Source organism: Chanos chanos, chromosome 8 (assembly GCF_902362185.1).
Source record: "Chanos chanos chromosome 8, fChaCha1.1, whole genome shotgun sequence".
NCBI classification, from domain to species: domain Eukaryota; kingdom Metazoa; phylum Chordata; class Actinopteri; order Gonorynchiformes; family Chanidae; genus Chanos; species Chanos chanos.
Window position 1 is genome coordinate 31,778,749 of NC_044502.1, and position 128,773 is coordinate 31,907,521.

At 39.4% G+C, this 128,773-nt stretch overlaps 2 protein-coding genes across 3 annotated transcripts; one reads left to right on the forward strand and one right to left on the reverse strand.

Annotated features, from left to right (window-relative positions):
• Window positions 1-30,745: 30,745 nt before the first annotated feature.
• Window positions 30,746-104,668, forward strand: gria4b (glutamate receptor, ionotropic, AMPA 4b). 2 transcript variants are annotated; one of them, XM_030781038.1, is made up of 16 exons: window positions 30,746-30,833; window positions 31,852-32,010; window positions 63,308-63,547; window positions 68,527-68,711; window positions 70,492-70,545; window positions 79,523-79,681; window positions 86,991-87,158; window positions 87,328-87,432; window positions 88,460-88,570; window positions 91,095-91,301; window positions 92,051-92,424; window positions 97,583-97,781; window positions 98,336-98,583; window positions 100,275-100,389; window positions 103,817-103,954; window positions 104,504-104,668. In XM_030781038.1, the coding sequence occupies exons 1-16, from the start codon at window positions 30,746-30,748 to the stop codon at window positions 104,666-104,668; spliced, it is 2,715 nt and encodes a 904-aa protein (XP_030636898.1). The 2 variants fall into 2 exon arrangements, with proteins under 2 accessions (XP_030636898.1, XP_030636899.1); XM_030781039.1 differs by lacking the exon at window positions 100,275-100,389 and adding an exon at window positions 101,318-101,432.
• A 14,100-nt stretch (window positions 104,669-118,768) lies between these two features.
• farsa (phenylalanyl-tRNA synthetase subunit alpha) lies at window positions 118,769-126,747 on the reverse strand. The gene is made up of 13 exons (XM_030781324.1): window positions 126,601-126,747; window positions 125,481-125,618; window positions 125,052-125,150; window positions 124,315-124,433; window positions 123,286-123,378; window positions 122,281-122,409; window positions 121,947-122,062; window positions 121,683-121,767; window positions 121,495-121,594; window positions 120,751-120,919; window positions 120,496-120,573; window positions 120,288-120,402; window positions 118,769-119,421 (listed from the first exon to the last, which is right to left on the reverse strand). Exons 1-13 carry the CDS (start codon window positions 126,745-126,747, stop codon window positions 119,319-119,321), a joined length of 1,491 nt encoding a protein of 496 aa, XP_030637184.1. The 3' UTR covers window positions 118,769-119,318.
• Between the last annotated feature and the right edge of the window lie 2,026 nt (window positions 126,748-128,773).

Sequence of the window (128,773 nt, forward strand, 5' to 3'; positions counted from 1 at the left end):
AACTTGCTGTGTCTCATAAACGTCTTCCTCTGTGCTTCCTTTCCCATGTTTGTCACCCATTATTGTGAATATATTACCTGATTAGGACCATAACCTCTGCCTTTCTCAAGGGAACCTTTATGTTTAATCTTTTAAGAGTACATTTAGCTAAAACATCTGTTTATAGCTCTAATTGCCATGTATGCTATTTGAACAGTGCTTAGCCTAAGTCCAGAATGATGTTGTGTTTATGTCTTGAGACACTTGGCTAGAGAGTACTTTGAACCGCAAACGAGTCCTAACACATCATCACCTATGTTGGGCAAGCTTCTATTCACTTCCCAGCATGAAGAATAGTGATCAGTTCTGCTGTATATAGCAGTAAATGGTCTGATAGCTCCTTTGTGATGATGGGCTAAAATTCTGGGATGTTCATAGTAACCCCTATGGGTGTGTTAGGTCATAGGGGCTTTAGACCACAGGGAGCATAAATTAGCATTGGTATTTGGCATAATCTTTGATTTTTTCAACTTTAAATCAAGCTCCAGCAAGGGAATGGACTATGGAGGAGTAGCAGAGAGAGTCAAGGTTAGACCACATTCTAAAATCAGTAATCCAAACTCTTGGCTTGATCAATACACAACTGTTCTAAACTATTCAGCTTTTGACAGTGATGGTCCAAGCAGTTTTCTAAGGCAGCCTCCACTGCATGACTGTCGCTATGTTCACAGAGGTTTACCCAGTTAGGCAACGTAAGCTTGTGTACTGACATATGTCACAACCAATAAAGGCGTAATGAGGGCCTAGTAAAACCTTTCAACTGTTACAATTTTCAAGGCATAATATGGATCATCATTTATTGCTTAATTATGCAGGGCTTCATGTCTAAGAAGATCAGAGAGGATTGTACATTTGGGAATTTCTCCCTTTTAAATGGAGTCAGAATCAAGATGATGAAGAAATACACTGACTCCAAGACTTACCACAAGACATTTTAAAACGAGGAACAGATCTTAAAACAGTATGGAAAGCAAAGTCCTGGAACACAACAGTAAACTTTGCTTGGTAATGTGTACCATAAGAAAAGTCCTCACGGACACAGGGATATGTACATTCAGATCCATGTGAAAGATATGGCATGAACATCTAGTCTAGGTGATCAAAGCAAATCTTTCATCAGACAAATCCTTCGTGGAACAAAACACAGTGAGTATTGACTGGTAAGTTTTATGCTCTCTGTCAGGCCAGTTCTATCCCAAATAGTATCTGCTTCGTTCCATTTTTGTAGGGGATAGTGTTAATTATGTTACTCAATTAATTATTGTTTAATTTAACCGTTGTTCATTAAAGCAGCAATCAGTTAATTTGTTATATAAATTAATCTATAATAATTATTCATGTCACTCTTGAGTTGGGGCACAAATTAACTATGGTTTAAATGAGCAAATTGCACTGACAAGAATATAAGTTCAAATATATAATAATCATGATTTAATGCCAGTCATTAAAAAAGTTAAGACTTTATTGTGATGTAATATCTCACAGTGCGCCATAATATTGCTTATAGCTCTGATTTAATATTTCATAATTCTGACTTAATACCTCACAATTGTGACTTAATATCTTGCAAATTTGACATACTACAAATTATGCCAGAATTATGGCATGATAATTCACAACTATGAGTTAATATTTCAAAATATTAACATAAAATCTTGAAATTATATCATTGTCTCAGAATTCTGACTTAATATTTAACAGAGTATGGAATAGAGAATAGTTTAGTATTTCATAATTAACACTTTGTCTACTGTAATGACATTTTAATATCTAAAAATAACAGTTTAGTAGACACATCTATGTTATGTTTGCCACCAAGCTAATGTCCAATTAATGTTGTAGAGAATCCAGCTTCGCTAGATGGCACAAGAGATGTGTGAATAACTATGCTGTCATAGCAACCAGTAACATGTATATAAAATGCGCAAAATATAGTCAGTTCTGACTTCCTTACTGTAGGAGGTGAACAGTAAGGATTTATGGGTCAGTTCCTACTTCAGGGCTCTGAAGAAGCCATACGTAAACATCAATATATTGATGAACCAAAACTCCTTTAGTTGTAAAGCAATGGTTTCAATAAGTACAGGAACCTTTTAAAAAAAAAAAGTCATAAATGTGAGCTTTGTTGAAAAATGAGATTGAAAAGAGAGTGGTGAGTGGGGAAGTAAGTGGCAGGGGACAAAATGTTACAACTGATTAGCAGGTTGGGGCCTTTAGTTCACTTGTGAGGGCATCTGACTCTTGAGTCTGAGTGCAAAAAATAATTATTAATGCCACTGTTTGTTACAGATCATCATTATTACCCCTTAAATAATTCATGGTCCCCATTCAATTAAAGGGCCAAATTATGTAGATGAACACATATATTAGATGTGGAGGAATACATGTGGTCCTTCCAGTCAGTAGAGCGGGACAGTGAGACGAGAAACATGCAGATGTGGATAAAACACAAAGATGTCTCCCGATAATGATCAGAGACAATGATCAGAAAGAAAATATTACTGTGAATGCACTGATGAAGACAAACACAGACAAAACTCTGGTGAATATGGGGATAGTGTATACTACAAATTAACAGGCAGATTAGAAATAATAGTGTTATTAAAAGAAGGGAAGAAGTGATCCCAATCCCTTAAAAGTCTGTACTATGTAGCAGATTTGCACTAATTACAGATGGAAAGTGGCCATCAGTGGAGGAGCTAAGTTAACTTCCATGCCAAATGCTGAGGTTAGAGATATTTATGTTCCACTCGGTCGTGTACAAGTCTCCTGCTTCTAGGTCATGAGAAGGTTGGCTCCAAATCCTTTGATGTGTGGAGGCCTTTAATAGTGAATGGGGTCATCCAAGCCCAATGAGGATTGAAATCTGTGTATTGCCTCAGGCAATGAGCTTCTAAATGTTTGATTAAATTATACTAAGCTGTCTTAATGGTATTCCATTCCTTTGACACTCTTAATTGCATTCCTTGCATGCTGTTGCTTTACTGTTGTTACTTTCCAAGACAAAATAGTTGTGCATCACTGATATGACTTCAGTTAATGAGGAATTATTGGAATAACTATAATTTTTATGTGTGTGGACAGGTTCATGCATAAAAAAACCCCCCGATATAGCACGACACTATAAAATATGGCTACTCTTGCATATTTGTAGTGGCCTAATCATAGTAAGTGTAGCAGCTGACAGTATGGGGACAATTACATCAATCACTGTCTGTTTGTAATTAGCAGCAATTGTTTTATCAACATACATGACATGGGAAGTGTAATGCGATGATTGTCTCCCATATATCATGAAAGGAGGCCGTCTCTGTGCGATGACAGGAATACAAATGAGAAATCTTCCTCGGCTAACTGCTGACTCTGCCTCGTAGGTCTCTAGATTGCTGTAAAAACATAAGCAGATTTTCACAGGAGATGTAAGGATTCTTCTATAAAAGAGTTTGATCATTGATTACGGTTGTAGATCTGATCTACAACATGCTCGAGAGATTTTATGCTGATTTATGAGGCTGGTATGTAGGCATTGTCAAATAATTCAATTTATTGACTTAAAAAAAAGCTTGTCCAGTCAGAGAGATGGAGCGTTATACAAATAACTGGTTACTGGGATTTGGACGAGCCAGCGAGCTCACTGGCGCTTGCAATTGTGATGGTCCAAAGCCTCATGTAAACAGATTGGTAGGGGGTTTGCTCCATTGTGCAGACTGAATAACAGAGGTGCAGTGATTGAACGATAGCCCAGAAAACAAAACAAGGCATTAGAAAACGGCACATGTTTTCAGATAAACACTCCTGCCTTTAGCGTCTGCTGTACCAGACAGATGACACATCCTTCTACCAAATAGAATACATGTCCATCGAAATTTTCAAATAAGATGACAAAATACACTAAATAATTGGATAAATTTGTTGCAGAGGAACAAACACATTGTAAAAATCATTGTGTGTGTTGACTTATAATGCTATTCAATTGCTTTGAAAATGCTTAATTTAATTCTATTTATTTCACTTTATTACATCAGTTTATGTGGAAATAAGAGCTCGGTCAAACATAGTTTCTCCTTCTTTCTTCCCTGTTTATATTGTGTTTATTACTTGAATGTGATCCTACAATTTTTGCTCTACGTATAGTGATTTGCATTACATATACATTCAGAAATAGTGCCGTTTGTTGTTTTCCTCTTTGACTTTAGTATTTTTAAAAGAAATTACTCATGGTGGTAAAATAAACATGGGCATAGACTGTAGTACTTCATTCACAAAACCATCTCTAACCCTTCCACTGGAGTTATCTGGGTCACTTGACCATGTTATTGTCCGGTGGCTGTACAATGCAGGGCAGGGCATGCTGTATTTAAACTGGAGCACGCTTTGGATGTTATTAACACCAAATGAATAGAGCTACAAGTGTGAAATGCAAGGTATGTTTCTACTGAAAAAGCATTGTGTAATTAATTGTAAACTGGGATTTAGTACTCAGACAGATCAGTCCAGTCAATGGTGTACATTTATACAACAACAAAATGTTTCAAAATGAAGTATTAGCACTGTGTGTATGAATAAAACCTTTTTAGACTTCAATAATGCTTTATTGATTCATTTGATATATTCAGCCATTTACTTTACATTTTCTTCCAGTTGCAGTTAATCACTATAAACACACTCAGTGATTTGTTGGTCTCATACAGATTTCTCCGTCAGTTCTATAATGAGCAGCAAAGGGCTTGAATTTGTGCAATTGAGAGTAAGGTGTCTGTCAACTGACTACCTCACACTTTGAGAAAAATACTAGTAAAAGCTAATTATAAAAAAATTAGCATCGCCTTTTCCCCTGGAGCCCTGGTGTCCTTCGGTGCAACAGTATGCGATATCCTCTCTATTGCTTGTGATTAATTTGTTTCCCATCAAGGAACACGTTTAATAACTCAGCCGGCGTTTTACTGGTATCTGCTAACTCCGCACAGCACAGCATCTGCAAATGATGACCAAAGACACAATCAGTTAGTCTGCATTTTTTCTCTGGAATGTTTCCACCAACTACTGTTCATAAACAATGTGACAAGAGACATCAGACCACATAGTTGGAAAGACAATTGCACATGTCAGCTTGTACCTGTATCTACGGGGACAACCATGGTGACCAACAATATACTCCTCGGCATAGCAGAACCGACGGCAGAGTCCCCTATGGCCACACGCCCAGTTGTGCACCTCAGTATCTTCACCTGTAACATTTGGGCAAAATGAAATATGTCCAGTTCCTACAGCATACTAACATATAAATGAAATCCCTTCCTTCCTTTAAATGCTACATATCTGCAAAAGTGTAGGGAAAGCTAGTGAGTGTTAATATGTTTCTGTGCTCATTATAGCATACTGTACTTGAGGTAAAGCAATTAGCATAATGAATTTTTTTTTTTCACATTTATGCTTTACATATGGTAAATAACTAAGGTAAATGTCATTGTCAGTACACTATCCAGGCATCTTTCAATATATGAAAAACATACATATGACACTATCCAAAGATTCATAATCATTCCCGGGTGAAACACCACACCCCTCTGTGCTACTTTCTCTGTCTCTCTCTCTCTCTCTCATACACACATACAGCTTACCCTCCACCGCTGAAAAGAACAACAGGAGCACAAAGATAATAAAGCCCAGTTTCTCCATGCTTTGGAACGTTTTAAGTTCTCAGGCAGAGCAGTAGCCTGGGCTGATACTGCATTTATACTGTATATAGGCAAGGGGGCGGAGTCAGAGGGAGCTGACAAAATCAGATTCTAATAGCCCACTGCAATAAAGGGAAATTCAAGCTCATGATTTCCAGATGATACTAAGGGCCTGGAACAATTAAAATTGTGCCTTTGTAATGGCCAAACCACCTTAAGAGTACAAAACAGCATTTTATACTAAAAAAAGAAAAAAAAAATCATTAAGGACTTCCTTGGGTCAGAGTCTTCAGATCCTCTAGCTAACGGGAACTAATTTTCAGGAAGCCCAATAATATCTGTCACTTATCTGTGAAATTCGAAGTATGCCAGCTGTCAATTTGCGTATGTAGATTAAAGTAGTTGCCTCTAACCCTAGTGCAGAATATTTTTCAATATCCACTCAATGACTGACACTTGTGCTGTTACTGAATGTAAAGCAAGGAAGGTGCTATATCATTCCCTGTGGAAAGACCATATTCCTCAGAACAAGTGGATGAAATTCTGCACAGTGACTTTTCTTGATTCTCTCATTATCAGTGTTTGTGGCACTTTCTTTTTTTAATGGTTTTTCTAACCTGGGGTAAGAGTTGTTGGGCTTTTCACAGAAATTAAATGTGAAGTCACACCCCTGGTAAATATCCTTAGAGCACCCCTCAACAATGCAGTCAACATGCAATTTTTTTTAATGAGATATAGAAAAAAAAAAAAAAATCTTGCTGTGCATTTTTTTAACAAGAGACACCTAGTCAAATAGTCAAAGCCATAAATTTATCTAGCTAATAGCTAGCTGCAGTTTGCCAGATTTACTTATCTGACAGCTAACCAGTTGTCCCAAGTGTCTCAGTTTGTCAACAGTCAGTATCCAATTAAAAAAAAAAAAAAAAAAAAAAGGAAAGAAACCAACTGTCCCAGTTAAGACCCTTGGTGAGTAAGAGAAGTGCTGGGTGAACTGGATATGTGTTTCAGGTAGCTCGATAAATGAGGACTCTACCTACAGCAACAGCGCTGTCAAATAATTACTACTGCAATCAGACCGCACTGGTTTTTACATATTCATATGGTGCTAAAAACAGAAGAGCGATGTGTGATGAGGGTCTGTTGAGATATGTCCTAAAGAAATTTGTTTTCAGTTGAGTAAAGACTCAGCAGTGTTTACGCTCACAGAACGGGCATCTGAGAAGAGAGAAGAGTCAAGTACTGAGAAAAAATGGTATTTTGATCTGGTCTGCACTGCTAATTTTTATCTACTTGTGTTGTGGTTGGTGACGAACATTGGTGCTATGTTGTATCAATGTATATTAACATGATGATATTCAATTCCATACAGATTTTTGTTGCATACTTCTAAGCCAGGAAATATACATTGCTACTAGGCCTTATATAATGCTGTTTTCAAAGCCGAAGAATGATAATAAACAAATGGGCCAAGTTATTGACAGATCTCAGATGTTATCAAAACTACTTGAAAAGGGTTAATTAAATCCAGCAAGTACAAGTAGTACCCTGTTAAACTGTTTTGGTACCTTAAATTGGCCTACTGCCTCATCTCAGCTAAAGCCAATGTCATCCAAGTGGACAATCATTCAATTATCCAATAAGAGACAAACCAGCCAATCATCCCCCTGTGACATTCTGCGAGGAGCAGCACAGATGGGACACTTGTCAAGGTGAGTTGAAACACTAGACTACCCTTCAAAATGAATAGAATTTGACATAAATAGGCCTATAGTACCAGTAATAGTCAAGTAGTTACGCTCCATGTTACATACAATAATTAGGTTTCTTAGACTGATAACTTCAAGGCTTTCTCGTTAATTTGATTCTTGCCTTTGATTTGATCCAATTTGAGATTTAGGTGATTGACTGACATGAGAAATGTCTCTTCTCCGATATTACAGATATACTCAGCTGACATCAAACCAGGAACTCTTGATGTGAGATTCTTCATGTTCTGTTACTGAGTTTTATGTCCTTCTTGTCAGATTTGTCTTGTTCTTCTTTTTACTCTTATTGTTGTTACTTGCTATTATCTTTGTAACGACCAGTAATGCGTCTCTGTATTTGCTCATATATTATTACATATTATGCACTTGAATGAAAAGTATGAGTGCTGTAATTGTTCACTGCATCCTCCTGAGTTGACTACTGATCAAACAATACCAGATGTGTCCCAGAATGTTTGCATTTTGCATTTGTGATAGAACAGGTGACTGTGCCGGGGCAGATGATCGTACAGCCTGGTCTTCTACACCCTCCGGTGGTGATAGAACTATTATTGAAGCAATACAAAAAAATATTTGATACTTACATTTCTTTGATTTTCATAAACACTAAATGAAAGGCTAACATGAAAACGCAGTTCTGCAAATTGGAGGCAAAATGTTTTGTGGTTACACAGCTTTGCAGGCTATGGGTAAATGTTGTCAAAAGGCCTGTGATCATTTGCAAATAATGTTGCTGAAGCATGACATATTTGAAGAATAGCAATATTAAAATGGTGTTATTTTATTTAGTAATAAAAATATTATTTTTTAAAAGGAATAATTTAGATTTCACTACAATGTAAAAGAACCAGGAGAAGGTGGATCATCTTAGCTTGCATCTTAACAGTCGGAAACTTCGTAATATTTCACAATACCACTACTTTTTCTCTTCATTCACTTCAGCCAGAATATTTTTAGGATTTTAAAACTGTTCTGCTGAATCCATAAATACCAGAGAAGGACCACTCAGAGTTTAAAAGTGTGGAAATCTGTAAGAGAGCACAAAAAGGTGAGGAGAAAATATATATAGGCAACATTAACAACTCAGTTCACACAATGACAAATCTACCTCCTATTATACATAGTGGTGAATGTCATATTATTTTTCTCATTCAACAAATATACTATGACTTACATGCTAAACCCCCACATGTCTGGATTTTCAAGCAATGAGACAATGACATACTTAAATCCACTTCCAGTTACTATTCAGAAAGGTGGATTTCCCTGTGAACACTGTCAGTCTAACTTAAGTGATACTAACTGAGGGATCCCCCTCCTTCCCTGAGAAACACTCACTGATTTAAAAAGGTCACAGAGAGAAGGTTAACCGAATGTCCCCTTCTGGTTACAGAGGAATCAGGGTTCCTGAGAGTGCAAATGAAGGAACCGATGAAGACTTAAACCTAGTGACCCAACATCTTCCCATCCTCTGTATGCTTTATTATGTTGGTTCCTCTGCATAATCTTTGGTAAACCCAATTATCAAAAGACCATTTATTAAATGTCCACAACAAGACAAAGCATTATGCATGCTCATAAGAGTGAGCAATGATGATGGATGCACAAATCAAACACTGAAAAAAAAAGCAGGGTTGGGTGTGTGCACATAATAATCACTCTCTCTCTCTCTCTCTCTCTCTCTCTCTCTCTCTCTCTCACAGTCACACACACATACACACACACAAGCTCCCTCTCTCTCTCTCTCTCTCTCTCTGATTAGGAATGCGGGTATATTAACAATGTGAAACTACCATTTCCCCATCCACTGAGATTAGCCAGCAGACTAATTCCCTCACTAACCCTGCTACTTTGAAGTCTACTGCCAGGGAGGCAGGAGCTTTGCAGCAGTATTTGCATAATCTGACTGCTGCATTCATCACATGGATGTCTCTGAGAAGGAAGGGCTAGATGCGCTAAGTAGATGCTCTACTTTCCTAACAAGATAACATCACCTCCATTCTAGATATCACAGCTGTTCTCCTCATGCCAACATCTTTTGCATAATATTAAAAAAAAATAGACACACTTAGCTTTTGTAAGAACTCTGTAATGTCTATAATGCATATCCTGGCCACACTTAAGCCCCTGTAATTAAAGATGATAACTAATATGAGAAATATAACATTTTATTGAACTTGTGAGGTATGACAGTTATTGTAGCGTGGCTTAATTGTACTGAAGTACCAAAGGGATAATGTGAAGGAGAATAGGTTGAGTTTCAGAAATGACAAGGACATTTTGAGGAGGTTGTGGGGTTGGAGGGGTAATCCTTCAGAAATGTTTTGCTGACTAAATGCTGTGTCCTGCATTTTTATTATATTTAGCACAACTTGAGGCACCTCAAGCAGACTATTAAAGACATTTCCTGAGGGAAGCATAAATGTTTTGTGGCTGTTCTCTCATGCTAAAGGGCAAGCATTAACAATTTTAAATAGATAGCTGGCTAACGACGAATTGCCAACAACTGCCCATCAAAAAGTGGCAAGCATGTTATAAGAAGGACAGTAAGTTAAACTACAAATTTAATTTAGCTCTGGCATAAGCAGCTACATGTTTCAGAACACATCAGGACAAATGAAGCATATTTATTCACTTGTGTTGAAAATATGACAAAATGTTTATTCTTTTTTTCTTTTCTTTTCTTGTCCTTCTTTTTCTGGCTGAGACATTTTCAATTCCTGGAATACGTAAGATAATAGGTTGGAACTGTAGCAACTTGGAAGAAACGAACAATAGCAGCAGGTGTGAGGAAGTAACTTCTTTTTTAAACCATCAGCCATTTTTTTTAGTCTACTCTAGATTTCAAACTGGGCAGAGAATCACCCAGCTAGTGTAGTCTACATCAATGAATCTGTGGTTTACTGGCAAGAGTAGGACACAGCTACATCTCTGTGGGTTCCTGGTTTTATGTTTGGTGTTGCAGCTGTCTCAACCAATGTAAGTTTACATGAAAGCCATAGGGACGAGAGTCACATTTAAAAAAAAAAAACTGGCAGGGATGTTCTTGACAGTGCAAAAACATGTGTAAGGATTGCTTTAAACGTTTTTAATGAACCTATTTTTGTACGTAGAACATCGTATGCTGTACGTGTTTTTTGCAATGATGTCACATTTTGTCACATTAACTCTGGAAGTGCATATGATGGCAGTTTAAAAAAAAAACACAAACAAATGAAAGTGCTAGCTATAAGAGCATGCAGCCAAGGAGAAAATAGGTTCAATAGAGAGTGGCTAACCAAATCAAACCAATTCACTCTCACTGAAGGCCAAAGAGTTTTAGCGTGTCCTTTATCCCTGGAAAACTGTGGCAATGGGAAACAGTTAAGGGGATGACCTGCAAGTTGCTGGCCTTCCTGAATCTGTTGAAAGAGAGAGGAAGACAGTTAGATTGCTACCCAAATGGTTCCCATCATTTCGGGTACTTGGAGTGGAGATATGGCCAGCTCATGTTCATTGGCAGAAAAACAAATACAGCCATGTACTTTGATCTTCCATCTGTTGCAGAGCATAGATTGATCAATCTGTCGTGAAGCAATGACTGTAAGTAGTACAGGCTCCAGATTTGTAAGAACTGTGCTGAAATGTTTGTATACAGAAAACAATTTAATGGGTGACATCACTGATGTCATTTCTCTCTGTATTGTCCAAGATGATAAAAATGCATCAGATCAAAATTGGCAACTACTGGGCCAAGCTTTTGTGTGGCCCAAATTTAATGAGCAAAACTGTATGAAACTTCATACATGTATTGATTTTCATAAATAACACAGAAATAGGATATCTCACCCCCTAAAAACTCACATCGGTCATGTACAAAATTCAGTTCAGGCAATTTCATAGAGGATTGTTTACATAAACGGATGGCACAGGTTTTATGGTATTTAATATTAGTCAGTAGTTACAAGTTAGATGTGATCAGGTAAATTTAACCTTAACTTTTCAAGTAGAAATAGTACTGTCCATATAGTCAATATCGGTAATACAACCTAAATATATTTCACTAAAATGCTAAATGTATGAAAGTGTATGATATAAACCTTAATAAACAATTACAGATGATGCTGGTAACCGGTCTTTTGATGCTGGTCATTTTGGACTGTGAAAAGGAATATCTGCGTCATATTACTCTGACAGTCCTGAGATACTGACAGCACAGTCAGAGAAAAGTCAGTGAGGGAACTCAGCTGCATTGATAGTTCAGGTGCCAAGACCTTTCTATTTAATACAGAACCTCAATGAATCACACCGTGCTCCAGCCTCGACTTCCTGTTTTATTACCTCCTGCTGGTCACTGGCAACTCATGTGTTTGAGGCTTGAATGTCTTCTTGATGACAATCTATAGAGACAATTTTAATGAGAACTCATATTGAAATATCTGGTGTAAACAGACCAGACCAGAGAATTGCAGTATACACTGTAGATCCATGGTATAATGAAGCATGTAATACTTATACACTAATACACTAATGAAACATTTTATTTGTTTGTTCGTTTTTATTTAAATATAGAATTTACTTTTGCTTCTTGTTCTGCAATAGAAAAACCATAAGTAATCATGTGATGTAAGAGTCTAATGCAAAGGCTACAGTGTTTCCATAGGTTTTCCAATGACTGTCTGCTTTAAAAACCAATCTGAATGGTTTACATTAGTATTCAGGGTTGTATCACTATGTTCTGATCGCTAATTGTATCCACTGGGTCCTTCATTCCTATGACGCTATTGCTAGTCTCTCAATCACCGCCTCTCCCTCTCTCCCTCCCTGTCTCTTTATGATTTTCTGCACACAGTTGCATCCTCTGTGATAAACCCTCAAGAGGCCAACCTATCAATGTGCGCCCACCATACAGTAATCAGACCAATTCAACTGCTCGTGGTTCAGCAATTCCCTTACACTGGGGCATATGGCAGCCGCTCATCTAATCCAGGGGTGCCCATATTCAGTCCTGGAGTGTCAAAGAAGGCTGACTTTTGTATCAACCAAATACTGTGGTCTTGAGGTGGAGGAGGGTTGAACACAACTATCTCCTGGGAGAAAACTGCCTCTGATTAAAAAGGTGAGGACAAAAAGCCTTGGGTCTTTAACCCTCTAGAACTAGATTTGGGCAGTCCTGATTTGATTTAAATGCCTCCGCTATGGTGTTCGCAGTGACATCATGTGACAATGTCACAGGCACATTCCACAGTATGTAGTGAAAATTTAATTAATTCAAGTCAATTTAATTCTTTACAAATCTCTGTGTATCAGATAGATCTGAGAAGAGGTTACTGCAGATAGATGACTGTGTCAACATTGTCAACAATAATTTTTGATGACTAAAAATAGTTTGAGAGATGTCAGGTTTGCTTGTTTCAAAGCATTTGCAGGACTGATTTTGCTCTGCAAATGCGGTAAAAGAAGTTGATTAAAGGTGAATTAATGGGTTTTCGGTGTGATAAGGGTGAGAATTTAGCTTAGGCAATAATGACAGCTGATATATTTCTTTAAAGGCCATTTGCTGTTTTCCATGTCATTTTGACAAATTGTTTGATCTGTCCAGCCCTAAAACCATAAGATTATCAGACTATAATGTTTCAGCGATAATGAGTTTATTGAAAGGAAATGATAAATGATTCATGCCAGCCTTTCCAGTAAACTACCCTTATAGCAAAGGCCCGAAGACATAGACTTTCTTAGATATTGAAGAGTGGGATAAACACCACTGGGTGACTCAACGTTATGGTCATTTATGGTGTCAATCAAACCTATCATGTGAGAGTCTACACAGGATTATACATCCAAATCACATTGTGGCAAGAATTTTATACAGGTAAATCGTGTGGAATGACACAGCAACGGTCACTGAAATTCAAACTCTGAATGCAGAAGTGTGTCACCACCAATGGCATGACTGAGGATGAACGCACAGGAACGCTGCTCCTGTGAACGCAGCAAAATCGGGAAGGAGCTGAAGTCACTGCAGAACGAGCTAACTTGGCAACACAATAATGAGTATTCACAAAGAAAAAAAAAAAAAAGAAAAGAGAAAAAGAGAATGAGAAAGCGAGATGGCAGATGCAAAGTTTTTCACTCTGGCTGAAAGCTGTAATGAATCTGCCGTCTCCAAGACGAGAGACGGCAGTTTATGTCTCCCTGTTCCACCATCTCAGGATGCTCCATTACCAGTCCCAGAGGCAAAACAAGAAAAGATGCATGAGAAAATCTGGAGGTACAGGTGAGAACACATTGCTTTGTGTGGATGGCCTAGTAACACAGCCTCATGAAATCAGCGACGGTGACAGACATGGACAAAGTACAAATCGTTTTGATGTGTTGTACACAGATAGCCAAGTCTCCCAGGATCCTCATGTAGCTCTTCCCACCGTTTCCTTTCCTGTGCTAAATCGACTGATTTTCATGTGGGAGTGACTACTCGCATTGTACAGTCAGAGCAAATACTTCAGTGACAGGTGATGTCCTGACACTTTCTGACGCTTTGGTGGACTTATACTGTCAAATTGTCACAGTCTGTAAACAACACCAAACTCTGTGTTGGGAAAAAAAAAAAATCACACTGAGTCTGGGTATTGTTAACCCAGTGAAAAAGTTTTCTTCAAGTTAGCATAGACTAAATCAGGACATTCCCAGTATAGTCAGTTACTCACATTTGCCAGCTGCCTTTTTTTTCCAAGTTATCAAATTAATTAATCAGATTAATCAAACTGATTTACTTGCCTTATTTGCCAATATTTGAAATGGTGATACAATCTTATTAAGATCATATCAGCGTTCTTTTCTTAGCCTCAGGACTGTGGTTTCAAAAATAGTCCTCGTTGAAGTGAAATCTAACCCTGAAAAGTACTGTTGTTTTCTCATCTGTTAAATACCACCAGTACCTCGTTATTTTCCCCATCACTGTTAAAGAGCTCGAGAGGGTGACGTGACATGAGAAGGACTGCATGTCTCTCAGAGTTCACTCAGTGTCCTCCCACCATCTTTACGAGGACGGTGATGAAAATATGTGTTGATGTGATGTCTCTTTAATTTACAGCTTTCCTTTAATCAGTCGTGAATCTTATAGAACAAGGACAGGCTGGTAGGGACCGATTTTGTATTTACCGAAGTCTGTGGCGGCGAGGGAACAAGACTGCATCTTGATCAAGAGAGTTCAGATTGCATTGTTCAAGCCTTTCCTTCAAAGCCACATGACACTTTTTTAAGGAAAGACGCTAATTGTACTCGATGGCTTATAAATTTCAATAGGAGTCCCTTTTTGCTTTGCTTGGATGTCAGTAGGCCAGCTACTTTGCACATAACATCTGAACTCTTCGGTGGATGAAAGGGATGAGAGCAAGTAAACTCTCCATGGACCTGTGTACAGCCTGTGCATCCTGCATTCCTTAATACACCAGCTTAGAAGTCAATGCAAATTTGAGTTGTCAAATTAAATTCAGTTCAACGTCACTGAGTAAAAATGTATTCCTGAAACAAATTTTCGTTTACTGCATCTTTTGAATATTCATTTCAAAACAAGACATTGGGAAACAAATGTTCACAAAAAAGGTTAATGCTTCTCAACCAACAGATCTTCTAAGAAATGGTACATGTCCAAAAAGAGAGAGGAGATGGATATGAGAAGGAACCATTAATTTTCATTGACCCTCAGGGAATAGGTCTGCTCAGCTGGCATGTACAGTCTATGCACTGATGGGCAGAGAATAGCACGAGAAAACTGTGGTTCAAATTATTTTGGCGAATCCCATGAGAATGAAACATTCTCCTAGATTTTGCAATTACCCAGTCTCCTCTAAAGATGGTTATTAAATGAGCATCTAAATAATAGAGTCTATCTCACATAAATTAAATGACTATCTGAATTTTTCCATAGTTCAATCATTGTGAATGCCTACATGCCTACATTAATTCATGGTCTTCTGAGGGGGAGAGATTTTGGGGAGGGAGAACACAGATAAAGGAGTAAGTCAGCAGTAAATGACAAATAGCCATTTTCATTTGAAACACACCTGACCTTGAAAATCAAGTATGCCAACCTGATATTCTCAATTATATATATATTTAGATAAACCCCCATCTGAAATGAACTCTCAAATGATGTAGAATTTGAATTTGATTGGCAGGAAGTTATCTTAATTCAGCAAAAATCAAAACAGACTGTCCACTGCCAGACACTGAACAATGTGTCATGGCTGATATGGTTAATACTGTATTTTATATTTTAATCTTAGACTCAGTATTAAACTTAATATTTAGAATGATCAGCATTGTTCTTGGTATTTTTAAACTACAAACTGTAGTCTACTTATTAATGTTTTGGACTTTTCCTTCTGTAACATACACTGCATTTCAACTCTGTTAACTCAAAATCACACCACAAATGGACACACCACAAAAATACTTATCATACAATATAGTTTGATGTGATTTTTTCTTACATCAGTAACTTGTTCTCCCCTGATAGATTACAGTATTAAATTATTATTAAAATGATATATAATACTTACAATAGTGATGAAACTATAATAGTCATGTTGAAAAAAACAGTGATCTTAAGTAACATAAAGTGGAGCTAACATGAACGCCAGAACAGTGTTTCTATAGCATCTAGCTTAATGTTTTTTCTGTCACACTGAAGATACTCCCTGCAGGAACAGAAGAAGCAGAAATATAGCAAGGGATCATGTAATAACTACCTGCTAACATCATAAAGTATAATAACATAACGACCTTTGCACTTATAATGTCATAAAACCCAACAATGCAATAAACTCCCAGATATTGTAATAAAAATGTCTAACCGTTACATAAAACATTAATGTATTATATTATCCTGTGATTTTTTTTTTTTTTTTACGTCATTGTCAAGTCAAAAAAAGCATATGCGACAAACAGGAAGTAATCCTCATCTGCATAATTTATTGACCAATCATGATTAAACTTTACAGACATTCTCCTCATCAGTCTATGACAGGTTGAACACATTTTTGTCCCGTTTATCGGCAAGTTTTCACAGACTGAAAATTCTTACATCTCAGTCTTCCATTCGTTCACAGTCTTAGTTTCTCCAGTGATATCACTTCCTGTCACCTTTATCCGGAAAGCTTAAAATGCACAAAATAACTGTCTCCTGAATATCAGTATCAAATTTGTTCACTGCCTCTAAGTTTGATTGAATTGCACAATGAAAGTCTGCATCAAACTGTGTGGCTGTCATGGGAGACTAAATATATATCCATATTAAGGACTCCCACGGGTGTTTATTGTTTGTGTTCTTTCTATGTACAATGCATTGTTTACAACAACAACAGTGAGAACTAACAAGAGCAATAATTATACCAATGGCGGCACGAGAGGAACGCACCAGTTGACAATGTGTAAGCAGACGCCACCTGTGCTATCAGAGAGTGCAGTCAGGCAATGAGACTAAAAGCAATGAGGTTAAAAACATCTGCATCGTTGCATGTAACCGATACGTTGAGCTGTGTATCATCTGCACTGCTAATGAAGCTGACGCAATACTAAAAATATTACTCAGTGAGGGTGTGTGCAATGAGAAGTGGACCAAGAATAGGTTGTTGGGGGATTCCTTACGCAATAGCAGATTCTTCAGATATCACCAACGCTGACTCTTTTTTAAATCTCGGCCTGAAAACCTGACCTAGATGATGCAAGGGTATCCAGGGATCTACAGTGTCAAATGCAGCACCAAGAAACTGGAATACCTATTGACTCGCAGCATGGAAAGGCCATTAGCTTTGTTGGTATGTGGTTAAAGTTCAAGATGGGAATGAGCCATGTAAATAATTAGCTCTGGCCAAAAAGGCCCTTTCTTTCTCTCTCTTGCATTCTTTAAGATTCAATTATGAATTTAAAATGTCATTGTGCAATTTTTAAAATTTCATCTTATTGATAAAAGTGATACAAATAAATCACAAAATTTGAGTGAGATTGTTTAACGAACACATATGTTAAAGTATAAATAAAGAGGCAAACGTTGGACAAATGCAGTTTTCATTCAGTGTGTTATAATGAGATATACATACACACATATTTTGCCCAATGGACCATATATTGTTCTTCAATGGTGTGAGTCTGGTCTGAAAATGGAACAATTTGTATTAGCTGGAACGTATCGGTTTCTTTTATAATGTGTTAGTGGAGCATATGCTCACTATTTTCTGTTTAGCACCCTTAGCGGTGGTCGATTCGTCGATCCTGACAGACTATAATCTGAAATGTATTGATTTTGACATCATGTTGCCTCTCTTACCACTTACTAGCTGTTTGTGTGCCGTTGAGCAAGGTTATCAAAAGGCCCCGGATCGATAACCTTACATATGTGGCTCTGATAAAGCAAATTCCTTCTTTAAAACAGAGAATGGTTTTTGTTCCTTAAATTAAGATGCTTTTACGCGCTCCATCGCAATGCTGTTAAAAGAGGAAAGAAAGCTAAGAAAGCTTACAAAAACTGAGAGAAGAAATTCTCATACTAATACTGTACATGAACAAATCTATTATTATTATTATTATTATTATTATTATTATTATTATTATTATTATCATGTTGCTGTTGTTGTTGTTGTTTAACCAGAACCTGAAAGAAACAAGAAACAAGATTTATATTAAGACCACAATGACCTATTAGAACACCACTGTAAAGAGTCTTGCCAGGTGTTCGCGGTTTTCAGTCTTTTGTACTTTTTCCATTTATCCATCTAAAATGAATCAGTAGACATGGCCACAAAAAAAAAAAAAAAAAAAAAAAAAATATATATATATATATATATATATATATATATGTACTTTTTTTTTTTTTCTTTGCTCAGGCTTGCATTTTTAGCAATACAGATGGCTTGAATACTAATGCCCTTGTAGTGGTGGGGGTGCTGCTGCATGGACACAGCAGCAAGGAACTTTCTTTATTGACTCTTTTGTTTCTGCTGGTCCCTCTTTCATACATGGTTCTATTTGTGGTGTTTGTAGAGGTCAGTGGAGGAATGTTTATAAATCTGAAAGGACAATTTAGTATGCCAATCATGGCACAAATTGATAGTACGCAGAGAGGGACAAGGAAAAGAAAACCGTATTTTACATACAGCAAAGCGTAATTATATTACTGCATATACAGCAGGAAAGAGGCGAGATAGAATCAGGAGAATTAAAGAAACAAGCTCTTGTAATAATTCACAAGGTGTTTGGCTTACAATTTCCTTTGTCAGCGAAAAGAGGATGCCGCAAAAAACGTATGAACGGTGGAGGCAAGACAGAGAGAGTTAAGGTGAAAGAGAAACATGGCATGAATTCTAATTCCTCCTGTGACTGCGGATGTGAATGGATTTTCTATCCCCTCCTCACTCACACACTGCAGTAGCCACGAGGCTGTCTCCTAACTAAGCCCTTGCACTGTGTAGACCCCCCCCCACTCCCTCCTTAGATTTTAGTGCCCTTTTCAGATGAAATAACAGCAAGAAAAGACACAAGGTTATGTATGTCGATATCATGCATTAAAAGAAACCTTGTCAGCGCATACCGATGGTCTCATCGAACTCTCTGATGGTTGTGCTGTAATATCTTTACACAGCTTGTGAATCTTTTTCTTTTTTCACCAACGCCAATATAACACTGCATTGTCATTGTGATAAAGTGTCATTTGTTGGCACGAACATTTGTGGCACAGGCTAGTGCCAGCAGGGCAACACTCCGCACGCAGAGGCAGAGTTTGGAGGTGCAACAGTCCCACATAGGATGATTCATTTATGGAATAAATAAAAGAGTGAGGATGGGTGGCGTACAGAGGATGAGGGTGGCATGGGTATGATGCTCCTTCTGGCGATGGAGGAGAGTGGAACAGTGGCCCCCGAGGAAATTGCTGGAAGGTTGCGGCGTTCCTGGGAGTTCAGTCCAGTTCTCTGTGTCTGAATCTGTGAAATCACAAGTGAGAGGGAAAGAAAGAAAGAAAGGGGAGGGAGAGAGCGAGAGAGAGAGAGAGAGACAGAGACAGAGACAGACAGACAGGGAGAGAGAGACACAGAGAAAGAGCGAAAGAGAGAGAGACAGACAGAGACAAACAGACAGGGAGAAAGAGAGAGATAAACAGAGAGAGAGAGAGAGAGAGAGAGAGAGAGAGAGAGAGAGAGAGAGAGAGAGAGAGATGAGGACACAGTGAAGGCCAGAGCGTTTCTTTCCCTCTGCTGTCTGTGGGTTATCTTTTAATGCTGCTGGTATCAGCCCTGCATAGCCAATGCTAGCAGCGTTAATCTGCCCTCAGTGTTTGCAATTTCAGTGCTCCTCCCTGTGGCCATGTGTGTCCACATTTTATCATCAGCCCCGCTGTGTTTTGACATGTAGCTGCTGTCCCTTGCGCTCATCTCCCTCTTTCACTGTCACCTGTCAACCGATTAACGCGGCAAACGCACATCACACAGCGGTCGTTGCACATAGTTTCATTTCGAAAAACAAGATGGAGGCAGTGCTAATCTGTGTTGTGTCTAAATGTCCAGCACTGTTTGACGTAACTTTTCATCATGACTTAAACGTCAAATATACATCTTTTGGAATTTTCTCAAACCATGTATTAATATGTATCATTGTAAGGTGAAAACAATATGAGCAGTTCATAAAATGACATCTGTCAGTCTTGTTTCTGTGCGGCTGCTAGTCTGTAAAATCACGTTTGCTACCAGGTTAGGAATCTTAATTGATTAATGGCTTGAGGCATGCTTTTACAACACAATTTTGCAGTCTCTTTTTCTACAATCAAAGATGTATCCCATCAATTAGAAATGAGTGAAATTCTGGAATACTTGTATACAAACACCACGTTTACTCACTGACTTTTGGAGGGAAAATAATCACCCTGTGTCTTGCAGACATTTGTCATTTTCATATTATGAATGACCTTTAGTGTAACAGTAGTACATGATGTCATATTATGTTATCTCATGTGTTCAGACGGTAAACATCAAAAGCCGTCTTGACAGAGAGTAGGGGTTGGGGCTCATTTCCTCCCGTTAGAGAAAGTCTACATTGTCATACATTACATCACATACAGGCATAAATCTGGTGCAAAAATTGCTGATGTTATTAAAGAACTGAAGTGTCCACTGCAGCCATTGGTAAAGAGAGAGACAGAGAGAGAGAGAGAGAGAGAGAGAGAGAGAGAGAGATGCAGCTAAAATGCTATGCTTGATGTACAGTGCAGTGCAGAAGTACAGTGACTCTGCATTGGAGGTGAACATGTGGTTGCAGGATTGTGACTTTCAATTAAAAGATAAATGATTATGTTTGCTCAGCCAGCTTTTGTTAACATTCTCCCAGCCCTAGGGGTTTAGGCAGGTGCTGCGATACCAAGGTTAGATCAGAGCGAGTGAATAACTTCTACTGTACTGACACTAACCAACATGCCATTCCACGTGTCACTAAACAAATGCATCTGAATGACTGATTTGAATTTATGTCCTGTTAAGATTTCATTTCCTCCTTTTATCCCCTCTCATCACGGTTCCACAAGCAGTTAGCCCCATTACTGTCATTGCCGTGGTTTTTACTGTGCAAGTAGGGGGGCTTTCACTGCAAATGGTGACACATTAGCTGAAAGCTCTAAGCTGATTGGTGGGACAGTAACCATGAACATGTAGAAACCCTTAGCGGGATATGGGCTAAACACACATGAATACCTTCATGAGATTTTTCCCTCTTTTAAAATGCTGATTTCATGTTGTGTTACTTACTTTTCCATCGTATATTTAATTTTGTTGCATTTCCACTCCTGGTTTGTGCAGTCTCTCTCTCTCTCTCTTTCTCTCTCTCTCTCTCCCTCTCATCCCAGTTTATCAGGAAGTAATCACACTCTCCCCTCACTCTCTAAAACGCATCATTATAGTATTTTTTCTCTCTTGCTCCCAGGAGCAAGCCATGAACCCTTTAGGGGGGGAGCTAAATGGTGTCTAAAAATACCCCTTTTTTCTCTCTGTGACTCAGCTCAGCCCATAGAATATCCACCAGGGATGGAGAGGGAGGGTGGCACTGTGGACACAAATGAATGTTCCTTTAGAAAATGCCACGACTTTAAAGCTGGTGAGATTGTTCTGGTTTGCCCAGTGACGGAAGAGACGAGAGAGAGAGGAAAAAAAAAAAAAAACTTTCATCAAATGAGAGAACTGTTTCCTACATGGAGAGAGTGTGAAAAACAGCACACAAACTGACCTACCCTGTCCTTGGCCCTGTGCACAAGCAGAAACTGTCTCTCTCTTTCTCTCTCTTTCAGTCCGTTCACCCATCCTGCACACACACACACACACACACACACACATAAAGAGAGAGAGAGAGTGAGAGAGGGAGAGTGACAAAGAGAGAGAGCGAGAAAGGGAGAGAGAGAGAAATACAAACAACGCTTCTGTGCTCAGTGTTCACAGATAGTCAATTTTCTACTGTATGTTTCTCATGTATCTAACAAAACCCTTGTATCTCCCTCTAGTGTTCACAAATCTTCCCAAACCTTTCAGTCAGGGTGGAATCATACTCCAGTATATACTATAAATGCATATGCATTTTCTCTTTTGACTCACTTTCGCTTTGAGGATTGGAGGGGATAAAATTAAGTTTTTAAATCATACATTTTAGTCAAAGCTTGCAGAGTGACAAGAGAAAATAATTGATGAGAGACATGGATAACACTTTTTCTGTACGTGATCATGCAGCACCCAAGAGAGGCACCCATATATACGATTCATGGTGCACATTCAGTGTAAGTGGACAAAAAGACTTTGAGATTAAATAGTAAATATGTCCGGATGCATAACTACACTTTTGCTTGGATATACTCCTGGATGTACTCTCATTCAGGACAGTGGTCTTGACAACATTTTATATATATATATATATATATATATATATATATATATATATATATGTATGTATGTATGTATGTATATATATATATATATGTGTGTGTGTGTGTGTGTGTGTGTGTGTATATATATATTTATATATATATATATATATATGTATGTATATGTATATGAGTACATACTGTATATATATGTGTGTGTGTGTGTGTGTTTGTGTATAATGTGTATAAATAGTATTTTTGCTCTTCCTGTGATTGCCCTCTTCTGGACTGAGATGAGATCTTTGTGGCCATTCTTTTGATCTTTTGGAGCCACTTTCCGGAGTGCGCCTGTCACTAATGGGACTGTCTTCTTTCTCAGCTTCCATATTCTTCTCTCTCAATCCCTGGCATTTCTCCAGCTTCTCGCATTCCTTCTTTCTGATGTTAAAGTCACTTTGGATTGCTGCACCCGTCACCACTGCGGTTTTCTGCTCCTTATCAATGATCACTATTTCTGGTTTGTTAGCCATTACTTGTTTTTCTGTCTGGATCTAGGAGTCTCCCAGGGACTTAGCTCTGTTGTTGTTGTTGTTGTTGTTGTTTTTCCAACACTCTTTGTGGTGCTTCCCATTTCAAGTTGGCACTGTCCAACCCATATTCCTTGCAGATGTTTCCGTAAACGATCCCTGCCACTTGGTTGGGTTTTCCAGTGTATGTCGTTCCCAGTCTGCATCTTACACCCTGCCACTAGGTGCTGGATTGTCCCATGCTTTTTTGCACAGCCTGAAACTCGGGTCTTGTCCGATATTGTACACCCTTGTGCTGCCATGATTAGTGCCCCAATCCAGCCTTTGCCAGCCATTAGTGGTATGTGCCCATGTCCAACATGTATGCTGTCTGTTGGTGGTACTTTACACTGAGGGGCTTCTCCTGCTGTGGCATCTCTTCTGCTGGATGTTATCCACCCGCATTACCTGTCTGTTTCAGCCGTTCTCATAGCGGCTCACCCTTGGGGCCACTGGTTGTATATACACATGGGTGTTTCATGTCTCATTTAGGACAGTGGTCCTCACACTTTCTAAGCCCCTCCCTCTTTCCCTTTGAGTGGTGTATGGACTCTGGATGTTGGACTTAGGGTGGAGTGCTACCTCTGTTGACAAGATTCATGAACTTTAGTTTTGGGGAATTTTCATGCAGTGGCAAGACAATTTAACAAGTGTAGCATCATCAACACTATTCATTGCACTTTATTCAGCTATTTCAAATATTCAGTCCTGCATGATCCACATTGTAGGCAATGGTCAGCTATACACACACACACACACACACACACACACACACACAAAAGTGGTTGTCAGATAAGTCTTCTATAGCTATAGAAAGTACCAATAAGGTCCAGCAAGAAGCTTGTAGGCTGAAGCTGGCTAAATCATTCATTGTCATATCAGGTAGGGTGAGGCTTGAATTTACACAGAGTAAACTTTGTGTGATGGTATAGCTAGACCATAACTTATTCCCTGTGACAACAGATACTGTTGGCTTGATTCCAAATTTCTTTTTTATTCCCTGAGCTGACCAGTTTAATTCTTTTTCCTATGCAATGAGAATGATGATGTGTTCTAGAACAATTGCTCATTGCTGTTATTATTAACAGTGGAAGGAGTGTGAAGTACTTACAGCAAGAAAACCAGTGATTGTTATATTGTTTTTTGAATAAATGTATAACAGATGGATCATATAATTTTATTTGATTGCACTGAATCACTACTAATGAATCCTGCCCCACATTCCTAAGCAGTGGGCACATTTTTTTTCAAATGAAAGGAGACAATGAAGTATTCACACAGCATTTGAACTAGCAGAAAATGTACACTATGAGGTAAAGAGTCATTGTGAAAGTCTGTAAATAAACACTAAATGCTCTGAATTAAGCCTGATATCAGAACGTGCTTGATTAGATGATGAAAAGGCCCTGACATAACACATGGGGAAAAACAAGGCAGGTGTAAATGATAGGTTAATATGATTTACTCAGAAAACAATGGACAGTTTGGCAGATGCTGTAATCATTCTCACAGTGTAATTACATGTCAGCAGCACACAGTGACATGCAACACAAAGAACCTATAGAAAAACAGACCAGGTACAGAACAGGTAGCTATAGAAAGAGACAAACACATTCTCGCTGTCTGCATCCGTTAACAAGTACAGCGGTTGCGTGTAGAAAAGACGGTATAAATCTCTGTGATGGGCATTTTAGGTGTAGCAAACTGCTTCATTATGCTTTGGCTCAGAGGATGATCATTATAGATTAAGAATGGACTGAGTTTTTGCCTTTCTCCAGCCCACAGTGAGTCTCAGTGGTTCAAGCTGCAGACCAATCCCAAAGCTTTCCATCTTCACCAGCATGTTGAGCTTGCTCTCACCCTGTCACAACCTGCACCTCCATTTTGGACTTTTAGTTTGGCATGTCTTTATGCGCCTGTTCTGTCTGTCTCCGCCCCCCACCTGTTCCCGTTTGTCTAATTATTAACCTTGTTAGTTTTACCCAATCCTGTTTTGCCCTGTTTAGTTTCCCTCTGTATTTAAGTCCTAGTGTTTGCCTTGTCCATTGTCTATCGTTGTTTGTGTTTTAGAGCACACTGTTATGCTGCACCTTTTTGTTATCAGCTGAGTTTTCTGTTTTGCACTTGTATTTTCATTATTTTGTTAGTAAAGCCCTCCGTTTGTCACCTTCAATCATCGTGTCTCTGCACTTGGGTCCTGCACCACACCACCAGCGTGACACACCCCTAGTACTTATGGCGTTCCATTTCCAGCATACGCTAGCACATAATGTTTGCTTGCCATTACACTCTGATAAAACAGAATTTAATATGTATAACAAATACCCTGGTTTCCTACAAAAAACTTGCTCTGATCTTGTCTGTGTGTTTGCGCCAATTTAAGCCCCTTATTTTGAATGGATGCCAACTATCTCCACATCCACTCGATTCATAATAACAGGAGGGTCACTGCTCTGCTCTCTGGTCTTCAGCTCTTTCGTCATTTCTACATTATGCTTTAGAGAATTATCTGAACACCGCGAAACAAAGTTATTCAGCGTAGGGCTCAGCCATCCCCAAAATATCCACACTTAGATTTCCCTAATCACAGGAGGGCCGGGCACACACATCAGATAGCATATTTAAGCCATTTGGTATGATAAGCCTGGCAACACTTATGGTGAGCCCCAGACAATGATCAAAGGCAGCCCTGCTTTATTAAATTTCACGTCTGTCCCCCCAAAAATGAATAGAATTGCAGAATTAACCTAAAGGGTGCTGACACTGGAATCAGTCACATCAAAGCTTTGGATAATGCAGTGGGAAAATGGATTACTGGTACATTAGGTAATGCTACCGAAAAGACTGTTTTCCATATTGGGTACTGTAAATTTAATGGTATGGACTGAATGTTCTATTGCATGTTGTACTCTCCTGAAGAATCCTTTGCTCGCTTGCGAGAACCAGACACACTGCAATGTCAGGGTACAGGATATGGAGCTTTCCTATAATGGCATTGTTAGTGTTGTTTGGAAACTAAATTCATGACAGAAATTATCAAATAAGTCCTGTTAAGGTAATATCACAAATTGTCATGTTATGAACATTTTAAAGAGTTTTCTTTCTCACCATCATAAATTCAAAAGATTGTACCCCTCATTCATGGAGACTGTAACAGCCAATGGTCGGTGTCAATGGCAGGAACAGTGTCGAGAATAGTAAGTTTCTTATTCCTTTTCAAGGCCTCTCAAATGTTAAACAGTTCACCTGGATAATGTCTGACCACAGACTGCATACTGAGGACAACTCTGTATACTGAGGAGTTGGGTGGTGCCAGAGATAGGGCCACACGTACCTCCAAATATCCAAAGTTTTGTAATTCTATTCGTCCGAAAATGTGTCTTATTTCCCTATTGATCTCTGGTACCAAGGAACGTGATTGTTGGAGACTGTAGGTGTTGTAGAGTATTTCTCTGATCAGCAGTGACACTCCGGACCCAAACTTGCTTGATTCCTTGTTGACCTCACTTTAGTGACAAAGCTGTGTGGGACCTAAAAGGCCCCCGTTTCCTCCTCTGACCTTCTTTCCCTGACCGACTTAAAGCTGGCCCCCGCCAGCCTTTTTCTGGCCAGAAACCACAACATCGTCCATCATCTGAACAACCACAGCTTAATCAACTTTTCCTCTACGGTGTTTGACATGGTGGCTAACTTGGTTCCTCTGATAACTACTTTATAAATGTAGTTAGAATAAATCCTATTAGACAGTATGGACCTGCTTAGAAACTTGCTCCACATCAAAGGCTTCGTCCTCTCCTGTCAAAGCTTTTCCATTACTGGTCTGCCTAGTAGTTTGTGAGGCTAATTGATACAAATCATACGATCTCATACAACAGTCAAGCCCTGCTCACTCTAAAGACTGGAATACCATGAATTCCTCCAGATTTTAATTATTTCTAAATTTAACTTAGTCAACTTTTTTTTTTTTAATTTCAAGGATTAATCAGAGAAAAGTTATTTAACACAATCATTCAGCTTTTTACATGTATAATCGGCATCCTCAACATCATCATTGCATACAGCAAGTTTAATGGTTATTGCAAAACATTGTGATAATGATTATGTCACGAGGAAGCTGAATGGCTAACCTTTAAGGCCTTGGATATACATTACAGTTTTGTGTGTTCTGATAGATCAACCATGATATATATTTTGGATTTGGCTTTTCTCATATTTCAATGATCTTTTTCTGAATATTACTCTTCATTAGATTCTTGTAGCATATGTCAAAACATACAAAATCTCTGATTTGTACTTCATCAATTATTTTGTTTCTCAGAAATATCCCAATTTCATGAATAAATCAACCACAGAAACTATGAAGGAACTTCAGAGGAATTTCAGAGCTGTAGTTAGAAGTATAACAGTTTCAGGCCATGTGACCTTTGGATATCACATTAGGTTTGTTTTTAGAAATGCACAAAGTAAAGGAGAGCCCATTTACATTGTAATTCTTTGGTTCAAATCATTGTTGCATTTATATAAGAAAGGGTATCTGGATAAGGGGTCTTTCATTACATACTGCAGCCCTGAGGGTAATGTATTCTACAGTTTGTCAAACAGTCATGGTGATGTCATCATCACGCTTTTGATAGATATACAGGCTGACATGAACTTTGCTTTGACCTTAAGTAATAAAACACTCATTATTATACTCAACACTGCTCTTATTTGAAAGCGCAACAAATGTCATGATGTATTAGTGGTCTCCCTCACACAATGGGACATCAAGAATATGTTATTACTATTGTTATTATTATTATTATTAGTAGTAGTAGTAGTAGTAGTAGTAGTAGTAGTAGTAGTAGTATAGTTGTTGTTGTTGCTGTGAAATTTGACTGTATAATTCATACTGAGCCTAACATCTCATGGTATGAGTTGAATCCACTAAGTGCTCCCCAGGTGAAAAAATGGAGTAGTTCAGGAGACCTGGGTCATAAATGTTAGTGTTAATACATAACTCTTTGATAGTCATAGAAAGTTTGCAAAGTGTCAACTAATTGCGCCTTTCCTCTCCATGCATACCCCCCCCCCCCCATTTTCTCTCCTTCCTTCCTTTCTCCTTCCTGCAAACCCCTCCTTTCACCTTTCATCCAGGATGCTGGATGACACAGGTATGATGTATTTTTGGATATTGTCTTTCACACATTAATAGTAAACAAAACACTTCAAATAGTCAGTATGGATTCCCAGTTATACAATTGTTCTGTAAGTGGAGGTGTTACAACTGGAAATGGAATATGTGGCTGACCAGTAACCTAACAAATACCCCTTCAGCTGAAAACACCATTTCATTGTAACAGCATGAAAGTCATGTTGACCTGAACAACTCTCGAATGTATGGGGCTTTAACAAACCTCTGTAAATTTGAAGGCTTGGAATTTGTTGTCATATCAGCTGAAATATTGTTGTAGTGAGGCTGGATATTCTAGTTAATGAACAAACTCATCACACTGTTTTTATCCATTAGAATTACGAGTGCTTCACCTCATAAACACTGCCATTATATTGTGTAACGTTAGCGTTAGGAACTTCAGGACCACGGACAGAGGTATTTTCGCCGGAGCTCGTATGCCTCTGTGCTTCCTGATCTCTGGGGGTCTTATAAAAGGCGCTTATGCACAGTCCCTCGCGCACAGATTAAGCTCGAGTAACCAAGAAAACTGGAGAAAAAGAAACAGAGGCGAACTGGACCCCAATGATTTCAAAGACATCTGTGAACAGCGAAAATTGCTTAACTTGCCTTTTTTCCAGGTCATCCCGCCGTATCTACACCTTGCACCTTGCATGCAAAGTTAATGCCATTTTTTTTAGCTGGATATATAAGATTTTCCTTCCTTAACTGAGAAAAATGAATCCAAAAGTGTATTTTCACAAGAGTTCTCTCCCTTTCCCATATCACTATTTAAACTTCAAGAATGGTTTGATTCAAATGTCAACTCTCCAGCGCACTTTTAAGGATATGGTAGCTAGTAACAAGGTGGCAAAGAGGTAAGTTGGCAGTTCATCGATCAAAGCAGCAGTAAGAAAAATAGCACTCTGAATTCTTACAGCTGTTTCTAAAAATGTCTCTCTGACTTAGATGAAATAGGTAAACCCATAATTATGACAGAGAGTCATGCCTGTCATTGAAAATACATCAGTTCTTGTTAAGAGATTGGTTGGTAATAGGAGCACTCTGTTCTTACGCTAGCTCGTTAATTAGTACAATTCACTTGAATTTTTTTTCAACAAATTCCACACCTTTGTGAAGATTTGATGCTGATTTGTCATCGCATTGTATGGTATGTATAATTTTAGCTTTGAGGGTCCAGATAGTCGAGATCATGGGTGTGAGTCAGCAAGCCGGTCTAGCAAAACACGAAACTATTTTAAAGAAACTTTTTTTTAATAACTAGACATCAGTGCCTCCGTAAAAATATTAGGTGACTAATGGCCCAGGAATAGATTCTGGGGTCAGCAAAAGCTTACTAACATTAAAAATGTTTATTGATAATTAGACTACTTTTGTTGCAACTAGGCATTGGAAGATTAAGCAGTGAAACCTCCGGAGGAGCTTTACAAATGATTTTTAAATAGTACCTTTACAGAGCAATAATAACAGACGAGAAATCCTTTGAAAACGGGACGGCCTGTAAATGGCTAATGAACATGTCTGTAACTGGTGAAGAATTTGAGCTTTAGCTACAACAAGATCAATGGTAAAGGAAAAGCAAGTGATTTAGAACATGTACAGATCATTCAAAAGGGGTGAAACACTAAGGTAACGGCAAAGTTACCAAGGGCCAACTGATGATTGATTTTGATTAATGAACACTTAAGGGAACAGAAGGTAAACCTAAGAAAAGTTAAGTTTAATGATCTCTTTAAGAGATCTCATTCATTAAGACGTAGGTGTTATTGGTTAACGTCCGACAATCTGACATTCATTAGCAAGGAAAAAGTTGTAAAAAGCTTTAAAAAAACATTTACGGGTTACGTTTCCTTCATTTTTTGCAAAACATCAAACAATCTACTAATCAATAACAAATATTTATAAATAAATTAATGGTATTTTCAGGATTAACTACCTATTTACACAACGCTCATAAATGGTCGTAATTATAAAGCGTCACCGGAACTAAGTAGATTTAGAAAGGATTAATGAATGGTGAATGAATGAAACAACGTTTGTCATAATTTCATGTAGTCTAATTGCCAAGTTTAAGGAGACAGGTTCAAATGGTTCCTCAAAATCTTGTAAAATAGCAAAAATTGATCGTTTTAGGTACTTTTTGATAACAACATACTTCATGTAAGGAAATATGACGGCCAATATCAGTTGTGTCTCTGGAAACAAAACCATTTCAACTGCACTCCGCTACAACTCTTGGAGCTCATCGAAATACACACACCGCTGATGAATGCTTTAATTGGAATGGTCCAGGCATATCGTGTTTGACCATCAAGTCAGCGCCGAAGCAAAAAGGCAGTTAAGTGCGCTATAACATTCATAAACACGTCTGAGGGCACAGCCAATGTAAAGATGAGTGCGGCAGGCTTGTGCAGCTGAGAAGGTCGCGCATGTCTAATCTCTGTACATGCCGCCGGTAGACACTGCCCACCACTGTCGAGCTCCCCCCATCTTGCATGTGGAACGTTTACCACCGGACGGAGTTGCACCAGGGTTCGTAGCACTGCAGGGGAAAATCGGCAAGAATGGATTGCTAATGCATTGTTTCTTTTTTCTCCAGTTTTCCCTGGCTGGCGTCATCCTCAATGCCTCTCATCAGTTTTTAACTAAACAAAATGAGGATTTTTTGTAACCAGCTTTTATTGTTATTTTCTTGCATTCGGGGGCTGACTATGGGTGCTTTTCCGAGCAGTGTTCAAATTGGTAAGTGTAGTGATGCTTGACAAAACCGAAAACCTGCACAATTGGGCTGTGCTTTTTGTGTTTAAAACTGTTTTTGTCTTCCTTGTCTTTTCTCTTATTCTCTTTTTTGATGATACAGCAATCTATGTAATATACACATCAGTTTGATAATACGTTACGTTGTACATTAGTCAGTATTTCAGAGTAAATGTTTTCTAAAGCCACAAATATTATAAAATAAATTTTAAATGTATGTTTTTTAATGAACCTGAGCTGTAACCATTGTGTTAAGATACATTTCGTAATCCTTATTTAAATACTGTCAACGGTGGCTGTCATGAAGTCCACTGTGTTCGTGCACGCTTTGCTTTGGTCACCGTTTAGAGCGCCACTGCAGTGGTCCCTCCGGTTCCAACGGGATGCTCTGCTTGGGTAGAGCGATCTGAATGGGAACAGCGATGCAATGAAAGTTCATGTCCCACCAGTTCGGTGTTCAGTCGAGACAAAATGATCCAACCACAAACAATTTCACTGACACTCAAAATATTTCATATTTCGTGCTATTTTTCGTTTGTGGAAATGCTCTAATTTATTCCAGTACTGCATCAATCGCTGTTTTTTTTTTTTTTTTAGCTGGCATGGTAAAATGTCTTACCATTGACTCTTCTGCACTGGTGTGTTGTTTGTTTAAGTTGCTAGTTTTGAACATGATTTGACAAAAAAGTGATTAAGGACGGTTTATTGGTGACCTGTGTAATTTGTTAATTGAAATTAATCAAAAACATCACACATTTTTAGTCACTGTAACTTCTACCCTTTGCTTTGCTTTGATTTTACTCGTTGTGGGACATAGAACGATTTTAATATTCCGGTCATGCTTTCCTGTTTTTCTCTTTTTTGCCATTTGGAGAAAGACATGCATGAGAAAATGACAGTCCCATTATATGGTCTCTATGCATAGTACCTAATCTAAGCATCACTCATCTCTCTCTCTCTCTCTCTCTCTCTCTGTCTCTCTCTCTCTCTCTCCCTCATGCAGGCGGGCTGTTCATCAGAAACACAGATCAGGAATATACTGCGTTTCGTTTGGCAATATTTCTACACAACACGAGCCCAAACGCATCAGAGGCGCCATTTAACCTGGTGCCCCATGTGGACAACATAGAAACAGCTAATAGCTTTGCTGTGACCAATGCCTGTGAGTTAAACCCATTGCTGATTACCAGGCTTTTTTTTTCATGAGAACTGTTCAATTACGCACTGCAAGAACTGGGGGGGGAGAAGGGGGATGGTTACACTGGTACACCACTCTGTGCATGGGGGGTTGGGTTAAAATGACTGGTTTCAGAGATGATTTAAAGCATCCTTGAGATCTGTTAATGAAGGCTGAAATTTTCTTTAAAATAACACTGTTTATGGTCGAGGCTCAAGCTGTGAGCAGAGCTGTTTTGCCATGCAGTAGAATGTGACAGGACACTCTGTGGAGCCTGTCCAGCCCATGCTGGTGTCTGTGTTTAGCTCTAGTCCTCGGGCTCTCTAGTGACACAAATACAGACTAAATGTATTCGCTCACAGTAGCGCGGTAGAGGGTGTGTGTGCACCCATCCCCCAACACCAAAAGGAGGGACACTCACTCATGGTGGGTGTGTGTGTGTGTGTGTGTATGTGTGTGCACGGGTGCACGTGTACAGTAATAAATTTGTACCTGGGTGTTTACAAATCCGCATGTCTGTTTGCCTCCACGGCTTGGCATAACAGATGTGAGGTCTGTCGCTGAAATACACAAAATGGTAAACATTTGTCTGATAAGGTCTGCTGGTACACATCTGGAGTGGCCCTGTGTATTTCACAAATACGCATTATAGTGACAGTCAGCTCCGTGACCCCAAGAATCCCATGCAGCCCTGGGGCGACCTAAGACTGAATGTGACTTCTTCTTCTTCTTCTTCTTCTTCTTCTTCTTCTTCTTCTTCTTCTTCTTCTTCTTCTTCCTGTTCTAATGATGTCACAGCAAGGCTCCCCTCCACCCACTCCTACAGTCAGGCCTTTGTCATTTCCCATCAGGCTCAGTGACGCAGCCCTTAAGGTCAGCACGCTGCAGTGCAGGCTTCACGTCAGGCACTTGCCCAGCCGCCAAGGGTCTGCTGAGGCCCCCTCTGCTTGCTCTCCTCATGCTGTTGGATTTGCAGCATGTTCATTTTATTGTAATTCCATGGAAGTAGCTCTGTTGGGGCTTGCTTTTTGTTACGTTTTTTTGTTCTCTTACCTCTGAGATGCATGCTCCAATGCGGTTTTTCGTATTTCAAATGGATGTAATGTGCAAAAGAGGGAGCTTTACGTTGATACTGTAAGGGGACGACAGTATTTATAGCAATCTTCAAACTTTAGAATTTAGTGAGTTTTCGGTACTGATGGGTCTATTATCAAAATTATGGAACTTGCCACCTCAAAACTTAAAACCCACTAATTTAGTTACAGTTGTACACAGCATAAATTTGGCATTATGTGAAGTGTCTGACTGTAGGAGACCAATCAAAAGAGAGTCACAGCAGCTTCAAAGCAATAAGCCATTGGTTGTGAACAGAATGGGGCAATTTTACCTCAGAGAAGTTAGCAGGAACTAACCTCATAGAAAACTGTGCTTACATAATGGGTGAAGTCAGTTGGAGCAAACAGGAAATATTCTGTTTGTTGAATTACTGTGCAGATTGGGAAATATATAAAGCAGTTTCAGAAAGTATGTGGATTCCAGTGATATAGCTTATTCGTGCTTATGCCTCCTGTTCAGCTTAAATTCATTACTCTGACCCATAACCCTTAAATAATAACTTAAAAAAACAGAACGGTTATTTTATGCAGAGATAACCTTGGTGCAAATGGTGACAATGGACGCTGGTCATTCTGTGGACCCACTAATTTCACAGCAAATGTGGTGTGAAAGAGACTTGCGACATCATTTGGTTCATTAATGTGACATACTTATTTGTCCTTCACAGTTTTGTCACGTCCACGGCTTGGTTTTGTCGTTTCAATTTACGCTGTTTGCCTTTAGTCTGTAATTTTCAATTCAGCATTTTGTCGGATGTTTCATGTTCTATGCATGGTTTCTTATTTGTTGTTCTTTGTATGTGTGAGGGAAAACATATACAAGTTTATATAAAGATGCGTGACCATAACTTGACCAGCAGTGGCAGTGGCAATGCATTGTATCATAATTTATAGGTGCTTTAAAAATGTCACTGATTTTATAGGTGTGTAGCACCGTTCGGCATCCGTTAAACAGATTATTAACTCAAACAATCTTTAGCCAGTCTGTTCGCTTTATGTAAATCACACAAGAGGAATCACAGCACATCTGAGCCTTCTGTCTCCACACAGCCCACTGGAGCATGTTCTCTCGTTTTGTGTCCTGTGCTCCCTCTCTCTCTCTCTCTCTCTCTCTCTCTCTCTCTCACTCTCTCTCTCCTTTGCACGTGCACTTGTCTTTTCTCTCCCCCCCCCCCCCTCTCTCCCTCTGCCCAGCTCAGTTTGTTGCACAAGAAGGCTTTTATTCTTCTCAGGGGAGCTGTTTCTGCCATGGGGGATGAGTGGAGGACAGATTATTTGACTCCCAATAATCCCTCTTTCTTCGCCAGTCCATTTGTCCCTCCTTCATCTTTTCTCTGCAGTTATCATTGCTACATCTTTTTGTAAAAAAAGGAAAATATCAAATCAGTTAGATTCCGTTTTCAAAACAGTTCACACACTAGGTAGAAGAGTTCTGTTTGTCTTACAAATCAGCATAAACAAAGCAAAGGTCAAAGGGAAAAAAAGACCCCCCCCCCCAACACTGATTATAGGTCCATAAAAACACTATGTTTGAGGTTAAATAACATATAAGAATCATTGTCAAGACATTTGATAGCTCAGTGAGTTCAAGGATAATAGAACAGATGATTCATATTCAAGTACAACGGCAGGGATCACTTCAGAGTCTATTACTGTGTTGCAAAAATATGACTGCTTTAAGTGCTGGAGGGATAGTTTTAACGTAATCCCCTTTCCTCTCTTTTCAAAGGCAGCACATCAATGATTGTCATTACACAATGCACTGCTCATCTTGATAGACTGTTTCAAGCTAATACACACTCATTAGCTCTGTACAGTACTACACAGCGTTCTATGGAACAAATATTTACAGATCTGAAGCACGAGAGTGAAATTTGCACACAGTGCCATTTGTTTAGCTCGTAAGACTTCACTTGTGTTCAAATTGCTGATGTCCATGTCCATCAAGAGCATCACATGTTTGCACTAATTTATTTAACATGGAGATAGCTCCCACCAAGTTAAGGATGTCACAGCTGGGGTAAAATCCTATGTGTCTGATATTTATCGTCAGGTCTGTGCGGTGTGAAATGATTTTTACGTCACTTTTATCGTGCATGTGTTTGTGTATTTGTGTGCATGCTCATGTCGGTATTTGCCTGTGTGTGCAGTGCTACAGAGCATGATTGTGGTACTTGCAGAAAACTCCCATCCTCTTGTGACTGGGATGAATACAGACTGTTAAATATTCAGAGCCAAAATATAAATGAGCGGATGACGCACATGAATGTGGGCACTAGAGTTGTCCTCATACCAAAATTTTGATCACGGCACCAATACCAAATTTAGTGTCGCGATATGGAGACCGAAGTAATGCTACAGTGAAAAGGACAGAAATGTGATGAATTGATAGGACATTAATGTAACAAGACATCCATGAAACCTGAAAGTCTTTAAAGACAGAGCTAGGTAGTTAACATGACATGATTGTGGGCTACAATAAAAAAAAAAAAAAAAAAAAAAGGAAAATTGTTCTATTGTGAGTAGGGAGTCAAATGTTTTGCCATTTAGATCCATTATGTATCGAAGGTCTTTTGATTACTTTTTGAAGATGCTTCTTGTAAAGACTAGGATAATTGTCTGCTGATTGGAGCAAATACATGTGCTGTGATACTCCCACAAATAATGTGAAAGTCATTGATATTTGGCACAGGCCCATGGAAATATGGCATCATGCATTTCTAAAAAGGAACAGTACAAAATGAGCTAACTTGGTACCGTTTTTGAAATTAGGGTATTGGGGCTCGGCTGCGTTCACTGGTGTAGCTTATCTTGGCTCGTCAAGAAAACAGCACTAACTTAGCAGTAACTCTCTCACCTTGGGTTTACAACATGGTTGGAATCTTTTATGATACATCTGGATTTTGAGGCACATTCACTTGTTGAATTTATGAGATAAATATTCTCTGTCGTGTTCACTCAAAAGAGCATATTATATATCTACACGTGCAGCTGTCTCAAGACAAGCTCAAATTAATAGGTGATGTGAGAGGAACATGTTAGAATTTCTCAGTCTGCCTGCGTATTGGGAGACAGACAGCTTGGTATAGCACTGCGTTAACGCTGGAATTGTTTCTGTCTGAAGTGTGTGTGTGTGTGTCTGTCTGTGTGTGTGTGTGTGTGTTTCTGTATTTGTGTGTGCCCATGAATGAATACATTGTTTTCCATGAAATTTCCTTATTTTATTTCAATTTAGTGGGGAATGTGAGTGTGTGGGACTGTTTCCGTTTCTATGTGTTTCAGTCACTGATGTTTCAGTAGTGCTTTGGTGATTGGCGCATATTTTACACATTCTCTCAAGCTTTCCCCTCTTTTAACCTTGAACTCCTTAAATGGTTGGTGTTCATTTTTTGATTGCATTTCTGAAAATGCGAGTTGAGGATTTTTGGCTTATTTAAGGATCCTGAAAGTATGATCCTGTCTCCTTGGGGCTGTAAGGTTGTCACGGCTGGTGGTGTGGTGCAGGACCCAAGTGCAAAGACACGATGGTTGAAGGTGAAAAAAACGGAAGGCTTTACTTAAAATGAAGACCATAATACAGTGCAAACAAATAACAAAAGCCGATAACAAAAAGGTGCAGCGTAACAGTTGTGCAAACTAACACAAACAACGATAGACAATGGACAAGGCAAACACTAGGACTTAAATAGAGGGAGAACTAAACAGGGCAACACAGGATTGGTAGAAATTAACAAGGTAATAATCAGACAAACGGGAACAGGTGAGGGGCGGAGACAGGCACAGAACAAGAGCACAAAGACATGGCAAACTAAAAGTCCAAAATGGCGGTGCAGGTTGTGACAGAGCCCCCCCCTTAAGGGGCGGCTCCAGACGGCCCAAAAGAAAAACAAAAGCCCAGAACAGACCGGGTGGGTGGGGGGGCGCACAGAGGGATGACCGAAGGTGCTGCAGCCGACGGGCCCCCTCTGCGGCCGAGCAGGTGAGGGGTTGGCTGGAACAGACTTTCAAACTGGCAGAAGAACAGGAACGGGGCAGTCTTCAAAACAGCCTCGACGATGGCTAGAGGGCTGAGCTGGATCGGGGAAAGGGCCTCGGGAACAGGACAGGGCGTCAGCACGGGAGCTGACCAGGACAGGGCGTCAGCATGGGAGCTGACCAGGGCCGGGAAAGCGGCCTCAGGAACAGGGCAGGACGTCAGCATGGGAGCTGACCAGGACAGGGCGTCAGCATGGGAGCTGACCAGGGCCGGGGAAGCGGCCTCGGGAACAGGACAGGGCGTCAGCATGGGAGCTGACCAGGACAGGGCGTCAGCATGGGAGCTGACCTGGGCCGGGAAAGCGGCCTCGGGAACAGGGCAGGACAGCGCACCCTCCATGGTGCGCCGGGCAGCGCATTCCTCGCGCTGGGCAGCGCACCCTCCATGGTGCGCCGGGCAGCGCATTCCTCGCGCTGGGCAGCGCACCCTCCATGGTGCGCCAGGCAGCGCATTCCTCGCGCTGGGCAGCGCACCCTCCATGGTGCGCCAGGCAGCGCATTCCTCGCGCTGGGCAGCGCACCCTCCATGGAGCCTTCGGAGTCGCTGCTTGAAGAGGGGGATTCAGGGTGGCAGAGACAGGAGACCCAGGAGCGGACACAGCCCTAGAGATGGTTGGGCCCAGCACCACAGTCCATGTGGTGCCTGGGTCTAGGGCTGGGAGCCCCCCCCCAAAAAATTCCCCCCCCGGGTTAGGGGCTGGAGAACCTACCGAGAGAGGGAGCCCCGCCGCACCCAGGTCAGGAGCTGGAACCGTCTCTGCCCGGGGAACAGAAGTGTCTGCTGGGTCCTTGTTAGGTCTATCGTTCTGTCACGGCTGGTGGTGTGGTGCAGGACCCAAGTGCAAAGACACGATGGTTGAAGGTGAAAAAACGGAAGGCTTTACTTAAAATGAAGACCATAATACAGTGCAAACAAATAACAAAAGCCGATAACAAAAAGGTGCAGCGTAACAGTTGTGCAAACTAACACAAACAACGATAGACAATGGACAAGGCAAACACTAGGACTTAAATAGAGGGAGAACTAAACAGGGCAACACAGGATTGGTAGAAATTAACAAGGTAATAATCAGACAAACGGGAACAGGTGAGGGGCGGAGACAGGCACAGAACAAGAGCACAAAGACATGGCAAACTAAAAGTCCAAAATGGCGGTGCAGGTTGTGACAAAGGTCTTAGGCGGTGCCTTGCCTAGATGATTTTCTTTTAGAGCTTAGACAGATTGAGGGCTGGGGAATTGGGAAAGAATGGTGCTGTGTGCATTGATTTAGAGGGGCATCCGAGAACCGATATAAACTCCTTTATTAAGATCGCAGTTCAGAGTCAAACTCTTCTTTTTGCATAAATATTCATGCTACGAATATTCAATGCAATGCACACCTCTTAATCAGCTATTTATGTATTAATTTATTTTTAAAGAATGAAAGCAATTGTTTTTGTTAGGGATTTACAGGAAATCTGATGCCATCTTAGTTGTATTTTCTCTACCTAATAAAGCTCCACAGAAGTTTCCAGAAGCCTCGTGGATTGTTCACAGTAAATTGGTTGAACCACCATGTTCGTCAGGGTCAAATATGAACTCCACCATAAGAGATAGACAGCCTTATTTTGCACTGTACCAGGTATCTCTGCTCATTAAAGTCTTTGAACTTTCTGTATTGGCTTTACTGAGCTCCTGTCAGCCTCAGGGCTGTTCATATCCCGTAAACTCTCTTCAAAGTCTTTCTCTACTTCTGTGTGACTACCAATGGCATCTTATTGACCTTCAAGCCATTAATTGGAAACATGGCAGCGCTCAATTGATGGATCACCTCAGCCTCACATACAAGGGCGGTGGGATTGGTAGACGTTAGGGACGTCGTGTGTCGCTTCCTTTCTCTGGCAGCTTCAGTGCTTTGTCAGCTTCTCCTCATCATCTGCCAACATTGTCACACTGACTCTCTATACACAACTCTATCGCACTGTTTTAGTGTTCGACAGAAATTGATTGCACGAGTCGAGGTATGAGAAACAAAAAGGTACCAAGCCTGGACGCGTCCGGTTTTACCTCAGGATCTTTGGACGAATCTTTTAATGACGAGCAATTTGATTAGCACAAATTAAATTACAGACTGAAATATTTCTAATGCCATGTTTACAGCGCAACAGTATCATCTGTCCGCTTTTACCCCGGCACGCACGGGCTTTTCTTTCTTTCTTTTTTTTTGATTTTGTACTGAAACATAGCTGTATATCAAATTTTGGTATCCCTGGTCAGTTAAAAGTGACACCTTTCTATAAAATGTAATATGCAACTACTGCGTATTTACATTTTACTTATCTGTGGTGGTATTATTATTGTCTCTTCAGTAAAAAAAATCATGTAGACCACAAGGAGATACAGTATGAGAAAAGAATGAACCAAACCAAAGAGTCAGAAATAGGTTTAAGCTATAAAGAGTAAAAACTGTTTTTCTTTTAGACAACCAGTGAGACTTCCCGTAGCCTAACACTGATCAAATACTGGGTTGAGAGAAGCGAGATTTGCTAACCTGGTCCAGTTTCTCCTTGGTGAAATTTTGACAAAGTGTTCACCCTGCAATAATCAGAACCATCAGATTCATTTCAATTCAGAACAAGTTCAGTGAGAGCACTCTAGTCATTGACTTGGTTTTTCCTCACATGACCAAGAATTTCTTGTGCTCTAAAAAACAATAACAGCCTTCCACCATGCACCACTGTCCCTGGAGGAGTTGGTATGCGGCGGTCTAGACAAGATAGGTTTTCAAACCTGTGCTTCCGGCTCATGTCACTTGATGGTTGATGTAGCCGGTAAAATGCATTCACCTCTCTCCATAATTTCAGGATGTTGAGGTAGTGAATTTGATGTGAATGCAACCCTGTTCATGTACACACCCTCACAGTTGACATCTCCTGTGTGCCATGTGACCCCAAAAGGCTCTTGCCACAGTAGGAGTAATTTGTAATCTGTCAAGGTGACCCCTTGAGATTTCCACTCACCAGATCAGCTCTCGGCTCTATTCTGAATGCTGAACCCTACCCCTGCTTACCACAAGTGAATGTGGTACATGTAATGATTCTGCATCTTTGTGGGAGGTCTTTTGTTCTTGCTGGGGCTTCATTAAGTCGGGTTGGTACAATTCCAAGGTAGAACTTCTTTTCTTAAGAAACTTTTCATCTTCCAATATGACAAATTTCAGTTTCTGTTCTGCTTTCAACGACTGTTGGTTTCTCTAAGCGTTTGCCTGTGGACTACAAAGATAATTGATTTTTACGAAACAGGCAGCACTGTTAACAACTCTCTAAATCCTTTCAGCCAGCTGTTTCAAATGTTAAACATGGTCATGAAATGGAGGTTAAATGGAAAAGCTGAAGTTATGGTAAGATTTAGAGAGTCAAGAAAAAATGTAAGCTCACCTTGAAACTGGTTATATCAGCAAAACAAATCCATTGAGTAGCCTGCAGGACAGTTTATCTGTTTCTGGAGCAGTTTTTGCAGAGGCCCAGCGTACTGAGCTCCTTACACAATAATAATCTGCATAACGGAATTGTGAAAGAAAAATTTTCTTTGACTCCAGCACAAAGGACATTGTGTAGCGGTTGTGTACGTAAACCTTGATGAATTGGAAGCCTGAAAATTGAAATGTTTGGCCACAACCACAGAGGATGCGTTTGAAGTGTAAGGCATTTGAAGAACTGAACACCTTGCCAAATGTGGGGGGATGGGGGATTTGTCATGTTTCTCTGGTGTGTGGCAGCTAGTGGTACCGAACATATGGAAGTGTGAGTGGAAGAGAAGATGGATCCAATTATATATCAACGCACCTTGAAGCAAATGTCCCGGAGTAAGCTTAGAAAACAAAGCTGAAAAAAAAAGCTTGAATAATTCAGCATGATGTCTATCCAAAGCATTCCTGAAAATCAACAGAGTAGCAGCCTGCTTACAAGATAGGACATGAAGGTTTGGAATAACTTTGCCAATCTCCAGACTTGAATATTGCTGAAAATTTTTGAAGGAAAATCTCAAAGATGCCACGGATGCAAAAATGTAAACGGAAAAAATCCAAAAGCAAAATAGAAAAGCTGGTTAGAGCTATTACATTTGTGAAAAGTGGTGTTGCTAAATGCTAAATAACAAGGTGGAAATATTCCTTTATTAATAATTTTGAGTCATATTATCACTATTTATTATAACATACCATTAAATCAACTGCAGTTTTCCATTAGGAGTTGCACAAAGAACATGTTAATCTCTGTGCTGTGAAGATCGGGCTACCTTCTGTTTACTGAGAGATTTTCTGCAATGTGTGCTTTGGCCATAGGCGCACACAGAAATAAATTAAAATTGAATTAAGACTCTCTCTACTAGTTTGTGTTTTCTCTCCTTTCATTGCCCCTCGAGTCTGGAATGGCCGTGTCCATTTCTTTTTGTTTTTCTTTTTTTTTCTTTCAGGTTTTTGGGATGTACGTCCCTTTCTGTTGTTCTGGGGATTTGAGAGTTCTATTTTTGAATTTGGTGACTTTGGTCTCTTTTTTTTCTCTGGACTTAAGCCTTAAGAGGCCATGCTCTGCCTATGATGTGACGGAACGCTGCGGTTGCGGGATGAAAGGATGTGAATAGACTGACAGGTAGTGCTTGAAACAACTGACACTGAGAAAAATATCAAGAAGTGGCTCTCACTAAATGATTACAAGGCTAACCACATCAGACAAGTTTATTACTTCAATGACTGCTTGGAAACCTTTACTTCTTTGTATGGGAGGGAAAGCATTTTCTTATTATTTTTGTGGTTCATTATTTGTTAGTGGTAGAGTCAAAGAGCAGTTATGGATTGCTTTTGGAACTGCATTTGATATACTTTGTAGTACATAAATACGTAAATGCATAAATTGGAAATGTTTTGCAGCTTAATTTCAAATATTGTGGAAGAATGACAGACAATGGTGCAGTATGAGGATCTGTTTGTGCCAGGTGTCATTTGCTGGAAAAAAAAGGACTGTTACAGAACTTTGTTCACTCATAATACAATGTTCTGTCTTGAATGTCTTGATTTAATTCTGCTCTGAGCTGTTTTGTTTTTGATCGACTTCACTCGATTAACAAAACACGCTTTATGTTCTGTTAAAGACTTCCTCTAATAATCAAAAAAATGAAACCAATAAAGTGTTTGTATTGTGCCTTTAGGCCAGTTTCATCCTTCCCTTGAGAAGAAAAAAAATTGTGCGCTGCAACTTCTTTTTCATTTTCTGCTCACGCTCAAAGACAACATCCTTAAATGAACTCATAATGCTATATTTAATTAGACTGCATCAAATGCCATCAAATACTGTTACACAGTGAGGTTGTCTCATGTTCCACCCACACCTTTCTTCTTTTTCTGGCATAACCTTACTGTCTCATCTTGGTTAAGTTTAAGGGAGAGTGACACAATGTGAGCATCACTTTATTAAAAGAGAAAGAAACTCACCTCCACTTTTATGTAAGTCAAATTTCATTAGGAATGTGAGAAAGAGAGGAGAGAGAGGAACTCTTTTATGGAAGCACGTGAAGATGAAAACAAATAACAAACACATAAAATCCTTTGTCAGCAAAATAATGGTGTTCACCTTCTGTTTTTCACTTCTTAAAAATGTGTTGGGTCTACTCAGCAGTTTAACTTATTCCGATGGTATACTTTAGTTTGTACATAGTTTTTCATATTTGTATGGCCTGTTTAAGTTAAGAGAGTAGGTTATTTAATTCACATGCAAGGCTTGTGTGTTGATATACAGGGTTTGTGTGGCTCTCAAGGGAACTCATTTGCTGCTTGACTGAAAGAAACACTGCCCCTAAGAGCTGAGTCTTCATTAAACATGGGTCAGAGAGGTTCTTTGGATTTCTGTCTCAAAATGACCTACCTTTACAACAGAGAGCATCAGGAACCCCTATGCTTTCAACTCTTTGTCAGCCATATTCCTTAATACTAGACTGCGATGGAATATACCACCATTTGCAGTGGGCCATCACCATGTTTTTCTATGCGAATATGCATGAGCAAGTGGTATGTGCATTGCATTGACATTTATCAATAAGAATTTTCACCCTCTGTGTGGACTCAACCTAGGACATTGAAGGAACACACAGACAACCGTTCTTAAATGAAAATCCCTTATACAATGTAAAGAGAGCAGAAGCCTGTGTCGCTGTAACATAGTTTCCAAAGCGGAGAATCCTTAAGGATTCTCCAGCATACTGCTTACAGGCCAAGGTTTCAAGTCCTTTCAGAAAAGACACTGAGATTGAACAAACTGTTCTGTCACAACTAGACATATAAGACTGTAGTAAACATACCATATGTCTTTCAGTTAGTTCTGGAGAAGCCTGCTCCTTCACACATGTCACGAACAGCCCTTTGGGACTTGACCTCTTGGGTCAGTGTCCCTGGATACTTCACTATGTCCATCTGCAAGTATATATATTAATTGGAATATGTGAGAGTGGTGTTTCAAATCTTCATATAATGATTTTTTTTCTACATTCTAGATGAAAATAGTATAATGGCATTATCTGTACATGCAAAAAAAATATAGAGAGGACATATATCAATTTAAGTCAGGTTGAGAGAGCCTGAGATGATTTGAAATGCAAAAGAAAACACTGTTGTTGTGCAAACGTCAGAGGGGAAAATAAATTGCTTATATTACCCCTCTTTGCCGCCATATTTTCCTGGCACCCGCTTGCAAAACACAGCCTTTTGTTCAAGGTGGGATGTTTCAAATCCAGATCACTACCTGATTTGATTGCTCTTAGTCAGGCTGCGTGCACGTTTGGCTGAAGCGAGAACATAGCCTTGCACACGCTCCATAGACGGGCCTCCGTGCTTTTATATATAAACATATTTCTAACCATGTATTTTGGCTGGAGAGAATATGCATGTACACACCTCACAATTTCATGAAATATGCTATCTTGCGCTCACATATAGTGTAGCATGACATGTCAAAATTGTGACTGAATATGACGCTGGTATTCGCTTTCAAGGAGGAATACAACTTATCCACAGTGCACAAGAGAATGGCATATTTTTATACCAGATATCTGTATACCACTAGTGAGTATTCACTATCAGTGAGAAAGAATAATACAGGGATCATTGTGTTTATGTAAATGGTTTACATTGAATGTACTGTATAACTTTATCAGTCACCTTATCAGAACCTAGTCACATACCCTCATGTCATAGTCATTGGTACCCCAGCTGAGGACCATTGGACTTCTGTGACCACTGAGAAATATGTAGACTGCAGAGAATCAGCCACTAGAAACCTGTGTTACAGACATGCAGGACTCCCAACACACGACATCAGTTATAGGGGCTGTAGGCACAAAGCCATGCCATGTGGAGATGGATGCTTTCCAACTGCATGGCAAGCTATGAGTGGTGAATGAGCCAGACAATGGAATGGCGGAAGTGCAGATGCATACTCTCTCTCTCTCTCTCTCCCTCTCTCTCTCTCTCTCTCTCCCTCTCTCTCTCTGCGTCTGTCTCTCATAAAAATATGGGATTTGTGGCTGGCCTTCATTCTTTTTCTGGAGGAATCTAAGCGTAGTATTCTCCTGATCTTTTTATTGTCTTCATCTCTCTCTTTATTTCTTTTTTCTCCTTTTTATTCTCTGATGGTTCTTTGGATTTCTGTAATGAGGCATATCTGCCAGATGATACTTTCTAGGACAGGAGATTGCAAAAAATTTGTTTTTGCGCAGTTTTTTGTTTAAAACTTTAAAATTTCTGTACATTATTTTCAGCTTTCACCTCAAAACAAAGTGTGTTCACTTTTTAGGATTGTTAGGGACAAACAGGGCTAATTAACTCAAAAAAGTTCTAGGCAATATAAAATTCTGGGTAATGGGCTGGTTGCACAAAATCAAAAACCTCTAAAAAATAAGATATTACTGCCAATGCCCTTCAAATAGAGTGAACTTTGATTTAGTCTTCTAATTCTGTAACAGTTTGAATTTAACATGTTGGTTATTGCTGCCCATAAACTTAAAAATGATGCTATTCCGTAATTCAGGTGGCGATGTCAAATGTCTAATACCCGTTCTCTTCCCCAGCTGTCTGTGTAAGCAGTCTAAATTTTTAATGCTGTTCTGTGGAATTAATTTCACCATGTAATCATGTTTCCCTAGCATTTCAGCATATTGGATTCCAGTCATCATTGAATATAATCATTCAGTTTTTGGTATGTAGAATCTTATACAGAGATGTGGAAAACAGAGGATTGCCCTAAAAGTGGAATACCTTTATTTCTATATAAAACATAGCAGCACTGATGGTCAGATCTTTATGAAAACATCACACATTTTTCATGTAATACATGGAACGATGTTAAAAACATTACTGTATCTGCTAGCTTGTCAGAGGTGTCTCTGAAAAGCTGGGTTATCAAAGAAACTGTGTAAGCAGACTGCACCGTCTGTCAGTACTAAGTGATAACAGTCCTGTTCTTTGTGTGGTGTATGCAGGTGTATGTGTGTTTGACTATCTGCATTTGTGATGATCACAGGTACCGTACGGCGTTTCCATGGCAATGAGGCCATTTTGTGAATGCACTGCACCTGAATAAGGTGACTGGGTCATGTCTCTGAGTCTTTTTGCCTGTGGGTAAGATCCATGCATTTGTACATGTAAACAGCTTTTGTGCCGTTGCAGTTTCTATATGTCTGTCGATTTTAGTCAAAATTGTAACAGTTCAATCCACAATGCAGCGTTATTCAGAAGTTTTGTATTCTCAGCAAGAGTAAGAAAACAGACTGTGCGTATAAATCCATCTTGTCTCAGCCCAGACCAACAAGAGGTTCCCCCAGCTTTTTGTAATTAGGCGTTATTTTTAGAAGTGTGTTCAATTTAGAGGGAGCAAGGGCCATTTACAACAATTACAATTTTGTGACTTTGTTTAATCATTAAAACTAGGCTAAAGAATCAGCCGCAACGTCCACTGTCGACCCCTCCGGCTCTGGCTACATTATAGCTATACACTTAGGCTTGAGAAAGTGCAACATTAACTGAGCGTAGCTCCAGTAAAGCTTGACTTACATTCCTTAGACCCCTTAAAGCCCCACTCTTTGGTGTGTTTATGGGGAAAGGCGAGCGGTACTGAGAGAGATAAATTCTGTGCCAAAACGGTGTCGATAATACTCGTTACAGACCATAATGAGGTCACAGGCGCACTGTCTGCCCCTGATAGAGATTTATAGTGCTGGTCTGACTCACTGTAGGGATGACTGTGGTAAGGACCACAGCACAGCAACTCCGCTGCTGGACACAGACAACATTCACTGAAATGGGATATGTTACTCTAAGCTGAACAAGAGTGGAACATGGCCTATATGTTATGCAGTGTTACTTCACACTATTGTGTAAAGCATTGTGCTACAAAATGTTCTGTGCCAAGCGCGAGTACATAAAATAGTGAAGTGCTTGATGGGGAATGGGCTAAATTTGTTTAAAGTGGTGTTCCATAACCATGTTATGCAAAATTGTTTGATTCGTTGTTACCTCCATTTTATTTTCCTGCTTCAAATCAGTTTTAACTTCCAACCTCAGTAACATTTTCGATCCCAGACTTTGACATTAGAGTTTTGAACGCATTTATCCTCTCACATGATACTATTTTCTAAATGTGTGATTTTAGATTTGAGTGGCTTTAACATTTTGACCTTTAAACGATCCACATTATTGTCAGTCATAACATTTGCCCCCTGTGAGGACATTTGGGAAACATTCACAGAAATTAGACATGTGCGCCAACAATTCAGTGCAATTTGTGTTGTAGTGGGATGGCAAAGTTCCATCGCTTTGAGGAAGGTGGGCCCAGGGCTATTAACTTCTGGCCGTGAAATTCATAGGTCCTGCTGGGCTTTTTGTTACTGTATCCCCCCGAATGTCACAGCCGATGAGCTCACACACCTGCTCACCAGGTGGAGACTGGTTCTTAATTTCAAGGCAAGGTTGAAAACCAGCAGGACATCCCGGTTTGTGGGCCAGATTTGAAGGACCTTGATTTAAGCCTCATGGTTTATATCTATGAGCTGAACCAGAGAGCTCATGAAGTCGTGATATTAGGTCTTAAAGAGACTCTTGTAAACTGGCGTGCTGATCTGGGCCAACTTGAAGTGGTCGAGAGAAATGCAGCCAGAGCAATCAAAGCTATTTGAATGTTTGTTAGATGAGGATAATTCTTCTATTCATTATCCTGGTAAAGACTCTGCTATTTTCTTAGGAAAACCTAAAAGCTTTCTTCCTCTAAATTTAGTGAATTATGAGACTCTCCCCAAATCAATGAGAAATTAGATTTTTTTTTTCTTGTTTAAGATAACGTATTTGAGTATGTAGAGATTAGTCTGATTAGCAATAATGCTCATTCATTGCAATTTTGATAATTCATTGTAAAAATAATGTTGATTATCAGATATTGACTGATCATGCTCGCTGATTTTTTTTGACCATGCTGTACTAATTTCCCTTCAGTGTTGAGTGGTCATTTTCAGTGAGGATCAGGAATGTTCGCACTGTAAGAATGCTGAATATGGGTGGATGCGCTTTTAAAAATCAACCCAATCTTCATTTTCTCATGTACCAAAATGATCATATGTGCAGAGAGACAACTTATCACTGAGCATACTTTGACCCTAAAATACCGTGAGATACTTCAAGAAAACTTACACCGTAACTTAATTACGTACTCATTATTTGCTTAATGGGATGGAGCCTACACTATTCAATTCCAGGCTGGTTTGTAGGATGACAGGGTGGATATTAAATCCGTAGTCCAGCCAGTTTGATTGCTTCATTTCTGTTTGCATTTTGAGCGGTTACCAAAGCCAAATTTCAAAATATGGTCCCTGTAAGCTCTGCTTGCTAAAGAGATGGTGAATTACAAGGCAGTACTGGTATATAGTGCTGTGCTTGCCCTCTTAAATTTTTGGCTTCGACGGATGGCTAGCACTCCCCATGTCCTCTTGATTCTGAGCCATTGTCTTTGGTGTCATGAGTTGTCTTTTTTTTTGTCAGAAAAACAATTAGATTTGAGTAAATGGTATACTTGTTTACTCAATTCAGAATTCGCTGTGCTTAGCCTGAATCTCTGCAATCTAAGCGTTGCTTGCTCTATGCAAATCTGTTCTGTCTAAATTTAGCTTTGCTTTGTTAGCAGTTGGCTGTTGGCATGGTTTAAAAAAATATACTTATTACAATGTGTTTAAACCTTTTTTTTTTTTTTTTACATTTCTTATGATCCTACCTGAAAGTCATGACCCAGGAAGCCGGTGATCTAGAGATCAAGCCAAGGCAGACTGTTGTTTAGTTATATATATAATCATAATTGACATAAACTATTTGTAGTAACAACAGAAAAAATGTTACTTAAGACACTCATTAGGCTTTGTCTCTTTGCCTCTTTGTCTTAGTGTTTTCACGGTTCCTGGGGTAAAAAACAACACTTTTCCACTCTCAGAACTATGAGTCAACTGTTTTTGAATCATTGGATGCTTATCTAGCCTTAGGGGTGGTCTGTAACAACCCTTTTTTTGGAAAAACAACCCAGCAGAACCACCAAACACCCTTGACCCACTGGTGGGGTCATTAAAATAACTCATGATTTTTTATTTATGGTGTGACAACATAAATTTAACACCCACAGCTGAGGTTTTACATGCCAGGCTGCGTTAAGTGATAATGATGAAGATCATCTTTGGTAACATGAACATATACCTTTTTAACGTCGAATGTATTAACGTTCAGTATCTGACGGCTTGTACGGTTTATATTTATGGAACGAGTTCTCAGAGTTCAGTGAGGATACAGTCAGGTTAGACTGTGATACAAGGATTCCAAAGAGATACCTACCTATGCTGAACACCCCAGCTGTCTCTGTGACCTATTTATAGATGTTTGACGTAAAGGTATCGGAAGCTGAACTGGAATGGTTGACAGGAAGGTCTTCATTTGTTTTTTTATACGAATGCCTTTTTGCTCTTAACTTTATTGTAACGAGGTAAGCGAGTGTATGTTATGTAAGGACTACGAGTTTGTCAGAATTCATTACACTTTGGGAATTTCCTGGTATTTACTCACAATTTTGTCTCTACACAACACTGAAAGAGGGCAAAGATGTGGCTCTCAAGTGCAATAAGGAATCAAGTTTATTCAAAGCCAAGTTTTAATTTATTCTGGTGTAACATTTAGAGTTTTCATTAAAAATTTATAGCTGGATGTCTTTTAGAAAATAATTTTATTAGAAGAGGGTAGGAGAGTGTCCAGCTGCTCACCACAGGGGAAGCTGGAGAGAGAGAGTGGAGATAGTTGACTGCAGGGGAATAAAGTGAGAGATTACCAGAGCAGACTACTTAAAACCACATATGCTTGTGAACTCACACTCAAACACGCAAACACACACACACACAGATGCATATGTGCTGGCGCGCATGCACACACGCACACACACTCACACACACACACACACACAGACACGCACACGCACACACAACAAAAGAAATGCAGGAGGTGACATTAATAAATAATGCATGCACACACAGGGAAGGCTGGGGGTGGTTCACCTAGACCCCTGTGAGCATGCGAGCACCACCACCCATCAACCTGGGAAAGGTAATATCCAACACAGTAGTAGTGGGTTTAATAAATATCCATAATACATACAAGAATTAATGTAAAAATGCTTTCATCCAATACAGTTGTTATTTTCACTGCGCCCAACATTTTGTTAAGACATTTCAACACAATACTAGGCAACATAAACAGCACCAGTGTGAACAAAAACCAGAGTGAAACGAAACAGCAGCAGCAATCTTCAGTGAAAACAAACATCAGTACAGCCTTATACAGACCTACACGTCATCTCAGAAAAAAAAAAAAAACAGACACATAACACAGGTGCAAGAAAACCCTGGAGCTTCAGTGTCTGTTTGATTTTTCTGTTTCTCTTCTCTTTTTTGTGTTGTTTATTTTTGTCTTGATTTGGTAATGACCTTTCTTTTCTTTTAAAATGATTGGCCAGTTAAACCGCAGTGCTGCTCACCATCAACAAATGACTACATGAGTTATCCAGCTCACCGTCCTGGAGGACTGGATACTGCAGATTTCCCTCCTCCTCCTCCTCCTCTACCCGCACCCCCCCCCCTTTTTTTACCTTGAAGTCTGTTGTGATAACACTGTGGCCAATCAATTCCACTGACTGTTCAGTTAACCACCCATAGGGGACAATACACAGAGAACACTGCACAACGCTGAAACATAATGAGTAGAGGGCAGTGGTATTTCATGAAATCATGAAAACAGGCACTGCTACCAAATAACAACAACAACAGCAATAATAATAATGATAATAATAATAATAATAATAATAACAAAACCCAGAAATACGCACACACACACGGTATACCCAGTGGCTACAAAGATTTACAGTGCTGTCATTTTTAGGGTATACATATGCATGTTGAAAACCAGAAGAAAAACAGATACAGTTTGATCACCACTAATCATATAACAGAATTTTATTTGAACGCAGTACTGTTGCATAATCACCACTTTTAATGACAATAAGGGCTTGTCTGAAAATGCACATGATTACATCACTCTGCATGCCACAGTCAGTAGTAAGACTGCAGCGGGAGAGAGACACACAGGGGCGGCAACACAGGCCGACCGCCTGCTTAGATGTGTCAATAAAACAGCAAACGGGAAGGATCAGGAAAGCAAACCAGGAAATCTCCTAATATTTTCAATCTTAAAACTAGGTTGAAAATAACCCTTACGAACATATATACGCATCAAAGAGCAAACAAAACATCGCACCTAAAAAATGGAAATTAGGGAAGATAGGGGCAGAGAATTAGGAGAATAACAAGGGAAAAGGTCATTTAAAAAATGGGGGGGGGGGGGGGGGGGGGCAGCCTGCATCATCACTGAGCTTCTCTCTACACTCCAACACAAAGATCTGTAAGCTGTATCTAGATTGTGACGCTCAAGCAAAAATCTTACCAAGAGCTACAAGCTTCCTGCTGAATGGTCTTACAGTGAGACCCAGTAGAGAAAATTCACTCTGACTAGTGTGGAGATAGCTAGGAAACACTTCACCTCGAATATGTACGCAACCTGCATTACAACTTGCTCAGCAGAGGTTTTTTTTTTATTATTGTTGCCAGTGAAATGTAATTATTGTGAGATTATTTTTCTAATCCAATGATTATTTGTTATTGTACATTTTGAAAAATTTTATTTTGTGTTTTTTTTTTGCCTTTTTACCTGTTTTACAAATTGCATGACCTGGTTATTTGGGCTCACCTCAAAACGCCACTGAATCACTTCACACAAGCAGGCAGCGGTGTCCTTTGCTATGCACATGTTTTGGCTCAGTTGACAGGTTGAGAAGTAAATGGAAATTAATGAGATGTAGATTATTTAACTCATAAAACAGAGTCCACTGATCTCAAATGGTGGTTTGGCTTTAATGCTGAGTCAGTTGTGTTGAGAGGGTAATGAAAGTGAGGATACAGTCAGATACAGATACAGAAAGAAATTTTTGGAAGCAATTAAAAAAAAAAATACACTGAGGAAAGCTACTAGGTACAAGAAAATGGTATGAAGACAAGTTTTCATGTGTAATCTCTCAATCCTGTCTCTTTCCTGACAGTTATACACTATTCATTTTTTTGAGGAGCTTGGACATGGTTAGTTTGATATTGCTGTGCCCAGTCATGATCACTGTTCCATTGCGTCCAAGTGTCAAGTTAGTGTATTGTGTCCCCAGCATATGAACACACATACACACGCATATACACACATACGCACACATACACACACACACACACACACACACACACACGCACACACAACACACACAGAAACACACACACACACAGAAACACACACGTTTGACTAATGACCCAGCTTGTGTGGGAGCAAGAATCTGTCTGCTTGCGTTTTCACCACAGCTGAGTTCACTGAGCACACTCAAAAATCCCCTCAGCCTCCAGGGGACAGACTTCACTGAGCATGCACTCATAGCCAATGATTGTGCGAGATTGTGGAGGAGAAATCCCTCTGATTAGTTTCTCATGGAATCCTAGTCTGTCCTCCATCTGTGCTAACTGAGAAATTCAGTTCTTTGCATTCCAGAAACACAAAATGCAGTGTTTCTTTAAAATAAAAAGATCGTCAGGCATAGATGATGAGGAGGAAGGCTGAGGGGGGAAAAAAAGGAGAGTGACCGGGGAAGATGGAGAAGGAGGAGGTGGGGGGTGGGGGTGGGGGGCACACGAGGGGATTGCACCCTGTTTAAGGGAGGGCAAGAGAAGCATGAAGGAAGAATGGACTCGACAGAAATAGGCCAAAAAGACCCGTTTTGTAAACACAAGACTGGCTTTGTGCCCAAGTCCAAAAATGCTGTGTGTTTCTGTTCTTTTGTTCCTCAGAAATATCATGGTTCTTTCATATTTGGATACTGAGCTTATTATCATCGCTGTAATTAGTAAGAAATGAGATAAAAAAAATAATTGAGGATTTATTCGAATTAGGTACACAAACTGACAGTGATTAAAGTCAAACAAATAAACAAACAAACAACAACAAAAAGAAACATTTTAAATGATTTGAAAAATCATTTGAATTGCTACTAGACTATCACCAGACTCTTGAAAAAATTACTTTTTTTTCTTACAGATTACTTTGATATTTCACTATTCATTTGCATAAAATACTTGAATGGAACTGATACTGTACACACAAAACACACACACAGAGACACACACACACACATGCACACAAAATAGCAAATAACTAGGGCAGTAAGTGACACTTTGGGATCCAAGATTAAAATGGCCTGAAGGAAGCCCTATGGCAACAAAACGGCCAACAAGTGATGCCAAGGGTCTCAGCTTTGACCTCAGTGCAGTGAGTCTGAGACCTGTAGATCACACAGAGACTTGATATGTGTGTACATGTTTCTATATGTGTTATTAAAGAGGATCAGGGCAGGATTCCCGCAGGCCGGTTGTTTTATTAAATATCATAACGATGACGCTGCAGATGTTGGGACATTATTGTTAAAATTTTGCATTATTGTGAAAGGGGGGTTAGGGGGTAAGAGTGATACTACAGGGTCAGTAACATGTAACGTGTAACATGTAACAGTAACGCAGGATCAGTAACATGATCAGCGCGATCATTAAATTCGATTGAACTCGGTCAATGCGTGCAGCAGATACAGCTCATTTCCTGTTGTGTGTGTTAGCCATTCGTACATGTGTAAATCAAGTGTTCTACAGCCAACCATATGTAGCACCCTGAGGTGCTCCTTTCATAGTGGCTCAGTTCTTCTTTTCTTGTCTTTTCTTTTCTTTTCTCTTCTTTTCTGGGGTGAGTGATGGCGTATGTTTCAGAGGTAGAGGGAGGGCTGACTGTCCTTCAGAAGTAGATCTTTAGGTTTATGTAAATTAAATCAAATAGTATTAAAAATTAAATTACAGATGAGAGAGAAATTTTATTTCATTGCCAGAATACTGCATTTCTGTATTCTAGCTGAATACATTCCTCTCCGAAGGAGCTCTAAGCTTGTGTATTTTTGTAAGTGTGTGTGTGTGTGTGTGTGTGTGTGTGCGCGCGCGCGCAATGCAAAGGCTTGCACCTCTGAAGATGAGTAGGTCTGACAGCTTACACTGTACAAACTCCTTATCTAGACTGAGGAGTCCACTGTGCTGTTTGTGCAAAGAGTAGTGGCCACAATTCACTCCTCCTTCACATATAAGCATCCTCTTTGCTCCCCTTTCCAGATGTCCTAATTTGATTTCAGGGTTGGATTAAGTCTGCTGTTAAACTGTGTATCAATTATGTGATCATTTTTGTGTGTAACAGAAGCACCAAAATAGCATTGCATGATTTTGCAGCGTGTCAGATTTCCCCATGGCGCCTGTGGAGATATCTGTGAATTCGAATACTGTGGTGTGAGCCCCCCAGATGGACCCACAGATTAAATGAAGGCCAATCTTGCAAGGATTCTTTCTGATTACTCCCTTCCGCTTTACTGTACAGTTTCAGTGCTAAACAAGCAAAATGGCCAAACTAAATAAATAAATAAATAAACAAGGAAACAAACAAACAAACGGGTAAATAAATATGTAAATAAATAAATAAATACAAACGTGCATAAATACATATATACATAAACAAACGAACAAGCAAACGAAGACACAAGCAGAGGAATTCACCCAGAGAGCATGAGCGTACAGGGAGGGGGGGGGGGGGGGGAAGCAGAGGAGAAAAGACAGGGGAGAAAAGGAATAAGGAGTTCAAGAAAAAAAAACAAAAAAAAAACGAACATGCAAAAAAGGAGATGGAACGATGAAAAGCAAAGGAGTCGCAACAGAAACGTAGAAGCACCGACATAAGGACAGAGAGAGTGCTTTGACTAGAGCGGAGGCAGCGTTTCTGTAGAATGAGTGAGGGACAAGGGAAAGAGATAAATGGACCAGCCTTCCCTGCGAGGCACACACACACACTCCCCAGCAATAAGTCATTTAGGATATAACAAAAAAAAAAATGTTAAAGGAGAGAGAAAAACAGTGTCAAATCAAGGCTGAGGAAACAGTGTCTATGCAGTGTCAGAGAGATAAAGTAAGAGAAATCATAGCCTATGCAGTATCAAATGAGAAAAAGGAACGCCTGTGATGTGTCAGAGAAGAAAAGAGTGTGTAGAGAGTAAAAGAATAAAAAAAAAAAGGCAAGGTTGGGGATAAAAAAAAAAAATAAGGACGACACAAAGGGAAATAATTGTTGTTTGAAAGGAGGAGTATTATAAGAAGTTATTAAATATGCATTTATTGGTTGCTTTATTAGGTACACCAGCTGATTCACAAAAATTAATCCCTTGAACAGACAGTAATGAATCATATGGTCATGATTTGCTACATAAAGCAGGTAGACAGGCATTAAGAGATACAGTTACTGTTTAATAGGAGATTAGAAGCAACTCTGAGCAACTGTGATCAATGGCACTAGGCATGCCAGGGCCAGTATCTCTGAAACAGCCTCCCTGACTTTTCATAAACAACACTGTTTAGGTTTTCAGAGAATATGCAATAAATGATTCAGCACTGTATCATGCAGAGAGGATTTTCAGAACACTCAACTCGTGGGCGTTTGTTATGGGTGGGCTATGGCAGCTAAAAACAATAAGAAACGGCTATAATGAGTCACAACAGCAGTGACAACACTGGACAATTGAATAATAATAATAATAATAATAATAATAATAATAATAATAATAATAATAATAATAATAGACATCACCTGGACAGATGAGAGATTCAATCCTAGTTTCCACTGTGTCACACTGATGGCAGAATCAGAATTAGGCATAACCACGATGAGTTCATTGGTGTCAACAGCACCGTCTGGTTGTGGTTGTGTAATGGTGTGGAAACGTTGCCATGGCAAGTGTTACGTTCCTTGATATCGATCAAACACCACAGCATGTCTGAATGCTGTTGGTTATCAGGTGCATCCCTTTGTGGCTATGAGCTACCCTTCATTAAATGGATACTTCCAGCATGATGATGCGTCATGACGGAAAGCTTGTGTTGTCTCGGAATAGTTCCAGAAACGTGATGGGAAGGTTGTGTTGTCTCGGAATAGTTCCGGAAACATGACGGGAAATTTGCTTTACCGCAGCAGACCCCGTAATACCCAGACATAAATTCAGCAAAATAAGTTTGGAATGAAATGAAGCAGGATATGGATGGATCACAAAACTGCACGATACTTCGTGGACCGGTATCCCTGTGGAATGTTTGCAACACCTTAAGAATCCATGCCCTGTAGAACTCAGGCTGCTCTGGAGACGAAGGGCCGTGTCCTAGGTTGACGTACTCGGTAAACCAGTTTTGAGTCGAAAAACTTTGCCTAGCCCTCATTTCAAAAAACTGTTTCAGATGGAAAATCTGTTTTTTTTTTTTTTTTGGTGACAGTATTGATGCTATATCAAAGGCTGCGTGAAAGGGTTTGCAAGACTTTTTTGATACCACGCTAGTGCCTTCTCTGAACCTGGTTTTGTGCCTTCTCGTGTATGGATTTTATCTAGCCCGAGAGTTAAAGCAGCTACAGCGGCGGCTTCGAAAGGGAGCGACATCAAAATGGAACCGTCGTCAGGCAGCCACTTTAGCTTGACAGATGAACAAGTTTTAGTTTTTCGCTACATTAACAGTGTGACAAAAGTATTCATGAGCAGTAGCATACATTTAGCGAGTGGATACTGACGGTGCAGATGCAATTATCAGATACTGGAAGTGAAAGAAAACCTTGTTGCCGCGTATCAGGCACCTAAAAAAAAAAGAAAAAAGAAACAGTTTCCTCTGAACGATCTTGGTTTCAGAAGCTTTCATCAGTATTTACCCATACAATATAAAGAAGGTGTGAATATTTAACAACATGAGAGACTTCAATGGTTATCACATTGGTCATGCTCAAACAGATCAGAATTTCTCTGTGGGACAACAGAGTGAGTGAGTGTATGCATATACATTGAAATTTGGATACTGCATCACTCAGAAGAACAAATACAAATGCAAATACTGCACATTTACAGTTCATGTCCTGACTGAGATGTACATGTACAGTACGGAACAAAGGACTGAGTTATAGGTTATTCAGGCCGCTGGCAGATTAAGGTGACTGGGATCCCCAAAATTTGAACAGCATCATATCTGTACCTTAAAATACAATTGCACAATTAAGCTAGCAAATATTTAAAGTAAGAATATTTACCCTTAACCCTTAAAATGTTGATCAATGGATATTGTGCATATCTTTGTCATAATTTCAGAAGGAAGATAAAGTGATATTACAATACAATATAAAGTTAGCAGTGCCATAATGAAATACATGGTATTCTGTATTATAACATCACATGACAAAATTGTGTTAAATCCTTTCCCATCCTTTTTGTGGTAGTGCTCTTTTCATTTTGTTATAGCACATGTAAAGTTGACAAGATTTTAAGCCACATTTAGAGAAGATGTTAAGGTTTCATTGGTATTGCTTTTTAAGGGAAGTGTGTTGAATATATGCTATGATATGTGAAGTAAGGAAATGGATACTGGATGTCACTGAGAAGAGTTAGTTAAGTCATTTAAATTAGAATGTAGGTGGAATAGGAAGTATAGAAATAGGTGCTACTTAAAAAAACTCCATCAAAAATGAAGTTGAACTAATTTTGTACTCACACCAATGTCAGTTTGAAACCATATTTCAATTTGTGCGTTTTTATAAGGAGGTGTCTTCAGTAACCACCCCAAAATGACAAGTAAGTGATAAGGCTCCTCAAAACAAGGTTCCAAAGGGAGTGTCCCCTTCATGTTCCTCTCTGTTTTCTTGTCTGTCTTTGCAAATTCCTAATGCAGCATTGCGCTCAAACGTATGGGGATCTATAGACAAGGTCGAAGGGTGAAAGTGTTTCTGTTTTGTATTCATTAATGTTGATTGAAGGAGAGATGATTCCTGCTTGAGTGGTTAACTTAAAGGGAGCAAATGACTTGCCCCAAAAGCTTAGGCAGGCTAACTCTATATGTGCATTCTGAGTCAGGGAAGACAGACACCAAGCTGTAATGATCAGTCTTTCATTGACAGTGTTGATGAACATGATTTTCATACCACTATAAGAATGACCGACCACATGAGACACATGCCTTTATATCGTGTGTCCAAATCAAACTAAGGTTTGCTCTGCCCGACTTTGGTAGTGGTTCACCTAATTCAGTACATCAGGAGAAGAAACTGAAATGGTTAAAAAAATGATCGTACTGATACATTTGTGTATAATGATTAAAAAATAAATGCATTTACTGATACATTTCTGTATAATGTAAGTACAATAGCTAGGTTCTGAGCATGCAGAATGATCAATATTCACAACACTGAAGATGAAATATATATGAAAATGCAGTATATGCATACATGACTACTGGTGTATATCACAAAAATTAATGTTGAAATATAAAAGGACTTTGACGTATCCTACAGGCAGTGAGGTTTATCAGATACGATGCATTTTAAATAGAATTTGAGGAGAGGAGGAGATATTCTGGTAAATCTGTAACGTTTTATCTATTTAATAGGCAGGGTTACCTTAGAAAGACCATTGAACTGAGTGAAGATTGGGTTACTTGAAGCACATGTGAGACAGGAGGGAATAAAGGGAGAGCGGGGGAAGAACGCTGTTGAGGGACTGTGTTCACACTGTGGGGAAGTTAAGATTTTGCAGCAGTTTTAGACAGGTAACTAGAAAAGTACTGGAAGTGCAAGGTTCTGCCATGATATGTGGGAAAATGCTAGAAGATTGGGGTTATTGGTCGTGCAGACAGTGAAAATATTAAACAAAATTATTACGGAGGCAGCAACAGAGGAAAAAACGCTGACAAAAAAGCAGAGAGGGAGACCAAGAGACAAAGGACCGAAAACAAGCACAACGACAAAGGAAAGAAAGAACGAAGGAAAGAAAGAAAAAAGGGGGCAGAGGAATCTTTAAAAGATAAGAAAATTCTTGTTGTCTCCCCACTGAGTCAGGTTTTTTTATGACATAATATTTAAGGGTGTTTGAGGTTGTGCCATGGAGAAGTGGGAGCGGAGGAAAGCCTGGTCCATCTTTTTTTTTTCCCCCCAGCGGCACTGTGGGAGATGAAGTGAAGCGCACTGTGTGTGAAGCTGTCAGCGGCAGTCATGCATGAAGCGGAAAGCAGGATATGTTTTTATGCATTTCATGATTTACACACAGTCAGAAGCGGTCTAACCTCACTCGTTTCTATCACGATGGCTGAGCTGTTGAGCTAAGAGACCAAAAAAAATGAGAGAGAGAGAGAGAGAGAGAGAGAGAGAGAGGGAAGTCTGATACCAAGGAAGCTTTTCTTTAGATTGATGTCGTTTTGTTTCAACACTATCATGTAAGTCAAATTGAACGTCTCCCCTGTTCTGCCCCTGGAGCACGTTTATGTGCACGGGGGAGACTGATATGGAGCGTTTTTAGGCTTTTTGTTGAGCTTTATGTGGCCCTGAGCTGATACTTCACACATTGAACCCTTAGAGAATGGACCCATGATCCATTAGTAGGCCTTTGCAAGTCCTGCTGATGCTGTTGGCTAAAGGAGAGATTCCCCACATCAGAGACAAGATGGTGTCTGCATGGACAGTTGCTGTCATACAAAGTGCTAAAACAGGATACACAGGATATAGACTTCAGACACACACACACACACACACACTGACACCCACACACACACATGTGCATAGACACACACTCACACTCACACACACACACACACACTGACACCCACACACACACATGTGCATACACACACTCACACTCACACACACACACACACACACACACACACACACACACACACACACACACACACAAACACACAAACACACAAATAGATTGATTGTGGGAAGTGCAGGATAACTGCACTGACCTGCTTGTTCATTTGAGTGGAATGCTATCGGAGGCTGTTTAGGGGTCATTGCTAGTGTGGACCAGTGCGAAATGGACCACATCACAAGGCAGCTGTCAAGGAGAGAGATGTATTCTAGCAACAGTGCTCCCATATGATCTACAACTTTGAAGTGTGTAGTAACTTCACTAACTGTTCTGAATGAACTGATCTGACCCTCAGAGTTCCAGTTTGTACATTTATATTCATGTTGATTCATTTAGCCAGCATCTGCATTCAGAGCAACTCCAAAAAAGTGCATACAGTTAGTAGGTAAAATGTCTCAACTGTCCATGAGCTGCAAGTTAAGTTCAATGTAAATAAAAGATAAAGATATCGCTCCAGGGTAATGCAGCAAAAATCAAGGACTATACAGTCAAGCAAGACAATAGAACAAATATTCTATACAATACACACAGAGTATAGACTGAGTGTAAGTCTAGTCGAGGTACAACTTAAAATGATGAGTTTTTAGGTGTGTCATAATGCCTGTAGTGATTGGGGGGTTTGTTTGACCACTGTGAGTCAAGGGCTCCAAAGCACTGGGCTCCAAAGCACTGGGCCCTTCTTTGCCTCCCAACCTGTATTTATAACACACAGGGACAGAGATGTCTGGACAGCCGCAAGGGTGTGTACTCATGGACCATAGCCTAGAGCTGCTCTGAAGCAGTATCTTTCTTAACGCGGAGTACTAAAACTAATCTCTTTCATTTAATCCTGGACAGCATATATAGTCTAAACCAGAAGACAGATATGTGTGTGTGTGTGTGTGTGTGTGTGCGTGTGTGTATCTCTATCTCCCTCTCAGTGGGCAGACAGGGTGTAATACACACACACACACACACAAAAAATCTAATGAAATAGAGGCTGACAGAAGATTAGACCTTCATTGTTGAGTATACCCCACTAATACACTATTGCTCAGGTTCTCACACCTCTTTGCAGTAGCTGTACTGAAGGGAACATGGTCTGTTATTTCAACCTAGCTGCATTACATTCCAGTCGCAGAGTCTCCTCTCTGTTGGTGTTGATAATGCGCTTCACGTTGATAATTCAGAGCTGTCAGCTTAGCTCTGCAATCTAATGAGTTATGGTTCACGGCTTCAGTATAACAGCATTGTAGGGAAAAAAAAAAAAGAATGAAACACATTGCGCTATGATACAAAAAGAAGGAAGAGGTCAGAGACCATGATTTTCTCTCTGCCAGTTTCATAACACTTACTGATACGGGTAGCAAAGAGGAGTATTGAGGGTAGGGGAAATCTATATAATTAAAGACCCACATATGAATAACTGTATTAAGATTAAATGAGGAGAGAGTGAAAGTGGTTGTGGGAATATGCTGTGCCCCTTTTGCTAGATAAAAGCCTGGTTTGGTAGGAATGTAGCTGGCTCAGGGCTTTGAAATGTATGTAAGATCAGGAATATGGTTTAGTCTCATGCATACTGGAGACTGCAGAGTGTGAGTGTGCGTGTGTGCGCGCACGTGTGTGTGTGTGTGTGTGTGTGTGTGAGTGAGAGCATGTGTGTCTGTGTGCATGTGCATAGGTACATGTGTGAGAGCGTGTGTGTGTGTGTGTGTGTGTGTGTGTGTGGTGTGTATATGTGAGTATATGTGTGTGCATGTGTGTGTCTATGTGAGTGAGCATACATATGCGTGTGTGTTTGTGTGTGTGTGTGTGTGTGTGTGTGTGTGCACGTAGTTCCCTATGTGGAGTCTCGTGAGAGCTTGAAGTTTCCAGCCAAATGCTACTCAGAGTAGGAGGCCAGGAGCCAGTGGCTGGCTCTGGGGAGAGACAGATTGGCCTTACTTCCTCTGGGAAAATCCATTCTTGCCAGCGCCAGCTTCAGGTGCCTGTTCATTCCTACTCTCCTGAGCAGTGACAGATGTGAGCTCTGCAGCCATGAAGAAAACCCTCTTAGATGAGAGACTTGGGCAATTGCTTTGAATTTTATTTTGGTTTCTTCTTTAGTTGAGGAAGTTCATCTAAACAGAAAAAAAAAATCTTTTTACAATAACACATTGGTACCATTTTGTCACATGCTGCCTTGCTTGAACATTTACGCCATGAGAAACCTGAAGCTCAGGTACTATCCATTACATACAGGTATGAACTACAAATAGCAAATAAAACAAACAGTATACCAGTTTCCCATGGGCTGATCACGATCTGTCATTAGTTGCAATGTCATCGAATATCAGATGCTGGCAAAAACTGCAGTAGTGTCATGGCAGTTGAATAAGATAAATGCATATTATTTGCTCTGACATGCTCTTTGAGCTCTTCCTTTGTTTGCTCAGAGCAGTAAAATGGAAACTCAGGATCCTCAAAGACAAGAGTTTTTTTTTTTTTCTCTCCCCCCTCTGTGTTGTACTGTTAAGCTGCAGGCCGTGCTTAGCTATGTAAAGGATTAGATGAGGTAAAAAACAAAACTGCTAGGAATGAGAAACATTTTATAATAGCCCTTACTTATCCACTCAGAGTGGGGCAGCAGTTCAAACATTGCCTCACAGGCGAGCGAAGTCTCTCCGAGCATACTCCTCATTAGGAGACAGCATACACTTTGTTCGTGTTTTACGATGCTGGCGTTTACTGTACTGGCTGAGAGACACTGAGATTAGATAATAGATTTTTGTCAAAACTTTAAATGACTGGAAAGAAATCACTATTTTTATACAGCCTATCCAATTTGAGAAGTTACAAGAGCTCTTTGCTAAGTATATACACTAATGACTTGAGTAGGATTTTCGGGCTTATAATGCTTGTAAGGGTGTGAACAAATGCAAAAAATGATGATAATGCAAGCTGATTTAATACAATGGTGCATGTTTGCTCGTATTAAATGGAAGATTAGCGTGAGCTGTGGATTTACTATAATAGATTAATGTACAATATAAAATTAATATACAAATTACAGCAATCCAATGAGTTATCCAAATCAGTGGCGATGCAAACTGTTTATTTGCTTGTCTTGTGCAGCTCAGTTTACAAAGACTGAAGGTTAAATGAGAGGTGTAGCTGCCTGGGATTTTCCCCATATATTTCCTGTAAAGATGACTGTTACCATATGTTCCTAACAGCACTACTGTATGCAAAGAATACAAAACTGTTCAGAGAGTTCGCCCTTTTGAATTTCAAAAGTATACTACTGCTACTAATCCCTTTCACTGCAACTGTGACCACTACCACTAGTTCTAATGATAATAATAATAGTAACAATTTAGTTCTTAAGGGTGAAATTTCACTGTCCTGAAATGCAGATTTTCATGGTCAGCCTAAATACTTGAATTTGACATAATCAGGGTTCAAGTACCAAACACGTTAAAAATGGGTCTCAGTATGGGGATGTAATTAATCTCAGATGTGAAATACTATGAAATCTTATTCATTAGCTTTTGCTTAAAGGACTGTGCAAAATCACTACCTTCACTAAATCTGGTATATGTTACTTGATTTGAGAACTTGACACAAATTGTTGAATGTGATCATTTTAAGTTTTAATGATACTGTGTAAATGACCTGTTGAGGTAATTTGTCCTACAGCCGTCTTATGTTGCATCCCTCTCTCTCTTGTTCTCTCTCTCTTTTGGCAGTCTGCTCGCAGTATTCCAGGGGTGTGTTTGCAATCTTCGGCCTCTATGACAAGCACTCAGTGCACACGCTGACGTCGTTCTGTGGAGCTCTGCACATCTCCCTCATTACTCCCAGTTTTCCCAGTGAGGGTGAGACCCAGTTTGTCTTGCAGTTGCGGCCGTCCATCCGCGGAGCTCTTCTGAGCCTACTCGACCACTATGACTGGAACCGCTTTGTTTTCCTCTACGATACTGACCGGGGTAAGAACCACAAATATCCCACATGTCAAAAAAGCTCTGTTTTCCAGAAACCAGTCAGTCAGACAAGCAAAGGAACACAAAGGTGATTAGATGGCCACAAAAAACCCCCCCGACTTTTGCATATCTCTTATTAAAATTGGCTTTACAATAAGTAATACTGAGGAATACCAATAAGGTGTTGGTTGAGCGGTAAAAGTAATTCAGATTTAATATGACAACTGAGGCTACACCATTCTGTCTTTATTCTTGAGTTGTGCATCAGGTAAATGCCAAAAGAAAGGAAACAATTGCTTAAACAAAAGATTTACAGTATGTTGAAAGCAGGTGCTTCTAGCGCTCATGTGTTTCTAGAGTGTATCAAGCAATGCACTAGTTTGTAGCTGGGAAATGATAGAATGATGTGGTGGAAGTATTTATGAGGCTTGATGAACACACAAGCATATTTGGCTTGGAGCAAAACAGCATTCAGGTCAGCCCAACTTGCTGACATTCCAGGCCAAAATGCATAGTGAGGAAAGAGCTATAGGTGTCTTCACAGGTTGTAGATTTGAAGGTGAATGTTCTATTGGATGAAGGTTATATGATTAGAGAGATAATGATGTGCCTTTTTTTTTTTCTTTTTTAGCAAGTTGTGTGTCTGGCAGGCTGCTGAGGTCCAACATCCTAATGATGGATTCTAATAGGGCATATTGTACTGCTGTGGTGGCTTAGCCAATTTGGAATGAACCCAGCGAATAGCAGTGGACTTTGAGTAAAGAGTATCAAGTGATGTCTGAGTCTAGTAATCTGCATGGTGCGGTCAAACCGGGTGCTAATTCTGGACAATAAAGGAAAGCAAAATATTCCAGATTGAAATGTGGTAGATGTGGGAAGTTCTGGAAGCTCTCTGGGTGGTGCAGTAAGATTATAGAGTCTGGGGTGAGAAGCTTTTTAGGATGAGATGGAGGAACGGGAGTGCAGATAACTGAAGGAGTGATTTATGGGAGCATCATTTCTGAATACAGTGGAACTCGAGTCAGGCCCTTGTCAGAATCTGGTACAGAGCTCTTGAATTTCTGCAAAAGAAAATGAGAAAGAGAATTAGCATGCTGAAATCGAAGTGAAGCTTTCGAGTAGTCGCATGAGAGCTGGCGAAAGACAGCGGGCTTTACTATCGCTGTTTTGTTAGAGAGGATAAAAACAGATTTTGATCTTTGATCTTTGGTCTTCAAACCCCCCAAAGAAAGGCTGATACGACACAAATTCTGATAGAAGTGAATGTAATTCTCCTTGGCACAGTGTAGCGAACCAGTGGCCACAACACAATCCATGCATCTGTGAATAGCTGCAGGTCTGTGGGCACACAGAGAAAATCTCTGTATAAGGACAAGTTTTTCCATTGATGGTGAAATGAAAGTCACGTGTGTGTGTTGCCAGGGCATGACTGGACCAACAACACTAGAGCGGTCAGAGATTGAACTGAGGATGCAGCAGAGAGCAGAAGGGAAATAAATGGTTGACCTTGTGGTAGCATTCTCGTGGTAAATACCAAGAGTCTGAGGGCAGGTGATTGTGTTACCAACAGAGGGGAACTTTAAGACGACTGATGATAATGGTGGCAAAGAGGGTAATGATGTTGTCCACCTCTGCTTTTAGTAAGGAGGCTTCAAAATGTTTGGTGTCCAGAGGGACAAAGTGAAACTCCAGGTGACTGGAGAACCTGAGGTTTTTCCTGGAAAATAGGAATGCCAGGCCAAGAGAAGACATGCTTAACTGTGGAGGTACCTGAGGTGAATGGAGAGGAGACAGGTGGTGAGGAAGTCTTTGAGAAGGTGAATCAGATGGGGTGGTAGTTATTGGAAACTCTGCACTAAACAAGACACCAGCTATCCTGTCTCTCAGTCACTTAAACTTTCCTCAAGGGCAAACCTCCATTTCCCACCTTCTCTCACTCCCCTCATCAATTCCATCCCTCACCAAAAAACCTTTATTGGACAAAGCTTGCTGCACCTCAGTCTGTCTCTGGCTCCTATTCTTCCAGCAGTGCAGTGAGATCTTTTTCTTTTAAAACAAGTGCCTGTCTTCTCTGTGGGCACTGATGCAGCACTCTGTACTGGATGTTGTGGCTACAACCAAGGCAACTGATTTGTTGCACTGTGGTCTGTCAAACTCATCTCCATCCCTTATGGTAACACTTATGCCTCATTCAAGCACCCCAGAGTGGTTACCATCATTCTTTGGGGGGGGGGGGGGGGTTGCAATAAATGGACATACAAGGCTTTATTCAGTCTGACAATATCACAGTAGCAGGCTCATTAAACCCCAGTCAAATTCACCTGCCTTCATCAGACACTTCACCTGGATGTCTGCTTTCAAACAAATAATCATAACAGCTTGTCATATCCCTAGTTACAAATACCTAATTGCCGTATGTCTCCCTCCTTTTTGACAGATATTCAGGACCTCGTCTACAGAGGCAGACAACATACGCTCCCTAAATTGTCTGTTTTCTGTTCCAAGCCTGTAAACTATGCTCTCAAATATCTCCATTCCAAGACCATCAACATCATAGAATTGTGTGCTCTGAAACGTGCCACTGCTCATCACTGTTCTACTGCTCTCTGAAGTAACCTGTTTCTGTTCGTTTGCATAATTCTTAACATTCTCCCTCGACCTCTCTTGTCTGTAAGCTATTTTGTAAATACAGGAAAACTGTTGAATGGTTCATGATAAACCTAAACACTGTTATGTATGGAAAGCCCAAAACAGAGGTCATCCCTGAGACATTGGAGTCAGTACGTTTGACACTGGCAATCATACCCTAAGTCCCTTAGATCACTTGTTTTTCCCATTTCAACATCCTGTCAAAAAGTAATCCTTTCATCCCTTGATGATTGTCTGTTTGCTTTAAGTGCCATGTGACTGTCTTTACAGGGTGATTCATTTTTGTGAATCGGATGATGCACCATACAAACAAAAAAAAAAAACCCCAAAACAAACGGGTGTGTATTGCAATCCAGTAGCAATGAAAATTTGAACTGTTGAAACTCCTCTCTGTGAGGCAGTCGCTGTCTGCTTCAGTAAACCCACCTACTGCTCAAGCCCTCTAGCCTCATGTAAAGTCACCACTGCTGTGATTTTCCAGAGGGAGTTTTCCAGCAAATGAAGCAAGATCTGAGCTTATGCCTTCCCCTCAGCCAGACTCCAAGCCAAACACTGTCATTAAGCTTATTTATATGTATATTTCAATTCACTGGCTCTGAACATTTGAACTGAACCATTGAAATGGTTGTAAGGGGCTAAAAAAGCAATGTCCTTTTTCTACACAGCCCAAGGTCTTCCGTATTGATTGAAATCTGGTTGATGCAGTTCTTGCTCATTTTCACAGGAGGTAGCATGAACTATATGTCTTTAATGGTTGCTGGTCGTTAAGATGGGATGCAAAGCTATTTCATTGGGTCAGACCAATGAGCATCACACATGCATGTTCATATTGGATTTCAAGATGTAAATGACCGGAATCACTGATCAATGTGTGGTTTTCTTAAATGATGTTTCAGATGCATAGCATTGAGGATTCCACTGAAGAGCCTTTATGTAAACGGGGTAGACTTATCCTTTAATTTACAACAACCTTTCAACAACCTTCTGCTAATTATTTCCAGTCTATAGAAAGGCGACATCTTCTCCCAGAAGGTTATTTTTGCACGGCATTTAGATAACTGTTTGTTTGAGGGCATAGATTTTTGCGGTCATGTAAGACATTTATGTTATGAGGGAACCTTTGTGTGAACTGCTTTATCGAATGGCGCGGAATGTAGATTACTGCTGTGCTTAAATACACAGTATAATTACATATTTGATTCAGTGGTCTGTAAAGTATACAACTGTTATTGAGTCGTACGCACAGAGTGTACATGGAGACTCATACTCAGAGAAGAGGTATTGTATCAGAGTGTGTAAAGAAGTGCAATGGGATCTCATCTGATTACACTGTGTGGAGTTAGTCCCTGTATATCCAGCATCTGGACTAACAGACATTATAAAGCAAACTGTCTGTGAATTTTTAATGCGTGTGTGTGTGTGGTGTGTTTGCTTTTAGGGTTGACGTGATATTGTCTCAAAGGTACCAAAAGGATTATTCTCAGTAGCATACTTAATGTAGTCCCATCAGTCTTCAGTGACTGCCTTGACATTTATCGCAATGTCAGTTTGTTAAGATTTCCTAAGGAGGCAACCAAGAGTACATTTCTGGTCAGAAAATCAAATATAAAAGAATTTGGCATTCAGCATTTTTTGTTGAAGCAATTCAGATATATTGCTTCAAAATCCTTAACACTGTCACAAAAGAAAACTGTTACAAAACTGTTATCATTGCTATGTTCTCAGAATACAGTAGAGAAAGGTTTAAGGTGTAGAGCAGTGGAACTCCGGTATGTGGCTTTGGATCCAGGTTGATCCACTGTTTAGAGAGCCAAAGAGAGAAGTGTTTATTGTGACCAGAAGGTGAGTTTTTATGGGGACATCTGCTCGTCCTGAAGACAAGTGGCCCAGAGCGGCTTCCAGTCAGCCAAATTATCATATCTAACATCAGTCCCATCTGATGGGAGCATACATTATGTTAATGCCCGATTAAAGCTGTGTTAATACCACTTCTCAGGTTTCTGAGTGGTTGTTACATGGCTGTATGAAATTTGCATCTCATTTTTTAGATTCAGAATTGTTGGCCAGTAGGCACAGCCAGTCACTAACAGTGATTAGTCTCTTTTCTGAAGCCCTAGGCTTAGTGGACTATAATTAGGTCATTGTTAGAAAAGGGTAGGAGGTTAAAGAACATGCATTTGGATAGTGGTAATAAAAAGAAAAGTCTTTTAGTCACAGATTAAATTACTTGTTTTTTTCCATGCACAAATGTATTTTATGATTAAATATTTTTGAATCGATTTGAATGATTATTTTAATTTATCATTGTTAAATGAGTTATTTTGTCTTTGTGTCAGGATATGCCATTCTACAGGCCATCATGGAAAAGGCAGGACAAAATGGATGGCAGGTCAGTGCAATCTGTGTGGAGAACTTTAATGATGCAAGTTACCGGCAACTCTTAGACGACCTGGACCGTCGCCAGGAAAAGACTTTTGTGATCGACTTGGAGCCGGAGAGGCTAACCAATATGTTGGAGCAGGTGAGAAAGTTTCTATTATCTTTTTTTACCATACAATGATGTGTGAATTGTACTGTAATTTAAAGTGTTAAGTTACATGAGGTTATGCAGTACATGACAGACACAAAGCCAACAAGGACTTGGATCAAGTAGATTCTCCTGAAATATTTGTGATGTATTCCTTTTTAGTCTGCGATTTCATGTTAATGTTAATGTTGTCTTTCTGACATGTCTTACTGCAGCAAAAAGACACAGGGTCTTGTGCTCTAGCATGTTCTTAGAATGTGAATGGTTTTGCCTCATTTATATTCATAATTATCAGTCAAACACACACACACACACACACGTACAGACACACACACACACACACACACGTACAGACACACACACACATACACAGAGAGAGAGAGAGGAAAAAAAAGACATGAAAGATTAAGATTTGGACCTCAGAATTCTTAACACTATATCTGCTCTCTGTCACTGAAAATGTGACGTCTCTCTGTACTGTCACTGCTGAGTACTCACATGGAAATGATAGGCATAGCTGTGGAAATGATGGGCATAGCTGTGGAAATGATGGGCATGGGCTGTAACAACCACTATTGATCTGGCCTCCTGCCATCTTATATGACCGCAGTTCTTTGAAAAGTCTATGAGACCTCGCAATCTGAAAAAATCAGGGAAACCTAAACCACACTCAACATGTTTTTCTTTCTCTCTCGTTTTTTAAAATGCCTTTCTTTTACACAATTTACAATATGACTTTAATGTATTAACAGTATATTTTAAAAGTGTATCAGATCAAAAATCTCACTGGGTACACGTGAACATTCTGATTGCAAATTGCTAGTTATTCTGTAATTGGATGTTCACATGTTAATTACAATTAGCACAAGTTAAAGCCCCCATGGTCCCGTAAAAGGCAGGTTTTAGTTTAGTACTGTGTGGGATAAAGAGACATTTTTTAAATTTTGGTATTGCTGAACTATTGCTCATATTGTGTGAAGTACAAACAAGAAAAAAATATCATAAGTGTGAAGCATGGTATAACCAACACGGGGATGAGAATCCTAGCAATTATCAATGCTGCGGATATGGTTTCTACAGAGAGGTACGCATTTGCTGATATTCACCTAAAAAATACAGATGCTTATATTTCTTCCACACATATTGTGGAGAAGAGTCTTAAAATAACTGTTGCTGAAGTTTAATTTTCTTATGCTTATTTCCTAAAAAAAAAAAAAATTAAATTGAAAGGTACTGACGATTACTTTCAAGATTTCTTTCATTCTCATTTTTTATTAGCTGTCTGTATCATATTTGTTATATCTGTGTTAAATTTTTTTATGTTTAAATTTGAATGTGTTATAGTTAAAAAGAAAGAAAGACTTCAGTTCTGATCTGATTCAATTTTCTTTCAACCCCTAACTGTAATACAAACCAAACTCTGGTAGAAACTGAACTGCAAATGAGATGAACTGTTAGACCTCTAATTCAAATATGCCTTCTCAATATTCAAGACAGCCATGCAGGATATTATATTTTACAGTTGGCTGTGTATTTTTTAATTTAAATTATTTAAACCATGTATTTATGTAAATTCTTATTAGTATTTTTTTTTCAAATTAAATAGCCTATCAGCCTATTCTCAATAATTAAGCAGAGTAAAACAACATCCCATACCCAGCCTTAAAAATGATTCTGATAAATTTGATCATTCATACACGGACCAAACGTTAACGACAGTGTCCTCCTGCACTTCGTGGGCTCACTCCGCTGTTTGGTTTCTTTTTTTTTGCAGATAGTGAGTGTCGGCAAACACGTGAAGGGATACCATTACATTATGGCAAACCTGGTAAGAGGAGCTGTGTTTTTACCTTATCAGCCTGTTCTCACTGTCAGCTTTGGATGTTTGCATTGTCCTCTCCAAAATTTCTTTCTTTCTTTCCTTTCCTCTGTGAATCTCTCACCATACCCCTCTTTTTTTTCTCTTAATCCGCTCTCTTTTCAAGATACCTCAATTGTGAGCTCATTCATATTCAGTCCACCTCTGCAGTGACAGTCTTTTTTTATATTCTTCTTGTTTTTTTTTCCTCAGTTGCTTTGATTATTTTTATAAAACCCTGGGTTCAGTTTTCGAAACATCTTCACAAAGTAAACGGCAGGGCCAACAACACATAGACGTACGGATATGAAATCTTATTTAGAGAAAATCTTATTTATTTTCCAGTTTACAATGTTCCTGCAAATCATTAATGATACAAAACCAACATTTTTGACAAATCACCAAAGAATTGTGTGTGACATATCGACAAAGTTTTGTAAACAGCATTGAAGTATAATTAATTTTTAAAACTTGGCATAAGAACACAAATTGTACTCCAAAAAAAAAAGCTTATTTTGTAGAAATTTGTGGAATTATGGAAATCAGCACAATTGTAAGATTACACATTGCTGATAGAGATCCTTTCAGAGCATCTTGCTGCATAGCTGTTTGTTTTGAATAGTAATGTATCCACGGTGACAAAGCATGATTTTCTTCTTGTTTTTCAAAAACTGACTGTTCAAACTCAAGCACTGAACTCCTGACAAGGGAGTGAAGAAAAAAAATGCAAGTATGAAAAAAAAATCTAAACGCATTCTTTGTCTACCTTAAGGCACAGAACAGTTAAGAATACAGAACAAGTTACTGCTTTTTCTCATATTTCTGACGTATATCAGTCCTCTCTCATTCTCTCTCATAGGCATTTCTCATTCTTAAAATGCAAGGGGACAGTCAAAATAACAGAAACACCAATCATTCAGGTTTATTGATATGCTAACAGTGAACAGAACAGCTTTGATGCTTTTTGTAATACTGATATACAGATATTGAATTGTTTCTAATGGGATATTGGACCAGTCTTCACAAAAGGAAAGTTCTTAGAGAAGTGAAAAAGGTGGACAGCTACTCAAGTTCATCCAATGCTACAGAAGCCACTAAAAGGGGTGAAAAATGTTCACATCTTGAAACTGGAGAGGCCATGGAACATGTTTAATGTCATCTTAGTGTTTATTAAGCTATAAAACATCCTCATGTTTATAAAACCACTCTTAAATCTGTTCAGCTGTGTGTAGGGGAGCATCAGAGGTATACAAACACCTTTTGTGCTTCTAGTGAAAAAGCAACAGTGTGAGGACAAATATCTCTAAGTTAAGCTAGGAAGAAACCCTGAGAGAATAAAAAACAGGAAGCCACCCTTCTCTATCTGTCATTGGGTTGTTAGCGGTGACACGTCAGATGTTCAGAGGGGCAGTTACTCTACCAAAAAGGGGGGCACCTCCCCCCCAACACACACACACACACACACACACACACACACACACACACACACACAGAGCAGCATTGCTAAGATACATGTCAGATTGCGGCAAAATGAGTAAATTAATTCTAATTTAATTGTACGTTAACTGTTAACACAACTCCTGTTCCAAACTTAACTATTACCTGGCTAATTAGCTGGCTTGCACAAAAACAGTGACCAGTTGCATATGTTACATAGACATCAAACTAGTTAACGAGCAGTAGCTAAGTTATGTACCCAGCCTGCAAAGCCAGTCAACGGCAATCTCCAGCCATTGCCATCACTTCTCAACGCATTTTCTTTTAGCTAGCTGACGTATTTACGTTTGAAGGACCATGACAATGGGGCACAAAGCCAGTGTCTGCTGAGGGAAGCTAGGACAGATAACTGTTCACACTGAACTAAGTAGGCTACACAATGCACGTAAGCCACGTAGTCCCTCCCAACCAATCAGGAACTATCTTACTAATTTATCACTCTTGTCGACAACAACTATGATGAAACTCACGCATATGTACTGCTGGTCCTGTGTGCGCATAACTAATAGCTTTAGCTAAAATAATATGGTGATTTCATTTGGTTTAACTTCAGCAATGATGTACTAATACTACTAATGGCTAATCCCAGCTATCAAAATCCCTCAAAGGGGCAGCTTGGCCAAAAGAGGGCAAATGGGCTGTTGCCTGGGCAACAATAGCACGAAGGTGTACACATCCATGGTTGTTAGAGTTGAGGTTGCATCAGAACATTTGCTGGGTAAGAGCAGACACACTTAAAGTTTATCAAGGAAGTTTTAACAGGGCTTAAGTCAGGGATTGGTTGTCTCAAACACAAACTCATTTACATGCTGGTTAGACCTAAAAGATAACTGACTTGTCCATATTTGTTTATTCTGCTGGTAGGTTGTATGCTCAGAACATACTGTTGCACTTAAACCCGGATACAAGTTTAGAGATGAGTTTATAGTTTTTGGTGACGCTTGATCACAGATGGGTGGATTCAATTCCGTAGTCGTTTTTGAGGCCATTGTTTTAGGTTTATTGTTTTGGGTTCATTGTGTCTGTCTCTCTTTGCCTGTCCTTGACAATTTTGAACCACTGTTTCATGTTTCTGATGCAGTTTTCGGTTGTTTGACGTGTGTCATCATCATCTGAAATAGTGTTCCCTTTGATAAACTGAACCATTATTTATTATTAAGTTATTGTTTAATATTTGCCGTTTCTTTAAATGACAAACCTGAACCCCAAACAGCAACAGTCTGACTTTCAAAATCTGTTTATCCTTTTATGTCGCTTCTGTAAACTCATAGATTATATGTATACAAAATTTACATGTACATGCAGACATATACACACGTGCGCGCGCGCACACACACACACACACACGCACAAACACACACTCATATAAAATAGATAGATAGATTTCCCTTATAACTGGGAATTTTGGTCAATCTCTTTGGCATTTGTCTTTTTCTGACCCATGCTTAGCCTGTCATTTTACTTCTTCACCAAAATCTGTATCTTGGCCACCGATTTTGAAAACTGGCAATTGGTGCTTTCTCTTTCAAAAGTTAAGTGATGAAAACTTAGTATAGAAATAACTTTATATTAACTTTGCAGAAATCTGAAAACAAAGGCTTAATTTCTTTTACTTACTGAAAAAGAAATCCAAAAATATTTTTTAATGGTGTCACCACATCATTAAATGTTAAATTTTTCACAGAGAAGCTCTAGTTCAAATTTTAATGTGTTCTCATTAAATGAGCATTAGTTTAAAATGATAAAATTGTCAGTGTTAGATCCGTGTTCTCATATTACTGAAGAACAAACTATTTACCTCTCTTATACAAACTTGTAATTCCTTTGCCTACTGTACTGTTGCAAAAAATAGGCATTCATCACAGAACAAGTGTGAAAACTGAACAAACACCTCAGAACAGATGGTGCTAAAGTTTCAGGCAGGTATATTACACTCTTCCACTTCCAACATGACGCCTGGCTGATGCTCTGCATCACAGCACACCAATGGCCGATGTGCTGTGCATTTACACCCTCTCAATGGCGAACATGAGCGGTACGGGCGGCGTAATAGCCCTCTCGTCGCAACAAAACTGATCTCTTGGACCCCATATCCGTGGAAAAGGACTCCCCTGACTGTCCTACAGAAGTAGCTGAAGTCCCTGTACTTAAACGGTGCTTGGAACAACACTAATGATGTGCTCGGTTTTCTTTGTGAGCCTAACTTCAACATCAAAGTACTCCTCGTGACTTCTTTTTTTTTTTTTTTTTTTTTACTCACGTCTTCTGCGGACATGAAAAACAGCTTCACGGAAGCTGTCTTTTGTTTTACCTGTTGGAAAACGTGTTGCGGCATCAGACACATCACATCCGTAGCGCAATGAAATACCTTCTTTCCTGAGCGAGCCGCGAACACCATATGGTGCAACCTCTCCATGGCTGTTCTGGACAAAAGTGTTGCTAGCATCCTTGAAGCCCATCTTCTGGGGGTCAAAGGAGTGAATGTAAAGGTCACCCCTCTGTTTGTGTTGCGTGTCAGTTCTGTCTCTGAGAAAAAATGTAGGTGGTTGACACTTGAGTACCGCACTTTCAACAAGCCCATGAAAGGAGCAAGATGAGCACAGATAGCTGGAGGATCTTGCCTTTGACTGTGTGAAATGGAGCAGAAGAAAAAACTATGGGTCGCTTTGCATGAAGACACAGAAATGCAGTATTGAGTGTAGCCTGGTGATGTGAACAGACTGGATCTCATGAGAATATTTGCAATTTTTAGTTCACGCTAAAAATCAATGTGAATTAAACAGTTGCTCGACTGGAGCATGCCACATGGTGCCATTGGATGGTGGAGGTGTGTTTTGAGGTGGAAGAGTCAGGAAACTCTGAAACGCTGCTCTTCTCTGTCGAGACTCTCTCTCTGTTCACAGTCACTATGCGTCTCCTCTCCTCTAGAGCCTCTGACTGAGATTCAGCACTGCCGCACTGCAATGACCAATAGGATATAAAAAAACAATACAGTTTATGTTGTAATTTTAGAGGTTGTGAAATTGTACTTTTCACACACATACATGTGTGTCAGACTGATTCGGTTTCTCACACACACACACACACACACACACACACACACACACACACACACACACACATACACAAACACACACACACACACACACACACACAGACAAACAAACTCACTTGCCTCTAGTTGCAGTTTGAATCTGTTATATCACTTAACAACACTGCCAGATGCTTACATTGTCTTGTTGGATCAAGATGTAGTCATGATGTCGTCTGATGATGCATGCCTTATCCTCAGTGGATATAGGACCACATGCTGTGTGCTATTATTATGTTGTGCATTGGCATGTTTCTGCCAGTCTAACATTGTAAAATAATTCAGTGTAGCACCATCTAACAGATGCCAGTACATTTTGAATGGTGAGGTTGCTGACTGCTTTATCATCAACAACTGGTTTTATACTGATCTCTGGAAAGTATAAAATTTCAATAATGTACTAGTTCAGAATGTTGGTGATCCCTAGTAAGAGGTTTGTTACCTAACAGTTTGAAAGGTGTAACTTGTTAAGTTTTTATACTGACTAACCATTGATTAACAGTCACAAGGCTGAAGTAAATGAACAGGTTGTCCCCTGACTTCGTTGTCCATCACCACTCCAACATGCACAGACTTTGGTAATAGTGTAACAGTATACTACAAATTAAGCTAGTCAGTCTTACTCGATATTTTCAACTGCAGTTTTTACAGTGTGTGCTTTGTTCACCTGAAAAGTGCTATTTCAGCATTTCAGCATTTCATTGTTGATTATGCTACACTTCCCTACTTAGTTCTCATTCTGTAGGACAGATTAATCAATGTAAAATAATATGTACAGATACTGCAGGATTGAAAACTGTGCGCTATTCAGTGACAGGAGTGAAGTAAGAGAGTGGAATGACCCATAGTTGTGTTTTAGTCTCATTTATTAGCCTGTCTTGCTTGCTGTCTAATGCCCTCTGACTTTAATAGGGGAAACAGGCTGTATTAAGTGAAGTAAGTCATCCCTGACAGTCAGTCAGCATCTTGGGCCCTACCTGTTAAATGCAAGTCTGGATGCAAGTGGATTTTTTTTTAAATTTAGGATTTACAAAGTCATTGGTTATCAGTATGAAATAGTAATATAAGCCAACTTCAGCATAACCTTACATAGTATGCTAAGTGTGGTGGCCCTAGTCTGAAAGGTACAGGTGTGATAGGCTGCCAAGAATAAAAATAAACAAGACAAATAAGAAATGATAGAGAGAACTGTCCATTGGTTTTTCAGCTCAATTAAAGGGTGAATGACAAATTTACAGACCTCTTAGCAAAATGTCTTAACACATGCCAGTTGCTACAGAGAGAGAAGCAAGATAGCTATGTTTACTCTGAACGTGATTAGTCTCGGTCTACATCAGATAAAGCCCTGGCCACAACTTCAGAAAAGAGAGAAGTCTGTTTGGAATGTTCTAGAGTCAGGAGCTTGAAGATAAGAACTCTGGGGCACAGAGACAAGGCGATTCTGGCAGCGCAAGCACGTCCACCTTCGACACACAGCAGTTTCGGCCAATACGCTGAAGCAGCAGAAATTACGCTGAGATCGAAGAGGGATCAGGCTGTTCCAGTGAGAAAAGTGGGTGTTTCACAAAGCAGTTATATTATAATTATAGACTCTACCCAGGTGCCAAGTTAATTCCACCAACCAAAGTTAAGTCCACAATCCAAGGTGACTCTTCGGCTAAAGGAACTCCTTTAGTTTTAAAGAGACACCTTTATACCTTGGAAACAAAAGGGGTCGCATTTGCTTGACTCTCCAATAACAGTCTCTTGATTGGTGATCATGGACAGAGGTGGAGAAGGAGCAATTGTGTGTGACATTACCACCATAACACATAAATCACTGTACACTCTTACCTAGTACCTAGTGCAACACGTCTGTCATCAATTCCGCATTACTAGGGGTGGCCATTGATCCACTGTCAGAGAAAGACACTTTACATTACAACAGGATTTACAAACTTGGACTCTAATGTTTCAGAGAAGAAAAGTCATTTGTAAAGGCTGACTAGTTTCCTAGACTGAAGATTCATTCGTCAGCTATGTAAATAGAAAATAACTGTTGTAAAGTCACACAGATTTGCGTGTACGAGAGTCAACATCTTCACTGAGAAAGAATTATAACACTGAAAGTTCTCCAACATTGTTGGAAAAATATCTGAAACAGGAGGGGTTTTCAGGACAGTCAACTGGGCCTGATTCCCTGTTGATCTCAGATGTCAAGAACTTGTATGCTGTTAAGTATGGTACTTTACCTTTCTAGTAATGAAATATGTCATAATGGATGTTGCAGTTCTCCCGGTTTACTAATCCTATACTGATACCAAACACCACCAAATGGAGCGCGTCCCTGGAGAAATCTAGAACCGTGATGTTGTTAACCTCCGACATCGCAGTTCTGGATGTGAAGAATATTTACTTCTCACCAAACCCAGAGAGACATGAAACCAATCCATCATGCACTGCTGTGCGATTGCAGCCTAACCAGCCTATCCCCTCCCCCCTGCCCCAGAAGGTTTGTCACGGTAGCTAATTTCTCTCCTCTGATAAATGCTTTTCAACCCCAGTTAAAATAAATTCGCTAAACAGTTTAGACTGTTGTGATTAAGTGACTTGCAGATAAATGACTGATCGGAGGCTTCTTCCTTTCCCTTCATCATTCTGTCATTTCTAGCCTGCCTTGTTGTCCGCTGAACCAGCCTCTGCTTTCTAGAATGAGCTCATTTCATTAATTTCCCATATTTTCCCTCAGTTTTTTTAATTTACTTTTATAATGTACACTTTTGTAATCATTGTCATGTTGCCTTCAGTCTTTACTACTAAACATCAATATATTTTCTCCATGTTTATTTTCTCTTTTTTTTCTATGATTGTCCACTAACTGTAAAGAACTCAATTCTTTCTTCAGATATTAATTATTACGGAATATAACATATGCCTCCATCAACATATGTGAATGAATTTGTGCCCCAAATTATTTATAGTAATATTAATAATGATGTAGTAATTCATCACGGATTAATTAATCAACAAAAGTAATAATTAATGAATATCCCCCAGATAGTGTATTATTGCAAATTTAAAATATCATGATTGCTATAACTTATTAAGCTAGAATCAGCATAGTGTGTCTTGTGCATTATTAAGATTCTGTTATTATGTTTCATGTATGTAGTTATTATACAGCATGACCACTTGTGAAATGGTCAAATGTTATTATGTTGTACAGGCGTAAAAGCTTTGTACTGTCTCATGAATACTTTTATAAGGAGACATCATAACAGATGCCTCTATGAGAAATTATAACATAATATTCATCCTGTGCATGTATGTTCAGGTCTCCTGCTGTGCAGTAAAGAGCAGTTCTTTCATGTTCATATTAAACGGTGATGAAATGTATTACTATATGTGAATAGGTACTGTAAAACACAGCAACTGTACCCTCTCAGTACTCTATCAGATTTTCAGTATGTCTGTGTGCCGCCTTACAACACTGCGGCAGACAAGGTGGTACTGAAATGTTCACTTTCCCTTTCTAATTTCTAAATGCTTGAATGTGGAGGCCACTGTATAATAGATTAGGTTGGGTTGCACCTGCTGCCCAGCCTCCCACATGATCAACCCATGGTCTAGCACTCCTGCTATGGTCTCACTAATGGTTTTAGACATCAGTCACCTTCCTCCTTCAAGTCTGAGTCTGAGTTTTGGTCTTTGTCTTTCTCTAATCCTGCCTCTCCCTTTTTCTCTCTGCCTGTTTGGTTCTGTTGTTCTCAAATAATCCCTTTTATATTCATGCCAAGGTTCTGAGAGCTAATTAGAGAGTTTCGTTGTTTGAAATTTCTGTTTAAAGTTTCAGTCACAGTATGTAAATGGTTAAAAAAAACTGTCATCAATTAGCACTTTCTGAGCTGTGTGTAGCTCCTCTATAGCAACTAAAACACACACACACACACAAACACACACGCACGCGCGCACACACACACGCAGAGGCAAACACACACTCACACATGCACACACACACACACACACACACACACACACACACTCTCACTCATTTCACACACCTTTTTGGTTTTTACGCAGTGACTGTGTGGACCTAAGTTGTTAGTGTATTGTTAAGTGGTATGTATTATATATATGAGGGAGAATATAATGTCAGTATTGAAGAAAAGTCATGTACTGTTTTGTGCTTTGTATTGAGGAAATAAAAATGCATTTAGAGTTTTTAAAAATTTGCATTTTAGCAAGTTTTTTTTTTTTGTCAGTAGTTTCCATGCTTGAGCACACCGAGTCAAAAAGCAATTGAGAAAAACTGTCACGATCTTCAAAGCTGCAGCTCCTGAGGCGAACTCATTGGCTTATCTCTCTCTCTCTCTCTTATAGGGTTTTAAGGACATTAATCTAGAGCGGTTCATGCATGGTGGGGCTAATGTTACTGGCTTTCAGTTGGTGGACTTCAGCAACCCCATGGTTATCAAACTCATGCAACGCTGGAACAAGCTGGATCAGCGAGAGTACCCCGGTTCTGACACTCCCCCTAAGGTAAGCCCAGAAATCTCACCGGTCACCTTTAAATGTAAAGTCAGTATCTGAAGAACCTTATCCATTTGGATACAAAGAACTCCTGCTCATTCATTTGTACATTACTGTGCTTAGTTGGCTGATGCCCTTGTCTAGAGCTACCTGCATTATCATTATCTAGAGTCCCCACACCTCTGGAGCCTCTATGGAGTTAAATGCCTTACCCAAGGGCCCAGTAACAGTGAGCAGTGAGGTGAACTGAAACTCCGGTTCAACCATCCCTCCAGTTACCAGGCTAATTCCTTCACCACTGCTGCCTGCTAACATGCACTGCTAATGTGCTCTTAAGGGTCTATGTGCAATCAGAGATGCAGGGATTCTGTACACTGTGCATATATATGGCTGGGGTTGGGTGACGGGTGTTTAAAAACCTCTAGTAGGTTACCGGAGGATTTTTTTTTTTTGTGTGTGAGGTATGTTTCTGCCTCTGTCTAAGCGGAGCAGGGGAAAAAAAAAACAAAAACGTTCGAACAGGGCTTTTTTGTTTTATCCGTTTTCTGATGCCTACTGCCTGTTCCAGAGGGACAGATGAGGATGACATTCAGAGGCAATGTGAGCTACTGATGGTGGCACGTCAGGGCTGCAGCTTAGGGAGATCCCTCCGTCTTGGGCTGCTACTGCTGCCTCTGTTGCTGATGCTCCTGCTTCAGTGAGCGCCAATCTTGGCTACACATGGCCGCACAGGCCTGCAGTGGGTTAAGGGCTTATGGTCCACAGCCCTTGTGAGTCATGCACTGTTCCATTAGCATTAGGTCCGTGTCTAATGGAGGCCTACAGAAAGCAGCCAATCATCTTTTCCGACATACTGGCCTACATTCCGCATGTGCGCGCGTGATGACGGCTGGCGTCACCATGGAGGAAACGCGTATCGCGGTTACGGGCCATGTTGCCATGCTGCTAGGATGTTCTCTTTCTCCTTAATTGTTCCTTCTCACTCTCTGTCTGCCTTTTTCTGTAAGTGTCTGAACTGTATAAGTTGTATTTAGCCTGCAAATTCATCTTTGCTGGCGGAAATATAAAGTATTTCAGCATAAAATGGTATGTCAGTTGTAACAATTGATACTTTTCCTGGGTTAACAATTCACTTCAAAGTAGCTCTGTATATGACAGAATTGCTAGAGTGGTAGCGATAAAAAATTTGGCCCAGAAGCTGGGGGAGTGTAGATTTGGATCCCAGGCATGACAGTTTGCCTCCAGTGTGCCCCTCAGTAAGCCACATGAGATGCCACTCGCTCTAGAGGAATCTGATACACAGGGTAATCATTGTAAGCCGCTCTGGATCAACATATCAGCTAAGAGAGCAAGCGTACATTTAAAAAGGAATGCATGTTTTTTAAAAAAAAAAAATGACAGTGTCACTATGTCACACTCGAATGGTCTACGTCTAATCAAAGTTAGAGGGCACTTGCAAGACTTATTTGTTTATTTCAAGAAAAACTGAACATTCAGATATGAAGTGTTGCTGAAATACTATGCAAAGTGTTCATTTTACTCTGCTGTGTGTGAATTATTTAAACACGTGAAATATTTGTATACCGATATGCCCGTGGTTATTTTACCTCTGGTAAATTTGCTGAGTAGGAATGTTTCTGTGGTGCAGGATACCACCACAGGGCAGGTTAACTTCAGGGCTATGGGTAACTCTATGGGTAACTCTACAACTTCTCAACCCAAGTCACTCCGCAGCTGCAGATGCACTTCAGCAAATATAACCTTTATACCTTGGAAACAAAAGGAGATGCACCTGTTATACAAACTTTAAAGTTTGCATAAATAGACATTAAATATTTATGGATCGCTGCACGCTCATTTTAGGCACTGGTATGTTTTATCAAATGTTTGTAACATTGCTACCAAACATGTATTCATGGCATTGTTCATAGCCTACCTGAGGACAGAGCTCACTTTAACAAGATCATGTGAATGGTACAAGGAACCCCCACCCCCCACCCCGGCTGTTACCTCAAGTTGCAAAGAGTTCAAAATTAGAGATACTGGATGCATGAGAATTCACTCATTTATCACTATATGTCTCTGGTCCATTTTTATGGCTAGAGTCAGTATCTGTGTTGATGCATTACAAATTTCCAGCAATCAGAGAGTAATGTAAGTGTTGCTATGCTGAAATCACTATTAATAAATGTATAGTTTCAAGGACAACATGTTTTAAACCTGTGTCATAGTCACAAGCAAATCAAACAAAACCAGGGGTTGCTATGTTACCTGCTATATTCATGTTCATGCAGGTTTCATACTTAATTTGCACAAAAAAAAAAAAAAGTCGTATGAGTCATCAGTGTGATTGCTGATTCATGTTAATATTGCTATGACCTGCTTGGCAGTTTAATTTGAGGACAGAACAAGAACAGAGATGAAAAAAAAAAAGATAATTCTGAACAGAACAGAACATTTGGGGGGGAAAAACAAGACTTGGTAACATGTATTTTCATCATTAAACTGGAGAAAGTAACTGTAATTTATTATTTTTCATTTCAGAGAAGTTACAAAGAAGCAAGGCCAGTTAACCAACTAACTAATTAATTAGACACTGTATCGTAGCAACGAGCAGTGTGTCTCCTTTTATCTGTCTGTACACCTCAACTGTTCAGATTCTTTCATTGGCTCGTTTCGCATTTAAATACATCCAGTGGACACAGTCCCTTAAACATTATTCTGTCTGCTGTCTCTTGAGAGAGAGAGCATGGTCTCTAATTGATGCAATCAAACCCACCTCAGCTCTGCTCCCCACTGCGCTCTCTCTCTCTCTCTCTCTCTCTCTCTCTCTCTCCAGTTTTTTATACTATCTCAATCTCATACACGCACTTTCATCCAGTGTCACAGTTTCCTATACACACATGTGGATATACTTGCTGAATGCCAAGCCCTTTTCTTGCTTATGAAACTGAGTGAAACTATTTATTTCATCATGCATGCAGTGTGCATACTGTTATATGTACACTAGGTATATCATGCACAGATTCATCCAGCTGCTTAGTTACAGTGTCACAAAAGACAACTGAACTTTCAGCCATAAACAGAAGATCACAAACATTGCAAACATTGTGCATCTGTCAGAAAATATGTAATTCAAACAAATAAATGTATACATGGGTGGCATGTAAATGCAAATTTGTGCTATGGAACATTCTTCATAGCTCTCATGATTGATTGCGTCATTCACTTCTTTTTTACGCAAGGCATGCTCCGCATTTTATTTGAACTAACTTGAGACATTGCAGTGTTTTATTTGTCAGTGGAATTATGCAAAGAAATAATTTGTTTGCGAACATCTTGTTCAGCTGACTGAGATGTTTGGAGGAATAGTAGACCCGACCAGTTCAGCTGACTGAGATGTTTGGAGGAATATTAGACCTGACCAGTTCAGCTCTGGTTTACATTGCCCATATGACCTTCTCCAAACTTTGTTTTCTAGATTTCTAAAGGTCCAATACATCATGTCAGTCTCTTGTTAGTATATATTATCCCATGCCAAACTGATAATTGATTTCTTGTGAGCACTTCTGAACCCTACTACGTAAGCACTCCTGTCATAAAAGTACAAAGACACTAGCATCCCCACTTCTTAAATATTTCATATTTATGATACATACGCACTCACGCAGGCACACACGCACGCGAACGCACGCACAAACACACACGCACGCACACACACACACACACACACACAAAAAGAATTTAGACATTAAAATTCTTTGCAGTGACCCTGATGTTCGTAGCTGAAATTTGTCTCTCTCTGTGCCACTGCTGTGGAGACAGGAGGGGGAGGGTAGAGAACTTTACTGTTTGTGTGCAGCTATTTCAAATTTCTATGAGATCTCTCCATCTATGAAAGACAAGATAACCAAGAGCAAAACAACTTTCCTTTTTATCTCAGACCTTTTTTTATGCGGTTCAAAATCTTCTTTATAAGCAATAAAAAGTTTTTATAGAACATTTTAACAGATTTAGATTATCAGTCGTACCAACGCAAAAAATGTAATAAGATGATATGCCAGTCATCTATACTGCGCAACTATACTACATGATAACCATTCATTTGGAAAGACATGCTGTGGATCTGCTTTCTACACAGCTGAAGGGGTTAGGGCAGGGGTGGGCAAATCCAGTCCTGGAGGGCCATGGTCCTGCTGTTTTTCTTGTCGACCAACTAAATACAATCTCTGATTGGCTGAAGAGCATGCACACCTGTTTTCAAAGTGAAAATCAACAGGTAGCTAAGAAGTGAAAACAAAAACCGGCAGGACACCGGCCCTCCAGGACTGGATTTGCCCACCCCTGGGTTAGGGTGTTATTGTGGAGCACTGAAAGCAATATTACATTTAGTATAACATTTTCTCATGATCCCTTTACTTTGACTTGCACATTTAATTTTTTTTTTCATAAAGAAAAATATATCTGTATAGCATAAAATTCCAGGATTCATCTTTTAGCAAATGCACTGTGCCTATCTTGGAACACTGACACAATGTGCATTACTTGTGTTTCTCATGTTATCATTAAGCCTGCTTTACAGTTGTTGCTAAGGACAAGGAACTTAAACCGTTGTAAACAGCAGAGTGGTACACAATCTTGTGTTGTTGTATATACAGTGAGATAGCTAGGCAGAGCTTATATGTCAACACTGAGCGTACAGACTACTGTGCTAAATGGCATGATGTTTTTTTTTCCACATACACTTCAAAAGCATCGTACCAGAATCTTCACAGCCGTGACATTTGACTGGCATAACAATTAGTGTTCCTGAACTTTTATTCAGGTTTCCTCTTGCTTGTTAGTGTTAAAGCTTGAACCTGGAGAGCACTGTACACAGAGAAGATAGCTAGCTTTGGTAATTGCGGCACAGTATACACGAAGAAGGGTCAAGAAGAACAAAACAAATATATAAAAGCATTTATCATCTAGACAAGACTGGCATTCTGTAAGCAACGCAGTCAACACAAGAGGCAAACACAATCAACATATCACACCACAGATGTAGTTACGTAAGTCTAACAGCTAGTAACCCCATTTCTTTTTACCTCCAGTTCTAGAATCACAAAATAGGAGCTATGATAAAACTGTGTGCTAGGAGCAATGCTCTCCCAGGTGCAGATATAGGTGGAGGTCACAGAAACATCACTTTCAGTGGTTGTAGTAGGCTTTGTTGTATGGGCTTCTTAGATCAATGAAAGATCAGACCATTCCAGGTGGAGAAAAACTGCAAGATCTGCTCCAGGTGCAGTTGTTCAGCTGGTCAGTAAACCAGTATAAAGTATATTCTGCTATTCTGAATATGTACTGATAGTCCTTTAGTCCTTGCTAGATTGTTTGGTGTTAGAATTGATTCTTGGATGGATTTTCTGTGCAAATGCATCTGCTGCTCTTTGCAGTACTTAAGCCCCTGAACTGTATAAACTATCAAATGTAATTTTGGCAGTTTTAGCTGACAACAATTGTCATCAGTGGTGTGGTAATGGTTCATGCTCTGTACCATTAAGATTTATGGCTGGCCTGAAATCATTTCTCAGAGTTCAATTGCCCAGTTACAGTGGATCTTAAACTACAGCAGTCTTACATAGAGTCATCATAGCTCAGTGTATAGTTCACCATGCTTTTACAAGAAACAACGCCTGTAGTGATGTTGATGTTTTCTTTTTTTTAATACGCTGTGTTTGAATTTGGTCATATCTCAGGGAACACATTATGTAAAATAATATGTCAAGGTGACAGTGCAGTGCAGAAGATAAAATGAAACACCGAATGTAAGTAACAGCCAGAAACAGTGCATTTAATTACCAATGCAAGCATATTGCACTCAGTGCAGCAATAAATATGAAAAAAGAAAACCCAAATTGAAATATTTTAAATCATCTCAGGCAAAAATAGTCGTAATGAACTGTATATAAACTGGGATAAATAAAAAAAAAAACAAGAAAAAAAAAAAAATTCAGTTGCGTTACATATGTTGTGTTTTTATATTTTATTGAGGCTTTCAATACTGAACAAGTCTATGTGATGCAACACTTTGATATGCGTAGAGAGCGTTTAACATTGGCCTCATATATCTTCCCCGTGGCACAAGGTGGCTGCAAGTTGCTCTCCTCCTTATTTACAATCTGAGCCACTGCAGATGAAAATGCCTTGTAAAACCGCTGTGACCACTGAATAAATTAGCTTAATCATGGACAGGATTATGTGCATTTATCTTGCCTTCCTTGCCCTGCCTCCACATTAATTAAGTAGAAAAGAGGGCACTTCTCTACACTGTCTTTCTTTTCCACTTTTTTTTTTTAATGAGCAGGCTCATCATAATGTCTGTGATTGCTTTTTTTTCTTGCCTTACCTCCTCCGGAGCAAAAATCCTGCAACTTCAAATTCAAAGTGATAATGTTCTCAGACGTACCAAGGCCCGGATGATGCACTTTGCCTGTAGATGCTGATCTGTAAAAATCTATATAATACACACTGGAGAGACATGCTGATAACAGTAATGAATCTGTAGTGAGGAGAATTATAAATTAAATTCATACAGTAGATCTTCACTGTGTCAGGCATCTCAGATTGGATGAGAATGTCAACGGTTCGTGAGAGCTAACATCAAGGGAATTACTTTTGATGCGTGATAATAGTGTTGATAGGAAATCAGAATTAAACATATGGTAGCATCTAAAAGCATCAGCTAGACTGTGTTAAAGCAGCTGAATCTCCACTATCTTGTACTGTGGTGTGTACATCTTGTTTGATGTATAGTCTATCTGTAGCACAAAAGTGCTGTGTGAAAGTAGCATTTGCTGGGGAACTAGTTAGGCAATCAGTTGCATTCACTCAGTTGTATTCACAGTCATTTTGTGTCTGATTAAATTCCAGGAAGTTTTGCCAAAGGACTGTTTTCATTAGTGTCTAATGAAATAGGAGGCCAATCAATGACCAATAGCTCAGTCTAGTCCTGTCTGCACCACATTCTGTCTGCTTTTGTACTCCCAACAAACGCGGAAACACAGAGTAAATGATTCTATGAACTTACCAGAGTTGTATCAATAGGATGAAGAAGCGAAGTGTAGCTAAGAGCTGTTGACATGACATCTCATAGTCAATGTCTTACATATCTTTTGACTTACTGTGTCAAGCTACGCCGTGAGGTACAACCTTATTTTCTTATTATCTCACAGTATTCTCTAGTATAGACTCTGAGCAAATGGTCTTGTTTAATTCCAATTACCTTGTAATTGTCGCATATCTAATCTCTCTTTCTTTTCCTCCTCTTCTTCAGTACACTTCTGCGCTGACCTATGACGGTGTGATGGTAATGGCCGAGGCATTCCGGAACCTCCGTCGACAGAAGGTGGACATCTCTCGCAGGGGCAATGCAGGGGACTGCTTGGCTAATCCTGCAGCACCATGGAATCAAGGCATTGACATGGAGCGTGCCCTTAAACAGGTCAGACAGCCACCGCACATACACACACACACACACACACACACACACACCGTCTGTGTGAGACCGAAAAGAAGAAGCTGAGACATATGGATGGATTATAAGGAGAAGCCTTTGTATCTTCCAGGCTATAGATAATGCAATCATTCATTTGTTAATCGTTACAAACCAGGTACGACTACAAGGATTAACGGGAAATGTTCAGTTCGACCACTATGGGCGTAGAGTGAACTACACCATGGATGTGTTTGAGCTGAAGAACAATGGCCCCAGAAGGGTAAGATGTCCATTACATCAATGTAATGTCCCAGATTAATATTTAAAATAAAAAGAAAATCGTTTCACAGTATGTTCTTATGGAGACCTAAGAAAGCCATCACAGCTGCTTAATTTTTCAGTTCCTGTCTGATAATACTAAAAATTTTTCATCCTTTCACTCTCAGTGTTCCTCTCCCGCTCGAGTACTGGAGCTTGTATCTCAAACAACACAGAAATTGCATTTGGGAGTGCATTAGCACACTTTTGGTATATTCACAGCAATTATAATAATGACAATGAAGAAGATGTTACAGAAATATATATAAGTAGCCCTTGTGCCCCAAACCTTTCCATTTTTGAATACCTTCATTATCAAAGAGAGCTTTTTCATCTTTCACTGTCATGGTAAATTGTTGGATATCTTTTCTCTTGATACATTCCTGAAAAACACACTATTTATATGAACAGCTTGATGTTACAGTATGGTTTGGTGCAACTCGAAAGTAAGACGACATAACTGTTTTTGAAATGCTTGGTGCCATTCCTTTCCGCCAGTTCTGCCTTTCTTCGTCTATTTCTCCGCTGCTTAGCGCTACTTTTGGCTTCTTCCTCTGGCTCATATGAAGCACCAGAGGAACTGTGATGGCAAGTGGGAGAAAAGAGAGAAAGGTGGGGAGAGAGAGAGAGAGAGAGAGAGAGAGACCGTGGTTTGAGTGGTTTTAATCAGGAGGCAGAGACAACTCATTTAGATTGACAACGAAGCCCTGTTCTACCAGAGACTGTAAGGAACGCCGCCTGCTAGTCAGTCCTCCTCCACAGAATATAATCCAAGCCGATATCACTTTCCTTTTCACACCCAGTCCTGTTAAATCCTCTAGAGTGTGTCCGTACAACAGGAACTATGTATTACTCACACGTGTCAGCGTACAGTCCTGTCTCACTCATTAATATTCCCCAACGTGTAAGAGTTTACACCTACGAGCCTATTAATTCTGTAGACTGACTAATCCTCTGGACTGACTCAACTTGTGTTTTGCCATCTTCAGATTGGCTATTGGAATGATGTTGATAAGCTGGTTCTGATTCAAGATCAAACCTTGCTTCCAAATGAGACATCGGGTATGGAGAACAGAACTGTCATCGTTACGACTATAATGGTAAGTCATGGCCGTTATTTCTTGATGAAATCATTTCTCTTATAAGACAAGTGTTCTCATCACGTTGTTGTCAGCTGTCACTCACATTTCTGCACTCAGAGAGTGACTCAGATATTTGAAATAAAGCTGTGACTTATGAAATGGATTTATGTAAAGGAAACTAGCTTTTTTGCATTGCTTAAATTTTTTTAGTTAACATCGTTAACACGTTCACCATTAATACTATTCCCTGCCTACGAAAATGCGTTTGTCTCTTCCCAGCACACACACACACAAACACACAAACATACACATGCACTCACAAATTTTGACATGAGAAATGGTCAATGGCCCAATGAAAACCTACAAAACTGTCACTTTGACTCCACTTAAATGCAGTACATGAAGGCCACAATTGATTTTCCTTATCTGTTTTTGTTACCTCTCGTTTTGTTACCTCTATTTCCTTCTCCGTGAGGCTTTAATTTTTGCTTTGTTGACCAATGCTTCTTGACAAAGCAATTTCACAAGATGTCATATGCTTAATTATCTTAAGGTAATTGACTTAAGATGCAATAACCTAAAAATGAATAATGTTTGTTTCTCAGCCACTCATGCATATTATACAGTAGTGCCAGGTTGGCTAGACTGTAACTCTGGCCTAGTATGTGCGCATTTGTATGTGTGTGTGTGTGTGTGTGTGTGCGTCTGTGCCTGTGTGTGTGTGCACGCGTATGTTTTTTTCTCCTGCATTCCTGCATTTTTTGTCTCCCGCATCCCCTTCTCTAAGACGTTAATGTTGTCATAACATTGATTTGAGTGATCCTCTCAAGGAATGTCCTGTCATTTTAATTCTGCTGATTTTATTTTACATGAGAAAGATTATAGCCCGCAGTAATATACATTTCCCTAGGAGCAAAAACTCTCTTGATGTTTTTAATTGATTGATACATGATTAAATTCATAACGTAATATAATAACAACAAGTATGCCACAATCAAAATACGCAGTTATATTCCATCGTTGAAATGCGTTTAGAGAAATGTTTGTTGTAACAGATTTCAGTCTGAAGAAATTGTGAAGAGCTTTTTGCCGCTGCAGTGAAGACATTATTTTGCATGAGTGAGGATGCACTATGGATGCATATCTCAGTGCAAGTAACTCGTCCTTCTTATAATAGCACTGATGATTACGTTTTTCCTTCACTTCAGGCTGTTGGTGTCAAGTCTTCATTTTGCAAGCTTGGGACAAATATTTCTCTAGTACAATAACATCCTCATAAAATCTGCATTTTGATACATCAAACAGAATTGGCATTAAATTTATCTTCAGCTGAGATTCCATTTAGAGCTCTGTATGTGCTGTGCTTGAATATCAAATTCTTCCTACTGGGTTTTCTGTCATTTCAAGCTAGCCATATGTTTTGGTTTTTTTTCGTTATTTTTTTTAATATGGTGATTAGGAAGGCAGAATCCCTGTTTTTTATGTAAATGCACTCCTCTCTGTTTACTGTGTTAGAAGACAAATTCAGTACATTGTACTGTTGTTTACAGCTAGTCATCTAAACAAAATTATAAAGCACAAAGGCTAGAAAATGGTTGTTTACATTGGAAGTGACATGAATCACTCGGTAAGACAAATAATTTTCTCCTTTTATATGGTGCTTGCTTTGCAGTAATACGCTAGCGAGCATTATTTCTTCATATCTGAGATCAGATAACGGCCAATGTTTATGCTATTCACCAAAGTGCTTAAAAGGGTAGTTCATCCATAAATGAAGCTGAAGTTGTTTTTAGTCGCTACTTCTATATGTGTCAAAAGCCTTTCATTGGTTTTTGCACCTATTCTTTATAGAGAAGTCTGCTGTAGAAAGTATATAAAACCACTGTGAGTGAATGGAGTCCAGGAACACAGAGGTGTCCAAAAGCCAGACAAAAGGCTTTAAAATGTTTAGAAAATGTCACAGAATATCTGATGCAATCCAAGTATTATGTAGCCGAGCATTAGCGCTTTGTTGGAATAGTGTATATTTCAACATTTCTTTAAAAGAATAACCCTCCCCCTGATGCCTGCTGCTGCTATCACGCTGGCTCAGATTATTTCAGCCAGATTATTCGGTGGGTGTGAAATCCCTACCCTGCTTTTATGGCGAGGAATTTCAGCCTGTCTGCTGGACAAAGTGACAGCATGACAGTAAAGTCATTTCACCTGTCTTACGCTATTTAAAGACAAAGCAAATGTTTTTAGAAAAATGTTTCTTAGTGACTGTTAATGAAACCTTCACCGTTTCAGAAAGATAAAAGAAATATCTGAATTTTACTTAATTGTTTCTTTTTGTAAAAATAGCAATTCCTCTCATGATATATTGTGAACATATTTTGTGATATTTTGTGTCTCATTCTAATACCCATTAACTCATGATTTTTCTCTCTCTCTCTCTTTCTCTCTCTCTCTCTCTCTTTCTTTTCTCTCTTTCACATTTTGGATTGCCATGAAGCAGTACTAAGTCTCTGATATATCACTTTTGGTTCTTTGGTCATTTCAGGAGGGTCCGTATGTGATGCTGAAGAAGAACTGGGAGATGTACGAGGGGAATGACCAGTATGAAGGATACTGTGTGGATCTGGCCTCAGAGATTGCCAAACACATCGGAATCAAATACAAAATCTCCATTGTTCCCGATGGGAAATACGGAGCTAGGGACCCAGAGACCAAGATTTGGAACGGCATGGTTGGGGAGCTGGTGTACGGGGTAAGATAATGCATCTTCTCTTTGATCCAGAACATTTCATTGTCTGTGACTTGGTGGGAGAGGATCTTGTGTGCAAGATTATAAAACAGATAGGTCTTGTTGGTTGCCTCAATTGGATGATCTTTGTTTCCACTGTGACATTTTGGGACACGCTCGTGGATCCACGAGGGAACGGACGCACCCTGGCAATTTTTATTTTTTCTGTTCTAAACTGGATCATTTTATGCCTCTCCTTCACATATCTAAGAGAATTCATTTAGCGAATTTATTCCCTTAGGATTAGAGGTCCTCGGTTTATTTCCTAGATTTACATATAAAGCCGTGAGCAACGTTTGCCCACTGTGGCTAAGGGTCCAAAGCAATGCAGTATTCCCTTGAGCCTGGACTACCCTTTCTCTCACTCAGTGGTGGTAATTAACAATCAGGTGCTGGTGTAGTGGGGAGTAGACCAGAATCCCGTATATTGTATGACAGAGAGATGTAACTCATTCTATGAAAAAATACATGGTTTGTCGCATCACCTTGTTTGAATTAAATACCATGCATGAATGAATGGTGTTGGGGGAGTTGCTAACTAATTGACCAACTAATTGATCATATCTAATGGTGGAGAAAAAAGGGGGCAAGGGAGTTTATATGTGTGAATTAATACTTAAAACTCAGAAGATTAACCCATATTCTTTAATGAGCGATTTCGAAAACTAATTAAACTACTCTCTCCCTCTCTCTCTCTCTCTCTCTCTCTCCAGAAAGCGGAAATTGCGGTGGCCCCGTTAACTATTACGCTGGTCCGGGAGGAGGTGATTGATTTCTCAAAGCCTTTTATGAGCTTGGGCATCTCCATCATGATTAAGAAGCCTCAAAAGTCCAAGCCGGGCGTGTTCTCATTCCTGGACCCGCTGGCCTACGAGATCTGGATGTGCATCGTGTTCGCCTATATCGGCGTTAGCGTGGTGCTCTTCCTGGTCAGCCGCTTCAGCCCGTACGAGTGGCACACCGAGGAGCCCGAGGAGGGCACCGACGGTCCGCCAAGCGACCAGCCCCCCAATGAGTTTGGTATCTTCAACAGTCTCTGGTTCTCCCTAGGAGCCTTCATGCAGCAGGGATGTGACATCTCCCCCAGGTGTGTTTCTCATTGTTATCTTTTGCTAGGCATCACATATCACATTTAAAACAAAAAATCTCCTGTAGGAGATTAATCAGAGCTAATTCTGATGGGAGTCCAAGAGGTCTCCTCTAATATGGATCCTTTTAATTTTTCATTGATTGGTTCATAAATTGCAGTGTAAATTTTATAATTGACTCCATGAGACTCCAGTGTGTCTCTAGTCTTTCCAGTATTCCTCTCCTACAGGGACTAATGATATTGTGTTCCATTACTTTGCAGCTGTGGTCTATGTGGTCTGTACAGTCATTTTCTCCATCTCCAAAAAAAACCCAACCAAAAACAAAACACGTCTGTCCAGTCCCTTGGTGTTGCATTAACTGACAAGAGACGTCATGCTTGGTTTGCTCAGTAATTTTTAAAAGTCCACTGTGTTTTTTGGGTTGTCTACGTGAAGCAGATACACGACGTTATCTTTGCCCATTTCACTGTCTGCAGTCTTGTTCTACACACACATTTGTCCTCCGCACCGAATTTTAAAAAATAGATCATAGAGCACACTTTATGTGGCAGTTTTTCCATCGTCAGCCATTTTCCCTCGCGGGGCTTACAACAGACTTTCTGTGACACGCCACGTTCTCACACTCTCTGTCTCACCCCCTCTCTCTCCTCTCTCTTCTCTCTCTCTCTCTCTCTCTCTCTCTCCCTCTCTCTCACACACTCTCTCTCTCTCTCTCCTCTCTCCCCCCCCTCACCATCTCTCTCTTTGTCTGTCCTCTCATGCATGCCTCACGATAGAGCTCTTTAAGAACAGCTATTGAAAGAAGGGAAGAGAAAAAAAATAAGATCTGTTTTTCAGCTCCTCTCCTCCCAGATAAGAAATCATTCACATGACAGGACAAGGGGAAGGCAGGAGAAATAAAAAGAGCAGCGTGAGGCGGAGCACAGCAGGTATTTAGAGAGCCATCAAAACCATAGAGTCCATGCCCTATAGCCTGTGGCCTCCGCTGGCGCTATAGTGGGCCTATGTTTTTGATCTAAGTCTCACGTAGGACTGCATGTGCAACTCTAGATAAGATCATGCATTACGTCATTCCCATATATAGTTCTAATTAAGATTCAGTTCACAAATAAGGCTGTGACGGTACAGACAATGCGGCACTGTGAAGAAGAAAAAAAAAAACAAAAAACAAAAACAATACAGTGGCATTCTAGATGATAATAAGGTAGCTGCGTTTTACAACATTAAAAAATAATTATTCAAAAAGCACCCGTAGTATAAAGGGATGAGTGCATTAAATCATTGGGGGTGTTTGAATAAAAAAATTGAATGAAAATTGAATTTGTTCTAATTCAATAAATAAATGAAAAAATCATTAAAAAGAAAAATAAGAGAACAATAATGGAATGTAAAAATATAGTCATATAGATATTAAGGCTGACATTTTCAAGCAGACATTTAAGAAATAATCTTAATGTATGTGTTATTTTTAGCTTGATTTTTAAACATGACCTCCAGTCATATTTTTAGAATAACACAGACCCATCACTTACTGCTGTCCGGCAGATTTTTTATTCTGTTCAAATTGTCCGATTATTGTTCTGTTGAACAACCTGGGGATCTGTCCTGGTATTAATACAAGTAACCAGGCAAAAATGTCACAACAATGTCATGCTTTGACAAATTATTTCCTGTGCTCCAAACCAGCTCAGTCAGACCTCACCAAGGTCAGTGACAAAGAAAACCTCTTGAGTTATTGCTTTCATTAAATCTCATTATTTTTCTAGTGGAAACAGGGTTAAGGTTCAAACAGACAGCCTTGACATGTTTTCTCATTCAATAAGACAACATGAAAGAACAGCAGAATAGCTAGCATCAACAGACTCAACAGAAAACATCAACAGAATTTTGAGAACCTTTCACTTTCAGTGACATGGGCTATTTACTACATCCAAACAAAATGTTTAGTTACTAAATGAAAGGTCCAGATATTAAGGGTATGGAGTATATGACGAGTTATTACAATCTGTCAAACATGTTCCTGGTACAACCCATATTAATTTCCATGCGCACGATTTGATTCACTAAAGGATGCTTTGTAATTTGACCACTAAAGCATTAAGGGCTGTAGCTGTCTTTATCACTGATGTATCAGATCACTTCAGTGTATTTTGAATGTGCTCACCATGGATGACACAATGTGGCATCAAAAAACTTGATTTCAGTTCGAAGTACTGGAGAAGTTTTGTGGTGTACCTTTGCCAGTTTTCTTCTTTGTCTTGTTAGGTCTAAAGGTAAAGGTCTAAATAACAAAAAAAAAAAAAAACTTAAAAATTTATCTTGTTACCTGAGTCAAACTGACAAAGATCTCATCTAAACTGCTGCCTTCCTGGTAAAATGGAGAAGTATATCAACTTAAAACCAACTGCTGTAAAGTAGAATAGATGTGGGGGAAAACAATTGCGAGGGTCTGTTATGATACCCTGAGACAATACTTTGACAGAACACTTTGTGATACAGCAGCAAAGAAGTCTGATTTTTCTAATATAGTGATCCTGAAATACTGTTGGCAAACTCCCTGTCCACCACTGGTTGGTGTAATGGGCTTTTTCCTCTATCTATATGTGATCAGTTATTCAAACTATTTTCTGATAAAGACCAACACTAAGACTTGACATATTGTAGACAGGATGCATACTGTTATATTATTCCTAATCACCTCTGGCTGTCTAATGGTGACAGTCATGGATTCCTTCTCTTTAGTTAATGTACAGATATTGAATGAGATTTAATCAAGTATGAAACCCCTATATATGTGCTCATAATCCCATCCCGCCATTTAAAAAAGACTTTGACATCTTGTTCGATGACATTTTGGCTATTTTTAGCTGTTGTTATTAATATTGCTAACTAGCGTTTTCATTACTGCTCTGAAAATTTCAAATTGTCCAGATGAAACCTCTACTAAAGACAAATGACTTGGATCCCACTGCCATCAGCAATTTCAAGCCTGTATGTAAGAAGGTGTAGTCTTTAAGCAATGTAATCAATATCTCATGAAAATTTATTAGAGCACAATTCTGAACCAGCATGCGCTAAGGTTGAATTTTGTAGCAAAGTGCTGATGCTAACAAGGTCTCGCTTTTCATCTGCTTGACTTGACCTGTTGCCTTCGGTGGTGTTAGTCGCAAAGGTTTTTTTTAGACAGGATAAGTACAAAAAGACAGGATCAGTTCAAAATGAGGTTTCTCCAGAACCAACCTGACCTGCAGACCAGAAAAGTTATCTTCCGTAGAATTATACTTGCCGTTTTCTGGGTCCTCTGCTCTTCTTTAAAATCAGAAGGCATAGTATTCATTTTCATAGTTGTGTTGATGACAGTTGTATATGACTTTTTTTTTTTTTTTACTTTGATAGTCAATTCTCTATTCACACTTTAGTCAGATGTGTGGCAAATATAAATGTACAGATGTCACCAAAAAATTAAAACATTCAACTATTTGTATAATATTCCCAAAAATATATGATTTTTGATATTTACAGCTGTATGTGTGATGTCTGACTGGGCTCATTTACATTCCTCCTTTAGTGCGTGGGGTAGAGTTTGCCAAACGAAAAGATGCCCATGAGGATCAGAACATAAGCGTTTTTTTTTCTTAGAGAGTTTCACCAACAATAAAAAGTCATAATGACTCTGCTTTGATAAAGGACCACCTGAGGATATGTAGCGGTGACAAGATACTTTAGGACTTCATTTGTCAGCTGCAGTGTGACTATTTGTGATTGGGGAGGAGTTATTGAAAAGACAATGCAAGAGACTACAGACAGACATTTTTATGTCCACTGAGGATACTATGACAGGTAATTGAAGCAAAGGACTGAAGCTGAAAGCTCAAGTCATTTTTACACATATAATTAGTTGAGGTTGCTCGTTTAATGAAATCTGCCCTGCCGTATCAGATTGGCACAGGTGCTACGAACCCAGACATACCTGCGTGTCTAATGTCTGATGTATTTATAAATCTATCACCATGACAACATCGACCATGCCGGGCAAAACGACACAAGTGTGAAGTTATATATTTAAATTTTTGTTTCATAGTGTTGCCCATTTCATAACATTTTACTCTCAGTAGTGTAAACCCTGATGTGTAAGAGATCGGAGTGCACATCCTGATTTTAGCACTCTGGCTCCGCTGGTGAATTTAAGGTTTTTGACCCCCCCCCCCCCCCCTTCTCCCCCAGCAATAGGGATATCGCAATGTGTTTGGCAGTGTGATGCAGTGAGCTGTGGTCCCAGATAAGGAATACTGCATGTGTTAAAATCAAAATAATCTTATAATATTTACAAAGTCCATATTTCATGGCTGTTTCGTGAGTATTTTATCACAACTTCATATCAAAGTCTAAACCAGCATTGGATCACCCTGAAAAATAGAGCAAAGCACAGAGATTCATAAATCCAGTGTGTCTATTGTACTGTCATATTCAAATACTGGTTTGCATAATTTGAGTGAGATGACAATTTAAACAGCATTAAGAAGCATCAGTGCGCCTTCAAGAAATGTTATTTGAGTGGTTTCCTCTCCTGCCCACCACAATCCATCATTACTGAAACTGAGTGAATTTTCCACCTCAGGAATGGAGAATCTTATCTCACATTTCCTCTAAGTTCAGAACAATTGCATGGGATTTTAATATTTGACATCTTTATCTCCGAAGGTTATTGATCGACCAAATATGTGCGTAAAAAGGTGAAATGTATCCTAAGAGCATAAACGAGAAGGTCTCGCTGTGGTGGAACGTAGTATTCACGCCTTTTACTACAGCGACACGAATACTCCAGAGATCTCCCTATCATGCCATTTGTACATAACTTTCTGTAGAGAACCTTTCATTGTATATGCCAAGCTCGAGCATTTTCTCAGTCTGGGTGAATTAGCCTTGATCTTAACATGTTTGTTGATTTCTTCATTCGGAATAAATTCTTGTCTTTAACACTGTATTATCAAAACTGATTTTCTACTTTTTCTTTCACACTTGCTTTCTCTCCTGTTTTTCATTGTCGACCCCCATTCGTCCCCTGTATGCAAATATTACTCTTCATCACCCATCCTCTCCTCTCTGTCCTCTCTATCCTCTTTTCCTCTCGTTTCTCCCTCTCTGTGTGTCTAGATCTCTCTCTGGGCGCATTGTAGGGGGAGTATGGTGGTTCTTCACCCTCATCATCATCTCCTCCTACACAGCCAATCTGGCAGCTTTTCTCACTGTGGAGAGGATGGTTTCACCTATCGAGAGTGCGGAGGACCTCGCCAAGCAGACAGACATCGCCTACGGCACGTTGGACTCCGGCTCCACCAAAGAATTTTTTAGGGTGAGTCGGGCCAGATGAGAAGAAGGAGCGTACAGCTGTGTATTCACTCACAGTAGCGGGTGTGTGTGTGTACTCGTCCCCCAACACCGAAAACAGGGGACTCTCAGTCATGTGTGTGTGTTTGTATCTGTGCGTGTGTGTGTGTCTGTGTGTGTGTGTGCGCGCGTGTGTGTGTGCGCGTGTGTGTGCACAAGTGTGTGTGTGTGTGGGGGGGTGGCTTGAGAGATTAATGCTATCACATTCCTCACCTGTTTTAGATTTTAGTGAGATCAAATAGATACATGTGCAGCTTCAGTTCTCTGTAAGATAAAGAATGACAGCATTGAACTTCATGATTTTCAGTGCCTGTCTTTGCAAGGTTTTTATGCTAATCTTTATTCGGTTTCTTGAGTTTGTCAGGTATTGCTATAGCTTGGCAAGAGAGGATGGTGTGTGCGTTGCAAAACTGTGACACAATGCAATGGTCAACTACCCCCCCCCCCCCCACCCCCTCCCCCTTTGGATTTGCACACTTCACTGGAATGTTCTGCTCTTTTCTACCTCTCCACTACCAGAGGTCAAAGATCGCGGTGTACGAGAAAATGTGGAGCTACATGAAGTCTGCTGAGCCCACCGTATTCACCAAGACAACAGCAGAGGGGGTTGCACGCGTACGCAAGTCCAAAGGGAAGTACGCCTTCCTGCTGGAGTCTACCATGAATGAGTACACAGAACAACGGAAACCTTGTGATACCATGAAAGTTGGAGGCAACCTGGACTCCAAAGGCTACGGGGTGGCCACGCCCAAAGGCTCACAGTTAAGGTGGGTGGAGTAGTATAACAATATGTCACGTGTTGTTATGGTATTCCACCTTCCCTGGCGTGCCTAATTCTATCTTTTTTTCTTTTTTTTTGTTTTAATCATATTTTTTGTCACACTCGTGTGTTATTCGGTGGGGTGGGGTGGAAGGGTTACGTGTACATGATGGTGCATGACTCTGTGTGTGTGTATGTCTCTACGCGTGTGTGTATATGTCTGTGTGTGTGTGTGTGTGTGTGTGTGTATGTGTGTGTGTGTATGTGTGTGTGGTGTATCTTTAATGATTTTTGGTTTGTTCTTTGATATTTGGTTGATTTCATTGACTTTTGGGTTTGAGAGACTCCGTGCAGGTAATGTGCATGTGCTATGGATGTTACTGTTGTTTGGGATGAAATGTTTCATGTGTGTAATAATATCTCATTTTTTTCCTTTTTTTAAAGGTGATTTGAACAGGCTGATGCAAAATGAGAGCCGTGTGAATGTCCCTCAGTCTGACACTCCTCTACTGCCTTAAACACACATCAGTCTCCCATTTAGAGAGAGAGTCTGATTCAATCAAATAAAAATAACATTTAAACTGTGGAATTATAAAACTCCTCAGTAGAGTAAGAGTTTACCATCCTCACAGACTCTGTGTGTGTGTGTTTGTGCACCTGTGCGTGTGTGTGTGTGTGTGTGTGTGTGTGTGTGTGTGTGTGTGTATGAGCATATGTCTGGGTATATGAGAGACCATGCATATTTTAAGATAAGACACTGTGAGTAGGTGTATTTTTTCTTACCGTTCTACAGACAGTCTAAAACAGTCACTTACAGGGTAAGGAGTCACTTAGAAATGACGGTAGTTCCTTTTGTTGGTCCTTTCCTCCTGGAGTTACAGCTCTCTGCTGTCACTTCTCCTGATCTTGAAGGAATTGGCCCCCATATGCAAGAGACAGCTGCGTAGTGATGTGAGCACAGTGTCAGACCATGGCTGTCATTTCACACGGCTCCACTGAAGTGACTGTTTCATGCTCCTTTGTCTCTTCTCCTACTAACTGCAGATATTTTTTTTCTTTCCGTGCCTAATCCCTTGTTTTTTTCCCTGTCTGTTTATTTTATGTTGCTTTCAGGACAAACCTCTCTTGAATCACACACTGTTTCAAATTCTCTCTGATTATTATGTCATTCAGAAACAACGCAGGACTTTAAAGTCTTGTAGTGAGTCTAAGACATTTGTTTACATTTATATTTCATATTTATATTAATTTTGTGTTGAATAAGTTCTGGTCTGTTGACTTTTTGGAGACTTATCATGAGAAGGGCCCAGACTTTTAAACTTTGCTGCTGCGTGCCCAGAGGCAATAGTTCAACTAAACTGTTGCCCATAGCAATTTCAGACATTTAATGGAGAGTTACATAATCTGTAAGCATTTTACGGAAAGAGTAACATGTTTACAGTCTTGTAAAGGTTTATGAGTTGAGGATAGAAAAGAGAGTAGGAGAAAGAGAAAACAAATGGAAAAAGAAAAAGATTGCCGCGTGGACAGTAGCGCATCATATCAGAATTTAATCCAAAGAGAGGTTTGTCCAGGCATTGATTTTAGTTGAACTTGGGTAGTTCGGAGCCCTGTAATTTTTTTTTTTTCTTTTTTACTTGACTTTTCTCTCTGATTGGACATTGCTCACTCTGACAAAATATGTTTTATCGTTTCAAGAAGTGCAGTTAACCTGGCAGTTTTAAAACTGAATGAACAAGGCCTGTTGGACAAATTGAAAAACAAGTGGTGGTACGACAAAGGAGAGTGTGGCAGCGGTGGAGGTGGTGAGAAGGTTAGCCACTCTGTCAACCAGTGCGGGTAAACTGTGACAGTAGTAACGGGTGCATCTGCCAGGGCGACCCCGTGAGCGGCCTCCCGGCCTTTCCTCTGACCTTATTCCGCCTTCGAAAACGCAGAGGGAGAAAAAAAAAGCAATTACTGTCAAAACACAAATATTCGCTCCAAAACCACCGAAACGGACACGATATCAGAGGACATGTTGGATCTGCGACCGTTTATGAAGCTTATTTCGATACTATCATGTACTGTGTCTTTGCGAAATAACATTTTGAGAAATGAATTCAGGGTAGGGAGGATGCGGATTGAGGTTGGCCGAAACGAGGGAGACTAACGGTCTTTTCCTGGAAATAGAGTAGCTTGGTATAGGAAACCTTTACTTTACTTTCATCCTTTCTAATGAGAAACAAATCATTTGTCCCGTGGAAACAGATTTTTTTTTATGTCTCTCTAAGGAGGGAAGGAATGGAGAAGTGACTGCAATTAGACCAAATTTTTTTTAATTGAGCTTTTAATCTATGTCCAAAAAAATTCATCTGAATTTCCTCAACTCCACGTGGGCTAACAATGAAAAGATTTTTGGCGTATTCACCCGCGTTGTTCTCACGGGTCTTTTTTAAAAAACAATCTGCCAATAGTTGTGAGTTCACAGTAATTGCCTCTATTGTTTATTCAAAGATAGGCCGTGGCAGTATGTGCCCATTACCAAAAGTGACAGAGCGGGGTCCCATTCGCATGTCTGTTACGCCACCTCAGGACCTTAAACCAGTACCACTTCCAGGTGTGTATAGACATGTTCACTAAATGGGACCCTTAGCTCGGTCACTTTGCCAGTAGAACTGAAGTGACGGATAATGTAACTGAATAACATAAAATAACATGTCCTATGATGTTATTTATGTTATTTTCCCACGTGGTTGAAGAACTCCCGTAAACCTTGCCGTTTTGAAACTGAGTGAATCAGGCATCTTAGACAAGCTGAAAAACAAATGGTGGTACGATAAGGGCGAGTGTGGACCCAAGGACTCGGGAAGTAAGGTCAGTCTCCACCAGTCTGGGACCATCACTGTAGTCTAATGCTCGCACAGACGTGGTTACAGGCTGTGTGTCTATGAGAGAGAGAGACCTGCAGTCAGAGAAGGAGAGAGAGAGAGAGAGAGAGAGAGAAAGAGAGAGAGAGAGAGAGAGAGAGAGAGAGAGAGAGAGAGAGAAAAACTTGTTTAACTACAGCATGCTCACACTAACCGTGAGGAGAGATTCACAGTTTTGGACCGCCACCATTCGACTGATGTTCCGTGGCTCTTAACTTAATAATGCATAAACCAGGTTATAAACTTAATAAAGGCAGCTTTTTATGTGCCCTATTAAAAATCTCCACCGAATTAAATTGTAAAACCCTTGCCTATACCATTAGATAAAAAGAAGGTTTTAAGTCCTAAAGTCACCTAAAACGACAGTAGTAGAATTTGTCTGCGTTATTGGCCTTATTGACTTCAGACCTGTGGCATGACACATCAATAGTATTGAGCTTAGGACTGGCTGAAAACAGGGCTTAGAAATGGAAAAAATAGGTCTGATCAATCCATGAACAGAATCACTTTTTTTTTTTTTTTTGGTTTGTTTTTGTTCTTGCTTTCTGTCTTCAAAAAGTTTGAAACCACATAATACAGCATAAAAAAAACAGAGAAAGGTTGCTTACATTGTTGAATCTCATTGCTTCTTATAAATTTATTTAACCATGAAATCTGCATCTCATGCATGAATTTGAATTTTAAAACAGTAACTGAGGTCTAGGGAGAAAAACACTGCACTAATAAGGCATAAGGTATAAAAATTAATAGAAAACATTGAAAAACCATTTAGTGTAACCTAAAGGATGACCTAATAATACCCATGCATGAGTATGTCCACAGTCCAGGAATATAGACTGAATGTTGTTACCACAGCACCAGCTGGTAGCATGACAGTTTTATGCAGAGTGGAGCAATTACAACAACTAGTCAGTTTGAAAGCATGGTACACACTATATGTTAATTTAGCCTGTGTGTACCGGCTAACCCGTTTAAGTCCTTGAAACTGAAGATTTATAAAAATCTGATTCCATTCATGTCTGCTTTGAAGTTCGATATACAATTGCCTTTCTTCTTGCGTCAACAAATGCCATAAAAAGAAATTAATACTCTGCTAATTAGCCATTGTGTCTTTTGATTTGGACTTTTGAATACACAACAAAGCAAATTAAATGTCTTTCCATCTCTGCAGTCTGCCCAGCGTTGCCTTGTGCGCAGTCTCTGTGAAATGTAGTTCTATATTTAATTACCTTTCCGAAATTTGTTGGAGTACACGGAGTTGTCCATCAAATATCACAGCAAAGAGCGGTTGCTTATCAGAGCGATGTTCAATACTTAAAAATATAATTAAATAAAGAACTTCTTTTCCCAATGACCAAGAGCCAGACACCACTTGTCTGGCTGCAGATAAGGAAAGCATTTTATTTAAATTGATTATACTTTATTGTAAATCACAAATATCCAAATCAGAAGATGTAGGTTGATATTTAGAGATTCATTTCTTTAAATTTTAAGGGCTATTGCTGACATAGTAGAGAGAGGAATTGGAAGGAAGAAAGTTCTGGAAAGAAATATCTGAGTCACTGTGTAATCACTAATGGAGTCCACAGACCAGATAAAAACACAACTAAATTGTCAGCTAGAGCCTGTTAGTGAAAATAATTTAAAACAAAAGAATGTATATAATGAAAAAATTTCATAATGAAAGAATTTGTAGAATGAAAGAATTTTCACTTATTCTCTACTGTTCTCTGCTTCTTAAAATTCAAACTATTGAATTAACCACTCATTCTGGTTTGTAATTGATGGCTAAGTTCTATAACATTGGAAATTTATGTTATGAAATTTATGTTTTAGTCTTTGTTCCTTTAAAAATTTTAATTGTTTCCATTTTTCGTTTCCATTTTTTGAACGGTTTCTAAGCCCTGGTTGAAAAGCCTGTGGGAAATGATCTGACATGGAGACAAATTTAGACTCAGTGCAAACTTGAATCAAATCTCTGATTACTGTCAGAGAACTCCTAATGCACAGTTACATATATTTTGATTCTTCTTTGCAAGAATCTGAGAAGGTATCATAGCAACACCCAATAGTAGTGTAGGAGTTCTGAGTCTAGTTCTGAAGTGAATGATATCGGTGTGAGTGTTTTTTCCTTGTTTTATACATATGTCTGTATTTGAGTGGTTGCGTGTGTGTGTGTGTGTGTGTGAGAGAGAGAGAGAGACAGAGAGAAAAAGAGAGAGACAGAGAGAATGTGTGAGTGTGTGTGTGTGTGTGTGTGTGTATTTCTCCACTCCTGTTCATTTAACTATCTCTCTCCCTGTCTCTCTTCCTTTCACCGGTCGGCCGCAGGACAAGAGTTCCCAGGCCCTCAGCCTTAGTAACGTGGCTGGGGTCTTTTACATCCTGGTGGGTGGTCTTGGTTTGGCAATGCTGGTCGCCCTCATCGAGTTCTGTTACAAGTCCCGGAATGAAGCCAAGAGAATGAAGGTGGATGTTATACTACTCACCTACCCAGACCTGGCCCTCTTCCTATCCCTGAAGGCTTTACCCCTAATCCTTACCCACACCTCAAGCCCAAACAACAACTTTGAGAATATATAGAACAGTTCCTATGCCCTCAGGAGTCATAGCATAGAGACGTAGGTGATAAAACATGGGTGTAAGTGGATCTCATCTGTGATGCTGTATTCTGTCATAGCTTTCTGTGTTTGTCCCTATTTGTTTTATAGGTTTCAGTCTAAGTAGAGACTCCGGAGTTTCCAAATTTCTTTGGACCTAAACCACATAGTAAATTAGGAGAATTGTAAGAAATTAAATGTACAGGTCAACATATCAGGTCACCCTTTTGTGAAAAAATATCCACTGTCAGGGCTATTATTACTAACAGTTCTTGAATATTATTATTAATATTATTATTACTATTATACTATTATTATTATTATGTTTTACTGATGTGCTCTCACTCTGGATCAGTGGAACTGATGTTTATATTTTGTCTTTCTTTGTGCTTTTGTTTTCTTTCAATTTTGCATCCAGCTCACCTTTACAGAGGCCATGAGGAACAAGGCCCGTCTGTCAATCACAGGCAGTGTGGGTGAGAATGGGCGGGTCCTGACCCCGGACTGCCCCAAGGCTGTGCATACTGGACCCAGCCTCAGACAGAGCTCTGGACTGGCTCTGGTGTCCTCCGATATACCATGAAAACCAAAAACATCCAAGTGCCTTAAAACTCAGCAGTACCACCAACATCAGTAAAAAAAAGAAAAAAGAAAAAAAGAGAAAAAAAAAAAAAAAGCAACCAACCACTTCAGCAACCATGCAGCAGTGGGCGGTAGTCACACCCTCATATGACAATGGTGAAATCAGAAATTTCACGTGGAGAGAAGGGAGGATGACAGTTGTTCCGAAAACCGGGAAACAAAAAAAAAAAAACCTTCGGATTTCACTGTGGGACCTAATTGAGATAAGCTGCAGAAATTTCCAGCAATCATTGAGAGATCTGCACTTAGAAGTTATTTTCAAGAACCTGTGCCCATTTACTCTCACCCCAACACACCCTCACAAACATCCCCCGCACACAAGCACACACACACACACACACACACGCACCATGCCCCTCTGATGGAGCACACAAAAAAGAACCTGAAGGAGGTATGGAGAGGAAGAAGACAGCAAAACTGTAAACTTGAAAACTGAACAGAGCCTTTTGGTATGCAGCAAGTCAGGTTGACAAAATGAAGTCTAAACTTGCTCGTATAAACACTCAACTGTGATCCTTGTCAGACCAGAGCCCTACTCAACAGACAAAATAAAAAAAAGTAAATAAATCAATAAATGAAATCCTCACTGAATATCAATAACACAAATTTTGGCCCAAGTATCACAGAAGTGTAATAAGTTTGAGAATATAAAGAATACATACTAAGTAAACTGTGAAAAAGAATAAATGTATATTCTATAAAAATCATAGTTAAAGAAAATTATTTGCAGTGTCCTGTACATAGAAAATGATGATGGTACAACTTGCTTGCTTTTTAAACATATGTACATAGCTGATTCTGTAGTTGACAGAGTATAATTCTCTTTCTTGACCATCATTAGAAGAAAAAAATGAAAATAATTTGTTGCAATAATGAATATATAATTAAAAAGAATTTAAAGTAAGATGGTTTTAATTTAATCACACAAAAACACATATTTATAAATAGTAACAAAGGGTTTGTAGACCCTTTATGGCTTCAAATCAATGGTAAAAAAAAATTGAATTTGAATACAAATATCTGAATTTGTTTATTGCCAGTTGGAGCATACCAACATATAAACTGAATTTGTAACAAACTGAATTTGCATTGCAAGTGCACTCTCAGTTTGAGATTTGTTCACAATTTAAAAAGGCATTCGTACAATTGTACATCTATTTCTAGCTAACTATTCAGGGTTCAGAATTTTAGGTTTTGATTTCAGATTCAGTCTTGGTAATTCAACCTGAGCGTTTGAATATCTTGGAAGAAGAGTTGAAAACATGCAGAGACCAAGTCCGCTTTAACCACTTGCAAAGTGGATTGAGTTTGAAAGCAGTGGAGTTTGTGAGAGCATAAACTGTACATACGGTCAACAACACAGATGATCTTTGTCATTTGCCACCTGCTTTAATTGACATATTTTCCTTGATGGGTGATACATAAGAAAGATAAGAAAGGCAGTTTTAACCAGCATTGAAAATGTAGATCTATGACGGTAAAATTTTGGTATCAAAAAAGTAAAAGGAAATTACTACCATCTAACTAAACTTAATAAACTTTGGCTGTAGAAATCCCAGTAACAGCAGATTCAACTGCCTGACACTTGAACCTCAGTATCACCGAGATAAATGCTATTTCTAAGTCATACAGTGTGCTAGTTCTGCCTCAAATGAGTTCCCCTTTTTTGTTCTCTTCCTTGCTGCTAGGATTATAAATTTGCACTGTGTCTAAGCTCATTTTGTTCAAAAAAATGACTGTGTTTTAACAGCTTTAGCATTGTTGAGCATTTATACTGTAATGGCACACTGGTTTGTATTTGTTTCGTACATCTGGAGTGTGTTGGTGCGGTGTGCGTGTGTAGTGTTTGTAGTTTTCAGGGATAAATGTGTGTGAGGACCTTTGGACAGTACAGGTTTATATTCATAGGGTGTCTTTAATAGGCTTATTACACAAGAGAAAGGCAGTCAGTTAGGACATTGCTGAATGGTTTCCATGGCAACATTTATGAATGGAACTTTTAACTGAGAAAGCAACTGCAACCAATGTCTGTATGGTATAGAGGTCCACAAGAAGATGTATGTGTCCAATTTGAAAACTACAGAGGGACATGAAGAAATTTAAAGCTCAAGAAGAAAAAGAAACTAGAAAAAAAGCCAAGTATGTAAACAGCACAACACTGTTTGAAGTGTTCAGAATAGCTCTGCTAATAGTTTTGGTAAGGACACTAATTTAAGTTGTGGACTAAGTTGTGGACACTAATTGCACTAATCATGAAGTTGATAGTGGTTTTATAATGTGTGTGTGGAGTGTGTAGTATGTTGATGGTATTTTTTTGTGTGCTGTTTGTGGCATGTGTGGGTATAGTGTGTCAGAGCATATCAACAGTGAACCAAGTTTGTTTGTTTAAGCTTCAAAATGGTAAGATGGGAGAATGTTTGGCAAAAATGTGTCTGGGAATGTAGTGTTTGTTGTCTGTGAGTTTTAAATTTCACAGGCTCATAACAGTGGTGAGAATGGTAAACTTCAAACAGCTTGAGCAATTCTCAGAGATTAGAATGGTATGGATGTGTGGTTTATGTTGTGTGTGCGTGGTGTGTGTATGTTTATGTTGTGTGTATAGTCTTTTTAGTGAGTTGATATGCATGCATGTGAGCTTTAATAGCTTTTTTATGTTGGAAGCTGGAATTTTTTGATAGTTTGGATCTGGCTGGGTGGCTGGATGGCTGTGTGTGTGTGTGTGTGTGTGTGTGTGTGTGTGTGTGTGTGTGTGCATATGTGTGTAGTGTGTGTTTGAGTGTATCATGTCAATGTAGGTCTTATACAGTGCAGATGTGTCTTCATCATGTGCGTCAGCTTTGATAGACTGATAACTGTGAAAAGAGACAGATTTCATACCTTGGGCATTGTCTGATTGTTACTATGACAGCATCCCAGAATGGAGGTTTGAAGCAGTGTGTGTTTGTGTTGCATTAATGATTGTGCACGTTAGCCCTTTTAGCACAGCGTAATGCAAGTACTCCAGAATGCTCTCAGATAATTACCCCATTAAGACTTGAGGACACTTGTTGCACTGGGATAGAGGGAATTTTTGGTAAGATTCTCAGGAGCCCTCAGAGGGGCCTTAAGGGCCATTGCGGGGGGGAGTTTCTCCAGCTGAGAGAAGAGTGTTTATGAGGGGTCACCACTGATTTCGTGTGCCTTCGTCTTGGTGTTAGTTATGTGCAAGTGAGGCAGCTGTCTTATTGGTTTTCCAACAGTCTCGATGTCACGTATTCCCAACTTTTGTCAGCTCCCTTTGTTTTATCACCAAGAATTCCCATTTGGGCAGTCATGTTAAAAGACAGGATACTTTCAACAAAGGTTCTGTAAACTATTTCCTTGTCTTTCCTCAATGTCTTGCAATTGTCTCAGTAGGTGTAGCTGCTGCAGACATTGCTTCAGATAAAAATGACACCATAGGACTGTAAAACTATTTCTGTCATTTTAAAAGGGCAGATGCGATAAAACACACCCTTTATGTGCACCTGTATTTAATATGAACCCTGCAGATAAAACGCCATTAAAAGAAACTCTGTGGATGTTTTAGAAGGAAATTTTCGATCCAGATAATAAGACCGCTGATCACCTGAAGATAAGGTTGCCTTTGTGGGAGAATGTGGGACTTCGTTGCATTAATCACAGGACTATAATCAGTGACTAAGACCTTGGCATAGACTTTAGCTTGCTGAAAATAGCTGCTCCATCAAAAAATATTGAAGGAGTGTCATTAGGACGTCTGTTACTTTTATATGCGAACCAAAGGAGGTCTAGACACATAGCCATGGAGGAGGTGAGGTGGTTTATTAAAATGCTCCTTATAGACTTCCACAGGGAGGTGGTAAATGATACCAGTCTAAAGTCATGGAAATTACCTAAAATCACCTGGAAAGAAATCTAAAAAAGCATGGCCTCAGTTTTCTTTGGTACAGGTATAATGTAGAGGCTAATATTTGTGTATAACAGATACAACATTTAGTAGAGAATTTGCATAAAAATGGTTTAATTAAGGCAACGCAGTGTCCAAGAACAATACCCTTGAGTTCATCAGAACCTGGAGACTTGCTTAGTTTGACACTGAACTGTACCATGGGAGAGTAAAGGTTGATGCTGCTATGTTAATATTCAGTCAGCCAAGGCTTCTATCTCTTGTGTCAAATCTAATGTACAAATTATTCAGATTATTTACAATTGACGGATCAGGCATAAGAGTGTGAGACCTTTTTTATTTTTATTTTACCTCCATACGCATCTTGGTTGAAACCCTCTCATGCATTTCTAGTATTGCCTGTGGAAAAGCTCTTTTCTTGCTCTTCCTTTGTTTCCTTTTAAGTTCACCATTCTTCTTTTTAAGCACGTCAGTGTCAGCCTTCATAAAGAAAACATGTTTCTTTTTTTGTCAAGACACATGTTCAGATCTTTTGAGAAAGTTATCATTTTTGAAAATCCTCCGGTTTTAAGTTCAGTTACTTTGGCTTCGCAAAACGTGATACGTAATACAAGAAGAGATCAACAGTTCGTGTGCAGTGTCACAGTTGTCAAAGAACGCTCCCTAATCCGATCTTTGCATATCTCAATCCATGTTTGCACTTCTTTAATCACAAGGTTTCCTTGTTTTAACTTTGTTCTGTACTTTAGTAACAGTTAACCTACATTTTAATCTGATATTCCCAGTGTTGGCTGACGCACCACTTTGTAGGTATCGTAATGTTTCTGTAACGTTGATCCAGTGTTTGTCCCAGGTGAGTGGGGCAGTCCACATATCATTATAGAGTGAACATGTGGTTTGAGTAGTGGCAGGTGTTCAAATGTCGTAGCAGAAAGACGGGCTGGTCCTCAGAACCACAGAGTTTGGTGTTCGAACCCTCCGCTGTACTGCTGAGCTGTTCTGCTTTTTTTGGCTGTCAGTTCCTCCATTTCATTTCTCAGTGATCATTCGTGTCGTTACTGACACAGTAACTCTTACAAGCCCCTTTTGTTTGATTTAACCATGGTTCTCTTCCTGGGGCTCATCTTAGTAAGTCAAAAAGCGACGGGACGTCATAAAGTTGTAGAACACAGACCCATCCGTGTCTTTAGTCCATTTACCATGAAAAATGTAACAACTTGAATAAAACAAACTGACCAGCCACAGGTACACTGGAGAGTCAGTGCAGGGTTAGCTGCAGTTACCTGCCTCTGAGAGTATGTCTGTGTGAGAAAACCTTTATTTTCAACCTTACGTTATTACAGGACTCATCAAAGCATGGAAAACAAAATATATTTCAAAGATATATACTGAAAATAAATTTGCAGCAGCATTAACCATATCACTTGAAGCACAGCACGCAATACCGTAACATTCAACTCTGAAGTAACCTTCTACAGCAGGACCATGACTGTTTTTTTTGCCACTAGGTGGCAGCAGTGTCCTCTGCACCACAGCATAAACTGAACTAGAACAGGGATATGTCCTATGTTTTTAAGCCTTGCTGAAAAGGGAAATGACAAGTGATGAGGATGTTTATGTCCAACGACCCTCTAATGATTGTTTTGACAACAACATACGAAGTGTGTGAGCACTTGAAAAGGTGCATCACCAGCAAGCTACTTGTTCCAAAAGCATGTGATTTTAAACTGTGTTTGAACATATGTCAGCTCTCAGTGATACAGTCATCTCTCCAGTTCCACTGCTTAAAAAATCACTCTACTTGGCTGGTAGCTGAAATAGGCTCTTACTATACCTGTGTTCAACTGCCTTTCTTAAGTAACTGGTCGCTTGATTTTGAATAGCAATGACTGAATTTGAAATTTCAGTCTGAAATGTTGAACGCTGAACTTTTAATTGTCAACTTTGAATAGCTTTCACTGAAGTATATGTATGTCTTTATGTACAATACCTAAAAATACCTCCCCAAAAAGAAAATTCAATATCTGAAACTGACGGTGCACGCAATGCCAATTCATTTAGTCGACATACAAATTCAGTTTTTTGTATTGAAGTTCAATTTGTTTTTGTCACAAATCTAATGACACAGCCCTCCTTCAAGCCATGCCCTGCATACTGAATGGGCGCTTGTAAACCATGGAACTTTCTAGACTGTTTTTTTTTTCTTCAGAAACAAACTACTTTCATGTAGGTAGACAATTACATTACAGTTTTTAAAAAGTCCAGTACTTAAATGTTTGTCCATTCATTTTAGATCAACCATGCCTTTATGAATGAATTAAAGAACATAGTTTTTATGTGGCTTGAGTGTGGAAGATTAAAACAGGAACTTTTTTTTCCATCAAAATAACTTATCAGTTAAATAAAACAAAAGAGCTGTCAGAACATTCACTGTTTATATTTTTGAGAGCTACGGTCAGAGTACAGCTTTTGCCTTTTTTCTGTAAAACACTGTGTAACCTCAACCTTGAGCATGCCCTGCTCTGGAGCCTGTAGCAGTGGAGCCCTCACAGGGAAAACACATGCAGTCTGGATTGGGCATTAAACTTCTCTGGAGGCCCTAATCTCTAGGACACTGAATGGACAATCTCCAAGCTTCACAGCACCACCATTAACATGAGCCATGATTTTACACATGCACAGACACACACACACACACACACACAGAGACACACATGTGCACACACACATACACCCACATGCACACACACACGCACACACTGTGATATTCTGATGATAACCAGAACTTTCTGAAAATTACACATTAAAAGCTCCTTTTCTGAAAACTCTACGTAGAACAAAACAGTATTCCATTTATTAGAAACTTGGATAAAAAATGGAATCTTCCTCATTTATATGGTAAACCATACATTTTTTCAGAATAACCTTATAAACATAGCTTTATACATGCTCTAATTTGCAAAAGCATGTAGCATGTACTTAGGAAATAATCAGAATACTCTAACAATGATGCAATCAGAAGAGAGCTTTGTGTTTATTCAGAATGAAGGTAATCAGGATGAGCAACCAAAATTCTGTTTAAATGTAAACATGACCACTGGTAATCTATTGTATTCATGTGTGTAAAACTGCCCACAATCTCCCACCATCATCGCACATGTACACTCATACCCACACACACATAAACACACACTCACAGGAACACGGAGGTCTGGGTGGTATACTTTGTGAGGCTCATATTACAAAGAGAGGGACATGTCCCCCCCCCCCCCCCCCTCCATTGGTCTGTATTTCTCATGTTAAAGTGGTGTCCTGTATTGGTTTAAATTGTACATATATTTATTTTGATCTTCATTTTTTTAGTAAAATATTAATGTGAAAGATATCGTCATTGTGTCTTTGATGGGATCGGGACCAGTGATTTACAGTCAAAGTTGAAGAGGTTAATGTCTTAGTAACAACAGCTCAGTGAAGGTTACTACTGCTGAGGAAACAGAGAACAAATGGGTGACTGAAATTATGCAAATTTTATTCAGAGTGAGTGACTGTTGCTAGCTATCTTAAGATATCTTAATTTGACTTGCCACTTTAGGTTAATTATTTGTGAGTGACTAACTCAGGTTGAACAGCATAAGTGGCTTTCTAAAGTGACTCAGCGTCATGAGAGCTGTCATTCACTTAAAGAAAATGCGAGGCAAGAATACAATTTCCATGTGATCTTTTGTCAGTATGTACATGGTTACCAGATAAGGGATACTGACAATAATTAATTTGACAGTATTGCCTAGCAACACGACCACACTGATTTGTAGATGAATTCAGAAATCTGATCACTTTTTCAACAGACCTAGGTTTTGTTTTTTTTTCTTCTCAGAGGAAAATACTCTGTTCGCAGCCAAACTGTCTCTACCACCAAGAATATACATGTATTTCTTTTCAAATGATCTAACATCTATGACATGTTCAGAGACATCCTTGAACTTATGCTACTGTATTAGTGACACAAAAATGCATTTCTGGAACTCACTGACATTTGCCTGTTCACTGATCTGTACAGCGTACTGATTAGACGCATGTGCAAACGTCCAGTGCTATAATGTCAGCACTCCACGGTTTCAGTGTATGAACCGTATCCCACAGAAAAAAAATGCCCAAATTGTCAGAGTCAATAATGCGAGACTGAGAAAACATATGAATACATGTAATGTCTCAATATGAAAACCTCCATGTATCAGTGTTACATACGAAATGGTGAACATGATGGGACGGAGCAGATGGTTAGTGACCATACTAAAGTGAGTCAGTCAAGGTCAAAATGGAGGGGACTGTGGATTAGGTCAGGGAACTGCAGTCTTTAATATTTTTTAAAGGCGGATACAATATTTTCAGTCTCTTCTTGCCTTTGTAGACAAAGCTCTATGAAATGGGCCTGTGAAAATTGCAATAGTTAAAGTCCATTTCATGTCGAATATTGCTACAATATTTTTCTTTTCTGCTAAAGGCAGAAATTTAATTACGTTTCATCTTGACATTGGCTTGAGGGATCATGCAATCATGTTTACTGAGGAAAATATTTTGATGACTTCGATTAAAGCTTTAACAAACATATGTTTTTTTTTATTTTTTGAGATTATCCTTTTCTTGGAAATTTTTAAAAACAGGTTTTGAGAATCCTAAAATAGAGTATTATTCTACTGAACATTAATAACTGCTCATCTGCACACAGTCACACAGCAGAGAAAGCAAATGCCAGTGAGAATACACTAGAGTTATATCTATATGTTAAATGCTTTCAGTATACATGTTTTCTTATCTTCAAGTTGTACTCTGTATATTTTGTATTGTCAGGCTGGTTGGGTACCAGTTTCCTGACACCTTTCTCATTACATTTCAGATACAGTGGAGATACTGATGGAACTGCTGGGAGGGGTCCATTTTTTTTAGAGTGATGCCCCAGTCTCTAAAACTTTGCCATAAATCTCTCATTGTATCTGATTACATAATAATCTTACATGATGGAAAAGTGAACAAGTGAAACAAGGAGTGTAAGAAAAAGTCACACTTAAGTCAAAGGTTTTAAATAGGTTCTAGGTTTAATTTAAAACTGTTTAGGAACTTGACGCTATTTTCATCAGCTGCTGATTAAAAACTGTTACATTAGTTTTGGGGAAACTGAATTTATTAAAAGGTATTCATAGTGTTCAAAAAGACGGTTTGAAAACTAGAATAGGGGTATCATGTTGTATTAGACAGAGAAAAGGAAAACTATGAAAAGAGATGGTAGGAAAAGTTAAATAAACTGTAGAATACATTTTTAAAAAACTAAATCCTTCAGAACAGGGCCTATTAAATGCTGTACTGATGTTGTAGAAATCTGTCAGCCAGCTCCACAGATTCCTCCCTCACAGAAAACATACTGAAACATATTTCTGGAGAAAAAGCATACTATTTAGGAAGTTACTCACAAATGGGGTATTTTGTGGCAAATTGTTTGCAGATTCGGTCATGAAAGGTTCCATTTGTTCCCATGGAGTCACTCAAGGAGCCTGGCACTGATTGTAGACAAATGTAAACAGTCAAGCAAGTGTCCATTTGAAACATGCCGAGGACCTGATGAAACATTCAGGTTTTCTACTGTTTCTGAGAAACATATTGTTTTTTTGTTTTGTTTTTTTGGTGGGGGTGGGGGGTGGGTGTTGAGCCGTGCATGTTCGTTTAGTAGATGCTTATTTTAAAATTTTACTTAATTTTTCTTGCTGAAGTTTTTTATAACAAGGGGTAACAACTGTTCCATTTGCACTGTAGAAACTAAGACAGACCAAACCTGAAAAGTGGAGCGCAAAGTTTTTCTGTTTGTTTGTTTGTTTGTTTTCCTCACTGCACCCTGCAAAAGGTTCATTAAGACAAAGCACTCATCTCATGTATGGTAGACCTGCTAGAGTTTGGGATTACGAGGATTTCCTCAGGAATCAGGAAGACGCTATGATTGTTTTTTAAACAATTTCTAAGGCTGTGACCCTAGGGATTGTGTACAGCCTTAAAGTACTGACAGTCAAGCAAACAGTCAAGTACTAGCTTGCAAAAGTTGCAAAAATGGCATGAAATCAAAATGGTGTCCAAATATGGGTTCCTGAGGAGATGTTGTTTATATTCTGGATGCGCAATCATAGATGTAATTTGTATGATGGGGGAAATTAAATACACAATCATTAAATTCTTCAAAAAATATCATGATGCTCTGGTGCCTCCTCATGGCCAACTGATCCAGAAAATGTAATAGTTTACTACTAAATTAGAGGAGCTAATGGAATGGTTAGAGAAGAAACCTCACTTGAATTAGTCACTTTGATTATGAGAAGAAATAACAGAAGGAAGAGTAAGTCTGCCTTTCCAAGACATCTTAATCACGTAAAACAGTGAAACAGATTTTTAAAGCACTTCACTTTTTAAAGTGAGCTTTGTAAAGATCACAACTGTCAGAGATGTTTAGCAATTCTGAAGTATTCATGTACTTTTCCTCTTTATATTCGGGTTTTCAGTGTTTTGACGTGTACTTCTAAATGAGGTAACAGTTTTCACTTAATTTCTCAGCCCAACTGTCAAACATCCATCCGTTTATCACAAAATGGCATCTGTGCAGTTTATGAGCTAGGCCTCATCCTTCGCCAATAACAGGCTATGTGGCTTAGTTTCGGAGAAAGACACAGAGCCCGGTAATTTAGAGGTTATAATATGATATGAGAATAATATGAGTCGTATTTTGTATTATCGTCAGATGTGAGAACAAGAAAACTAAAGGTAGTTTCATCCGCATTTTACTGTGTCCAATTCAAATCGCCATATTTGTGTGCGAGTTAATCGGGAAGAGCCAGTACTGATAGGAAGAGTCAGTATGTTAAGAAAACTTCGCAGAAAAGCTTAGAGCATAATGCTCAGAAAACGTGTCTGCAACGAGGAATGGTGCGCAGAGAGACATAAATTATTCTAATTAGGGTTTAACTCCTCCTTAGCCTCGCCCAAAAGTGGCAGTGTGTCCTAGTCCCTGTGACGACAAATTTGGAGTAGGTGTTTGAAGTGTTACGGGGATCTCTGATGTCTTTCGCTCTCACCAAAATGAGGTGCAACTCTCGGAGAACTAAAAAAGAGATCGTTCAGTCTGAAAGCGATTAGCTTTAGGTGACATTTGCGCCAAAGGAATTTAAACGAATAGCAGCTGCTTCTCTTCAAAAGTGAAGATAAGGGTAAGAGCATGTTTTCTCTGTTTTTTTTTTCTTTTCATTTATAAAACTTTTTAATTCTAGTACAATACCCCAGGCATCTCAACAATGTATCAGAATTAGCGTTTCACTAAAAATAAGCTAGGGTAAAGAAAGAATGGACTAATACATTAGGTACCGTGTTTTATTGTAAATTAAAAGCCTGTTCTGTTGTGCTTACATTATCGAAGCGATCCTTTTTTATTCTGCATTAGCTTACTAAAATATTTTAATTTCTTTTTCAGAACAGAGTGAATTAGTGGGAGAGAATAATTGAAAGAGCAGCTGCAAGAAAATGAGTGTGAGAGCCATATGGTAATAGTTCATTAGAAGATATAAAAAGCGTCGAAGACAGGTCATGAACTCCCTCAGCATGGCCAATCTGAATAAAACCCCTGAGGCTGCCCTTGCCTATCAATATACGTCTCCCGATGATGATCAGCTGTACAAAGAGTACAAACCAGTGGTCCGGGAACTGATCCCCTTGCCCAAGCCAGTGGTGTACATGATAATGGCTGCACTGGTGGTGGTTGCCGTCGCTTATGCTATCGTGGGACATCTCATCAAGGACCTTGCACACGATGTAATCGGTAAGCTGCGTTCCAGTTAGGCTGTGCTTGAAAATTACAAGTATTTAAAACTGTGCCGAATCCTCCATTTTATTCAACAAGTGATTCTGAGCTATTAAAATTAAACAATGATAAATACTTGAAACAAAAATTATAACTAAAGGTTTAATCATAGACAGCACGATGGTGGCTGTATTTCAAGTGTGCAACCCTTGTTGCATCTTTCAAAGGTGAGGCTTCATTTGGTATTAAGATTGATGAAATGTGTAGACTGACAATACTTTTCACATCTGCTTGCAAATCCCTCCGAATCAAAACCGTTTTTCCCATATCTAGATTTCGTGCTTGGGCCCAATGAAGATGACATGGAGAAGGACAGCGACCTGAGAAGTATTGGCACGGGACACCTGCCGGCAGTGCTCTCTCTCTCCCACACCAATGCCTTTCATGTCTGGGACCAGGATGATGTCGTTATCCCCCTGTCACCAGAGGAAAGCCCGCCCACCAGTCCAATGTTGCTGACTGCTATCCCTTACATTCCCTCTTTTTTTCCCATGTCCAGCACCAATAACAGCCCAGCTCTGGACCACAGTCCTGGCTCTACCCACACTAAACCTAAAGGAGATGTTGGAGGATTTTATGATGGAATCATAACAACATGTCAGCAATGAACTGGATCACCATCCCTCTTGACCAGGTCATCACTTGTGAAGCCGCATGATGGTTTGAGAGTGCTTTTGCAGGTGGTTTTTTAAAGCTCTTACGGACACCCCTTGACAAAAAGCTGTTTTCCCGAATCCTCACAGCTTCCTGAAAGAAACAACTGTTTCTTGTAAAGCTGGTTCCATTTAGATACCCAGAGACACCCTGTCTTTTTTTTTTTCAGATATATGGAGTCTGTTCTTTAAGCTGTTTTGAGCTTGGGGGTATTTTGACTTTTACCTCCAACAGTCTGGCTCACTGACAAATCCTGCTTAGTGGAGTACAACTCTAAGCCAGTTAGAAACATAATTCTTGGTAAGATAGGTCTGAAAACAGAACTAAAATTAAAAAACAAACAAACAAACAAACACACAGACAACATTTTGAAAATCTGTCGTGCCATTGGCTTAAGCTATGAACTGTTGCACTTGTTTTGTGAATATACAGAAATGTATGGATTCATAGCAGATTGTACAACTAGTTTTTAGTTTACATGTCAATTTAGATGCAAATTGATGTTGTTGTGTATTGTTATAGTGTCACGGATAACGTATTTAAATGTACAACCTGTTCAAGGTAAACCTTGAAAGAATCAAAACCCATCTCATTTAAGAACCCGTGAATCTACATTACGTGTTCTGAATTTATTCATACACCAACAAACAGACAGCAGATAGGAAATAGGTACAATTTGTTATGACCAGAGGTCACAGGTAGGCTCTTTACTCTCCAGGTTATTTCCAGCTGGTCACAGATTACCTTCAATGGAAGCCTTAAGAGGCAGTGACATTTTACTAAGTAAACAAGACTTAATCCTCCTCTGTCACGAAGAATTCCCTCAATCCCTTGTGTTGCTCACTGGCGCGCCAAAGGATTTGCCCAGAAATCAATAAGCGCGGCTCCTTTCTACGAGCTTAGTGACGACTCAATATATGTTTACTTGTGCTAACAATCTAAACGGTTTCAGTGTATGACGTTCACACGTAAATGTTTTGGTTAAAGAATCGAGCAAAACAAACAAAAACACGTGACACAGTCCCTGTTTCAAAAGAACCACAAGATTTAGTGGAAGGATTACACTCAGAGCAACCTAAGTGAAAATCTGACGTTGCGTTAGAACTGATGCTTTAACAAGATGATATTCTTGTTTTTGTTGTTGTTGATTCAAAGAATCCCATGTAAGTTTAGAGTGACAGCTACGAATGCAATGTGTTAGACATGAGACGGCACACTGGGACTTAACACGGACGCGATGCTAGAGTGCAATCACATTCCAGTATTCCACCTAATATGAGCCAAGCATCATTCAATATGAAAACATGCAAAGAAACACAAAGTCCTGGTCACAGAAATTTCACAAACTTTGATGTCTCTGGGTCATTGCTGCTGTGCTCACGAATTTCCACGTAAAGTGGTTAAACAGCATACAACTATGGTGAAAAGGAAATACCACAGAACCTAAATGAGCCTGGATTGTACTGTGGCTGCAGCAACACACCTGCTCCCTCTGAAAAGGCATACGGGCAGAGGAGTTAAAAAAAACTCCCGAACAATACTGATTTAAAACAAGAAAAAGACTCATGAAGTTACACTGTAATGTGCAAACATTTATTACTTCTACAATGTGTTCAGTTGCATGGATGGTCATTATACCCAGGATAATGCGGGTGTTTTTTTGGGGTTTTTTTACATAGCAAATCAATGGCATCAGTTGTACACACAGGCTAATGAAAAGGAAAAGTAAACAGTCTCATTACTTCAGGTAGAGATTAACAGTCATCATGTTTACAGTGTCTCTCAGAGCCTCAGGATCTGTTGACAGATAGCAGACATCTGCAGTCTATCATTCCGACTAAATTAAACAAATCTGACTTCTGTGACACGGGCTTTTAATCGAGGAAAAAAAACAAAAAACCCAGATACAATGAAGAGATATAACCCTCTCTCTATAGCCTGTTACTCTGTCGTTTGTCTCTCTCCTGAAGAATGAGTCAAATCAGTTTAGCTGTGGACGTTTCCCTTGAATACAGAATAAATATGTCACAATGCCAGTCAACCTGAATAAAATCCAAGAATGGCAAATGTAAGAGAACGGTTTTGCATAAACAGGACCCAATTATATGAATGGCCGGCCCACTGATGTGCCTGAGTAAAATTTTAATCCAGACGACACAAAGGACTGTCGTAGACCATCTGTAAGTTGACCTTGTGTCCCACCAGCTCCCGAATGTTGTTGATGCCATACTTGATCATAGTGGGCCTGGGGACAGAGTGAAGAAAGGTAAGAACAGCACAAACAATGAATTAAGGGAAAATCACTTGTATGAATCAGAGGAGAAAGAGAGAGAGAGAGCTAGACCAGAATGATATATTGTTATAGTTATTATAACTTTAAGCCCGAACATTTATAACCTTTAGGCTACACATAGGAAGAAATCACGAGGTAAGCCAACACTCACAAAGGGAAAAAGCTGCAGATTTTACAGCAGGGGTTATCTCAACCTCGCTTTAAATAAATGTTCAGTTGATCCCAGTCATAGATAATGTATGCATTTGCCATTCTCTCAACACAGTGAAAGCAAATGTTGATTTGATGGGGGAAATGAAATCTAGCATGCGGCATCTCGCCAGTCGCAAGTGCTGAGGAGAAATGGTTACTATTGAGTGTGACCTCAACGGAGGCATAAATAAGACGGGGAGTGTTTGATGGCCAATATGTGAGAGAGAGGGTGAGAGTTCCCCTCTATCATTTTCAATTTTCATTTTTATACACAACATATTTTTTCCCTCATTTATTCCCATTTTTCCACTTTTATACTCTGTAGAAGAAATTTATGGAAAGTAATTTTTTGGAACTGAAGAATTTCAGTTCTGTGGGCTACCTATCTGTGCACTGGATGCTTTTAAAACCAAATAGCATAAATATTATAATCCATTCTAAATGCTGTTGTTATGGGGTATCTTTGTATGTTCATTCCTCGGGTTCACTCTCAGATGTAGTTTTTCAGTTTTGCACAGTGTAAGTACAGTGGAGCTGCAAAGTGTTATGTCATGTGTGTCTTGACACCACTACCTACACAGGTTAGGCGACACATGTTTAGGGATGAAATGTGGGCGTTGACTTACCTTTCGAGGGACAAGCCCCAGGCAATGACTGACACATCCTCTGGAAGCCCCATTGGCAGAAGCATTTCAGGCCTGAACACCCCTGAATTACCCACCTCCACCCACTTCTTCAAACCTGGGGGTGGAGATATACCATTTGTTATTTCCTTTTTAAGTGTCCTAAACATCATCTTTCTCTCTGTACAAAACATGTTCCTTAAAGCATTACCTTCATGGTAGCTGAACACTTCCATACTGGGCTCAGTGTAAGGGTTATAAGCAGGCTTGAAACGCAATTTTGTGATCCCTAAAAAAAAACAGACAGTAGATTTTCAAGAACTTTAAAAGGCCTCGTTACGGGCAATGTCACTAAAAAGCTGGACACTAAAACAAATATAGAACAAGTACAACAACAGATATATTTTATATATTAAATATCAACTACAGATTTAGAAAGTAGCATCAGTGGCTGATAAAGTCTAACCCAGTTTGGTGAAGAACTGATGGAGAACACCCATAAGGTCACCCAGGGTTAGGCCATAGTCAGCCACCACCCCCTCAATTTGGTGGAACTCGGCCAGGTGGGTGGCGTCCAGAGTTTCGTTCCGGAACACTCTGTCTATGGAAAAGTACTTGACTGGAGTGAACTTCTCCTGAAAAAGAATCAGGCGGAGTAGTTTGAACATTGAAACCCGGGTTCACCAAAGGATGTTTGAGCACACGTGAAGGTGTAGGTGTGAGCAAAAAATTAAAGGAGTTGTTTTGATAATATTTGTTGATATTATAATGCTGAACTGAGTGAATTGTGAACTTTTTGTGGGTAACTAAATATGAAATTTTAAGTGTTCTGTGGAAGTGTTGAGTGTGAGTAAGTGCAATAAAATAGGGGGGTGGAAGGAACAATGATGTTTTATCAGTGAGTTGTGGGTAAATTAAACCAAAATCAGAAGTTATCAGGGAAAGTGATATTATGAATTGCTATGCTTTTCAGTGATCTGCAAAACTAGTCAGAATGAGAGAGGGCTACAGATGGGTTTTTTCCTGTGTAAAAATTCTGACTGTGTTTTCACAAGAAAGATCATCTGATGTGAAAAGTGACAGGTAAATATTACATGCTGTTGTATTACAATACTAATAATCGTGTCTAAGGCAAATTATTTTATTTGTTGTTTGTGTGAGTGTGTGCACAGGTAAATGGGAGTGTAAGTGCATTTGTGTGTGACTGTACCTGCTGTGCAAGTTTGTAAAGCATACGAGCGCTGACGGCAGTTGTGTGTGTACGGAGAATGTTCTTCTGAGCCTCCTCTATTTTCCAGTCATATTTGTACCTGTAATATCCACACAAATATACAGTACAACTCAGTTAGATCTCATTTACACAGTTCAGCACAACTGCGTTTGTGAGATGAACCTTACCCCTGTGATCCATAGCCTCCCTCAGAATGGACCTTTCTCACTCTCTCCAGGTAGTCCTGAGGAAACTTATGGGCCAAAGCAGGTTCTGAAAAGAAGGGAAGAAATACTGTGTTTTTCTACAAACAAAAGCATGAGCATTTAAAAAAATAGGAATTGAACTAATGTATCCTTTTACTGTGTGTCTATGTCACTTTCTGCCAAAACACTCAACTTAAAAGCTCTAGGTATGTGAAAACAGTACAGAAGCAAACAGTGCCCTCTTACCAGATAGGAAGAAGGTATCATGTTGATCTCTTGCTGGGTGCTGCTGAGGTTGGAACAGGGAATCGAAGTTCCAGAAAGAGCTCTCAATGAAGTTATTGGTAGGCATCTCAGTGAATCTACAGCAAACACAGGGACACACATGTTACAGATCAAAATAAAGCCTGAAAGAAAAAGGACTAAGTAAATAAACCGAATTTAATTCTACTGGTGTATCCCATCAAAATGTAAAATTCCTCTTCAGACAGCAGTTTAAGATATAAAGGAATATCTATCAGAATAATTTTGGAAACACTAAAAATAATCTGAGCTGATACTGCTGATAAGGATCACTGACCCCATCTCCAGGAAGATCTGTCTGAACTGGGAGCGGACCTTCATCAGAGGGTGGAGGTGACCACAGTCTGGAGGCACCCCCATCGCTTCAAAATTATAGGCCTTAAACTTCTTCTCCCTCCAGCTCCCACTGACAGAGAGATAGAGACATACACAATTAATCACAGGCATACAGGCATTTGTGTTTTTAATCATCTCAAATATTCTTACCTCAAGCTCATTCACTGTTCAGTGGAGAAAACCTCATTTCAAAGTAACAACAACCACATGAAACTTGCTGCCTGATCTCCAATGAGTCAAGTTTTAAACAGAATGTGTTAAACAGTGCCCTAGGGGTGTTTTACACAAATCTAATCTATATGCAATACATTTTCTATGCAGCAGAAGAATCAGAGGTATATTTACTAAGCTGAACATAAAATAACTCATAATACCTCTATTGCGCAAATCTTTGCATACTGTAAACAGACTACCTTAAAACTGAAAACGGAAATGATCTGAATACTCCTGGATATCTCTGGATTATTCTAAGACTGGACTGGAGAGAGTGAACTCATTTCTGAGAACGGCCGGAGTGGAAGGGTTTGGGGTAGAAATATTCCCAGAAAAAGCTCCAGGGCATTATTGTTGTCGTCAGTGCCAAATAATCTAGATTAAAATAATCGAATCTGGCCTTTACACAGATTTAACATTCTGAGAATTTCAATCAGAACATAAACAAAACAAAAGTGCTGCTGGGGCCAACCGTTCTCCTTTTTAAAAAAAATGACCTCCATTACGTTTGTGGTCTAAAAGCACTATGCATGCTTTTCTATACTTCATGTTTCTCAAAAAGCATAGAAAAATGTAATAGTAGAGGACTACATGAACTGCATCATCCTTCATCATACTCCATCATCATTACGAAAAATCATTCCACCCTGCACCACCGAAGCAGCAGTATACACAGACACGTCATATGTTTACACCAGGACAACAGTTTGGATGCTCTCTGTGTTAGACTTACCTGGAAATCATCTCTGGAGTTAGCTCTGTCTCCTGTTTGGTGATGGTGGTGCTGAAACAGCTCCCTTTAGCGATCCAGTAGGACTTCACGGTCCTGAAAACATCCAGAAAGCAGTGGTTCACTAATCACAAGTCAGCACTAGATTTATTGAGCATAACATTCTAAGACAGAGTTGATGCATTCAAGTCACATATTCAAGCACACTCTCTGTTGTTTTTGTGCTGAAACTGCGTAGTCTCTTCTTGTAGCGCTTTTTTGAGCAAATGACTGAGAAAATATGCCCTGTTCAAAAATAAACCGCTGAATTACTGAAAAGCTGAGAAAATGTGACCTGAAGTTCAATGTAACAGATGTGTGCTCAGTAAACCACAGTGCGTGGCTGAACCTGCGTCAGGGAATGTGAAACACAGAGAGAAGCAGCAGCACCCTCCTCTCTCGTCTGAGGACTAAACCTCCAGACAAACAGGCCCATCATGATTTAGAAAACAGTATCTTAACTTGGAGGACTGTGCATAATCTAGCAGATATCCAAACTCAACAAGAGGGTTAATGCTGATTTTTAGGCATAATGTATCAATATTTTTTTGAGGAGAGGGATAATAACTTCATATTAGAAGATACAATGTGATGGAAAGCTTTAAAAGCCTTCACTACATTGTAATTTGTGATGTAGCAAACGTTCAGCTTGAACAGTAAGAGGCTGCTGTTTCATGTTAGAGAATGAACTAAAACCCCAACAAAGGTAACAACACATGGGGTAGGGCCAATACTGGTATTACAGCACCCTCTAGAGCCAGTCAAGAACTAGTGGCAATAATCAGTACTACATGCTGGCTATAGTCAGTACTACACCATACAGTAGTCAGTACTACACCATATAGTACTACACACCCCATTCATTCTGTCTGCTGCAGTAAATGAAAGTAAACCTTAACTCATGTAAAAGATGCAGCTGAACTGTACTTCTTATGGACAAACACATATGTTTAACTTTGAAAAAAGGCTTATGAAACAACTTTTTGTGCTTACACTTCAGTGAGTAGTTTGCGCTTCTTCAGCTCATTCCTCTCCTTGTCATCCAGCTGAGAGGCCTGGCCAGTGTGAACCAGCAGTAACTTCTCTCTCACTGCGTCCTCAATGTTTTCCACCTGAAACACACATTATAAAACAGGTCCCGTTCTGTGCTTAATGCTGAATGGCTAGAAGAAGACCAAAAGCTGTGGGTTATTCCCTGATACAGTCACACTTGCAGCAACATTTCTTTTTTGCCTTACTTTGTTCACATGCCATTATACTGAAGATTTTTGGTTTACTTGTTGGCACTTAAGACTGGCAGATACTTACATAAACTTTCTGTTGCTTGTGGTTGCATTGTACAGTAATGTCTTTTGGGACAGGTTTATGTTTTGGTTTGGTTATGAATCTTAAATGTTTTGCTTATTAAAAATAACTTCTAATGAAAATCCATCCTTCCCACTATCTTAAATACATGGCAGTTATGAAAGTAATAAAACATTCAAGGCAGTGGTATTCTAAAAATGTGGTCAGAGTCAAAAGGGTCGCTGTCCTTTTGCTTTGTGTCAGGTGCATAAACAACTTTTAACTGTCACTATATCCATGAAACAGAATGGCATCTTGTAAAACAGGAAAACACATGGTCACAAAGGAACACACACAAACAGCTTTTCTCTCACAATAAACATGGGAACACAACTTTTTATTCATCTTCAGATCAGATGGGACCACAGACAATGAATGCAACTCACCATTTTGAAGACTCTTGGTCCTCCCTGATGTCCCTTATCCACACGGATCCACTTGTTAGACATGGCTTTGCTGAAGCCGACCTTTCCACTGGGCAGTTTCTACAGGATTGATTTCACAGATTAAATATTCGACTACGTAGACAATTTTGTACAATGCACTATGAATATATTCTCTGAGTCGTCATATATCTCAATGACAATTAGAGTCTATTTAGTATAAACAAAAAAACTAGTCTGGTCTGAAAATGAGTGATTAGTAAGATATTTAAATCAACATAATGTGAATTATCTATTACCAGCACTGCAGAATTAACATTTAAATGGATAATTAATATTCTGTATATCTGTATACCTTTGTCTACATTATTACTTTTTTCAAACTGATCTCCACAGAACCTTCCCATAAACCTGACTCGATTCATGTCTCACCATGAGTTCGTTCTGGGGCAGACCTTCCTCAGGGATGGATCTGAAGACCCGTGCCTCATGACTGCCCTGCTCCACAATCTCACAGCCCTCTCCCGTCAGCTCCCAGTGCTTCGAGGATCGCTGCTCCGCAGAAATCACCTGGTCCCAACATCCATGTATTTAAGGCAAACTGTACTATAGGCACTGTAGTGATAAGTGCTTTCCCTATGCTGATGTCTGTGATGGCATTATGTCTTTATCAGATCTTTGTTAAAGTTATGGGAAAATAATGGATAACATTGTTTCCAGGGGTCACGCACGCATTCTGTCTTTAAAACCACTGTCTGTTGTCTATTTTTTAATGGTACTGAATGTAGAGACTAGAAGTGTTTAACAGCCCTCTAAAACAACAATAACAAATTTCTTCTGATAAAGACGCAGTTGGCCCCATGCATGAGAACTTTCTTGAAATGTTCTTAGTTATTAAATTACTGTGTTTAAAAAAGTGTGTAAAAAATCCTGTTAGGGACTCTCAGCTATGTGTGTAATCATATACATCTAATGTTGACTGTCAAGTGTTCTTCGTTTAGAATACTGGATGCGTTTGTATATTCATGTCGATTAGCATCAGTAAATTCGTTTAGTTTGAGACTGAGACTGAAACAAACATTGTTAAAAAAAAAAGAAAAAGAAAAACTTGACATGTAAACATGCGAAAGTCTCAGATTATCACATCAATTCTTCGTAGCCTACTGATTAATGCAGTTCCGTTAAGTGTTCTGTAAAATTAATATAAGACAATATTAATCAGATGCGACCTGTGCTATGGGACTTATCAAAACGTCTGACGCAATATCACTGAAACAATACTGAGTCAAATACAATAGTATCTCCAGGGCCAGTTTATGTATATGAAACAAGCACATGACATTCGCACTGGGCAATATTCGTGTTTAATAATAAAACAACATAATTCAAAAGATAATTAAAGTAGGGCTATATTTGCATTAAGATGAGAGTTGTCTATCAGGCTTGTTCAACTATGACAACTGAAACGGTCTGTCATGAATCACCGTCTGATTTTGTTTAAGCCCAGTAGATGCCGGTGGCAAGCTGCATGAGCAGCTGAGGCAATACTTACGTCGCCCAGAGCTTGTAGACTCTTCACAACCCCTACAATGACTTGATGGTCTACCCCGAGACTATTTGCCACATCCTGAGTGTCAATCCCACCATCTGCCTTTTCCACGAGCCGCAAGAGCGACTCTTGAAGTCCGATGTCCGCCATGCTACCGATACGGCACCATAAAATTGAAACGATGACTAGATGGTTAGCCAAAATACAGCCTCTCAGCACGGCCGTCAAAGCAGGGAAGAGCCGCTTCCTCCTCTTCTTCTTTCAGTTTTGTTGAGAGTCCCCCCATTGAAAAGATGCATTGTCGCCACCTACTGTGCTGGAGTCTGAAAAAAATCAGATTATATCAAATTGGAGGCCGAGAGTAAAAGTGCGAAATACAATACAGTATTTGCCAAAGCCACGTTTCCAGAGATGGCAGCACTCATGCGTCTTTCAATACAGCACATTTAGTCAAACAATGGCAAAAGCATCACGTAAAAGAATTTGACAAGCTTGTGTTGGCCATAACTTTAGTAATTGCTGAAATTGCTGATTTCTCTGTTATTTACTCTGAAGGTTCATTTTTTCATTTACTCGGTTTCACTCAGCTGAAGTGAAGATTTCGTTTGTGAAACAATTTCTAATAATTTAGTTGTATGGCATAATTTACTGATGTTGCATGTATGTTTTCTTTTAAGCGTTTCTTTTAAGCATTTTTGTTAAGATCATTACCCCCCATTTTTAATAAATCATTAGTGAACATAAAATAATGGCCAGCAGGGGGCATCCGCAGACCAACACCGCATTAAAAGATTCTGCAAATGGCTGACTTTGTAAAAAAAAAGAAAAAAAGTCAGTAAAGCATCAGTATCTGTATTGGCGGAAACTCAGAGCTGGGAGATTGGTATTGTATTTTTGATTTTTAAAAACTGGTAATGGCACATCCCTATGCATAATACTATCTAACTCACCTCTTCTGCCACTTCAGTACACCCACCTTTCATATAACGTACTGTGCCTCCCCTTTTCCCTTACAGAACCATAACATCCATTATTCCTCTTGAGTGTCCTTCTTTATCCTTTTGTACATCAGCTACCTTAATGGCCAAGACATTCACATGGGGTGGAAACCAACAAAACCCAAGAACTGTAATCTTTACAAAACAAAGCACATTTCCATTGGTAAACCATTGTGACTGCCAAGAACACAACCCCTTAAAAGCAGAGGCAGAATTAGGACACACATCCACACTGACTGATTTTGTTTGCTCCACCCACAGCAGTCCTACTACTATGGCTCCTATCTCTGCAGCATAAATGGATATTTCATCTGTTAGCATCTAACATATAAGTCAGTTATAAATCCAAGGAATTATAACTCCCACACTGCTACTCAAAAAACATTTTGGAAATGCTTCGAATGGCAAGCTGTCTTTCATGCAGTTCCACCCACTGCAAAACCCATTTTTGTTCTTCATTAGCTTGCATAGATTTGAGGAGAGAACATCTGGCCCATATCTACATGCATTAGATGGATCCCAAGCTTCGGCAGCTTGTTAGGTATGTTTCCATTATTACTCTCTAATTCATCTGTGTTACCCTTCCATTATTTAGAAGAAAATAGCTTATGTTCCAAAATGTTCCATTTTTATCTGCAACTTTTCTACCCTGGCTAATGCACCAATCTGAATAACTTCCTAAAACCTGAGGCTCAAAGCTGGTATTGGTTATAGAAGTTAACACTCTTATCCCTTCACTTTGTTAACAAAATTGCTACCATTACTGATTCACTTTCTGAAGAGATATTGATAACTTCAAAGTAATACCTGTTTCACTAAATGTTGTGAATCCTTCTTTCATCCTGACCACACCATATCTTTATAACCAAAAAAAAAAAAATTGTAGAGGTGGCTGTCACTATGTTTCATGTACACATATGACATCTAGTGGGTGAATCATATCTTCAGTTAACTTCTTACATTCTGGCCCATTCACTATCAGGTCACTGGTATTTCATTGGAGAAAGAGGAGAAACATAGACTTGGTATCATAATTCTGTTCAATGTCATTTTCCAATATCTGACTTCCATCTCCTCTGTCATTCCATGGATCACTCCCTTAACGTATGCACATACCTGTACATCTTAACTTTCGATTTAATTTCCACCCCTTTTTCACATCTTCCTTACTGACGTTC

Coding starts and splice junctions, on each gene's coding strand:
- farsa (XM_030781324.1), bottom strand. CDS start 126,747: ATGGCGGACATCGGACTTCAAGAGTCGCTCTTGCGGCTCGTGGAAAAG. Junction 124,434..125,051: donor GACCAAGAGTCTTCAAAATG/GTGAGTTGCATT, acceptor TGTGTGTTTCAG/GTGGAAAACATTGAGGACGC. Junction 122,063..122,280: donor CAGATCTTCCTGGAGATGGG/GTCAGTGATCCT, acceptor TGTTTGCTGTAG/ATTCACTGAGATGCCTACCA.
- gria4b (XM_030781038.1), top strand. CDS start 30,746: ATGAGGATTTTTTGTAACCAGCTTTTATTGTTATTTTCTTGCATTCGG. Junction 79,682..86,990: donor GTTCTGACACTCCCCCTAAG/GTAAGCCCAGAA, acceptor CCTCTTCTTCAG/TACACTTCTGCGCTGACCTA. Junction 92,425..97,582: donor GGATGTGACATCTCCCCCAG/GTGTGTTTCTCA, acceptor CTGTGTGTCTAG/ATCTCTCTCTGGGCGCATTG.